Source organism: Erinaceus europaeus, chromosome 2 (assembly GCF_950295315.1).
Source record: "Erinaceus europaeus chromosome 2, mEriEur2.1, whole genome shotgun sequence".
NCBI classification, from domain to species: Eukaryota; Metazoa; Chordata; class Mammalia; order Eulipotyphla; family Erinaceidae; genus Erinaceus; species Erinaceus europaeus.
Genome location: NC_080163.1, coordinates 87,056,554 through 87,178,593, shown reverse-complemented (window position 1 = coordinate 87,178,593; position 122,040 = coordinate 87,056,554). Strand labels below are relative to the sequence as shown.

General features: G+C 39.3%; 3 protein-coding genes and 1 non-coding gene across 5 annotated transcripts in view; 3 read left to right on the top strand and 1 right to left on the bottom strand.

Annotated features, from left to right (window-relative positions):
- Positions 1-13,340: 13,340 nt before the first annotated feature.
- FAM149A (family with sequence similarity 149 member A) lies at positions 13,341-47,836 on the top strand. 2 transcript variants are annotated; one of them, XM_060183699.1, is made up of 14 exons: positions 13,341-14,482; positions 30,106-30,216; positions 31,489-31,618; positions 32,934-33,076; positions 34,501-34,626; positions 36,028-36,198; positions 37,402-37,592; positions 38,998-39,152; positions 40,057-40,160; positions 41,009-41,218; positions 42,529-42,649; positions 44,339-44,467; positions 44,841-44,922; positions 47,602-47,836. In XM_060183699.1, exons 1-14 carry the CDS (start codon positions 13,785-13,787, stop codon positions 47,673-47,675), a joined length of 2,445 nt encoding a protein of 814 aa, XP_060039682.1. In that variant the 5' UTR covers positions 13,341-13,784; the 3' UTR covers positions 47,676-47,836. The 2 variants fall into 2 exon arrangements, with proteins under 2 accessions (XP_060039682.1, XP_007517741.2); XM_007517679.3 differs by lacking the exon at positions 13,341-14,482 and adding an exon at positions 25,253-25,425.
- On the bottom strand, positions 46,674-46,801 carry LOC132537415 (small nucleolar RNA SNORA11). Its single transcript, XR_009548847.1, has one exon. It is a non-coding gene; the product is annotated as a small nucleolar RNA SNORA11 (small nucleolar RNA).
- A 14,300-nt stretch (positions 47,837-62,136) lies between the features above and the next one.
- Positions 62,137-88,283, top strand: LOC103108724 (cytochrome P450 4V2-like). Its single transcript, XM_007517693.3, has 11 exons — positions 62,137-62,522; positions 66,451-66,563; positions 70,180-70,265; positions 71,341-71,531; positions 71,946-72,015; positions 73,322-73,448; positions 75,746-75,925; positions 78,256-78,358; positions 83,297-83,431; positions 83,514-83,693; positions 87,040-88,283. The coding sequence occupies exons 1-11, from the start codon at positions 62,309-62,311 to the stop codon at positions 87,210-87,212; spliced, it is 1,572 nt and encodes a 523-aa protein (XP_007517755.1). The 5' UTR covers positions 62,137-62,308; the 3' UTR covers positions 87,213-88,283.
- A 28,708-nt stretch (positions 88,284-116,991) lies between these two features.
- Positions 116,992-122,040, top strand: part of LOC103108709 (cytochrome P450 4V2-like) — a 24,215-nt gene continuing 19,166 nt past the window's right edge. The window contains exon 1 of the mRNA XM_007517680.3: positions 116,992-117,315. Within this exon, the coding sequence (XP_007517742.1) occupies positions 117,102-117,315 (214 nt within the window). The 5' untranslated portion in view covers positions 116,992-117,101. The remainder of the gene's footprint in view (positions 117,316-122,040) is intronic.

The following is a 122,040-nucleotide window of genomic DNA, read 5'->3' as shown; positions in this document are numbered from 1 at the left end:
GTTCTCCACAGAGGTTGGACCAATTTGCATTCCCACCAGCAGTGTAGGAGGGTTCCTTTGACCCCACACCCTCTCCAGCATTTTCTGCTGTTACTTTTTTCTGATGTATGACATTCTCACAGGAGTGAAGTGGTATCTCATTGTTGTCTTGATTTGCATTTCTCTGACAATCAGAGACTTGGAGCATTTTTTCATGTGTTTCTCGGCCTTTTGGATCTCTTTTGTGGTGAATATTCTGTCCAAGTCCTCCCCCCATTTTTGCATGGGGTTATTTGGTGTCTTGTTGTTGAGTCTGGCAAGCTCTTTATATATGTTGGTTATTAAACTCTTGTCTGATGTATGGCATATAAAGATCTTCTTCCATTCTGTGAGGGGTCTCTTGGTTTGGGTAGTGGTTTCTTTTGCTGTGAAGAAGCTTTTTAATTTGATGTAGTCCCATAGGTTTATACTTGCCTTAGTCTTCTTTGTAATTGGATTCATTTCATTGAAAATGTCTTTAAAATTTACGCAGAAAAGAGTTCTGCCAATATTTTCCTCTAAGTATCTGATAGTTTGTGGTCTAACATCCAAGTCCTTGATCCACTTGGAATTTACTTTCGTATTTGGTGAAATATAGCGGTTCAGTTTCATTCTTCTGCATGTTTCAACCCATTGTTTCTAACACCATTTGTTGAAGAGACTGCTTTCCCCATGTAATAGTCTGAGCCCCTTTGTCAAAGATTAGATGTCCATCGGTGTGGGGGCTCACTTCTGGGCTCTCAATTCTATTCCACCAGTCAGTGTGTCTACTCATGTTCCAGTACCAAGAAGTTTTGATGACAATGGCCCTATAATACAGTTTGAGATCTGGGAGTGTGATGCCTCCGGTTCTGTTCTTTTTCCTCAAGATTGTTTTGGCAATTCTAGGTCGTTTCTGGTTCCAGATAAACATCTGTAGCATTTTTTCTATTCTCCTAAAAAATGTGCTTGGGATCTTGATGGGGATAGCATTAAATTTGTAGATGGCTCTGGGTAATATATTCACTGTGATGATGTTAATTCTTCCAACCCATGAACATGGAATATCTTTCCACTTCTTTGTGTCTTTTTCAATTTCTTTGAGTAGTGACTCATAATTTTCAGTATACAAGTCTTTCACTTCTTTGGTTAGGTTTACTCCTAGATATTTTATTGTTTTTGTTGCTATAGTAAAAGGAATTGATTTCTGGATTTCAATTTCTTCTAACTTAGTATTTGCATAGAGGAATGCCACTGACTTTTGAATGTTAATTTTGTAGCCTGACACCTTACTGTATTGCCTGATGATTTCCAAAAGCTTCTTGCTGGATTCCATACGTTTTTTCATGTATACTATCATGTCATCTGCAAATAAGGAGAGCTGACTTCTTCTCTTCCAATCTGTATCCCTTTAATTCCTTGCTCCTGCCTGATTGCTATGGCAAGAACTTCCAACACTATGTTGAATAGTAATGGTGATAGTGGGCAGCCCTGTCTAGTACCTGATCTGAGTGGAAATGCTTCCAGTTTTTCACCATTGAGTATGATGTTGGCTGTAGGTTTGCTATATATAGAATCCACTATCTTCAGGAATTTTCCATCTATTCCCATTTTTTGTAGTGTTTTGATCACAAAGGGATGTTGCATTTTGTCAAAGGCTTTCTCTGCATCTATTGATATGACCATGTGGTTTTTAGTCTTGCTTTTGTTGATGTGGTGGATCACATTGATTGATTTATGTATATTAAACCAACCTTGCATGCCTGGGATAAACCCCACTTGGTCATGATGAACAATCTTTTTGATATACTGCTGTATCCGGTTGGCTAGAATTTTGTTCAATATTTTTGCATCTATGTTCATCAGAGATATTGGTCTGTAGTTTTTTTTTTTGGTTGTGTCCCTGTCTGCTTTTGGTATCAGGGTGATGTTGGCTTCATAGAAGCTGGCAGGGTGTATTCCAGTGTCTTCAATCTTCTGGAAGACTTTTAAAAGTAGAGGTATTAGCTCTTATTTGAAGGTGTTGTAGAATTCATTTGTAAAACCATCTGGTTCAGGACTTTTATTTTTGGGGAGATTTTTGATAACTATTTCAATTTCATTAGCTGTGATGGGCATGTTCATGTTATCCAGTTCCTCTTTACTTAGTTTTGGAAGTTGGTAGGTATCTAGTAAATTGTCCATTTCTTCCAGGTTCTCTAGCTTGATGGCATATAGTTGTTCATAGAAGCCTCACATGATATGTTGAATTTCTGTGGTGTCTGTTGTGATATCTCCTCTTTCATTTACTATCCGATTTATTTGGGTCTTCTCCCATTTTTGTTTTGTGAATCTGGCTAAAGGTTTGTCGATTTTGTTTACTCTTTCGAAGAACCAACATTACTTTCGTTGATCTTTTGTATGGTTTTCCTATTCTCAATGTTATTTATTTCTGCCCTGACTTTAGTGATTTCTGTCCTTCTGGTTGCTTTAGGGTTCCTTTGTTGTTCTTCTTCTATGTCTTTAAGATGTGCAATCAGGCTGTTTATTTGTGCCTTTTCTTGTTTCCTAATGTGTGCTTGTATAGCTATGAACTTCCCTCTTAGGACTGCTTTAGCTGTGTCCCAAATATTTTGATAGCTTGTGTCTTCATTTTCATTGAACTCTCGAAACATTTTGACTTCTTCCTTGATTTTCTCTTTGACCCAAAAGTTGTTAAGAAGTGTACTGTTGAGCTTCCACATTTTGGCACTGTTACTAATCTTTTTTTGATTGTTAAGTTTTAGTTTAATTCCACTGTGGTCTGAGAAGGTGCTTGGGATGATTTCAATGCTCTTGAATTGGCTGATGCTGTTTTTGTGGCCTAACATATGGTCTATCCTTGAGAATGACCCATGTGGATTTGAGTAAAATGTGTATTCCAGTTTCTTGGGATGAATGACTCTGAAAATGTCCGATCGTTCTAGTTTATCTATCTCTTCATTTAGCTCCCTTATGTCTTTATTGATTTTCTGCCTGGATGATCTGTCAAGTTGAGAGAGTGGGGTGTTGAAGTCCCCTACTATGATTGTGTTACTATTAATATATTGTTGTAGCTCTTTCAGTAGAAGTTTGATGTATTTAGATGGCTTCTCATTGGGTACATAGATGTTAATAATTGTTAAGTCCTCTTGATTGACTGATCCTCTGAGCATTAAGTAGTGTCCATTCCTATCTTTTTTAATCTTATCTATTTTAAAGTCTATCATGTCAGATATGAGAATAGCTGTTCCTGCCCTTTTTTGTGGGCCATTGGCTTGTATGATAGTTTTCCATCTTTTCACTTTAAGTCTGTGTTTGTCTTGTTGAGTTAGGTGGGTTTCCTGTAGACAACATATTGTTGGGTTGTGTTTTCTGATCCATCTTCCTACTCTGTGTCTTTTAATAGGTGAATTCAGGTCATTGACATTTATTGATATCAAAGATTGAAGATATTTTAACGCCATTCTTGTAGAGTTTTAGAGTGTTTTGATATATGTCCTATTTGTGGTGGTCTGGTTGTTTATAGGAGACCTTTCAGAACTTCTTTCAGGGCAAGCTTGGTGATGGTTGCTTCCTTCAACTGTTGCTTGTCTGAGAAGGTTTTGATGCCTCCATCTAGTCTGAATGACAGTCTAGTAGGATATAGTATTCTTGGTTGAAAGCCTTTCTCATTGAGCACTTGATAGATATCTTGCCATTCTCTTCTGGCCTGTAGTGTTTGTTTGGAGAAGTCTGCTGCTAATCTTATGGGTTTTCCTTTGTAGGTGACTCTTTGTTTTTCTCTTACAGCCTTCAGGATCCTTTCTTTATCCTTATTCCTTTCCATTCTAAGTATGATATGTCTTGGTGTCTTTAGGTCTGGGTTAATTCTGTTAGGGACCCTCTGGGCTTCTTGAATTTTTATGTCTTTGATGTTGTCTAGACTAGAGAAGTTTTCAGCTACTATGGCCTCCTGGAGAATGCTTTCTTCCTCCCCTTATCTTTCTTCCTCTGGTATGCCAATAATGCGTATATTGTTTCTTTTGAAGTCATCCCATAGGACTCTGTTGTTGTTTTCAGCATCTCTTAATCTCTTTTTGAGATCTCTTACTTCTTTTTTAGTTGTCTCTAATTCATCCTCAATCTTGCTAATTCTGTCTTCAGCCTCATAGATTCTATTCTCTCTGCCCTCTACTGTTTTCTGGAGTTCATCTGTTTTGTTGCCCTGCTCTAATACTGTTTTAGCTTGTTCAGCTACTTGCATTCTTAGCTCAGCAATTTCAGCTCTCTAATAACCATGAGATAATTAGTATTTTCTTCCATATTCTCATTTGTTGTTCCTGCATTTCTGATTACAATTTTTTCAAATTCTTTACTCACTCCTGTTATTTTTTCCTTAGCTAATGTTTGGATGTTGAACTCGTTGTTTTGTGCTTCACCCTCTGGAGGACTTTTAGCTGGACTCTTGTCCTGGTTTGATTCTCCAATATTTTTTTTTGTTGTTTTAACCATTTTATATATTATGTTATGAGTTCCCTTTATCAGTACTTTTCAAATTATTGATCACTATTGCCTGGATTGTCTTGTGTCTAAGTAAGTTAATTAAAGGGTTCACAGTGGTGGAAGTTAACAGTTATTTCCATCCCTGAGTTGGAGCTCAGTGGTTTAAAAGCCTCTTTCTTTTTTTTTTTCTCCTTCCCTGTAGGCTATCGGAGCCTGAGGGCTTTTAAACTATCAATAGGCTTTGTAGCTTAATCACTGACTCCTGACCAAGAGCTAAAGCAGGGTGTGGCAGAGATAATCCAGTGGTTATGCAAAGAGACTTTCACAGCCCCTCAGCTATGCCACCGAGGTATAGGTCTTCTGAGTTTCCTGGTTAGATCTCTGTCCCCTGGTGTCCCATCCTGTCGCTGCTCCAGATTCTGAGGGTAGTAGCAATGGAGACTCAGAGTTGTACTTGGTGAGTCTCTGGGGAGTCCTCTCCTCCCTTAAGCTGTCCCCTTGTTGGTGGAGCAGACTGGAGGTGGTGTCTCAACTGATAAACTGCTGAACTGTTAGCAGTCACTTAATCTCTCCTTAGGCCCCTCTCTCCTCTCTGTCACCAGCCACACGTGTTTGTACTCACCGGTGATTTACTGGGTTCCTGTGGTCATTCTAGTCCTGTCTTGTTTCAGTCCCGGGTGGTCTCCTTTGGTATTCCTAGTTGATCCGGGAGAGGAGAGGAGAGGAGAGGAGAGGAGAGGAGAGGAGAGGAGAGGAGAGGAGAGGAGAGGAGAGGAGAGGAGAGGAGAGGAGAGAAAGCGATCTGCTGTTCATAGCTCCACCTGCAGAAGTCGAATCCTATTTCCTTTTTCTGTGGAAGTGAATTTAGGGCCTCATACATGCATATTACCACTCCCTGGTTGCTTTCTCATTCAACTAAACAGAGAAAGAGAAACAGGGAGAGAAGGAGATACACCCCCCAATATCAGAGCTACTGCCCCCCCACCCCCCAGTGTCCTGGCGCTCTCATGTGGTTCCCTGGTTCAAAGCTGGGCTGCTGTCAGAGTAAGGCACAGCCATACTTTTATTGTGGATGTACTTTACATGTTAAGTACCAGTACTTTCAACTTCTTTAAATATGTCATGCTTATTATTATGTGATACATCACTAATTTGTGAAAAGCATGGCAGAAAGAAATTTTCTCACTTTCTTGAATATATTTGCTTATGAAGTAGTTAATCAACTGAATATACTCTGAATTTAATTTTTTGTTACATAGTATTTAATTGGCTAAGAGGCATACAAATAACCTGTTCAGTAGACGATGACTACAACTAATCAAAGGTAGAAGCCCTGTCTTGAGTTTGACCTATAGGGAAAGCAATATCCTGAACTCCTGAAGTTGTCCTTTATAATTGTTCTCAGGAGAGATCCTTTCCCCTTGGGTTCAAGTAAAAGAGAGTACAGAAAAGGATGTTTTCCAGACCTAGTTAATATCTACATGTTTGAATATTCTCAAGATGTAGTCATATAATCTGTTTACTCCAACTCCTTCTTCCCAGTTTTTATTTTTTTAAATGTAGCTGAATCAATAATATTAAGTTTTTAATAAACCCAGATAGGTGAGGGAGGTGACTAAGTGGTAAATCATAATCTTTACAGATATGGGGCTGTAAGTTCAATTCTGACACTGCACAGACATAAAAATCACAAAATCAAATAGAGCTTTATAATGCCTTGGTGCCTCTCTCTATCATCATCATGGCTTCACCACACCAAGCTGACATTTTTTTTCAGGTAGAAAGAGAAAGAAGAAATGAGGGGGGAATCACCACAGCCCTGAAGTTTCCTTCAGTGCAGGAGGGATCAGGATCAAACCTGGGTCATTCATAATGACAAAGTAGGTACACTATCTAGGCGAGTTATCTCTATAAACCCCTATATAGAAGGGGCATTGCCTTAAGACTTTGCATAGAGGTATCTCAAGTCAGAGTCTTTTCTCCACTCTCCTATTTTACTAAACAACCCTTCGGTGCAATGGGGGTTAAAGAACTGTACTGCTCAGCTTGTTTTGGTGTAAAGCAATTGTGACTGGGATAAACATTGGGTCAAGTGAGATCTTCCTTCCTCAGAGAAAGCCTGTTACCTAAGCAGTGGTGAGAAACAGAGGGTCCCTCTAGACTTCCCTGATAACAGCTCCAACCTCACACCTAGCAGCTTAGTGAGTTGGCAGCCTCTTCTGATGTAACCTATCTCTGGTGGCCCATACAACATTCTCTGACCTTAAAGTACATGCACTCAATCCTAAAACCCAAAAGGACAGGGAGCAGGCAGAACTGCCCCCCTCCTGAGATTACCAAACAGACATGATAGGCCTAGACCTCAAATAAGTCCCTCTCCACAATGTTGCCAGTCATCTCTATCAGGAACAATACAATAGACCCCTTTGTGGATCCCCATAGGACCTTGCCCTCAACTTGGATCAACAACGGCAGAGAATGTTCCATCCTCCGAAGGGAGAATGGACAACATACTCTACACTATACCTGAGTAATCAGGGCAGCTTGGGATGTTCCTACTTATGACCACAGAATGTGAGCTCAGATCCACAGGGATTCAGAGGTCACATAGGCTCCTAAGCTGAATATGGGCCACAGATCACATCAAATTGATGGGGTTTACAGTATTTATACAACTTTCCCATATTTGGAAGCTACTTTCTTCCCGGATCCAGCTTTCTGGTCCTTTTTCCAGCCATGACATCATCTCCCCAGACAATAACTTGGATCCACCTGCAATTCAGATTTCGGGCTCGGGGGGGAAAAAAAAGAAAAAAAAATTGTATAGTCACAGGCCTTTTGAAATATAAATAAATAGGCCCACTAGCTATCTACAAAACGGAGACCCCCCCAACTCTTCATCTGAACTATTCCAGCCTTTAGGTTCATGATTAGTCAACAACTTGTTTGGCTTTATATGTTAACTCTCTTTTCAGTTACCAGGTACCACATGCTAGCATGATGCAGACAAGACTTCCCTGAACAGATAACCCCACCAATGTGTCCTGGAGCCCCGATTCCCCAGAGACCTTCCCCACTAGGGAATGAGAGAGGCAGGGTGGGGGTATGGATCAACCTGTCAGTGCCCATGTTCAGTGGGGAAGCAATTACAGAAGCCAGACCTTCCACCTTCTGCACCCCACAATGACTTTGGGTTCATACTCCCAGAAGGCTAAAGAATACAAAATCTATCAGGAGAGGGGATGGGATACAGAGTTCTGATAGTGGGAATTGTGTGGAATTATACCCCTCTTATCCTATGGTTTTGTTAATGTTTCCTTAACATTATAAATAAAAATAAATAAATAATACATAATATAAATAAATAATACATAAATAAAAAAGAACTGCTCCCACCAACCACCCACCACATCCACACTTGCTAAAGAACCTCTCCTGAGATCTCAATACAATAACAGAATCTATAAAAGAGGGAGGTTTTGTTTTTTTATCAGGTCCTATCTCAAGCAGGCTAACTGCCACCTTTCCTTTATGACTCAAGTCAGTAGCAAGTAATTATGAGAATTAAAATATGATAGTGTTGGGGTGCACCCTACATTAAAGCACAAAGTTTAACTAGCACTGAAGGGAGGAGAGGGGTACAAACGACTATGTCACTGACTCTCTCAGGAGCTCAAGCAGCTGAGGTGTTAGTGGAAGCAGACAGAGGTCAAAGATTCTACAAGATTCCCATAGTTACACTTTACATAGAGGAAGGGGCCACTTCTAAGCTAGAGTCATCAGAAGTTCTCACAGAAGAAGGCTCTTGGGATATGAGCAGAGGCCAGAGGTTGTGGCCCCATTGAATACCCAATTGTATGAATAAGTCAGAGGTATGTGTAATTAGGATCACCTGTGGATTTAGGCGGTGCCTCTCTCATCACCAGAAGTTCCTTCTTCTTGCTTACTTTGCAGATTTGTACCTTTGAGTGGCAAGTATGGTGTCTTGCTTCAGTGGGATACTGCTCTGAGACTCTGCCACCTTGTGCTGTCTCCAATGTGGAGTTAGTAAATATTTATTAAGAAAATGCCTTTCCTTGTTCAAAAATCTCACCTTTCTAAAGGATTTTTTTAACTTACTTATTCCCTTTTGTTGCCCTTGTTGTTTTTATTGTTGTAGTTATTGATGTCGTTGTTGTTGGGTAGAACAGAGAGAAATGGAGAGAGAAAAAGAAGACAGAGAGGGAGAAAGATAGACGCCTCCAGACCTGCTTCACCACTTGTTAAGCAACTCCCTTGCAGGTGGGGAGTCGGGGGCTCAAACTGGGATCCTTACATAGGTCCTTGTGCTTTGTACCACTTGCGCTTAACCTGCTGAGCTACTGCCCGACTCCTAAGTATCACTGTTTTTAAACCAAATTTGTATTTTTTTTATAGATGTTGATCTTGGTATCATGAAGTGAGATAATTTAAATTATTAAATGGATTAATTACTCAGATTATTTTCTCTTCTAGGTTTACAAAACAGAACTACTTAGAAATGTTGTCATAACTTCTAATACTTTCTCAATGTCATAGCCAAACTTTATTAAACACTTCAGAGAAACCACTCCAGCCAATTCATCAATATAGACAGAAGAATTCTATCTCGTGAAACACTGCTTTGACATTTCTAATAAAGTCAACCTAAAATCAACCATCAAGATCAGATATAATGATTCACTTTAAATTTACTCTATTTCTGATACATAATAGATCACTGGGGCTCATGTTAAGAGAATCCCTTCCTACTGGTAATTAACAGAGAAGTCTGATAGCATCTAACATCTGTTTGAAAGGCTGTTGATAGATGAACAATGGGTATAAAAGGCCTAGTATCTTGCAAAGAATTGTTTATCATGTTTGCAATTATCGGTCATTCCAAATTACCTTCAAACAGAAGGATCAATCAACAGCTCATTCATTGTGCCTTCTTCAGGAAACTTGATGTTCAGAATGTTACATCTACCATTTTAAACATCAGCTTTCCCTTTTTAACTTGTCCTTTTTCATGATTCCTGTCCTCTTTATAGGTTTAAGATAACTATGACTATCAATTTAATTTGTAGCCAGGTTCTTAGATCAAATATCACCCAAAGAAGATGTTTGTAAAGATAATATGGTGATGAAGTATTTTAATAATTATTCAAAATAATTAATATGCCCCCCCCAAAGTTATAGTTTCCTAGAGTTATTTTAACCAAGTGCCATAAACCTGATGATTTGAAACAACAGAAATCTATTCTTTCATAGTTCTAGAAACCAGAAGTCTATATCAAACACTAGCAATGAATGACCCCTCTGAAACCTATACAGAAGAATCTTCTGTGTCTCTTCCTAGTTTCTAGTTGATGGCTCTAAATTCTAAATAATAACTGACTTACAACTTTTTCACTTCAATCTCTGTCTCTGCCATCACATAGTGCTCTCCTTATATGTAGTGTTTAAACTTCTCTCTCCTTTTTACATATTTTTATTAGTAATTTAATAATGATTGACAAGAGTGTGGGATAATAGGGGTACAATTCCATACAATTCCCACCAGAATTCAGTATCACCTCCCCTCCACTGAAAGATTCCCTATTCTTTACCTCTCTGGAAGTATGAACTAAAATTCTTTATGGGGTGCTGAAGGTGGAAGGTCTAGCTTCTGTAATTGCTTCTCCACTGAATATGGATGTTGGCAGATAGATCCATACTCCCTAGCCTGTTTCTATCTTTCCCTAATGGGATAGGGCTCTGGAGATATGAAGTTCTGGGACACATTGGTGAGGTCATCTGCCCAAGGAAGTCAGGATGGCATCATGGTAGCATCTGCAAGTTGGTGGCCTTTGGTTTTCTTTTGTCCTTTCTTAAGATTAGCAGCAAAAGTGCAGTGGATAGAACCCCAGAACTGTATAATGAGGTGGTAAGTTAGATATTGCATGTGCTAGAAAAATTCTCTGATGTTCTCTCAGACCAATATTCTAGAAATGATCTCTGCTTGCATCAATGGTGGCTTCATACACTGAGTTTTAAATTGTCTTATGATTCAGAATCAAGGTCTTTATAAAAGAAACAAAAATTTTCCAGGGAGACAGAAGAGAGAGCTCCTCAGGTCAGGCATGTGCCATGTTTGAGCCTCAGAACTAGATAGGAGTGTCATAACACTGGGATAAGCTCCAGCACTATTGCATCTCTCCCTCTCTCATCTCTGTCTCTCTATCTGAATGGGAAAAAAAGTTAACACGGGAGCGGTGAAATTATACAAGCACAATGCCATGATGATGATCTTTAGAAAAATCAATTTGTAATTCTGAGCAAGGGTTATATGAAAATAGTCTAAGGTTTTCAAGGGCTTCACACACTTCTGGGACTACCTGATCAGTTGCTACAAAAGAAGCCCAATGAGAATATGAGAAATGTTGATGGTTCAACACTGGTCTACATCTAGGGTCCTTGCATGATGATAGATATGTTGGCACAACGTTCCTTATTTGACTTCAAGAATGAATCCTCTAGTTTTCTTTGTTGCTCTCACTATGTCTCATTTTTTTCCTCTGCCCTTCAGTTCATTTCTTCACAAAGACTGATATTTTACATGCTGACAACCTCATACCTTTCCCTCTCTTAACATGGAAGACCTTTTTTAATCTATGCCTTGTCACCTTTACTCGTACCTCTCTAAAGCACAAACATGTTCTTTCCCCCAAATTAATGCTAGTGTGACAGCTGCTTCCAGGTGCACATGTTCTCTGGAGCATTCACCTGACACTTGTGACATGAAACTGATAGTTCCATGTTGTGGGAGAACGGCATCTCTTTCTCTTTTTATATTTTTTAAATTTTATTTATGTATTAGATAGAGGCAGAAAGAAGATGAGAAGAGGGAGATAGAGATAGATAGAGACAGAGATGCCTGCAACCCCACTCCACCACTCATGAATTTTTCTTCCCTGCAGGTGGGAACCAGGGTCTTGAACCCAGGTCTTTGTGCACTGTAGTGTGTGCACTTAACCAGGTGTGTCACTGCCTAGCCCCACATCTCTATACTCCAGGGTTCCACAGAATAAGAGTGTCCAGTGTATGCTTGCTCAAGGTCATGATGCAGAAAATGGGTCAGGACAGGATGTGGATAGCATAAGTAGAAGACTGTCAGCTACTACCAAAAAATGGAAAACTGGACATTATCAAAATTTATTGTGGCTCAGAATCCAGTTTAATGATATATAGAACACTAAGCGCACAAGTCTTGCATGTATGTTTGAACCCAGGTCTTTATGCACTATAATGTTTGTGCTTAACAGAGTGCACCAGCACCTAGCCCCAAATTTCTAATATTGAAAGAAAAATATATCAGTGGTGGACAAGACTATTTATGTGGGAGAGTACCTGCTTTGCCATGACTGATCCAGGTTTGAACTCAGCTCCCAACATACTAGAAAAAGCTTAGGTGCTGTGATGTCTTTTCATCCCTCTCTGTCTCTCTTTTTCTACCTAAGAAATCTGACCTAGAATGGTGAAGCTCCAGTAATGAAACAAACAAAAAATAACAATAAAAAGCAAATTACATACTTATGAATGTCAGCTACTAATGTGTTCACAATCATAGTTATCTGTCTTCTTTCCTGCTCTAAATCAGAAAATTTATCTTCCTAGATCAAAGCAGGAACTTTCACCTGAACATTAATGAATAAACCTCTATCAACATCTTATTTCTTAATCTTTTTTAAATTTTCTTTATTTTCCCATTTGTTGCCCTTGTTTTTATTGTTGTTGTAATTATTATTGTTGTCGTCATTGTTGGATAGGACAGAGAGAAATGGAGAGAGAGGGGGAAGACAGAGAGGGGGAAAGAAAGACAGACACCTGCAGACCTGCTTCACCGCTTGTGAAGCGACTCCCTTGCAGGTGGGGAGCAGGGGGCTGGAACCGGGCATCTTATGCTGGTCCCTGCACTTTGTGCCACGTGTGCTTAACCCGCTGAGCTACCGCCCAACTCCCACAAAGATAGACACCTGCAGACCTGCTTCACCGCCTGTGAAGTGACTTCTCTACAGGTGAGGAGCCGGGGGCTTGAACCGGGATCCTTACGGGTCCTTGCGCTTTGCGACACATGCGCTTAACCCGCTGCACTACCGCCCAACTCCCCTTAATCTTGATTAAAACTGAGCTCATACACTTATAGTCATATTCATACACTCCTTTATTAGTATCTCTTTGGATTAAATAAGATGCAGTTTATTGTACTTTTTAAGACAGAATATCTTATCTTTTATCTCCCTTTGAGTCTCTGTCTAAACTGTCTTACCACAGTTTGAATTCTCAGATATTTTAGTGAAGTAATCTTTGGTTCTTTCCAATAGGCAAAAGCGGCATTTTTTCCTAGTTTTAATTATCAGAACCCAATCTCACTTCCAAGACCTTGGGCCAGATCTCTTGCTGTTGTTTCCCTGTGTTGATTTAAGGGACACATTCAGACCAAGTCCCCCAGATGGGAGGTGCGAGCAGCGCTGTTTCAAATCTACTCAAATGAACACAGGACTTTACCAAACTTCCTCCAACTCAGAAAAATGCCCAACTCTCTCTAACCCTGGAACATTTTATTTTATCAGGCTCCATAAATTTCAAAGGCTTTGGAACTTGGGTTATTTTTCTCTGGGCTTTGTTCCCATTCCTTGTCCTCAATCCTGAATTTAGCAAGCCCAGTGCAACTCTAAGGATGATGGAGAAATTCGAGACGGTTCCTTTAAGGCAGGGATCAAAGAGGGGGAGCCTGTGTATCTATTGTGGACACAGACCCAAGTTGCATTCTGGGGCTCAATTAGTTGTGAGCTAAGCCGGGTTTCTGTTTAGCTTAGCAACCGCCTGTGCTGTCCCCGGGGCCCCTCCTGGTATCTCTAGCAGCAAATCTCCACCTACTGCACTCAGAGCCTCTGGCAGCTGCAGCAGGTCTTCTAGGTGGGCTCTCAGACCCGGACCCGGGGACCTCTGAGGGTAGGGGAGACACTTAGCACTGGGACCCTTGAAGGGTCTGCTGCCCAACTGGGTGGCCAAAGACTCACTGCCAGGAACCTCTGCGATTTGTAAGAGGACCCAACGTCGAAGAAGGTCAGCGCCAAGAAGTGTGGGGAGAAAAGTCCTCCCGGTTCCCAGGCTCCAGGGATCTCCGGACTCGGTGACCTGCGGGGACCCCAGCACTTCCTCCAGGACCACCTGCGGGCGGCGGTGGATGGAGTCCTGCAACTCTGCTCCCCCTGGTCGTGAGCTTGGAGCAGCAGCGGGGATAGCATCTCACAGACTAGGACATGAAGGGCGCAGTGTTGGACCTTGGGTCTCTCTTTGCCAGAATCTTCAAGACTTCGACGGCGCCCCCCGCGGCCCCCTCACCCGTGGCCTCCTCCGGGCAGCAGGGAGGAGCTGCAACTGCGGGGCAGATGGGCACCTCTCTCAGCACCGCCCGGACTCTCACCCTTTTCCCCGCCTTGGCTCCAGATTCACCCTCCGCCTTGCGGGGGACGCCCACCTCGCTGCATCCTGAGCCAGCTCCCTTGCACCCTTTGCTTGCTGCCTCCTACCCCAGGGTGTCCGTGCTGAGCCACAAGGCAGAAACCCGGGGGACTGCCCTCTCGCTGCCCGGTAGCCCCAGAACAGCCAAATTCCAGCCTCTCCCCCTGCCCTCTGCCCCCTCCAGTGTTGGCTGCAGCGCGGCGAACTCTCCCGCGCACCTGGTGGCCTTGGGGCGGCCGCCGGCTCCGGGTGGAGTCTGGCCCACGCTGCCTTTGATCGGGGGCGCTTCTGGCTGCGGTAGCAGCAGCAACAACAACAGTTTATCCGGAAGCCCGCGGAACCCCCGCCAGCCTGGTCCCGGGGAACGAGAACCCAGCACTTGGGTGCCCCCTGGGTTGGGCCCCAAGACCCTGTTGTTCACCCTTCCTGACATAGGCGAGGAGTGGGCCTCAGACTCAGAGGATGGCGAAGAAGGCGACTCGGATGGCGAAGAAGTGTGAGTAGCAGCAGGGTCAGACACACCTCACTGGCCTTTGGAATCCCTTCTTCCACCCCTCAACCTATGACCCACCACAACCATTTATTTGTAGGAGCCCTTTAAAAATATTCGCTATTTGCAGTAACTTCTTCTAACTCCTCTGGGCACCTTCTGAGTTCTTTCTCAGAGTCCTTATTCTTTGGGTTTCTGTTGTTTTCAACCAGACCCTTTGATATGCTTTTACCCTAACTTCATGAAAACAATAGAATCTTCAACTGTCTATCCAAGGAGGGGATATGGAGGAAGGTTGGAAGGAAATAAAGACTGAAGTTCCTCTTCTAATTGAAACATTCACACCTTTAGATGCTTTAATAGCCCTGAGTCTTTGACATGAGTCTTCCAGTTCCTTTCTTTAATGCAGAATTTAGCAGATTTACAGAGTTGGGAACCAAATGTGAGAAACTGTAGCCCTCTACTTTTCAAAGATCAGACTCAATTCTTATCCCAAGTGGCAGGAATTCCTTAGTGTGACACCTAGTTAATTTACATATGTATAACATCACCTAACACAAAAGGAATATGTAATGCTCAGGACACATTTAATATACCCTAGAGTTACTGGGTACCCGCACTGCTCCAGAAACACTGACTCCCTGGGAGCTGGATCTCACTGGGAACTGAGGGATTTTTTCCAACTCTTCTTTCACCACACACATAGAATTTACCCAACACCAATAGCAGTGATGAAAACATTTCTCTTTGTGAAAATGGTTTAGACCTAAGGTGAATTCTATTATTTTTTTAATGAGTAGTGTGTATGGATGTTGCCAGATGGATACAAAACAGGTTTTCCTTCTAAATAAAACAGAACTATCAAACACAGATAGTAAGGGCCCACACTTCCCAAAAGAGATTTTTTGCACTGTATTCTTGTGAAAGAATAGTCAAAACAGCTAGCAACACCCCCCCAATTTATATCAGAACTATTACTTATTTTATTACTTACCCAGTGCTGGAAATCAAACCCAAGGCCTTAGATATGTCACATCTCAGGTTCAATATTTGCTTTCAAAGTTATATAGGTAGGTAAGTAGGTAGGTAAGTAAGTAAGATAGATAGATAGATAGATAGATAGATAGATAGATATAGATAGTTATCACTCCACTATAAATGGATTTTCACTTGTTTTGTCTTTGTGGCTCCCATGTAGTTCTAGGAATTGAACCCAGGTCCTCACACACGTAAGATCCACGCTTTAAGACTGATTCAATTACCCTGTTCCCTAGACAACTTTGCCATTAAGACTGATTCCAACCTATTCACAATTTAACATTTTCACAAAGCTACATTATAATCATTTTGGTGCTGAAATAATTGTTATGATATGCCAATAAAATATTATATCGATTATTTTTATATTATAAAATATGTTAATCAGTAGGTTGTTTTTCCCTTATGGAAAAGAAGTTGTATTTGGGTAAATAGCTAGACTACCTAAGCATAAAGAATTATACCTTTGTTATTGGCTACTGGCCCTTAATGCTTACGCAATTAATGTTTTATGAGCAACCAGATCTACACTCTAAAGTATAGTCTTAGTGTTTTGGTTTTTTTTTACAATTACTAAGCATTCAGCATGACCTGTGAAAGAATTGGTGTTGACTTTTATTCTTGAGCATTTTAGTCTATACTTGCATTACTCACAAATTCCTAATAGACATTTTTGAAGAGGACTATTCCTAATAGATATTTTTGTATTTATTATAGTGACTACTCTGCATTAGCAAAGACATTTTACTGAAAGTGCAGACATTTAATTTTATATAGTTGCTATGAAAAGCAATACAATTTCTAAATTGTATTCCAAACACTTAGAATGTTAAACAAGAATTTGTATTCATTCATCCATTCATTAACTGTTTGCCTTGATTATTTCAATCCAGGATCTCAGGCTTTCTTTTTATTTTTAAAAATATTTTATTAGGAATTTAATATTGATTAACAAGATTGTAAGACAGCAAGGGTATAATTCCATACAGTTCCCACCATAAGAGTTCCATCCCCTCACTTGGAAAGTTCCCTATTTGTCCCTTTATGGGGTGCAGAAGGTAGATCTGTCTGGCTTCTGCAATTGCTTCTCCACTAGACATGGATGCTGGCAGGTTAATCCATACCCCCAGTCTGTTTTTATCTTTCCTTAGTGGGTTAAGAGGTATGGTTCAGGGATATATTGTGGTGAGGTCTTCTGCCCAGGGAAGTCAGGATGGTATCATAGTAGCATCTGCAACTTGATGGCTGAAAGGCAGTGAGATATAAAGCAAGACAGATTGTTTAGTAAACAGGAACCCAAATGTAGGAATAGACAGATTAAATTAGGAGTCTTTGGGTAAGAAGATGCTAGGAAGTCTATTTTGGGTATGTTTCAAGGGCTTCATAACTTTAGTAATTTTTGCCTGAGCCTCAGGCAAAAGCCTACTCTCTGAGCTCAGTGTTGGCTAGGGCCTGGTTCTTGTCCTCAGCTCATTGCCTAGTACACTCACACGCAGAGACCCACATTTACTCAGACTGGGACAATGGAGATACCCCCAGTAACAGCATATCTTTGGAGTGAAGATGGAAACAGGAAAACTTGGAGACATGCCGAGCTAGCTTCACGGGCAGGAGAGAGATGACCAGGGACTCATGGCTGAGCTGGGAACACAGTTCAATCTTTATTGAGCGGGAATGCAGTTCGATCTAGCTATCTCTAATCACAATCTTGTCCTATATATCTCCTGAGGTGGAAGTGTCAGGTCAGAAGAGGATGTACTTAGGATAGGGGGGTGGGGTGAAGGAAAAAGCATGAGAACCAGTGGGGATTAAACCAGTGCTGGCAAAACAATGATTATGTAAATAGACCACAGTGGCAAGCAATGCAACAGAAGGGGTCTTAGAAGCAGAATTTAGAAGCAGACCAACAGAGACATCCTACATAAGCCTAAGGAGAATATATAGACACCAGTCAGATGCTGGCCAGGAACTAATTTTTTTCACCAACTTTGTAACATAAGAATGTTGAACTAAATGACACTATTCAAGAACCTGCTATAAGTGATGTTGGTGGACTTATACTTTGTATGGTCAAGAAGTATTTATATCTTGTGAAAGTTATGGCTGACAACAATAACTTTTTAAATTATTAAGTTACAGTGTTAAAGCCATGTGAGTGACAGAAACATTAAAGTTATTATTTGCAGGTATTATTAGCTTAATAACAATAAAAATGAAAACAGGGACTTAGTTCTCTATGCACCTTTTAGTAAATGGTCTAAAGTTGGAGTGAAACCTATAAACACAAGAATGAGACAAGTTAAAGTCCAATCTCAAACTATTTCCTAGTTGCATAATTCCAGGCAAGTTATTCAGCTTTCCAAGCAGAAGTTTCCAAATTAATTTTAAAAATGAGATATAATAATATTTTTCTCATAGGTAAGTTCTACCATTATTTAAAATAATATTTAAAGTGCTTGATACATGAAAGATGCCTTTAAAAGTGTCTGATCACTCTTTATTATGAAACAGAAATGAAAACTGAGAGTAAACTTTACTAAAAGCATGCATTATAGGCAAAGGAAAAAAGTGACAGAAAAAAATGCCTTTGTGTTTATTCTATAACAAATTACCTTTTTACTCAATCATTTAGGAAAACACATTTTATTATACTCTAATTTGTTACTATTGTTCCTGAAGAATTTATAGAAGATAAAAGCTACCTTAATTAGATTAGCTACTAATCACTCTGTGGTATCTAGAAGAAAATATATTTTGACACTCTGAGATTGAATTTATAATTTTAAACACACAACAATTTAATAATGCATGAAAAGATGTTTGATCTCATTAACAATTATGAAATCGTAAATGAATGATGATGGATTTATAATATTTAAGAAACTGTAGCATCACTAATCATATAAGGCAAGTATTTATTTGTATTATTTTTGCCTATCCATTCTCTCTAATCTTGTTATTTATATAGACACATCACATGCTTTTTAGATTTTAGAAATCTAATGACATATTAGACACACATAGGTGTGTCTATGACGTATTTTTACTGTGACATATTAAGACACAAATACATTTTCACCAAAGATCTTTGGTGAATATTTGTGAAATGAGTAAACAAAAATACTTCCTTCTTCATCCAGTTCAGTTTCTTATGTTCTTTTTTAAAAATATTTATTTATTTATTCCCTTTTGTTTCCTTTGTTGTTTTATTGTTATAGTTATTGTTGTTGTTGATGTCGATGTTGTTGTTGTTGGATAGGACAGAAAGAAATGGAGAAAGGAGGGGAAGACAGAGCGGGGAGAGAAAGATAAACACCTGCAGACCTACTTCACCGCTTGCTTGTGAAGTGACTCCCCTGTAGATGGGGAGCCGGGGGCTTGAATAGGGTTCCTTACACTACCACCAGACTCCCTGTTTCTTATGTTCTTAATCTCATTTTAAAAAGGAAATCTAGATGTAATTTGAAAGTCCTGGGGCTAAGTGGTGGTGCACCTGGTTGAGCACAGGCTATCATACACAAGGACCCAGGTTCAAGCCCCCTAGGAGGGAAGCTTGACAAGTGGTAAAGCTGGGTTCTAGTCAACTCCCCCTCTCCCTCTCACTCCCTCACCTCCCTCTCCTCTCTACCTTCTCAATTTCTGTCTCTATCCAACAACAACAACAAAAATTCATACTGAAGAGAAATTATTTTCTTAAACTTTTTTGTTTCATAGTCTTGGAGCATTCCCAGAGTTAGTAATGTTTTCTGCTGGGACTTCAAACTCCCATAGGGATGAATAGTGAGCTCAGTAGACAATTGTCTGTGACTGTTACTTTCTATTACAGTCATATGACTATAACATTCATTAAAAATAGTAAGGAACTTCACTTGCTCTACTGAATCTAGGTTTTACTTAAGTTTTAAAAAAAGAAAAAAAGCACAATTTTATTCTCCCTGGCCTTTCTTTTATTACTAGTTTTAATACTTTCTAAGTATGATTCATTGACTAATGTGAATGTTGCTCAAATATGCATTATCCTATAAAAACAAGACTTTTGATATTTGAAATAACAGTTTCTATATTCATCTCTACTTGGTGTCAAATACTGGGTACATGTTAGAGAGATATTATAAATACTCACAACATACAAGGTAAGCATTATCTTTGTTTCACAGATAAGAAATTGATGTTCAGAAAGAATACAAATTTATCAAATTACACATAGTTAATATCTAGAAAATATAAAATTCAAGCCCAATCAATCTATATAATCTACATATATATGTAACCATGTTATTTTTTTTCATCTAAAATCACCTTTCTCAGAGTTGTGTTCCTATTGATATGGCGAGAGGACTATATTTTAAGTTTAGTTTGTCCAGTTTGTATTATAGGAAACAAATGACATCATAAAGCTATGACTTTTTTTTTTTACAAATAAATCATTAGTTTGGCCAATTTTTCTTTTACATTTACATGTCTCTAGTAAAATATTCTGTGTGCATTTAATAATATGAAATATTTTATTTATACTAGTAAGGTAGATAATATTCAAGCATTGTCTTACTAGAAAAAAATGGAGAAGCAACTAGATATGGCCCTTGCTAGGTAAGGATATACTTGAGTATTAGCATTTTCTTAATTAGACATTTCACTTAAGACTTCAGGGAAGCCTTATAATTAAATATTAACAACTGTAATCTTTGCCAAGCACTTATATTCATGTTTGCCTAGTGAGTATGTTCTTTCATATAACATTTAACATTTTGAATCTTTCTTACCTGTTAATTTCTAACATGATAAAATGAAATACCTGACTTTGATGGTACAGAGAATTTATTAACATATTAGTGACTTTAAAGAATTAGTTCATGACAGATTTTAAGTTAATCATTAATTTTATTCCTTATAATTAAATTTCTCTTACTAGAGCATCCCATTGAAAAAAATAGATCATGGGATATCATATAAGATGTAACAGAAAGATTGATGGCAAGTACTACATTCCGCCCCTCCACTACCATCTTGCTATTGAAATATCTGACCCCATGTTGTTCCACCCCATCAGGGAGAACTATAACTAACAATTGATTTCACTTTTCTTTCATTGCTGATTCACTCTTACTATGTCTTTATAGTAAGTGAGGCCATGTATAATAATGAAGTATTTATACGCAATTTAACTAATTAATTAATTGGATAGAGACAGAAAGAAATTTGAGAAGGGAGTGAAAGAGAAAGAGAGACACCTGCAGCACTACTTTACCACTTGTGAAGCTTCTCCCCTGCTAGTGGGGACCTGGAGCTTAAACCAAGGTGATTGAGCACTGTAACAGGTGTGCTTAACAGAGTGCACTACCACCTGGCCCATACTAAAGTATTTATAAATTTATTTTTTTTCATAAAGGCACTAAAAAAAAAATTGGTAGGGAAACAGTAAAATTCACGCAGAACATAGTATGTTCTGCAAAGTAGCTAGCTGCTAACTGGCTTGCTCTTATTTAAACAGCCACTGTCATTGAGGTTCAGAAGGAAAGTGAAAGAAAATTTTCTTTCCAGATAAAATAAGCAAAAGACATAAGGACAGTTTCAACTGTGGAGCCTTGATTATATAAGTATAGTAACATTTTTTTAATTATTGCTTTTATGGATTATTATACAGAAGTAAAAGTCTGTATACATGTACATATCTGGTTAGTTTGGGTTAATTTCTGTTATGTTTTCTAAGAATGAAAAATACAATTTAAACACTTAATTTTTTACATATATATAAACATAAATGAGTCAGAATAGAATATTGTGTAGACAAAGGAAATACACCCAAATGTTAGTCATAGTTAAATCTAAGTACTACTTTTATTTTTTGGTACAAATCTTTCAATTCTTTTGTATATTTAAAAGATGTTTGAAAGAAAGTGGCAAATGTTAATAAGACTTGTCAAAAATCCACAAATAGTAAAAGTAAAACCATAGAATCAATAAATAGCATTTAGTACGAATATATTGCATGTAAGAGAACGGCTTGTAAACAAGGAGATTTCAAATTCAGTACTTATGTGACAGGCCCTTACAGGCTGACTTATAAAGTGAGGAAGTTCAACAGTGATTGGTTACTACATTAGAGATTTCCAGAGGGTGTGGATCATGATTACAGTGATTTTTCAGCATTTTCAGGAAGGTGGCCATTTTTAAGAAGTTATTACCATTATTATAATAGATACTTTTTAAGAAACAATTTAAGATTTATTTATATGTATAAGTAAGCTAGATTTGGTCTTGCTTATTTGAGTTAACTGGTTTTGTCCTACTCAGGACATTTTTAAGTTTGTTTTCCACTTTATACTATACTTTAAAACATTACACATTGATACAACCATATATAATATATGCATTATCCCCAAACTTAAGAGAAATTCCAATGGTTAAAGAAAGAAAAATAGAAGCTATGATAGAATGTAGGGAGTTATGCAACCTTCTTACATTATAAACGTTAGCAAATTACCCTTGCATGAAAGTACTAAGAAAAAATGGGGCAGGGGCTGGGCGGAAGCGCACCAGGTTAAGCACACATAGTATGAAGCTCAAGGACATGCGCAAGGATTAAGGTTCAAGGTCCCAGTTCTCCACCTTCGGGGGATAGATTGAGAAGCGGTGAAGTATGTCTGCAGGCGTCTTTCTCTCTCCCTCTTTCTCTCTGTTTAACCCTCCTCTCTCAGTTCCTCTCTATACTATCCAATAAAAAAATGGCCTCCAGGAGCAGTGGATTCATAGTACAAGAACTGAGCCCCAGTGAGAATCCTGGAGGCAAAAAAAAAAGAGAGAGAGAGAGAGAAAGAGGAGGAACAGAAGGAAAGAAAATGTATATATTTTAAAATATTTATTTATTTGATACAGAGACATGAGGGGTGAGATACAGGGAGAGAAAGAAAGACTCCTGCAGTACTACTTCACCACTTGTGAAGCTTCCACCTGCAAGTGGGGAGAGGAGCTTGGACCTGGGTCCTTGCACATGGTAACACTGTATGCAATACCTGGTGTGCCACCTCCCATCCCTAGTGTATTTTACTGAATATTTCCTTAAGAATAAATGTTGATTTATATAACACATTGTTCAATGTTTCATTTAATTTTTATTTATTTCGACTTATGATAATAGCAAATAAAATTGTTTTAGACCAAGCAACAGTTAAATGTAATTAGAAAAACAAGATATGCCAGGCTAGCTTCGCAGGTGGGAGACAGACAACCAGGGAATCATGGCTGAGTGGTATGCAGATCAGTCTTTATTCATGCAGCACAATCTAAACCATCCTATCTAAACTAACTCTAATCACAATCCTGTCTTTATATATATACTTGCCAAGTAGAGTGTAAACAGGATGTGATGTAGAGAGGGTGGAGAGAAAAGTGACTGGTGCAAATCAGGGTGTACTAGGAGAGGGGGCAGAGCAAAAGGACATCATGAACCAATGGGGATTAAACCAATGCCCTGCAGGCAGGGCAGTGCTTCCTTAACAGTGGTTATGTAAATAGAATACAGTGTTAAGCAGGGGGGATTAAACCAGTGAAACAGAAGGGGTTTTTAGAAGTAGAAATAGAAGCATACCAACAAAGACAGTAAAGAAAAAAAACTCCCCAGTGATTATAAGATGTGGAAAGACTAAAACACACAGTTAAATCTTCTTACCTTCTGATTGGATTAAGATGATTTGGAATTGCTAGAGAGCCCTCTGTCCACTCTAATATAAAAGACAAACTTAATTTCACCTGAATTTAAACTGCAGGCAATAGCACTATATTGTTTTTCAAAGCCAAGGAGATAGCATAATGGTTATGCAAAAAGACTTTCATGCCTAAGGCTCCAAAGTCTCAGGTTAAATCTCCCCTAACACCATAAACCAGAGCTAAATAGAACTTGGTTTTTTTTCTCTCTATGTGTCTCTCCTATGTCTCTCTCATTGAAAAATTAAACAACTAAAACATATTTTAAAAAATAAAATACAGATAAAGTACAAATATCTCCTCCAAGTGTTTATATAGGTAAACTTTAACAAAAAGAGGTTAATTTTTTTTCTTTTTAATTTTTTTAGGTAGAAACAGAGAAGCAGAGAAGGTGAAAAAAAGAACACAGCACTAAGCTTCCATCAGTGCAGTAAGGGCCAGGCTTGATCCTGGGTTATACACATGGCAAAGCAGCACACTACCAAGTGATCTGTTTCACAGTGTGTAGTTTTTATACTATCAGACCAAGTTGACCTTAAAACAAGCAGTAATGGAGTTAACAGGGATCTTTTTGTAATAGGGCCAATCTACTAAACAATATAAATGTGTTAATTATATAGATGTGCATCTGTTTTGACATCTACGTTCAGGCATAGATGGCCTTAAATCTCAGAGCATGGACAGAACAGTTCACTGTGAACATATTTCCTTTCACTTTTTGAAATTGTACTTTGGTAACTTTGCTATCTCACAGCACAGAGTCCAATGACACTGGCCTTGTTAAAACTGTGTGCTTCCAAAATCGAAACAAGCACAAATTAATAAACTATAATACAGGTATACTTTCTGGCTAGTATATAAGTTATTGGACTATATGCGATAAAGCATCTATTTGAAGACAAATGGCTCAAGAAAGTAAATCAATCATGGGTACATCATTAGACCTGGAGTGCCTGTTAATTATATTAGCGTCTGCCTTACTAGATCAGAGAAACTTTTTTTTTTTAATTACTCTATCTTATTTAGAGGTAGAAACAGGCAGAGAGGGAGAGGGAGAAGTTGAGACACCATAGCACCAAAGTTTCCTTCAATGTAGGAAATGCTGGACTTGAACGTGCTAAAGCAGCATGCTATGCAAGTGGACTTTTTCATCAGTCTGACCTTTTTCTTTTCCTTTTTTTTTTCCAAGTCCTTTCTTTCTTCTATTCCTACCCCCACCCCATTAAGCCAATTAGGAATCCTTTCACTGAAGGAGCCTGTGGGTGAACTGATTTTGTAGCTCTTGCTAGACCTTTGTCCTGTGAATTAAAATTCTACTTAGAAGAAAATGGGGCTGGGGTAGGGGGAGTGGGGCAGGCTGTGGCGCACCTGTTTAAGTGTACACATTAGAGTGTGCAAGGAACCAGATTCAAGGCCCTGGTCCCCACTTGCAGGGGGAAAGCTTCACAAATGGTGAAGTAGAGCTGCAGGTGTCTCTCTGTCTCTTTCCCTCTCTACCTCCCCCTCCTTTCTCAATTTCTTTCTGACTCTATGCAATAATTAATTAAATTAAAAAGAAAAGAAAGAGGAAGCTAATGCAGACACACCCACTAGTGGAGACTCAGGGAAAGGGTGGGAAAGTCTGATCTAATTTACAGATTAGGGCGGGAGTCAGAGGGGAAGTACTGGCATGTGACAAAGCTCAGGTTAGAAAAGGGGCTGCTTTTGTGAGGTTGGTGCCCCACAGAGAGGGGGACTGCAGGCGAGCTCAGGAAGCCGGCCAGGCTTTGCAGAAGCGGCAGACAGGGCCCTGCTGTGCTCAGCCCGACGCAGCTGCCCGGAGCTAGCAGCGCGCACAAAGGGGGAGGGAGGCGCCGCCCCGCCGTGCTGGAACCGGGCCCCGGAGCTGCAGGCCGGGGCTGCAGAGCACAGCTGGGCCGGGTGAGCCAGCAGTCGCACCCTTGGACAGCGCCTACCCGGCCAGGTTAAACCGCCCTAGACAATTGGTTTCCCAGTGTACATTGACTGCCTATGCGGGGCTAGAGGGAAACTGGGGGTGCCGGGCTGGGTGGGCGGGGAACCGAAGCCCCGGGGGCCCGGGGACTCAAAGTCGTCAGTAGTCATCAGAACACGGCGCGGTGTCTGCGCCTCCCTGCGGCTCTGGGGTCTCCTGGAGTAGGCCCTGGCCCCCAGGAAGCGAAGCCAAGCTTAGCGCTGATTGTCATTGGGTAAGTATTATCTGGGAAGGGAGGTGAACATTCTGTCGTGGTAGAATTATTATTATTATTATTTTGTGCTACGTGTGCGTAATTTTGTCCTACAGGCAAAGCCGAATCTATCTGCTCTGATCTTCCCTATCCATTCATGAAACCTGGGAGCTGTGACATCATCAGGCCTTCCTAAGAGGAGTTGCTTCATTGCACTGGCATTGGAGATAAATTCTCTTGTCACTCCAGGCGACTAAAGTTGCTCCTAAATGAATTTGCATTAAATCTGGGTAGCGTGAATGTTTAGTGGGAAAAACAGTTTCACGATGGCCAGTCCACCCACATAACCATCTAGCGTTTCAATTCATTGAGAATATAGTGCTCACTTCAGATCAGTTTTTCAAGCCTTACAGATGTTCACTATTATGTGTGGCATAATTGTATGGTGCCTGATAAGAAGACAGGCAATCTAAAAGTGAAAAGACAGCATTAAAAAAATGAAAAAGCTAATTTTGAGTTCCTTTTTTTGTTCACTTTGTCAGTGGTTTGTAGTTCTGGAGAGACATACAGTTCATATGGGGTGGATCCTAGAATCACCTCCATTCCTGTCTTGGTTAACATAATTATATTATTGTCAAAGGGCTTGTATTTCTCGCCCCAGTTCTGAATCCTGAGGTTAAATATTAATGTAATTGCTAAATTCTGAAGGTGAAGGAGTTTCACAGAAGTTGTTGGAACTTTGAAAATGTTGCGGTAGGGAAGAGAAAAAGAAGAGAAATTGGAGAAATGGCATAGAAGTAGTTGGTGGTTTTTTAAAAATTTCTTTTAATATTTATTTATTTTCCCTTTTGTTGTCCTTGTTGTTTTTCACTGTTGTAATTATTATTGTTGTTATTGATGTCATCATTGTTAGATAGGACAGAGGAAGGAAAGAGACAGAGAGACACTTGCAGACCTGCTTCACCACCTGTGAAGTGACTCCCCTGCAGGTGGGGAGCTGGGGGCTCAAACCTGGATCCTTAAGCCCCTCTTTGTGCCTAGAGCCACCAGCGCTTTATCCCGCTACCGCCCAACTCCCGAAGTAGTTGGTGTTTTAAGGTCTTCATTTATTGTAGCTCCACCCACTTCCTGAGTCATCTAGACCCTCAGTCCTCAGCTACACTTTGAAGTGAGCTGAAATACTGATACTAGAAATGATGTATGCAATGTGAAGAAACTAGTCTTCCAATTTGTCGATATGTTTCTTCTTAGTTTGAAGGCTCTTTTTCCCCTTAAAAAAAAAAAGAGTGATTTTTCAGGGGGAGAAATTACTGTTTATTGACAACAAACAAAACAAAAAAAACCTGACATAATTTCATTGAATGAATTTAGTCATCGTGTTGCACAAAAGCAGGAGGAATTGAAAGCAAGAAAGCGAGGGGATAAAGCATCCATGGGATTATATAAGCAGTTTTTGGAGATATCAGTTCCCTTAATAACTAATTTTTTAATTAGTGGTTTACAGTGGACAGTGAAATATAGTAGTTTGTACATGCATAACATTTCCACATAACAGTACAACCTCCACTAGGTCTTTCTCTGCCATCATGTTCCAGGATCTGAACCCTCTCCCCCACCCCAGTCTTTTACTTTGGTGTAGTACACCAACTCCAGTCCAAGTTCTGCTTAGTGTTTTCCCTTCTAATCTTGTTCCTCAATTTCTATGAGTGAAACAACTAATTTTTTTCTAATAAAGAACTAAAATTCTCCAATAATGTCTTCAATTTGAAGAATATTTTCATACTCATTGTTCAAATTGCTAATTTATATTTGCCTTTTTTCAGTAAGCAAAATGTCTCTATGTTGCAGACATTATTGTAAATACATGGCACAAGGACTGGAGCAGGAATCCCAGTTTGAGCCCCCGGCCCTTCCCACCTGCAGGGGGGTTGCTTCACAAGTTGTGAAGCAGGTTTGCAGGTGTCTTTCTCTCCCCTTCACTGTCTTCCCCTCCTCTCTCAATTTCTGTCTGTCCTATATCCACCAATAGCAACAATAATAACAACAACAACATGATGATGACGATAAACAAGGGCAACAAAGGGGGAAAAATAGCCTCCCCACCCAGCCCCAGCAATAAGCATGGAGGCAAAAAAAAAAAAAAAAAGCTAAAGTACTGAAGGAGATCCATGTAACAAGAAAATAAGCGTCAGTACAAAGAAGCAGAACATAGTATTTTATAGAATAGCCAATATGATAATCACAACTGTAAGCAGTCAACTGGGTTTATCTGTCCTTTACAAAAACTTTCCCTAATTGCAAACTCACCATAAATGTATAGAGAATTAGAAAATAATTGTCATCATTTCACACTTATGGATATGAATTCCAGGAAAGGAGAACTAACTTGCTTAAACTACAGAGTGTCAGAGCAAGATTCTAACACATCATTATTGCCATACTAATATTATGAAGAAGCAATATTTTATTTCATACATCATCCCAAAATTTCAAATTATTTCTCAATAACAAATATTAACTTTGAACTTAATGTTCAAAGAAGATTCATTTTATTATTATATTTGCCTGCTTTATGTTAACTGAAGAGTTATTGAGTCACATGTAAATCATTGGTGGTGTTCATAAAATTGAAGAGGACTACAGGTAACTGCTCTGTATCATAAAAAATTGTTTTAAATTCTTTATTTTGACACCTTTTCTTTAACACTTTTATCCTCAGAACTTTTTGGCATACTTACGAAATATGTACTATAAAAAAAGGAAAGTCAAATAATTGTGTTCTTTCATACCCTAGGAATACAACTAGAGGCAAAATTCATTTTCATGTTTAATGTATTTTAAAACTTATTTATATTCTGAAATGCAAATGTTGAAAGTTAGACTTCATTGAAGGTCAAAGCAGACTTTTAAAATGTGAGTGCTATAGTGGTGTCCCTATTAAAAAATCACAAGTTTTTGGAAGTCGGGCGGTAGCCCAGCAGGTTAAGCGCACATGGCACAAAGCTCAAGGAGCAGAGTAAGGATCCCAATTTGAGCCCACCCCCACCCCTGCTCCACTCCCCACCAGCAGGGAAGTCCCTTCACAGGCAGTGAAGCAGGTCTGCAGGTGTCTGTCTTTCTCTCCCCCTCTCTGTCTTCCCCTTCTCTCTCCATTTCTCTCTGTCCTAACAACAACATCAATAGTAACTACAACAACAATAAAAAACAAGGGTAACAAAAGGGAAAACAAATAAATAAATATTAAATAAATAAATAAAAAGTTTTTAACAAGAAATTTTCCAAGATGATTTGCTAGTATGCCGACTGTGGAAATCAGGTCAGGTTCACAACAGAATGTTTGGTGAATTCATATGAAAAACTGTATCTTAGAAAAGAAGAACTCCAGTTGCCAGAAACAAAAAGAAATCAACTGTCCAGGAGAGGAGAAGTCATAGAAACAATCTAACAGCAGTGAAGTTCCCAATACAGGACTACATGTCTTATCCAGAGATCAGGAAGGCAGCCTTGCCTGGGGAATTACTAAGCCTGGGCACAGAAGCTCGGAAAGCTTCTAGCTGCATGGAAACCGGAGACAGGAGATTTTAAGATACAAAATGGTGTTGGATAAATTGGGCAGCTACATACAGAAGAATAAAAATAGGCCTTCTACACAATCTAGCATTTCCTTTCTCACATATCCAAGAACATGAAAATACTTATCAAAAGAGATATATGCAAACTTACTTTCATCACAGCACTACATCTAAGAGCCAAAAAAAAAAAAGCGAGGAAATATACAGGGTGAAATATAAATCAACTTTGATCTATGTCAGCAGATCCAAGGACTCAGAAGGGGAAGGTGCATGGGTTCTAGAAAAAGAGTAGAGATCCAATGTCCTAAAGTAAAGGGAATGTCAGTTTGATGATGGGTGATGTATGCTAATGCCTATTTAGTGAAACCTTATCCCTGTGATAACAATTCTGTAAATAACATTTCTTCAATAAAGTGATTTGGTTGAAAAAATGTAAATATTGAAAGTTGATATTTTTTTCCTAATCACTACTACATTTTCTGTTAATATAAAATATAGCTATTTGTTATAAAGGAATATGATTTCTGTAAGATAATTAAAATTGTTTGCTATTAAACATTTTGAAGATAAGTTGACTGCAGACAAGTGAATTCCTTAAGAGTTCACTGAAAGGATATTGTAATGATTAACACTGACTATGCTACAACAGTCTTCTGTTTTAGTTTTCCATTAACTTGAATAGTTTGAAACTCAGCAAATGAGGCTATCTACCAAACAAGAATGTCAAACCTATTTGAATTATTTCTGCATTTCAGTCCTCTCTTTTCTTTAGTTAAGTACTTAGGTTTTTTTTTTAATACCTTGTCAAGGGACATATGAGGCCTGATATCCAATCTATGTCCACTTGCTAGATTTTTTATGCTTTATAGTGAGGGTGTGTCCACCTAAAATGTTTATCACTCTGGATATATCGCCAAAAGTTTTTTACTTTATTTATGTAGGTCAATGACCAACTTGATTCTGGAAAAATAATAATGGTGTTCTAGGCTGCAACTTCTTGAGAAGATGTGAAGTGTGTGTGTGTGTGTATGTGTGTATTAAGGGTCATAATCAAAGGAGATGATTAACTTTGTACAAAGGAAAATTGGAAAGTCTTAATGAATAAATAATATTACCACTTTTTTTTCAGAAAAGGACTATCAGAAGAATCTGGAAAACCAAATTTTACTGCAAAAGGCAAAGAACCTTTACCTACACATTTTACAAGAAATGTGCAGAAAGCTATTGATAAATATACCTGGTAAGAATTAACCTGTTAAAAAAAAAAAGAATTAACCTAATTAAGCTTCTGATTGCAGAATTAAAAATAATATCCCCATAATGAATATGAGAGGCAAAATCAGTGCTTTGGGTTTCTGAAAAAAAAAAAAAAAAAAGCAGTTTTCTTTCTAGTCAAGTAAAAAGTTAGATTATAGATGTATTTCAAAATTGGTGTATTATGGGTCAGTGAAATAGCTCCTTTGGACAGTGTGCTACTGTGCCCAGGTGTGTGATCCAGGTTCAAGCCAGGCCCCCACCACCTTGAAGGAAGCTTTGGTGCTATGGTCTCTTTTAGTCTCTCTCTACTTCTCTGCCTCTATGTTTTTTTTTCTTTCCTTTCCTTTCCTTTCCTTTTCTTTCCTTTTCTTTTCTCTCCTTTTCTCTTCATTTCTTTTCTTCTTTTACTTTTATTAATAGTTATTTATTGGATAAAGACAGCTAGAAGTAGAGGAGGAAGGGGACCATAGAGAAGGCGAAAGACAGAGACACACCTGCAGCCCTGCTTGGCTTGCAAGTCTTTCCCCAGGTGGAGACCAGAGGCTCAGACCCACGTCCTTACTCATTGCAATGTGCATTCAACCAGGTGTGCTACCGCCTGGCCCCTCTGCCTCTATGTTTCTATCTAAAATAACTAAACAAATAAAATATATAAAAAGTCACTGTGCTGTAAGACTAGTACATTACAAGAGAAAAAAAATGAAGAGGAGCCAGGCTGTGGTGCACCTGGTTAAAGCGCACACATTATAGTGCTCAAGAACCCAAGTTCAAGCCTCTGGTCCCCACCTGCAGAGAAAAGCTTTGTGAGTGGTAAAGCAGGGCTGCAGGTGTCTCTCTTCTCTTTCCTTCTCTATCTCCTCCTCTCTCAATTTCTCTCTGTCTCTATCCAATAATAAATATGTTTTCAAAAAGAAAAAAATGAAGAAAGAAGTTAGGTTCAGGGGCTGGGCAGTGGCACACCTAGTTGAACACACATGTTGAAATGCACAAGGACCCAGGTTCAAGCCAACAGTCCCCACCTGCATGGGGAAAGCTTTGCAAGTGGTAAGGCAGGGCTGCAGGTGTCTTTCTGTCTCTTGCCTTCTCTATCGCTTCCTTCCCTCTCGAGTTCTGGCTTTCTCTATCCAATAAATAAATAAATAAATACTAAAAATAAAAAGTAAGGTTCAGAAAGGTAAAGTCATTTATCAATACAGACACATAGACACTCTCTTACTAAGTACGACTGATGTTATTTTAATGTTTGATCCTGCAGTGAATCTGTGTCATCGCTTTCAAGTGGAAGCTCCACACCCACAGAGGCCCATAACTCTTGGTCTGGGATGCAGAGTTCTACCACCGGTTTATCAACTGAGAGGAGCTCCATTTACTCTTGGCGAGATGATGTATGTCTCAGAGAATTATGGATAGTTGCAGTACTACAACTTATGGAGAAGGATTGCTTTCTTAAAATAAACATTTTAACCATGTTAAGAACATCATATATGTATATGGAAATGTACTGATATGTTTTACCTAATTTTTTTTAAATTATGACAAATGTCAGAAAAAAATTTTTCAGAAGGTCTGTCTATGCACTATGCTACTCAGAGGTATGGGATGATTTTCAGAGTTGTTCAAGTTCTAGAAGTAAAAATAGTCAGGGCCTTTTCTTGGAGTCTTCCTGGGAAGTACTGTTTTTCACAAATGCAGAAATATTTACTTTCTCTTCATTGCCTGTGAGATCCAAGGGACTCTCCCAACCACCCACAGCATACAGAAAGACTGGAAGGTTTTCTCTCTAACAATTCACTGCAGCCTCTCAGTTCAAGAGCTTGCTAAGGCCCGGCATAAAAATTTATGCTTTCAATTCACACTAAGAGTCACACCTTCTAGGGTAACTATTCACTATGACTTTTTTTTTCTTTACTGATAAAAAAAAGGGCAAATTACCCTTTCTATACAAGAAATTGCCTTTTCAGTATACCACAACACAAAATATAGCTTACATGTTACAAATATCTGTAGGTGTGTAAGGGCCAACTTTGTGAGAGCTGTTTCTCTATGTATATATGTGTGTTCATGTGCTTTTGCATAGGTATAGCAATCTGGGTACCTACATAAGTGTCTTTGTCTATATGTCTAATTATACCAGCATGTATACTTCTGTAAAAATTCAAATGTGGGAGTAGCACACGGGCAGTAGCGCAGCGGGTTAAGCGCATGTGGTACGAAGCACAATGACCAACATAAGGATCCCAGTTCCAGCCCCTGGCTCCCCACCTGCAAGGGAGTCGCTTCACAGGCGGTGAAGCAGGTCTGCAGGTGTCTATCTTTCTCTCCCCCTCTCTGTCTTCCTCTTCTCTCTCCATTTCTCTCTGTCCTATTCAACAACAACAACATCAATAACAACAATAATAACTACAACAATAAAAAAAAACCAAAGGCAACAAAAGGGAATAAATAAATAAAAATTCTCAAATGTATCTCATAACCCATGTGGTAGGCATTATCGTTACTAGTTAAAGAACCATGGGCGGACATTTGGCTATAATTCATTAGCAGATTAAAATTTGAAGTCCTTTCTGATCGCTACAACTACATTATTTTTCATCATATAACACTTCTTTTTTGTATAATGTTTTACTCTAAATGTATATGGTAATGAAACGTGTTTCTACAACATCTAGTCTTACAACAGAATGTTTACTTCTGTTTTAGGAGTTTGATAAAGTCAATGCACAGAAAGTACAGCAGTTATTCTGGGAGGTGGAGGAAATGCTATTTGAAGAGAAAGTAAGCCCTCAGACCCAGAATCTACTAACTGAATGCAACGAGTGGGCAAGAAGATCCCTCCATTTGAGGTAGGGAAGTTGTTCACAGTTATTATCTGGAATGACTGTTGTAATTTACCCTCCAGTTGTATTTAATGCCATTAGCACATTTAAATAGAAAGCACCTGCCCCATCAAAAACTACCTGCATCCTTAGCACATACCCTTTATTGAGAAATCACACCTTTTAAATAGTGTCTGTGGAAATGTTGAGACATTCCAATACTCAAGTAATTTTGGTGCATGAAAGGTGAATCTATTTTTAGTTATTTATTAATAACAAGGGAGGAAATAAAACCAGAGCATCACTCTTGTACATGCAGCACCAGACATCAAACTCAGGACTTCATGTTTGAGAGTCAGCTATCTCCACTGCACCACCTTCTGGGATGCATAAGAGGTGTATCTAGTTTATCCTCTGAAAGGCTTTTACAGAAGTAGCTAATCCAAAATGGTGGATATTATCCTGTTTCTTCACATTCACTAGTATGTGAGCACCTAGGGTCTATTCTCAGCTCTGAAAGTAATGTGCAGCCTGGGTGGTACGGTGAGCCAAGGAGTTATTTGTTGAATGATTAACAGATGGGTCTACCAACTCGCCAAGATTCTTTATGTAGGAACGATTATTTATTGTTTATATCAAAAATAGAGAAGATAAATTGGACAGTTAGGGAAGCTTTTCTTCCTTCAATTACTCAGAAAAGCCTACTTAAGGGAAAAATCCAGCTCAATTATCCAAAGTTCTTGAATGCTATTTCTGCAAGGAATAAGTTGGAACACTCATAAAAATGTAGATGGATTTTCTGATTATTTCAAGTAGGTAACTTAATAGAAAAATCTGCAAAAATAAGCTATGGAGGTTTTATGTTGATAGTTTTTGTTTCTTCATAAGCCCGTACCTTATAAAATAAAACATAATATAAAAGGTTATAAAATACACATGAAAGCCTAATTGTGAATTCTTTTGTCCCAAGAGTGTTGTGCTTACTGAAAAGTCATGAATTCAAGCCAGCTTCTGCCACCATTGTCTTAGATAGTTCAGACAAAGATGAAGAAGGGAAAGGTGGAAACAATTCAAAGAAACACAAGTGAATATGTGTATTGATATAATTTACTCAACATATAGATATCTGACAGATGTAGAGAGTTTTTGTAGGGCCAACATTACCAAATTTTATATGTATTATCACTGTCATCACTTCAGTGGTGCAATTATTATTATTCACCTTATAATATACAATACAAAAATGAAATCAGTAGCTTAAAGAGTCTGAGAACTTTGCCCCCAGTGTGTTAGTGGCTGGAAGACTATATCCTGTGCTTTCCTCTGTTTGCACAGTAATGCTACTCATGCACCAATGTGCACCTATCCCTTTATATACACTCCCTCAAAATGTTATTCTCCCCTGCTTTTAAAATTGCACAACACAACTTATTTTCTTTTTTATCTCGCAGAGTTTTAGGAAGACAACTCATCCTGCCAACTGATGAAGGGTTCCAGCATTTCCAGGGCACTGAACCTAGTTCTGTAGCTCACGGACCCTTCATTGATACCTGTGAAAGCAAGAGTAACATCAGAGAGTACGTTCCCTTAAATTGATTTGGAAAAGTGTCTATTGCATTTTAGTTATCTCTGTTCGTATCTGGTCTCAGTAATCACAAGTCTTAACTCTAGTGATGGGCATATACAGAGAATTCTTTTTTTTTTCTACCCCTACCTATTTTTATTTTTTAAATAAGGGGACAACACACAGAGACAGATACAGACCATAGTACTGCTAAGCACCGAGCATTCTTTTATGATGCTTCTGATATTCAATTGATGATGATGGTGGTGACAGTGATATTTACATGTGATTGGACAGCAACAGTTAACTTTTAAACATGAAAAAGTTGTTTTAAAGACTATGAAAAATGCAAAGAATCACAAGCAGCCTATGGCAATGGATTCTATAGCCCTGAGATAATAAAGGAAGAATAGACTCTCCTATTTTCTTTTAGTCATTAGTAATTTTATTTCTAGTTTATAATATTTTAATTAGCAATTTAATGATGGTTTGCAGAATTAGAAGATTACTGCCTCTAAGACTGTGAGAACTATGGTGCTTATCATGGGGTTGGGGGTAGGGAAGGTCACAGAACATTAGTAATAGGTGCAATGTGGAAGTCTACCCCTGTAATTTAACTAGGAGATTTGATTTGTCTGTGCCATTTATTCACATGTATCCAGGGTGGCTCATTATCATCCTTTCAATAAAGCAAAGAAGGGGCCAGGTGGTGGTGCACCTGGTTGAGCGCACAGGTTACAATGCACACGGATCCAGGTTCAAGCCCCTACTCTCCACCTGCAGTGGGAAAGCTTTGTGAGGGGAGAAGCGCAGGTGTCTCTCTGACTCCCTACCACCCACTTCCCTCTTGATTTCTGACTGTATCCAATAAATAAATGAAGGTAATAAAAATATTTAAAAAACAAGTAAAGTAAGGAAGATATTAGCTTAAAAACCATTTAGGGTTTAAAGAAATCCTGAAAAATTGAATGATACCTGTGTTAGAATGCTTTTAAGAATATGCACTTCAGGTCAGAGAAACAGTTTATGAGTTTGAGAATGTGCCTTGTCATGTATGTTCATGACCTGGGTTTGAGCCCTGGTGCTACATAGTGACAACACTGGGGGGAGCTCTATTTCTACACACACACACACACACACACACACACACACACACACACACACACACACACACACACACACCTTGAATGAAAAAGTCAACTAGGAGCGATGAAGTCACCCATATGTGAGGTCTCAGCTATTAAAGAAACAAACAGAAAGAATATAAGTTTAAGTTTTTTCAAGTGACATGTGTAGTGGTTTTTAATTCAGGATTCTGTGCTTTATGGATGATTTGCAGACCCCTCACAGTTATGTAAACCTTGTCTTGTTGAGGCTGCACACATGCCCATGGAGCTCTGCTTCCCCCTCACAGGTTGTGCATCTCTGGCTCTCACGTGGTCCCCTTAGCCATTCCAGCCTCTGCTCATCTAGACCCTGGCTGTTCAGGGGACACTGACCTACCCGAATGTCCTTCTCTAGAAGAAGAGGTTTATGATGCTGACGGCAAGATTGAAGAATATTTTGCTTTTGACAGAAAAGAAGAGTAAGTAGAGATTTTACTTGGCATTCACTCAGTAATATGCACTTAACAGCATTTATCTGATCTTTTTTTTATTTTGATTGTATGCTTATTCCATGTCTTGTGTGTTTTTTGCAATTACTCAAAGGATGATCCTTTCAAATGTTTTCAGATTTCAAGAAGGAACTGTGTATGCCAGAACAGTGCTTTTTTTGTTTGTTTGTTTTTGTTTTTCTTTTAGATGATAAAACACAGAAAACAGGAATTTTGTTCAGGTGCTGATGAAAATGAAACAATGAAAAAATGCTAGTGGTCTTCATTCTGGAAGCCATAATGTGTGTGGCCACTCAGATGAGCAAAGGGAGGTTACAGTGTCTACACTAAGTACATGTTTGGTTCTTTTATGACTCAAGAAATAAAATACTTGTCTTGTGATTGTAAACTGGTACATTAAAGTGAAAAGTTAATTATAGTGAGTGCAGCTGCGGAGGTGGGGAAGTGGTGAAGTGCAGGACTGGAATTTGATCCCCAGTACAACGTACATGTGCCAAAATGATGCCCTTCCTAGTCCATTATTTCTCTCTCATAATATGATGACAAGAGAGATAGCGTATCTGGTATGATATCTTTCCTACCAGGTGCCCTGCCCAGCTTCAAGCCCCAGACCACCACGTGGGAGTAACATGGTACCGTAGTCCCAGGGAAGCTTTGGCGCTGTAGTGTCACTCCTTCTCTCTCTGTCTTTTGCTGTCTGCAAAAGTCAACCCCAAATAGTGAAATTGTTCATGTGCAAGACTCCAGTGGTGCAAAAAGCACAGCAAAAAACAATGCTTTGTGGGGGGTTGAATTATTTTATTTTATTGTTTAATCATTGTTAGGGGAGGGGTAATGGTTTACAGTGCAGTCATTGACACATGGGCACAATTTCTCATCAACCTGAAGGTTCCCTTCAGGACACTCTCACCCACAACCTAGGTTATTTTATATCATTATGCACCAAGACTCCAAGGTTCTCTTCAGTCCCTCCCCACCCTCCTTCCCCGGAGTCCTTTGCTTTGGTGCAATACACCATGCCCAGTCCACATTTCACTTTGTGCTCTCCCTCTCTGTCCCTAAAGTATGTTAAGTTTATTCATTTATGTCACAGACATAAATGCATGCATGATCGATAGCATTTTCACTTTAGCCATGCATACTTTTAATAATAAGAACTATTTTTGTCCTTAGGGAGGATGACTGCTTTGAACAAAAATCAGTTCGACATCGTAAGATGTGGAATAAACATGGAGTCCCTCCTGTTACCCCTCATGAATGTATCAAAGACGCTGTAGCAGCAGAAGCATTTGATCACGCCTGGACAAATGTGGTGGAAATATTGCAAGAGCTGATTAGAAAAAGCCGGGAAATTACCCTCACGGGTAATTGTTAAGAGACTTTGGCCTATTAAAGAATAAATACCCTGTAGCCTAGCCTTGTGCCTTATGCCCTAGCTTGGCCTTAGTCAGGATAAGATGGGAGCGAGCAGAAAAATGAGTTTTTGCCTTTATTCACAAGTGACTTTTACTCATTTCAAAAGGGCATTGTTATTTTCTTAATTATAAAAATGGTATTTATGGGCTAGGGAAATAGCATGGTGACTACTTCTTATAATCTTTTTTTATTTGTGATTATAGTGGGTTACAAGATTGTAAGATTACAAGGTATAGTTCTGCACCACACCCACCACCAATGTTCTGTGTCCCCTACTCTTTCACTTCCCAAAGATAAGCACCATAGTTCTCAAAAGTCTTAGAAACAAGTTTATTTGCCTCTGGCTTTTAATTTCTGGTATTTTTTTTCTGTTTTTTTTTTATGTTTGTTTGCAAGTTCATATGTATAGGTTATCTAGATTTCACACATGAGTGAAACCATTTGGTAGCTGGTTCAAGCCCTGCAGGGAGAAAGCTTCACAAGTGGTGAAACAGGGTTGCAGGTGTCTTTTTGTCTCTTTCCCTCTCTATCTCCCCCTTCTCATCTCAACTCCACTCTGTCTATATCCAGTAATAAATTCATTGAATAAAAAGATTTAAAAAAACAAATTTTAAAAAATGAGTAGAGGGACTGGGTGATGGTGCACCTGGTTGAGTGTAAATGTCACAATCCACAAGGATCTGGGTTCAAGTCCCCAGTCCCCACCTGCCAGGGGAAAGCTTCACGAGTAGTGAAGCAGTGTTGTAGGTGTCTCTTTGTCTCTCTCCCTCTCTTTCCCCCTTCTGGCTGTCTCAAATAAATAAATAAAGGTAATCAAAAATATATATAAATATTTTTTAAAACTGAGTAGAAATAAATCATAGAAATATCAATAGTAGATATTGCTATTTCTGTGTAGCCATCATAGACAATGGAGCAATAGTGATGTTCATGGAAGTACTATTCTTTCCCAGCCAAGGGGATTCTTTTTGGTTTTTATATAATACTAGAAATCTTTCTTGTCCCAGTATGTAGCTCCTGGTTTTCCACCTACCACTGAAATCACAAGCATGTCATTCAGTGTGTGTGGGAAAGCATCAGGTCAGCACATTTCTCTGTAGAGTTCTCTACAGCAAAGTCCAGTGATATAACTGACTTGTGATCATTCAAGAACAAATGTTTGCTTTGGATGGCAAATATAAAGTTCGTAATTTAAAAAACAAATAAAAAAAAAAACTGAGTAGAGGGACTGGGTGGTGGTGCAACTGGTTGAGTGCAAATGTCACAATCCGCAAGGATCTGGGTTCAAGTCCCTAGTCCCCACCTGCAGGGGGAAAGCTATGATCTTTAAAAATAATATCATTTTTTTTGAAGGGAAGAAACAGAAAGAAAAATTGAAAGCAACTGAGACTAAGTCTTCACATGTGCTCACTTCTCGTGTTAATACCTCTGATGCATCAAGTGTTCCCCCATCCAGAAGTTCAGAAACTCGAAGTATATCCCTAGCTACTCATCTCAATCCGCCTCAGGTACATGCTGCTCCGCAAGTCTCCCTTTCCTTTAGTATTTACAACTCTGACCTCAGTTTCTCAAAAGTGCATGGCTATTAAAATTCCATTAACAAGGTAATTGGGTCTATTTGTCAATGAGACTATTTCATAGAGTTTAATAGACTAGCCTTATTCTTTGAGAAGGTCCATTCATATTTAAGACTTTCCATTTACTTCAAACTTAGCACTTTATTTTTTTTAATATTTATTTATTTATTCCCTTTTGTTGCCCTTGTTGAGCACTTTATTTTTGAAGAGGATAGATTACTGACTTGAAAACAGTGAAGCCTGGGAGTCGGGCTGTAGCGCAGCGGGTTAAGCGCAGGTGGCGCAAAGCATAGGATCCCGGTTCGAACCCCGGCTCCCCACCTGCAGGGGAGTCGCTTCACAGGCGGTGAAGCAGGTCTGCAGGTGTCTATCTTTCTCTCCTCCTCTCTGTCTTCCCCTCCTCTCTCCATTTCTCTCTGTCCTATCCAACAATGACAACAACAATAATAACTACAACAATTAAACAACAAGGGCAACAAAAGGGAATAAATAAATAAAATAAATATTTAAAAAAAAAAAGAAAACAGTGAAGCCTGACTTTGTTTCCCTTCACCTCTGTGTCAGATGACATAGGGTTGGTGGCAGTAATCTCCCTCACTTCTTTCATCTTTGGACCTATATGTAATAATGTGTTCCCACAGTTTAAAACCTTGAGGGAATCAAATTATTCCTTGTTTGATTTCTCTCCCAACATCTTTATTATGATAGAGTGAGTACCTTTATTACCTTTTCCACATGTTACTATATTATTTTCTTGCTGTTTATTCCTGACAGGCATCAGTAATGGAATTGTCAATCCTAAAGGGCTTTCAATTTTTATTCTTAATTTCCCCAGATTCACCGTTTCTCCAACAATTTCTGTAATGATTTGAATGGTGTGATGACAATTCAAGCAAAACCACTTCAGCAGAGGCCTACCTATTTTTCAGAAAGAACACAGTATGTATAAGAAATAATTACAGGCCCCCACCTGCAGGGGGGAGCTTCACAAGCGGTGAAGCAGGTCTGCAGGTGTTTCTCTTTCTCTCTCCCTCTCTATCTCCCCTACCTTCTCCATTTCTGGCTGTCTCTATCCAATAAATAAAGTTAATAATACATTTTTTAAAAAAAAAAAAGAAATAATTACAGATATCAACTAGGGAGATGCTTCACCACAGAGCCCCCAGATGGAATCTCAGTATCTCATGGGAGAGGCTATGGCACCAGAAGAAGCTCTAGTGCTGTGATGTCTCTCCCTGGTTCTGTTTTCTTCTGTGTATCCCTGATTGAAAGATTTGTCCAGAGCAAAGAAAAAAAAAAACCTGTATCCTCAAGGTGCCAACAACACAAATATAAATTAAGGATGATTTATCTGCTTCTTCCTTCTGCTGGACACACTTGAGCACTCAAGTCTATTGAGGACATGAAGTAATGAGAATGCCATTTAATTCGCTGCTCCAGGTGTCTGAGCATAGTGGGGGAGGCAATTACCAATGTACAGATAAATACGTGCTGTTCTTATATCAACCACAAAATAATTGCTACTGGCTTGGAGCACACGAGAAAAGAAAAAAAAAAAATCAATGTAGAGTCTTCATTTTGTAGGCTTTACTGTTTGATTAAAAATAATGACAACCTTAGAACTGTTTCTTTTCACTGAAATTGAATTGGAAATGATAGTTTGCTCATTCATTCAACACATACTGGGAAGTATGTGCAAAGCATATAGCCTAGTAACAGGAAGGTATATAGGTCCCTGTTCCCTCAGTGCTTACCTCTGAGTAACTCACTTACTTTCTCTCACCCAGGAATGAGCAAGAAGACAAATCCTTGAGTGTGGGGACCAGTGCTCTTTCCTCAGCGCGACATCACCTGGGACGAATCTCTGATAGCCGAGGTCTACAGACTTCTTCAAGGAAAACACCAGGACATAGGAGGCTGCCTTCTCTGACTTCAGACTCACAGAGACTAAAAACCCCTAATGTGTACAGTGATGAAGTGCTGAGGGGGACAAAACTGTAAGTCTTATTTCTTGCATGGTAAATCAAAGATTACAGAGATGCTTGTCAACAGAGATGATGGATTATTTCAAACTATCCTCTGTTGAATTTTTATGGGGACACTTTTCTAAGTATCTCATTAATTTGAATATTTAGCATGTCTACTTAACTTACACTAAAATACAAAGGCAGGGTGTGTACTTATAAGGCAGTTATGAGAAGAAATGAAATTTTCATAGTGAGTTGATCTTGCATGAGTTTTCATGGCCTCATTTGAAAAACTTCATGTCTCAGGGGCCGGGTTGTGATGCACCTGGGTGAGCACACATGTTGCAGTGTATAAGGACCCGGGTTTGAGCCCCCAGTCCCCACCTGCAAAGGGAAAGCTTCACAAGTGGTGATGCAGTGCTGCAGGTGTCTCTCTGTCCCCTCCTTCCTCTCAATTTCTGGATGTTTCTATCAATCAATAAATAAAGATAATAAAAAAATTATAAAAAAACTTCATGTCTTCATTATACAAATTCTGCATGTCCTGACAACACCTTATCATAGACCCATGCTTTTCTACATTCTTCCCCCTTCCCTCTCAATTCCTCTGTCTCTATTCAAAATAAATAAATACTGTTGTCAAAAAGAAAGCATATTATAGGAATTGCAATGAATCTACATATTGCTTTCAGCAAAATCGTCGTTTTAAAAATACTTCTCGTATTGCTCGTATTGGCCATACCACCCTGAACACGGCTGATGTTGTCTAAAAATACTTGCCCATGAGCATGAGATGACTTCCTATTTTGTTTCTTCCATTTCAATCATGTCTTATAGCTTCTAAAGTAAATATTTTTCACTTCCTTGGTTACATTTATCCCTAGGTGCTTTATTCTTTGTGATAAATCAGTATCCAAATGATACTGTTTTCTTAATTTGTTTTTATTCTAGTATGCTATTTGAGTATAGATAGAAATGGAACATATTTTTGATGTATAAAATCGACCTTGTAACATTAGAATTTCACTATTAAATTTTTAATAGATTTTGGGCATTAATTAAAGGGAAGAATATGGTTCTTCAATCCATTCTATGTTCTGTAAAGTTGGGACCATAGCTGGGTATCAGTAACTACAGATTGACAGCAAAGAAGAATGTGACTAGGTCCTGTGGGCAGTCCTCTCTCCACCTCTATCTTCCTAAAACAGATTATTCTGTTTTAGCATTTCTTTTAGAAGCACGTTGTGATTGTTTACTCAAATTGGGGGTGGGGGGCTGCTGAGGGAAGATCACTCTTCTCTTTACACCTGGTGTTCAGTTGAATGTTGTTGTGTTTACAGACAGACTGGCATAGACCTCATATCTTCCCCATCAGTTCAAGCCTCACGGAGCAGGCTACCTCCAATAGGCTCAGAGACTGGTGAGCAGAGTACAGCGGTTCCTGGATCTCGTCCTGTTTCTGTAAGACAGATTTCACTTATACTTATGTGTGCAATTTAGATAGTCTTCTGAGAAACAAATAAAATACAATCTCGGTACTTCTAAGTACAACCAGTATGTCTCTGCAATCTGCTTTACTAAATTAAATAAATGACACTGCTTACTTAAGGAGTCATAGAACTAATACACTATTGTATTAAAAAATTACTTTAAGTCAGAAAGCCTAATGTAAAGGAACTATCTGATCACCAGGAATGTTTAATGAAGAAATATTACAGGGTGGGGGAGATAGCATAATGGTTATGCAGACTCTCATGCCTGAGGCTTCTAAATCCCAGGTTCAATCCCCCACACCACCATAAGCCAGAGCTGAGCAGTGCTCTGGTATTTCTCTCCGTGTGTCTCTCTTTGCATCTCTCTCAAAAATAAAACAAATAAAATTTTCAAAAAATAAATATTACAAAGGTTAAGTCAAGAGATAGCAGCCCCAAGTTTTAATTATGCCACATATATGCTCTATATTATTTGGTACAGATTAATCTCCCTGGTCCTTAGTTTACACATATTAAAATAGTACTAGAAACTGCACAGATGTTTGCTATAAATATTAAATTAATTTATGGATGTTAAATAATGCCTATAAAAATTAAGAGCTCAGTAAGACACACCTATCCTTTTTATCATTTCTCTTTACCATGTTTTTTCATATAATTTATTTTACTTTCTTCTTTAATTTTTATTAATTATCGACAAGATTATAGTATAAGAGTTATAATTCCATACAATTCCCACCACCAGAGTTCCATATTTCCTACATAGACAATACCTTCTGTAGCCAAATTCAACTCAGCCACACAGTAGTTAAAGATCTGGAGAAGTTATACTACTGGTAATATACAAAACCAAATTCCCCATAGAGTTGCAATGGTCATTCATTTATCCTGTGGCAAGTAATTTGCATCTTTTTTTATATATATAATATACACATAGGCTAAGATGTTCTTTTCTCTTAATTCCCTCTGCATCCTTGAGCACTTCTATAAAGACATGGTTTGCAAATCATTGATATTTAACTGTACAATATTGTGAGGCAAATAAAATATTAAGGTAAACATCATATAAAAAGTCTGTCTTGGGACCAGGACAGTGGTGCATCTAGTGAAGAGCACACATTAGCATGTGTGAGAACCCAAGTTTGAGCCCCTGTTCCCCACCTGCAGGGAGGAAGTTTCATGAGTGCTGAAGCAGGTATTTCCCATTTTCTTTCCCTCTCTGTTTCTGCCCCTCCCAATTTCTATCTGTCCTATTGAATCAAGAAAGAAAAAAAAAAATGAAAAATGAAAATGGCTCCCAGGAGCAGTGTAGTCCGTGCAGGCACCAAGCCACAGCGGTAATCCTGGTAGCAATAAAAATATAAAATAAAAAAGTCTGATGTTTTACAAATACAGAACTACATTTCTCTGACTTTAAGTATTCTAAGTTGTTCATGTTGTCATATCATAAGACTGTAGTTGATCAATACAATCTCATCATTAAAACACATTGTGATATTTAAGTTTAGTATATATTTTATTTAGCTACATCTGCATGAAAGTTCTCAAATAAACATGTGAGTGAATGAATGAGTGAGTAAACGATGAGAGCATAGCTTTCATATCTTTTTTAAGGTTTGCATTTATTTTAAAGAAGAATGTCTTCTGCTTCATTTAGTACAGAGGAAGGTATTCACAAAGCCGTGTGTTAAGTGCAATTCCTGACAGTATAGAACGGTCACCATTTCGAGAAAGAACTTTTGCCATGGAACAGTTTTCAAGGCCAAGCACAACCCATACATTTCGAGTAAGTTATCAGTTAGCAATAACTCCATTTTTAAAAATTATTTGAAACAGAGGGGACCAGGCACCTGGTTAAGCGCTCATAGTACGAAGCGCAAGGACCCGTGCGAGAATTGCAATTCAAACCCCCTGGCTCCCTGTAGGGGGGTCATTTCACAAGCAGTGAAGCATGTCTGCAGGTATTTACCTTTCTCTCTCCTCTATATTTTCCCCTCCTCTTTCAATTTCTCTCTGTCTTATCCAATTAAAAAAAAAATGGCCTTCAGGAGCAGTGGATTTGTAGTGCAAGTACCAAGCCCCAGCAATAAACCTGGAGGAAAAGTTATTTGAAACAGTAAATTTCACCCATAATTGTACTTATTTTTTTTTTCTAACAGTCAGATGATACACCCCGAAAAGGTTCCTTGGCATTAATGGATTTTGCTCAGCACACATGGACAGGTCAAGGTTTTTTAACAGGTCAGTACTCTCCAATTATAATGTGTGACATTTACAGTTTTGGAAAGAGAAGTAGAAGATAATCTACCTTGGTGGGACTTTTTTAGGCATGTAGAAGTAGATACCAAATATCTATCACCTATAATCACACCTCAGAAACTTTTAGGAGTTAAACTGTAAGGGCAAACACTTTATCTACTACTGGTAGGAATGGGGGAATTGCCCAAGCAGTACTACTTTACATGGACTCTCACTCCTGTTAAAAGGAGAAGAAGGAGAAGGAGAAGGAAGAAGGAGAAGAAGAAAGGGGAGAGGGGGAGAGGAAGGGGTGGAGAGGAGGATTGGGAGGAGGAGGATATAAGAAAAGAAAATGGCAGAGCAAAGTAAGTCATTTGGGTAATGATGATGTGCCATGTGTAGAACACAGGTTCAATTCTGGACCTCACCACCCTGAAGGAAGCTTCAATGCTATGGTCTCTTTCACTCTTTCTCTGTTTCTGTCTCAACCTAGAAAAAAAAACAAAAAAACTTCTTTGAGTCATATGAGATAATGACTGTCTCTCTGTCTGCTATAGTTTTCACCTTTCTGAATGAAACCCTTAGATTCTCGTTGAAGACCTCAATATGTTTCATAAATTCTAGTCTCATTATTTTGTAATGAAGAGTTTTCCAGATGTTTAGTAGTTACTTGAAATGCATAGCTGATAGTCTGAATTCAGGTTTCAGTGATAGTTTTCATTTTCTAAACTATCAACCAATATTTTTTGTTTAGAAGACAGCATAGCATCACCAGGTTTTCATCCTGGCTCTACTAAATACCTACTTGTGGAACAACCATAGGACTGCCTCAACCTTCCTGGGCCTCGGTTTCTTATTTGGTGATAGCCTAGTAGATAAAATTATAATTGGGAATACATTTGGGAAGAACCCAACTATATACCAAACACACACTGCTTCCTCAAAAAGTATTACAGATAATCTGAAATTTTAAGGATAGCTGTAAAAGGAAATCTTTAATATACTATATAATATCTAAATATATGCAATAAAAGGTAAACATTGAGAAAAATACAGATTTAGCACTGTTAAAACTACTCCCTTACATTTCTGTACTATGATCACAAAGATTTCTTAGTCTGGTAATATTTTTCTTCTAATAGCTCTAGATTGTTGTAGTTGTTTTTCTCACATGTTACCTGGTAGTGTTAGTTATCACCAGTGATAATAGTGTTTTCTCAAAACAGCAGCCATTCTACATTATTTAGTATTACTAGTAACACAGTTGTATGTAGTTAGGGTAAAAGTAAGGGACAAAGTCCATTATTAACAAATAGCAAAGTACTCACTATGTGCTAAATTCTGTGCTAAACACTGAATTCAAGTTCCAAAGATATTTGGTCTGTGCCTCAAGCTTAGTTTCATGGAGGAGATGGAAAGGACTATGGGAGTGGTAAGCAAAAGCCTCTGTTCCTCATGCAGGTAGGAAGGGTGGCAGAAATGCTTCTTGCAGGAGGCATGAACCACTGAAATCAGGATGATCCTCTTATGATTTGTGAGTGAAAGGCTTGATGATTGATGAGTATGATTCTGTCGATGGCAAACAGGGCTGTTGAGAGGGAATTTTTTTTTTAACAAATTTAATTTTGGGGAGTTTACTTTATCCTGTCAAGTGCAGATGTCTAATAATTCTTTGGAAAACCAGTGTTAAGGTGAGGAAAATAAGCAATGGTCAACATATTGCTATATTGGGTCTTTGCATGTTTACTTTTTTTGTCGGTAGGGTATATATTCATGGAAAGGTCTCAAGTTTTGTGACCCTTGTCAATGAACCTAGATTCGTACTGGGTGAGAAATAAACAGAGTAGGGTTTCTCGAGGCAACTGAAATTGCTTCTTCCCCTCAGAAGTGTGCCAGAGCTCTCTGTTCAATTTTCTAGACCCTAGGAATCTATCTTTGAGTAAAAAGTTCTTATGAACCCACCAGCTCTGGCCAGCATTTGACTAGGTGATCAGGGCACCTTCTTCTTACTTCTTGGGATACAAATGGTAGTTTTTGCATATGACTGTTTCCTGGTTTGTGTAAAAGTGACATTAATTTTGTTTGTTTTTAAGCATTGTCACCTGTTTAAATATATGAAATATATGAAACACTCCTTTGGAAGGGGCTGGGCAGTGATGCAGTTGGTAGAGTGTGAATGTTATGATGTAAGATGATCAGGGTTTAAGCTTGGAGTCTCCACTTTCAGGGGGGAAGCTTCATGAACAGTGAAGCAGTGTTGAAGATGCCTTTCTCTCCACCACCCACCCTCATTTCTCCCTGTCTCTATTAGAATAAAGAAAAGAGAAAAAAAAAAAAAAAAAAGATGGTGAGAAATGGTGGAATCATTATGCAGGCACCAAGCCCCAGCATAACCCTGGAGCTAAAATGAAAAACAAAAAGTATAAAAGAGTTATGTATATCATGTGAAACAGAGTTAAAAGATTATTTATGCATTTCATATGAAATAGAAAAAGTTTAACATGAGAGAGAGATTGAGGCAAATAAAATCCAGAGCACCACTCCAGTAGAGGCAGTGCTAGGGACCTAACTAGGAACCTCAGACATGCAAGCTCTATGCTCTGTTAAGCTAGTTCCCTGACTCTGAGATCTAGATTTTCTTTTTCTTTTTTAATGATAACTACTGTTTTCTTGGTATTTCAGGTTCACAATATCAGCCCAAGTCTTTTCAGAGGACAACTTTGACTTCCAGAAAGAGATTCCAAGTGGCATCATGATAATTCTTCTCCAGAACTGCAGCACTTGGAACACTCAGAGCCTCAATACACCATTTACCACTTTATAAAAGTATTATTTTGTGCATGTGTTTGTCTGAATTCTGAAATGTGAGGATATCTGAGAGAAAGGCAGACAAATAAACTTACTTTTGAACATTCTACATTGTAAGGTGACTACAAGTGAAACTCACCAACTTCCTTTGTTGCAAACATTCTCCAGGTTCTTTACGATTGGTTCAGAAGACCCTAATGTGTGCTTATAGTACATCACTTTATCAATTATACATACAGTTAACATACATTTTCACACACTAATGTATCAGATTAACCTATTCTGGGCCTCTTATCCTATTCCATCAAAATTCTCATCATTAATAGATGTTACTTCCTTCTTGAGAATATAGCAAAGTCATCTTTGATATATTATACAATTGACATTTCATTTTTCAAAACTTTATTTATTGGATAGGCACAGAGAAACTGAGAGGGGAGAAAGAGAGACAGAGAGACACTTGCAGCACTACTTCACCACTTGTGAAGCTTTCCCATTGCAGGTGGGGACTAGGAATTTGAACCTGAGCCCTTGATCATGGTAAAATGTGCATTCAGCCAGGAGCACCACCACTTGTTTCCTGCAACTTAAGTTTTATCAGGTCCATAACTGTGTTTCTGTAAAACTAGTCCATCACTGTCAACCTCTGAATAATCCACTGGGCTTGGGACAAGACACACATTGGGTCCCACCCCAGTGGTATTAGATCTGGAACCCCGGGGGGCAGAGGATGGGATGAAACACTTGAAAGAAACTCCCCAGGTGGAAGCAAGATGTGCCCAGCTTCTCAGACCTAAGACTTCTCCCCTTCCTTCTCCTCCTCCTCTTCTTCCTTCTCCTCCTCCATTAGTACTGCATTACAACCGGGGCAGGACCCTGTACCAGCCTTTCCCAGGAAGATTCACGTGTTGTAAGAGGTTTGGGAGAGAGATTGGAGTTGAGAGTGCTCCCCAGTCACAGCAACCCCCCCGGCCTATGTGGGGAGGTGTCCCTAGTCTTACTCTCACCAGAGCGGCCATGCACACAGGCACAGTTGTCAGGCATGATCATGCTGAGGCCAGTTCAAAGCTGCGATGTGATGGTATAGATGGGGCTGAACTAACAGATGCCCTTGTCATATCCCTGGGCTGGAGGTCCAGCTGTGCTGTGTAGGCACCCAGCTTGGAGGCCAGCCCTGAATCACCAACCAGGAAGGTCATCACACTGTAGAAAGTTAGGGTGAGATGTAGCAGGAGGTGTGTTCTGACTGTGCTCCTGTCAATAGTGAAACAATTTTAGTTCAGTTCTCTAGGAAGTTACCTGTCAAAGGGTAAAGAATCTACAAGGCAGGCTGTAATGGTGATATGAGTACTGCCCAGGTGCTTTACCCTTGTTGTGTAACAGCTCACCAGAAATAACACTCATTACCTTGGTACAGGAGAGGAGGGGTCTTGACTTGGCATATGCCTTCCTCTGCTTGTGGTCCAATAAGGTAAGAAAGAAAGTGTCTGCCAGCGGGATCTAAGACCTGAGATTCTCTTCCAAGGCCCACTTTTGATGGCACGGCTGTCCCTGTGCTGTTGAGATGAAACACCCACTGTGGTGCCAGTTTTTGTAGCAAAGGCCAACATGTACTTTTGCCAGGTAAACCTCTTCCATAGGTCATCTCAGACTCGAAATAATTTTACTTATTCTTTCCATCTATAATCTGATTACCACAACATATAAAGTTCCAAGTGAGACTTATATCACATTTTCATAGGACATTGTTGGTTTGTGATATACTATGGGATCTGGGAGATGGCATGTTATATGTGTGTGTTTTACAGAGATGGCATGTTTTAAGGAGTCAGTCTTGTGCAAATGAATCTAATGCAGATCTAAATCTGTGAAAACAGTAGGCCATGGTGAATATTTAGTAATGTGCGACTAGAAAGCTGAGATTCTGGATTTAGATTCCAAAAATGATGAATTGGAAGGAATATACACCAAATTAAGATTTGGGGACAAGAATGACTTTATAAAATATTAAAGGAAATCTATCTATGCTACAGATAAATACAAGGTACCAAGTTTGCAGTAAAGTTGCATTAGTCAAAACTATGAGGATGTCAGGAAGGGAACCCTAAACTCTAAGCATGTTTTTTTAAATTTATTTTATTAGTGATTTAATAATGATAGACAAGATTGTAGCATAAGAGGGGTACAATTCCATACAATCCCCACCACCAGAGTTCAGTATCCCATCCTCCCCATTTGAAGGTTCCTATTCTTTATCCCTCTGGGAATATAGACCCAGGATCATTATGGGTTGCAGAAGGTGGGAGGTCTGGCTTCTGTAATTGCTTCTCCGCTGAACATGGGCATTGGTTGATAGGTTGATCCATATCCCCCAGCCTGTTTCTATCTTTCCATATTGGGGTATGGCTCTGCAGAGGTGGGGGTTCCAGGATACATTGGTGAGGTCATCAGCCCAGTGAAGGCAAGTTGGTATCATGGAAGCCTCTGTAACTGTTCAGCCCAGGCAAAAATTAGTGAAGTCACAGGCTCATCAGACTATAGATAAAGTAGACTTCCTACCTTCTTCCAACATGAAGACCACAAATTAATTTTCTATACTCTTATCTTTAGGTTCCTGATTACTAAACAATTTGTTCTGCTTTATATCTAAGCCTATTTTGTTTCTAAAAGATTTAGAGATGTCACCACTAACTTCTAGCTGATTTTTTGACAATAACCTCATCTTATCTAATACTTATAATTAAGTATCACAAATACTTATAATTATAGAATATTTTTTAAACTTGTTTTTACTTTTTTTTTTTTGGCCTCCAGGGTTATCACTGGGGCTTGGTGTCTGCACTATTAATCCACTGCTTCTGTGACTTTTTTTGGATAGGACAGAAAGAAATTGAGAGGGGAGGCAAAGATAGAGAAGGAGAGAGAAAGATAGAAACCTGAAAATCTGCTTCACTGCTTGTGAAGTGACTCCCCCCCCCCCCCCCCCCCCCCCCCCCCGCGCACATGAGGAGCCAGAGGCTCGAACTAGGATCCATACGTGGCAGGTCCTTGTGCTTGGTACTATGTGCGCTTAAGCCAGTGTGCCACTGCCAGGTCCCGTTTTACTTCTTTACTTTCATTCCCAGTTCAATTAAATTTTACTTCTTTAATTTCATTCCCAAATTTTAATTTTTTCAGAAAGAAAGGTAGGTTAATGTTTATTTCATGGGGGCCAGGCAGTGGCGCACCCAGTTAAGTGCACAGATCATCATGTGCAAGGACCCAGGTTTGAGCCCGTGCATCCCACCTGCAGGGGTGACACTTTACGAGTGGTAAAGCAGGTCTTTAGGTGTCTTTCTCTTTCCTCTCCATCTCCCATGCCTCTCTCAATTTCTCTCTGTCCTATCCAACAAAATGGAGGTGGGGGTGGGATGTCTTCCAGGAGCAGTGAATTTATAGTGTCTCCATGGAGCACCCATTGATAACCCTGGTGGCAATTAGATAGGTATACAGAATAGATTTTTTTCTGAGAAGATTGAAACAATACATAACCAAATAAATCTATATTAAGAAAAGAAGTAAATATGAAAAGTGAGTATAAATAGTACTAGAATCCACATTAAGATGCTAAAACCAGAAATACTTAGAAAAACTCCTAAAACTAGTATCAAATGAAACTTTATGTTGAAAGTTATCTGAAAGATGACAACAATCATATAACACACACACACACACACACACACACATATATATGTATATATATATATTGAGTTCCAGCATTGGTTATATATTGATAGTATAGGATTCATTATCTATTTAGTGGATGTTTTTGTAATAGGATCTAATATTCCTGACTTACTGTTTTCATATTTGGTCTATCTGAAGACAAGACAGGCTGAGAAACTTAAGGAAAAAAAAAGGATTATTTTGTAAAAGTCATCTGTATTTCAGCTGAGAGTTTGCACTCAGTAACATGTACATGTCATCTGCCAACAAATGGCAGCTAGGGTCTAGAATGAATCTTACTGTTATAAAAAATAGATTTAACTGACAGAAGGGGGCACTATTTACATATGAAATAATCCTTTTAAATATGCAGTCCAAACAAAATTTAATAAAAAATAGAAATTCAGTCCAAAAATAATTTAAAAATTCAGTGCAAGTATATGTGATTCAGTTCCAGGTAAAATGAAGGAAAAATGAGCATAATGACTTCCATCGTGTCTCTCTCTCTCTCTCTCTCTCTCTTTCTCTTTTTAAAATGGAGCACTACTCATCTTTGGCTTTTGGTAGTACTAGGAATTAAACCTGAAGCTTTGGAGCTTCAGGCATGAAAGTCTTTCTGCATAATCATTATGCTACCCACTCAATCTGAATATAGTGATTTGTAATATGTTCAAAATATATCAGAATGAAATATTGAATCATAACACATGGCAAAACTTGTTTCTTTTTAAACATTTAATAGTGCTGTGCACAACATGTACATAGAAATTGTGTACATATATTTACATACAATATGTACTTTAATTTGTTTTAATAAGAAAGGAAAAAAAACATTTCGAGTAATTAAATCTTATGCTTTCAAATTTCCAGGTGTGGGCACGGGTGGTGACACACCTGGTTGAGTGCACATGTTACCAAGCACACAGATCCAGGTTTAAGCCCCTGACTCCCACCTGTAGGCAGGAAGCTGCACAAGTCTCCCTGTCTTTCTTTCTAACTCACCCTTCCTATCTCTCCCTCCTCAACAATGTCTCTGTCTCTAACTAATAAATAAATAATATATATATATATATTTTAATTTCCAGGTGTTACTTTATTTTTGAAAGCATTTTGAAATAGAGTAGCAGGGGCTGGGTGGTAGTGCAGTGAGTTAAGCTCACATGGAGCAAAGCACAAGGACCAGCATAAAGATCCTGGTTCGAGCCAAGCTCCCCACCTGCAAGGGGTCACTTCACAAGAGGTGTTGCAGGTCTGCAGGTGTCTAAGTTTCTCTCCTCCTTTCTGTCTTCCCCTCCTTTCTCAATTCCTCTCTGTCCTATCCAACAACAGCTATAAAAAGAATAACAAGGACAACAGCAAGGGTAACAAAGTGGTAATAATGGCCTCCAGGAGCTGTGGATTTGTAGTGCAGGCACCAAGCCCCAGCAATAACCCTGGAGGGAAAAAAAAAAAAAAAGTAAATAAAAATATTTTTTAAAAATTGCCTGTGATCAACATATTTAGAATGGAGCACATTGTAAAAATCAAGGAAAGATGTTATTACTAATTGTCCTCATTCCAGATAACTAACGCAGCCTCATCAGTTTCAGGTAATAAAACTCCTTCTTCAAATGTTGGCTGAGTAAGACTAAACGAACTTAGTCATCTTAACCCTACTGTTTATGCAATTAGTAGAAGTTTAAACTAATAGATGCTAAATAAATAAGTCCTACACTGTTGTTAAAATTTCGGAGGCTCTTGCCAGGCTGGCTTGCTTCACGGCCGGTAACAGAGACGCGGAGACAATGGCTGGGCAGGGAAGCTGTATTTCTTTATTCAGGAACAACGATTCATAAACTAAGACAAACTAATCACCAAACAGAACTCTGCTGTCTCTTTGCGGCAGCACAAGCACTCTTTCTTTTTCTCTCGAACTCAGGAACCCTCTCCCTTACTCTCGAACTCAGGAACTCTCGAACTCTCGAACTCTCGTACTGGGGAACCCTCTGAAAGAAACCAAAAGGTTTCTGCCCCATGATAGTCTTTTATAGACTTTGTACATCTTATGCAATTACTAGATAGAAAGATAGAAAAGATGTAGAGATATTGTGAAGAGATGGTTGAGCAGGCTGCGCTTAAACCTATGAGATGAGTCTCTCCAGGTAAGTCTCTCTCTCTAAAGAGGGGTTGAGCACAGGGTTGAGCACATAAATCTCACAAGGTTGGCAGCCATTTAAGCCTTCCCTCCTCCACAGAAAGTCCTACATCTTCCCACCTGAGCATGGCATTCCTCTAAAACATTTAAGCCTGCTCCATTCCATTTTTCTTTACTGTGTCCATTTAAATATAAAGGGATAGGAGGAGATGTTGCTGAGGAGTTATTCTGATGCAGTCTCTGCCCCCAGGTTTTTCTATGCCCCGCTAAATCCTAGAGTGCCCCCTTTCAACCAATCCTGGCCCTACACGTCACCCCTGGTTGTCGCCCAATAAAAAGCCCCCTCACCCCTCCCCTCTCTCTCTCTCTGGGCTCTCGGCTCTCCCTCTCTGAGGTCTCGCTCCCTGCTCTCCCCCGTGGTCGGCCATTGCCGGCTGGCTCCACGTGGTCTGAACCAAACCTCCCCCCCATCCTATAATAAAGATTTGTGTACCCCTTTGCTCTGGACGTCCGCTCTCTTCTCCGTGGTGCAGCCCGACACCAGACTGCCGCAACAACACTACACTAATTCATATCATATCAATATCAATAGTGTGACTAAGTTAATGAAAGCATTTTACTGAAGAATAAGAAATTGCATTTATTTCTTGACTGTCATGACCCAGTATATACCTTTGAACATTTTTTTGTTACATCTCTGAACTTCAATTTTATCATTTATAAGATAAAAGCTATTGGATCAAATGGTCCTAAATCCACTTTCATTATTTTATTTAATTTATTTATTTATTTTTTGGTCATCACCAAGGCTTCAGTGCTTGTGATGGCTTTTTCAGATAGAGACACAGACATAGACAGAGGGAGAGAGGGAGAGAAGAAGGGAGGGAAGGAGGAAGTGAAAGAGGAAGAGGGAGAGGGAGAGGAAGGGGGTGGGAGAAGGAAAGGGAGGGAGGGAAAGAGAGAGAGACAAAGACCAAGAACTGAAGCTCCTTTCAACAGGGTGGGGACCAGGCTTGAACTGTGTGCTGTACATGGCAAAGCAGTGCACTATCCAAGTGAGCTGTTTTGCAAGCCTTCCACTTTCCCTTTTTAAAAATTCATTTTTCGGGAGTTGGGCGTAGTGCAGCTGGTTAAGTGCAAGAGGCGCAAAGCGCAAGGACCAGTGTCAGGACCAGGGTTCGAGCCCCTGGATCCCCACCTGCAGGGGAGTCCCTTTACAGGCAGTGAGGCAGGTCTGCGGGTGTCTGTCTTTCTCTCCTGCTGTGTGTCCTCCCCTCCTCTCTCCATTTCTTTCTGTCCTATCCAGCAACGACAACAATAATAACTACAAGGGCAACAGAAGGGAATAAATAAATAAATTTTTAAAAATTCATATTTCTCATGTGTTCTCATCAACAATAATGTCCACAGGCCACAATATGAAAGAATTTTTCATACCAAGTTAGGAAAACTCATGATAACTAGACATCCTTGACAAGTATGTAACAGATGAATCAGTCAGAGTGAACACTTGAAACAAAGCACAATGGGAACAGGAGATCCCTTGACAACACTGTCGATGACCATTTACAAAGAAAAATGACAAAGATGCTTTTATTTTCAAGTTGATGCTACTATATTATCAAGTTATTCTGTTCCTCATTAACTCCTAGAGATCTGGGACTATGGATGTGTCTTGTAAAGCTGAGTCATCACCGGGGAGTGGTTGTGGGCAAATACCACTTTCTCCTTTCCTGTAACCTGCCTCCCCAGGTCACAGTTATCACTGGGGCTTGCCTGGTGTACCTGTATAACAACTCCACCTCTCCCAGTGCCAATTTTATTGTATTTTGTTATTTATTTATTTATTCCCTTTTGTTGCCCTCGTTTTTTATTGTTGTAGTTATTATTGTTGTTATTGATGTCATTTTTGGTGGATAGGACAGAGAGAAATGGAGAGAGGAGGGGAAGACAGAGGAGGGAGAGAAAGATAGACTATTTTTAAAAAAACACAACTTTTTCTGTTACTGTACAAAAGGAACCAGATTTGAGCCCCTGCTCCCCCACCAGTAAAGGGTGGGGGAGCTTCACAAGCAGTGACCCAGGTCTTTAGGTGTCTATCTTTCTTTCTCCCTGTTTTCCTTTTCCTTTTCAATTTATCTCTGTCTTATCAAGTAAAGAAAGAAAGCAACAAAGAAGAAGAAGGAGAAGAAGGAGGAAAAGTAGGAGAAGAAGGAGGAGAAGGAGAAGGAGAAGAAGGTTACCAGAAGCTGCAGATTCATCATGCAGCAAATATAAAAATCCCAGAGGTAGCTTTGGTGGCAATTAAAGACAAAATAAAACAAACAACAACAAAAACTCTTTTTCTTTTTGTGACAGCGATAGAAAGAAATAAAGCAGGAGAGCAAAGGGGAAAGAGAAACACCTGCAGTTCTACCCCACAGCTCATGAAGCTTTCCTCCTGCTAGTACGCCTGATACTAGAAACAGGGTCCTTGTGCATGATAACACATGTGCTCTACTTGGTGCACCACCACCTGGCTCCACGATAACTAAAACTTTTTGTAGACTGTGATGTTAGCCAACCTGTTCTGAAACCTTAGAAATAATGGAAGGAAACTTCTATGTAGAGAACAAAAATGTAAACAGGGAAATTAACTATAATTATTCTTTTCTCCACAAAGGTCCCCCATGGACCTTCTCTCTCCTTACCTATGGACTAATTACTGCACTGTTGAAAAGGGATATATATCCTCCCATGAGCAGAAGGGTTATACTACTCTCATACTTAATATGAAGAAAAAATTTCTATTTCCCCAAGCAACAAGATGGCAAACCTGAATTATATATATATATTTTTCACAATAAAGAGATGCACTTACAGGATCATATAGATAAATTTTACTTATTACATTCATTTTATAATGTAATGTCAGCTTTATTTTTTTTTAGAAATATAAACTAATTAAAATTTAACACATCATAAAAAAGAAATGTTTTCTTTAAAATAAATGTATAATTCTGTCTGCAGTTAAACAAAAATTTCTTACCATAATCTTCTTAAATGTGAGGATTGACCACATAATTTTATCTATGTGCTCTAAATGCTTTAAAAACAATAATGGTGTGGCTGGTTGGTGGTGCACCAGGTTAAGCACACGTTATCATGCTCAAAGACCTAGGTTCAAGGCTCCAGTGGTCCCCCACCTGCAAGAGGGAACCTTCATAAATAGTGAAGAAGTGCTGCAAGTATCTCTTTATCTATCTATCTATCTATCTATCTATCTATCTATCTATCTATCTATGTTTCCTGTACCCTCTCAATTTCTCTGTTTTATCAAATAAAAGGAAGCAGAAAAGGGGACCGGTTGGTGGTGCACCTAGTTAAGTATACACATTTTCATGTTCAAGGACCTGGATTTGAGCCTTGGCTCCCCACCTGAAGGAGGGATGCTTCACAAGTGGAAAAGTAGGTCTGCAGGTGTTATCTCTCTTTCTCCTTTCCTCTCTGTCTCTCCTGCCTCTCTAGATTTCTCTCTGTCCTTTCCAATTAAAAAATGGGGGGGGGGGAGAGTAAGGGAAGAGGAAGAGGAAGAAGGAGAAGAAGGAGGTGGGAAAAAAGTGTGTGTGGGAAGGGGTGGGAGCGGTGGTTGCTGGGAGTGGTAGATTCATAGTGCAGTGACCCTGGTGGAAAAAAGAAAAGAAAGGAAAAGAAATCAAAAGGTATAATATAAACTCACAATGTCAAAACAAACAAAAAACACATGAATAGTACAAAAGGATAGAAAAGATTATAACACATTGTTGCTGTTGCTATTGTGGTTGGATAGGATAGAGAGAGATTGAGAGAGGAGGGGAAGATAGAGGAGAGACAGATAGACATCTGCAGATCTGCTTCACCTCTTGTGAAGCAACCACCCCCCCACTCCCACTCACACCCCCCACCCCCGCAGCTGGGGAGCCAGGAGCTGGAACTGGGATCCTTCCACAGACCCTTGCGCTTTGCACTATATGCGCTGAATCTGGTGTGCTACCACCCGGCCCCCTGTTTTGTTTCTAGATCATTGTTTCAATGAACTGTCATCTGTAATTTGGTTAAGCAACAAAGGCATTGGAAAACCAAAAAAAAAAAAGGAATTGGTAGGAGGTGGTCTGGATGACTGTTTCAGCCAGGAGCAGAACTGGGGTAATTGGGAACAAAGTAAGCATGTAGTCAACAATGCTGTCTTATGAATGCTTGTAATAAAGAGCATGTGTTGATTAAGAAAATTATAAAATGAGTAAAAACTATTGTATTTACTGTCAAATGTAAAACATCAATTCCCCAATAAAGATATTACAAAAAAAGAAAGAAAGAAAATTATAAAAGGCATCCAAATTCAACTGAACTGATTCTGTGAATAGGCTACACTTCAGATACCCTGGCTTTGTGGAGGAACAGGGTCACCAGGACCTGAAACATGATCTTTATCAGCTTCAAAGGACACAGGAAGAACAGAAAATGAAAGATATCCAAGCCTTAGTTCCCAGAAGGAAAGGGATAATAGGGTAAGTAAATAATAATAATATCCTATTTTGTTATCTCAGTGCACAGATAACATTAGCTTAGGTATAATACTGCCTGTCATTTAAAAAATATTTAATTTATTTATTAAAGAGAAAAATAGAAGGAGAGAGATAAAGAACCAGACATCACTCTGGTACATGTGCTGCCAGGGATTGAACTAAGGACCTCACACTTGAGAGTCCAATGCTTTATCCACTGCACCACCTCCTGGACCACTTCTGCCTGTCATTATGTTGTAGGATTACTCAAATAATTGGAGGAAAGAGAGACTGAGAGAGAGATAGATAGGTAGATAGATACATACATAGATAGATAGATAGATAGATAGATAGATAGATAGATAGATAGATGATAGATGGATGGATAGATAGATAGATAGATAGATAGATAGATAGATAGATAGATAGATAGACAGACAGAGTGTATGATGTGAAAATCCCCTTTCAGAGAACCTCTGCAACTTCCCCAGTTGGTTCCTCTTGACTTTGGTAAGACACTTCCTATTCTAGAACATATCTTGCTACCCAGTACTGACTTTTCTGTACAGTAAATACAAACCAGGTTTTGATAGCACTCATATCCTCTCCTGCTTTGGAGCGCTTTTGTTTTGAATGTTTGCTGCTGCTTATAGTACTTATTCACTTTCCCCACTTCTTCAAGGCAGTGTGTGTGTGTGTGTGTGTGTGTGTGTGTGTGTGTGTGTGTGTGTGTGTGTGTGTATGTGTGTGTGTGGTTTTTTTTTGGGGGGGGTCTACAGTGATTAGCAAAGTTGAATATAGACAAATTTTGGATTTTTCTAGCTGTAGTCAAACTTATAGCCCATATATCAAACTTTAGAGAACTGGAACCTAAAGCTTATGAGTTGTACTAAACTATATTGAATAGCTACCTTGAAAATATTGAAGGGGTTAAATAACAGAAGAGAGTAAAATGTAAAGTTTCTTCAGTCCCACTCTGTAGACTTGATAGATTGTTTTCTTTCTAGAGTCCAGCTACAAAGAGTCACTTCCCTCCCCCCAAATGGCATTTTAAGGCAAGCCTTGTTCTGCAACCTGTTGGATTTTTTTCATTTAATATTTCACAAATCTTTTCTATATAGATGACTTCTAAAAATTCAACTGGAGAAAAGCTTAGATGTGTTTTTCACTACATGAAAGAAGTCCTGCAGGTGGCTCTGGGCAACCTACATAGCAGCTGCAAATGAACTGAATCTAAATGAGAAAAACAGGAATCTAGGTCATTTCTCAGTGGTTCATCTTCTTGACACTTTCCTCATAGTTTGGAGACATGTTACTAGAAGATGGACACTCCTAGTTCAGCTAGTCCTAAGAAGGGTCAACTAAGTGTACATAAGGAAACCCACACACCCATCCAAAAAGATCTGTATACACATATGTTCTTAGCAGCACAACTTGTAATAACCAAAACCTGGAAGCAACCCAGGTGTCCAACAACAGATGAGTGGCTGAGCAACTTGTGGTCTATATACACATTTGAATACTACTCAGCTATAAAAAAGGGTGACTTCACCATTTTCAGCTGATCTTGGATGGACTTTGAAAAATTCATATTGAGTGAAATAAGTCAGAAACAGAAGGATGAATATGGGATGATCTCACTCTCAGGCAGAATTTGAAAAACAAGATCAAGAGAAAAGTAGAACCTGAACTGGAATTGGCGTATTGCACCAAAGGAAAAGACTTTGGGGTGGGAGGGGGTGGGAGAGAATACAGGTCCAAGAAGGATGACAGAGGACCTAGTGAGGGTTGTATCATTATATGGAAAAGTGAGCAATATTATGCATGTACAAACTATTGTATTTACTGTTGAATGTAAAACAATTCCCCAATACAGAAGTTTTTTTAAAAAAGGAAAATATTTCAATGACAAAAACGTACCTCAGCCTTTGCACGTCTCAATCACTCAGATGATGCAAACTGTTAACATCTTTACTTCTTAGACAAAATGAAATTTTCTTAGAAGAAAATGACAATACAGTCATAAATAAATAGGTCAAAGTACTCTTGGATGATCCTGCTGCAGGAGCCAGAAGTAATCCACCTCTTGACTGCCATCCCATCCAAGCAGAGCACAGGGACAGTGCAAGTTGTGCAAAGAAGTTAGATACTCAGTTGGGACAAATAGTTTCAAAGGCTGAATTTCACACTAGATGTCTCTTTGTTTTTAAGTACAGTGAGTACTTTCTCTAACCAGAATACTCCCTCACCCAGCAAAGGGGTCCTATTACCCCATGCACAGAACTCCAGGGCACCTCTACATCTCCCACCGACCTTTAATTTTACTTTTCTTTACTTCCTCCCTGTAGTGTCTTTGCCTCCTCCCTGTAGTGTCTAGTGAGTTCTAAAGTTGTAGAGAACTTTCCCTTGTGGGGGTCTTTGTGAATTCAATAATTACATCAACATAAAGAAAATTAATAGATAAAAACAGTGTCAATAGAGAGATCTAGAACATCACTGCAGCATATCTTATGCTGAGGATTGAATTTAGGATCCCATTTTTGAGAGTTTACTGATCCCCAGTTCAGCTTCTCAGACCATGTATATGTTGTCTTTTTGGTGATGCACATAAGAAACTGATTTATTCAGGTGTCATCAGGATGCCGGCCAGACTTCCCTGGATTGAAGACCCCACCAATGTGTCCTGGAGCTCAGCTTCCCCAGAGACCCACCCTACTAGGGAAAGAGAGAGGCAGACTGGGAGTATGGACCGACCAGTCAACGCCCATGTTCAGCGGGGAAGCAATTACAGAAGCCAGATCTTCTACCTTCTGCAACCCACAATGACCCTGGGTCCATGCTCCCAGAGGGATAGAGAATGGGAAAGCTACTGGGGAGGGGGTTGGATATGGAGATTGGGCGGTGGGAATTGTGTGGAGTTGTACCCCTCCTACCCTATGGCTTTGTTAATTAATCCTTTCTTTAAAAAAATTAATAAAATAAAATAAAGAAACTGATTTATTGTTGTTATGATGTAATTATCCCTCAAAATAATTAGTAAACACATTTTTTAAAAGTTTCAGTGTTTTCTGTACCCAAATCCGATATTGAGCCTCTAAGAGGTGGCCAAAGTCGGCAGCCTTTATGTATTTTTGACAAGGAAATGAGAAAATGTGAATAGAAAAGTTAAAGAAGTTTGGACTAGGGGAGGTGTGAGAAAGTGAGTTTACCCAGAGGCTTTTCTCAGAGCTCTGTCATTTTAAAAGTTCTCCATTTTTTTTTTTCTGGTGGCCAGACAGAGGCCACCTGACTACTCAGATATTGGGAAACTTCCTCTTGCTGAGCACCCAAGGCCAACTGGCTCTTCAGATCTTAAGAGACTTCCTCCTGCTGAATGCCCCAAAGACAACTGTTTACAAAGAGTGAGATTACAGAACTCACAAAAAACCGCCCCTTTGCCCCTCTGTCCCTCAGGATAAAAGTGACCATTTGGCACTCTGGCTTGGGAGGAGGGGGAAACCCCTCAGCTCTCCTGAGATCTTTGTGTGTTGGTTCCTGTGTCTTTACAAGAGTAAGTTGTTATAATGGCTATTCTATGTGCTTGTGTAAATAAATACTTCATCTTCCTCTGTGTCCTGTGTTGGCTTCAGTTTGTCTTAGTTTGTAATGGGTACAGTCAGAAACAAAACTTAGCAGGAGGTAGTGAATAACTGAACCAGCGAGATTTCTTTATATCGTTTTCTGTGCCCTAAGTTTCTTACCTAAAGTGAGTATGATTGCCTCTTACTGTCCTGTTATAGGCATGTTACCTTTAACTAAATGCAAATAATGATTTACTGGGGTTTGAGGGTGGGATTAGAGTGTCTTTCTTAGAGTGTCTTTCTTAGTGGTTGTTTTTTAAATAACTTAAATTGAAAACAAGCACTACAGCAAAGCTGCACAACCTGGTGTGATATATTAAACTCCACTTCTGCCCAAAGAGGTAGGACCGCTAAGGCAGCAGGAAGCCCCTTGGCAGGGTCCCGCCTTCCCCTGCAGGGCTTCCTGGCCAGTGCGTTTTCTGGGTGGGAGAAGGACAAGAGCTGCGGACCTGAAGCCACTCTGTTGACTTGTAGTCAAGCCCGCCTCTCCAAGTGCAGAAACTCCTCCCAGGACGACCCAGCTCTAACTGGGACCAGACTCTTTCCCCAGCCAGTGAGTCCCGCCACTGCCTGCTCCCAGTTTCCACCCCAAAGCCGAGATGTCTGGGCTCTGGCTGGTGCCCCTCGGTCAGAAACTGCTGCTCTGGAGCGCACTGAGCGCCGTCTCCCTGTCTGGCACCATCCTCATCGTGAACCTCCTGCAGATGCTGGCGAGATATGCTCGGAAATGGCTGCAAATGAGGGCCATTCCGACGGTGGCTGGTGCCTACCCTTTCGTGGGACATGCTTTGATGATGAAGCCTGACCCGAGAGGTAAGGGGATTAGCGCCATCCCGGGGCCTCCAAGTACACCCCCTAGTCTGGTGTCTAGTGGGCTCCCCCAGTGCACCCTGCCTACTAGGGACCAGTTGGAATAGGAGCTTCACCCATACCTGAGCCCTGGTCCCTCCCTCAGTCCAGACCATCTAAAGGGTTTGTTACTTGTGCTGGCTGCTGTCAGAGACTGTATCACGCGCTCTAGAGAATGGATTCCCAGTTGTCATCACTTTGCCTTGCTCTGATGCATAAGAGATTTTTTTTCTTCATGCTTAGCATACAGTGTGCTATTTCCGAACTCCTGTTGTTTATCCTTCACTTTTTTAACGCTTAGTTGTTCTATTTCAAAACTCTGATGTTCTTTCTGTAGACTATTAAAACCCTGAAGAGCAGAAATTTCCCAGCAAAAGGCAAATCCCTTAAAAATGTTGTCACTGTCTATCTTGAGTACCATAACAACAACCCTGTAAATCAGTATTCCCTTAATAAGATGACACCGGAGTTGAAAAAAATCTGAAAATAAACTTATGGACTGTCTCTCTCTACATACATATACACAACTAAGGGGTACGAATCCCTTTAATCCTCCTCTTTTACACATAGACAAAGGTTTCAAGATTTAGTCACAACTTGCATTCACTTTCACTTTCACATATCAACAGTTGCTTTATATCCAAAACTATAATGGTGTCATTTCGTATTCTCAGGAATATGATGAGGCTTCATGAGAAATTGTTATCAAAACATTGAAAATGTCTTCTGGCAGAAGAAATCCAATAACATTTAGTTTTGATAAGCTTTTAATCAACCACATGTCAGTCTGACTAGTGTTACAAATGATCCAGCAACACATCTGTTCAATAGATATCTTGAAGCTTGGCTGTGACTTTTTGAATCTTCATAATATTTGGCTCAAAGCCAACTACCCCACCCCCAGGTCTTCATGGTAATCTAAATGTATTCTCTGCTCCCAGTCATTTATTTCTTGTACAAAAGTCTCTGCCTTTTAATCACTGTTCAAATTCTGACCTCAGTAATTTCATTTGGATTATTGTAGCTAAGTTCTCATGGACCTTTCCCTCTCCAGTCTCATCATTTTCTGATTCATTTTGTCAGTACCTGCCTTCTCCAACTGGTCCCAGCTATTAGACCTGATACATACACATTATATGTCTCCTTGGTCAGACCAGACTAATTGAGGCAGTGTACAGCATGAAGCAGAGTCTAAACTGGTTGTTTTGATAGAAATTCTGTCAATTATTTTGATCAGACAACATTGTGAAGCAGTATGCTGGAACAGCTTAGGGGGCCTATTTTTGAGTTTGACTACTTTGACTGCAAAGCCTGTTTGTACCAATAAGTGGGCAAGTTACCTGAGTATACAGAATTTCCTCAGATGTGTAATGACAGCAGTAATAGTACCTTTCATGGATGATGATGAGGCGTAAGTAAATCAATGCATCAAAACCCTTAAGTGGACTTCCACAAGGCATGGCCATGGAATAACTGGGATCGAATTGCCTCTCCTCCCAAAACAACAAATAAATACAACAAGAGACCCAGCTGAAGTCATTATCTACAGCCAAAAGATCTACAGCCTCAAGTGAGTGCTGGTATGTGGTTGGGGCAAAAAGGTACACAGGTTGAAGAGCAGCAAAATCAAATCAGAGCTCTAGGTGGCACGGCACTAAGCTGTGCCATCTTGGTGATTTCACTTTAAGCGCAGCAAGCAGTGAAGGTTCTTCCAAGTGCCAGAAGAAAAGAGAAAGGGACTTAAAACCTCTCGATCTTTGACTTAAGGGTTTTTAGCCTTCTGAATTTAATTAAGGACACAACATAAGATAGAGCATTTGTGACCACAAGACAGACCAAAGCAACCACCCCTCCACTCCATCCCATCCACTTTAGTAGGGAATTTCAACACCCCTTGGATGTTAGACCAGAAACTATCAAATACTTAGAGGAAAATATTGGCAGAACTCTTTTCCATATAAATTTTAAAGGCACCTTCAATGAAATGAGTCCAATTACAATAATAATAATAAAGAAAGAAAGAAAAAAGTTGAACAATAAGCACAAAGCAGAACTTGGACAACTGGGTCTGGTGTATTGCACCAAACTAAAGGACTCTCGGGTCCAGGTCCTAAAACATGATGGCAGAGGAGGACCTAGAGGGGCACTGAATTGTTATGTGGAAAACTGAGAAATGTGAACAGGGGTAGATAGCATAATGGTTACGCAAACGGACTCTTATTGCTGAGGTTCCAAAGTCTCAGGTTCATGATGAATTTACCTTCTTCACCCCATCTTGGATGAATCTCAAAAAATATCATGTTAAGTGAGATAAGTCAGAAACAAAAGGATGAAAATGGGATGATCTCACCGATAAGCAGAAGTTGAAAAACAAGATCAGAAGAGAAAACTCTAAGCAGAACTTGGACTGGAGTTGGTGTATTGCACCAAAGTAAAACACCATGGGGTCAAAGGGCAGGGTTCAGGTCCTGAAGCATGATGGCAGAGGAGGACCTAGTGGGAGTTGTATTGTTATGTGGAAATGTTATGTATCTACAAACTAATGTATTTTACTGTTGATGGTAAACCATTAATCCTCCATTAAAGAAAAAGAAAAAACTACCTTAAGTGGACTCAAGAGTGAAGGATAAAACACTAAGGGGAGACTGGAGTCCTAAGTCCCTATGGTGGAGCAAGAGGTTTCATTGAGGGTTAAGTGTAAAGATACCTATCTTCAGGAAATGTATCCTAGTGACAACAAAAATCCTGTTAATCAACATTTTCTAAATAAAGTATGATTGAAATTGGGAAAAGAAGAAAATAAACAAAGACACTAGATTTGGCATATATAATAATCCGATATAGCAAATAACTGAATTAATCAGTGTTAGCTATTTTAGGATAACTGTTAGGTTTAAATATGCAAAAGTGTTCAACAACATTCTTAAAATCATGGATGTTCATTTAGCAGTATGTGAAAATAAAAATCCCTCAGCTTTGCCTCAGACTTTAACTTTGAATAGTCTGCCCTAAAGCCAGAGGTGGGTGAAGCTTAGGCAGAGATGGACAGAGTAAACACATTAACATTAGCACTGAAAATGAGTTTAAAAGTGTAATGTTTTCTGTTTTCATTTTATTTTGCCACCAGGGTTATTTTTGAGGCTCTGTGCCTATATGAATCCACCATTCCCATCAATGATTATTTCTTATATTTCTTTCTTTTCTGATAGAGACAGAGAGAAGTAGAAGGGGAGAAAAGAGGGAACAACTGCAGCACTATTCCTCTGCTTGTCAAGCTTCTCCCTGCAAGTAGGGACCAAGGACTTGAACCATGGTCTTCACACATGGTGATATGTATACTCTACTGGGTGTGCCACTGCCTGGTCTCTATGTTTTTTTGTTTTTATTTTAATGTCAAATCAGTTTTCCCTTGGTAGCTAAATCTTCTATTCCCATTTAGGCATTCCCTTTGCTTAGAGAAGCCCTATGGAATGGATGGAATCACATATTCATGAAATTCAGATGATGCCAAAAAATCATCAAATAAGTAAAGGGAATAAAACAAGCCTCCTGGGGTAAATGCTTATGGCTAGAATTAACACTTAAATATCCTCATACAATGTTTTGAAGTTTAGCATTTCACATTTAGCCAAGTTGTTTCATATGTGTTAGCTTGCTCACTATCACATAGCCTTCATTATTCAAGCACTAAATCAATTTATAGGACCACTTTATGTATTACATTTGTTATTGAGTGACCTCTGGCAGATTAAGTGACTTGTCTAAAATTTGTAAAAAGCAACATATAATGAAATCGAAACACAGATGAAGGAAGCTATTGTAAAATTTCTCCTCTTGATTGATTAAAGATTAAATGTTTATTGATCATATTATTTTATTTTACATTTTCCAGATTTTTTTCAGCAGTTGATTTATCACTCAGAAGAATACCGACACATGCCACTGATGAAACTCTGGATTGGCCCATTGCCAATGGTGGCCCTTTATAATGCAGACAATGTGGAGGTGAGTATAAGACAAATATGATCAATAGTGTTTGAATAATGAAAACAAACAGGCTCTTCTATGTAATGAATAGAATACCTTGAGCATTCCGTGAAGCATCTTAGGATGTATAGGAACATTTAATGTTTCCTGGTTGTACTCTGAATCCTGGGAGGATTCTAGATTTCTGTGCATATTTGTTACCAGGCTCTAAAAGAGTTGTTCTCCTTTTGGGGGAAATCTCAGAAGCATATAATTTTATAAGATCATAAGTAAATTATTCCACAAAGTTAACAGATATCATCTGCTAGGTACTGTTTTAAGATTCTGAAAATAGGACAATAAACAATGATCTTTCCTTTAAGATGCTCAGTCTCATACAATATGCATTGTAAATTTATTCTTCTAAATTATTTTTCCTAAAAAGATTACTAGTCACATATTGATAGGGTTGATATTGTCAATCCATTCTGTTCATATTACTCCTAAAAATATTGTCTGCCTTTTATCATGTGGTCTGATAAGAAATGATCTGGATCTGGTGCAAGGCAGCTTGCTCTGGGTTCTCCACCTCACCAGCCATTGGGCAACAGAGGGTCAGAGTGGCCCCCACAGGTCCCGGAGCAGCTCAGCATGTCAAGGGCAACATGTGGAGGGAGATGAGCAGTCATGGGAAAAGCCCCAGGGGGCAATTCATATACCCATTACAAGTACATATACCCATTGCCCAGGTAGAAGGTCAAGGTAATCATTAACCCAAGCACAGAACAACACAATGCAAAGCCACATGTTGACCTATAAACTATTTGATCACAAGTGAAGAATTACCATACAAGGTTTGATCACAGCCATCACTCACAGTATAAGTAATAATAAAGGCATAATAGACACCTAGCAGTTAGAAGAGTTCATCTCCAGTAGACTGGCCTTTCAAAATACACTAAAACCCTATAGAGTTGCAGTAGGATTCCAAAATAGTTAAATTTGAGGAGAGAAAATAAAAATGGGCATTTTCCAAAGTAAAAGACTCTGGGATGGGTAGGTGGGTGGAGAGAATACAGATCCAAGAAGGATGACAGAGGACCTAGTGGGGGATGTATTGTTATATGGAAAACTGGGAAATGTTATGCATGTACAAACTATTGTATTTACTGTGGAATGTAAAACATTAATTCCCCAATAAAGAAATTTTTTTTTTAAATGGGCATTTTCAGAATGAACACAAGATTAGAACCTTATATGTAAGCCTTATGGTAACCTAAAAACAAAGGTACTTATGAGAAATAGTGAAAATAAGAATAGAATTCAAGAATAAGAATTCAAATATTATACAAAAGGTAATTATTGAAGTACAAGAAAATAAGAACAGAGAAAGAATGCAAGGACAAATAACCAAATGACAATAAATACTTATGAAATACAATGCATAGTAATTAAATCAGCATAGTATTGTATTAAAAGTAAACACAGAGGGAGTCGGGCTGTAGCGCGGCGGGTTAAGCGCAGGTGGCGCAAAGCACAAGGACCGGCATAAGGATTCCGGTTCGAACCCCGGCTCCCCACCTGCAGGGGAGCCGCTTCACAGGCGGTGAAGCAGGTCTGCAGGTGTTTCTCTTTTTCTCCTCCTCTCTGTCTTCCCCTCCTCTCTCCATTTCTCTCTGTCCTATCCAACAACGACAACAACAATAATAACTACAACAATAAAACAACAAGGGCAACAAAAAGGGAATAAATAAATAAAATAAATATAAAAAATTAAAAAAAATAATAAACACAGAAATAAATAAAATGGAATTGAAAATATAGAACCTACACATATATAAAAAGTTGAATTACCACAATGGAGGCAAAAAAGCTTGAGATGAAATAAGATAAGTCCCTTCAATAAAAGGTATTAGGAAAACTAGACAAGTACTTGCAAAAGAATAAAACAGAACCCTCTCTTATTCTATTCACAAAATTTAACTCAAGTTGAAGTAAAGTTTGAATGTTATACCTGAAACTATAAAACACATTTAATAAAATGTAGGTAATAAGGCCTTTGAGACTGACCTTAGTGATGTTTTTGTAGATTCATTTCCAACATTAAGGGAAGCAAAAGCAAAACTAAGCAAATGAGATTTCACCAAACTGAAAAATGACTATACATTAGTCATAAATTAGGCACCCTAATAAATGGGATAAGTTATTTGTGAATAATATTTAATTCAGTATTAATATCCAAAATACACAATGAACTAATACAATTGAACAACAGCAGAAACTATCCTAATCAAAAATAGGCAGATCAGAATAGATACTTCTCCAGAAGTCACAGACATGGCTAACAGGCATTTGAAAAGTGTCCATTCTCAATTATCGGGGAAATGCAAATTAAAGCCACAATGAGGTTCCACCTCCCACCTGTAAGAATGGGTTTTATCAAGAAGACTTTAAGCAGAGAGTATTGGTTAGGGCCGGGCAGTGGCACACCTGGTTGAGTGCACATATTACAATGTGCAAGGACTCAGGTTCAAGCCCCCAGTCCCCACCTGCAGGGGGGAAGCTTTGCAAATGGTGAAGCAATGTTGTAGATGTCTCTCTGTCTCTTTCCTTCTCTATCTCCTCTCCCTTCTTGATTTCTGGCCGTCTCTATTCAATGAATAAATAAAAATAATTAAAAAATTAAAAAATAACATATTGGTAAGAGAGTGGAAAGAAAAAAGTTTTATACTGTGTTGGTGGGAAAAGAAAATGGTTTAGCCTCTATGGAAAGCAGTATGGCAATTTCTCCAAATATCAAAAATAGATCTGCTATTCATTCATGGCTTTTACCTGATGAGTATATGTATATATAAAAAACTGATTCAAAAAGATGTGAGCCCCCGTGTTTATAGTAGCTCTACCTATAACATCTAAGATTTGGAAACAACCTAAGTTCCCAAGGATAGATAACCGGACGAAAAGCTGTGGTATATACACTAAGGGATTCTACTCAGTTATTAGGCCAAAAGCTGATATACTATCATATGTGACAATATGAATGGAACTGGAGTGGGTTGTATTATGTGAAAAGTCAACAGGTGAAATACAAATACCCAGTGATTTTATTCATATGAAATATAAGGAAATAATGCAAATAAATAAATCAAATTAAATCAGAATATGCGCTTAAATTCTGACTGTAAAACCAAGATTACCTTGGTAGAAAAGGGATCATTGTCAGGGGCTACCGGCACTTTGATTGTGATAGCGTGCTATTATACATTTTAAAAAGTTTGAGTCTGGGGTTTGGGTGATGGTGCTTCCTGCTGCACTCACATTTTACAGTGTTCAAGACCAGGATTCAAGCTCCTGTTCCCTACCTGCAGGGTGGGAAGTTTCAAAAGTGGTGAAGCACTCACTATCTGTCCCTCTTTCTCTCTGCATCCCCCCTCAATTTTTTCTCTGTCTCTATCTAGAAGTAAAATATTTAAAAAAAAATAAATTTGAATCTGTAGCTCCTAAAACATATGCCATATTGGAAACCAGTAGTACTGCAATAAAAAATAAAAATTGAATAAATACAATTGGAGGTGGTTGTGTTTTAACTAGGTAGTATTTACCGAGACTGTTTTGGTTAATGTATAACTTTCAACTATTTTTTTTTTTTTCTAAGACCATTTTAACTAGTTCAAGACAAATTGACAAGTCTTATATATACAAGTTTTTGGAACCATGGCTTGGTCTAGGACTTCTTACAAGGTATGTCACTATAAATTTGTAAAGATGTCTTGTATAAACAGTGCTGTTGTAGGTAACTTTTTTTTCCTGCCACCAGGGTTATTGCTGGAGCTCAGTGCAGGCACTATGAGTCCAACACTCTCAGTAGCCATTTTTCCTTTTATTTTTTTCTCTTTCTAATTTTTATTAGATAGGACAGAGATAAATTAAGATCAGAGGGAAAGCTAGAGAGACAAAGACACTTAACAGACCTGCTTCACTGCTTCACAAATGCAGGTGAGGAGCAGGAGTTCAAACGTCAGTCCTTGAATATGGTAATATCTGTGCCAAACTGTGTGTACCATTGCCCGGCCTGTGGTAACTGTTATATTAGAAGTGACGCAAGATCAGTTTCCTGTATCAAAAGCATTTCAATAGGAGTAGGGGAAAAACTGGAAGAAAAACGTTCCCTAACAAGTAATCTTAAACAGGTGTTCAGTGTGTATGGTAATCTCTGACCAAATCATTGGATAACAACTATGACCACAAGTGTCCCAAGCAGAATTAGGAAGCCTTGGCATATGAATACAGAAACAAGAGTTTGGAGCAGGAAAATCTTGAAAATATAATGAAAATAGTAGACAGCTTCAGAGCAATATATCCAAAACAGTAACCTTACCCCTTGAGGTGTGAGGCTGACATTCAAAAATAGGTCTCATCCTCTCAGAGACAAAAGCAAGTCTTTTTGGAACTTTTGGAAAATCCATGGGGTGGAGAAGTAAAATAATTTTTAAAAAAATCCATGGGTATTAGAGATCAGAAGACAACAGAGTTTGTAGATCTTCTGAGTACTAAGGTATCACTAGAGAGGAAAAAAATAATTCTTTCTTTTGAAAATTCATAATTTAGAAAAAATATTTCATGTTCATGGATATAATATAGAATAGTATAAAAATATATACATTTTTAGCTATATATGAATTTTCCTTTGTTTTTCTGATCATAGCATTTGAAATCAGTAAGTTAAAATATTTCAGAATTGTATTAATATTACTGTGCTTATACTTGTTTGGGGTATTGCTTCTTTTTTATTTGTAATTCTGTATTGAATTTCTAGCACTGGAAATAAATGGCGCTCTAGGAGAAAAATGCTCACACCTACTTTCCATTTTACAATTCTGGAAGACTTCTTAGATGTCATGAATGAGCAAGCAAATATATTGGTTAGCAAGCTTGAAAAACATGTTAACCAGGAAGCATTTAACTGCTTTTTTTACATCACTCTTTGTGCCTTAGATATCATCTGTGGTAAGTCTTGATTTGTTTCTGAAGTTATGGTGAAAAGATAAAATGCTCCCAAAATAATAATAAATAAAATTACGTAAATGGAAAATATCATTGCATGGGATGGTACATGAGGAGGTTAAAAAGCACACTGTTTCTTCAGGATGGTCCTCCTGCTAAATATGCTGCCTGAAAGCAGCCACTGCACACAGGACCCTGAGAACAGTCTGAAGTCAACATGGCGGAAGTTGAAGGAGAGGAAATAGAGGAACAGGGAGTAGGAGAAGCAGAGTGTACAAAAGAAGAGGATAACTAGGGGGAAAGAATGACTGTAAAATATATAAGAATGGGACTGAGTTATGTTTCTTTTCAAGAGTCTGCCAGTGGGAAGTAAATGCAAGAAATATTGAATGGTCATTTCTCACCCACATTTTCTAGAAACTGCGATGGGGAAGAATATTGGTGCTCAGAGTAATGATGATTCCGAGTATGTCCGTGCAGTTTATAGGTAAATGGAATCCTTTTTGATAGTTTAAAAACAGCTAGTGATTAGGACTTGATTATTAGTGCTAGGAAGGCTGGCAAAATAGCTCACCTGGGAGGGTGTCTGCTTTGTTGTGCTTCGGACCCAGTTTTGAGGCAAACGCTCATTGTGCCAGAGGAAGCTTCATATAATAACATGAGCTTAACCATCTGGCCTCCTGCAGTGGTTTTAAACAGTGATTTTATAACATATTCAAAGGTTACATTTTGACATAATGTAAGGTGTAAATTTTACTATAGTATGATATATAGGTATAAGAAATTACTCTGAGAGAAATTTAGAAGATAATATGTGGTTATTATTTTATTTATGAGCTTCTCTTGTTTTGCTTTGTTCTTATTCTCTTCCCATGTATGTTTTGCTCTAAGTATATATTTTTTAATTAAAAAATCATTTTGCTTCAAAATTTCTTGAGACTATAAAGCTGTTACAAGGTAGATCTAGGATTTGATTTGCTGTATCCTACACTTAAGTTCACTTTATCTGAATTTTATTTATTAAGCATCTATAGTCTTCTATTCATGACACAAACATTGACTAGTTTAATTGTGACAGACAAAGCAGACATGATTGGGAGACAGACATTGAAATAAATTTAAACTTGCAAATGACAACAAGTGCTTGGAGAAGCAAGTGACCAAGTTTAACTGAGGAGAACAATGCTATGGTCTGTGGATAAAGAGATCAAGAAAGACCCCTCTGAAGAACTAGCATTATTAAGGTCATGAAGAAGGAAACGAGAAAGAGAGAGAGAGAATTTATGACACACACAGAGAGAGAGAGAGAGAGAGACAGAGAGAGACCTGTCTGTATCATCATAGAAATGATGAGGAAGTGTAAGATATAAGTGTAAGGTATTTTAAGATCTCCTTTAGGTAGAAAAGGATAGCCAGTTGTTTTCTGCTACCCTCACGGAAGTGAGCAAAATAATAAATGAACATTAAAAAGAAGCAGATTTCATCAATAGGTAACACAAGAGCTCCTTGGGAGGTTTGAACTCTGTCTGGACAAACAGAATCAGAAATCAGATGACCATCTATTAAGGAAGTTTAACATGGACTCCTCATTTCTCAAAATAATAGGATAAAATATAAAACTCCGTTGTCTATGTAAGAGCGCTTGCCTTTGTCGTTGAGCATAAATCACTGAGCCCTTAGTAGACTCTAAAACAAATAATCATCATTACTGCATGTTACCCCCCTTAAGACTAGCACCAAAAAGCTGCTCAAGAAATACATATTACAATGATGCATTTGTATTCTGTTCATAGGATGAGTGATTTAACAGTTCAAAGAGTGAAGATGCCTTGGCTCTGGCTTGACTTTATGTTTTATATGTTTAAAGATGGATGGGAACACAAACGGAGCCTAAAGATTCTACATAATTTTACCAACAGTGTAAGCCTGTTTTTTAATTGTGTTCAAATATTAGTAACATAACACCATTATGACCTGTTTAAATGTACAGTTTGGTGATTGAGTTCATCCCTGGTAGGACCATGAAGCCTATGTCTGATTACATAGAAATCAAAATGTGTCATAATGGAAAAAACATAAGCAGTGGGATTATATATATTTAAGCTATTTATTCAAGAAATATTAATTAAGTACTTTCTATGTACCAAACATTGTAGCTAGTGTGCAGTGTTTATTCATATGTTCTCTATCCTAAAGAAAGTCTAATAGGAAAGACTGTAGGTAAAAACTATAAGAAGTGGGAGTCAGGCAGTAGCGCAACGGGTTAAGCGCAGGTGGTGCAAAGCACAAGGACTGGCGTAAGGATCCTGGTTCGAGCCCCCAGCTCCCCACCTTCAGGGGAGTCACTTCACAGGCGGTGAAGCAGGTCTGCAGGTGTCTATCTTTCTCTCCCCCTCTCTGTCTTCCCCTCCTCTCTCCATTTCTCTCTGTCCTAACAGTGATGACAACAATAACAACAGCAATAATAACTACAACAATAAAAACAACAAAGGCAACAAAAAGGGAATAAATAAATATTAAAAAATTTTAAAAACTATAAGAAGTGAATGAGCTATGAAATTTTATTAACAAATAGCTTGTGCTAAGAGAATAAAGGGACAAAGATCTTTATAAAAGACTTCAGGGGACTGTATGGACTTGACAATAATTTTCAAAGCCAAAGGACATTTATATGAGTTTCTTAACTTGGAAAAGATTAAAATTAAATGGAGATGCTATTTTATTTCTATTTTAGAAATAAATAACCAGGACATAGCAATGTGAATATAGGATGCTAGTCTTTGTACTAAATATATGTCCATGAGAAAAATCAAATTTAACTGAAAATATATATTCAATTATAATTCAAATATAATAATAAACTTGTGTCTATTTAGATAAAAAATATAATCTCTCTTTGTTGAAATTTTGGTTTAAAGTATATTGGAAGTGATTCCTTACAATAAGATACATCATATTACTTCACATGATTGCCAAATCAACAGATGTTGGATGAGTGGCATAGAATAAGCTATTCACTATCAGATAAATAACTTCTTGGTGTAATAAGATGGTCACTGATTCCTTTTTTTATGAGTTTAATTACATCTTACCTCAAATTCCATGCATTAATATCATCACTAGTTAAATGTCCAGGCCCTAGAATATGATGGCGGAGGAAGACCTAGATGGGGGTTAGAGTGTTAGTTGGAAAACTGAGAAATGTTACACATGTACCAACTACTGTCTTTTACTGTCGACTGTAAACCATTAATCCTCCCAGTAAAGAGAAAAAAAGTGAATGTTTGGAACTTTAGCCTTATACGACTAAGGAATGTTTTTCTGATGGTGCTCCAAAGAGTGCAGACATAAAAGAAGGGGGTCAAGAGGGGAGCAGTCATGCTGGCATTTGAGGACACAGCATTCTAGGCAGAAAGTATAGCAGGCACACAAGGCGAATTGACTAACCAATTTCCTTTTCTTTTTTCAATCTAATATGTAGTTACAGAGACCTATAATTAGTTTGCCACATGATTGTATCCTGTCCATTGCTTATTTTTTTTCTTATTAGCACCTTCAAATCTCTTGAGTCATGTCTATATGAATATTCTACCCCAGTAGATGGCAAAGTTAGCATGGAAAATTGTGAATCTCTGATATTAAATGCATTTTTAGAAGTTATTGAACAATGCCTTTAATACGTGAACAGTAATCTTTATTATATTTTCACAAGAACTTAAGTTATTGTTCAGATAAAAAGAACACTAATAATCCTCCCAATAAAGAAAAAACATGAGCAGGAATATTAAATAGCTTAGTACATTTTCTTTTTTTTTTTTTAAGACTCAATAATAGTGATTACTCACAAATTTTACTTCTGTTTTTTATATTTATTTTTATTTATTTATTCCCTTTTGTTGCCCTTGTTTTATTGTTGTAGTTATTATTATTGTCATTGTTGTTGGATAGGACAGAGAGAAATGGAGAGGGGAGGGGGAAGACAGAGAGAGGGAGAGAAAGATAGACACCTGCAGACCTGTTTCACCGCTTGTGAAGCGACACCCCTGCAGGGGGGGAGCCAGGGCTTGAACCAGGATCCTTATGCTTAGCGCCACCTGCACTTAACCCGCTGCGCTACAGCCCGACTCCCAGCTTAGTACGTTTTCATAGGGGAAATAGACTATGAGGTATAGCAAATTCCATGACAATCATGTTTAAATCATGTTTAAATCATGCAGGTCATTGCTGAACGGGCCAATGAAATGAAGAGAAACGAAGAATGTAGAAATGACAACAGGGGCCCTTCCAAAAATAAATGCAGGGCTTTCCTTGACTTGCTTTTAAATGTAACAGATGATGAAGGAAACAAGCTAAGTCATGAAGCTATTCGAGAAGAAGTTGACACCTTCATGTTTGAGGTACTTTATATTGCCCTGTCCTTTTCAGATATCATTCAACAAAATATAGGGTTTTCAGGGTTTTTTTTTTTGTATTATGAAAACTTAATCAAAATTTAAAAATAGCTTAATGTAACGTAGAAAAAGCCATGATATCATAATTAGGAATTACAAAATTTGAAAGCCCAACTAACACCAAACCTACTCCCTTTATCATAAAAAATAAACAAAAAATTAAAAAGGCATTGATTACTGGTGGTTGATGGTTAGAACAATGAACACTTTTTGTTTCCTCTAGAAAATTAAAGACCTGTCAGACTTTTCTAATCCAAAGATCAGACAGACATCCTCTCAGCTCCTTATGTGTAGTTTCATACTTCCTGTTAATCTCCCAAACACAAACCTGTTCTCACTAATTCCATTTTGAAGTCCTAACAAATGAACACTTAGCTACTGCTATGCGTTGCTCTAGCTAAAAAGATAATAAGAGCTACATGATAATTTCACCAGCTTTTGTACCTGAAGAGACTTACAGTTTTCAGTAATTTTTTGGTAAAAGATAATGCCAACATTATTAGATATTAGGTTTAATTTCTCTAAATGTGAACTGAGAAACAAAAAGCATCATGCACTTACATACATTCTCATAACACAGACCTATATGGACATTTGTACACACACACACACACACACACACACACACACACACTTCTCTCCCATAAATAAGCCTACTTTCATGCAAACTAATGATCTCTTTTGCAGCTGTATCATACTTGGAAGTTTTAATATTTCTCTCTCCTTTTTCTTTTTTTTTTTTTTGGATGGGATGTATAACAATAACATTTTGATCAGGTTCAGTCTATTTTTTGCCATCCCTTTCAGAAATGCACCAGTCAACAGTGATTACATATGAACTTTTATACCCCTGCCCTGTCTATTTCCCTAAATTCTGGACTTCCTATTCAGCTTCATCCTGTATTCTGTGGGTAGCCGACAGAATAAAATTGGAAGTGTAACAGAAGTCTCTTACACATTTGTATCAGTCTTTGATTCATAGGTTTCAGAAACATCATTGAAGGGTCAGCAGAAATAGTTCACCTGGAAGGTTCCTGCTTTCCAATGCCATGTGTGTGATCAAGATTCATGCTTGAGTCTTACTACTCTGGTGGAAGCTTAGGTGCTGTGATAGCTTTCACTTTCTCCCTGCCTCTCTCTTCCTAACTGAAAAGGATGACCCAGAGTGATAAAGTCCTGTAATGATGAAAAAGAAGGGAGAGGGGGAGGGAAGAAGAAAAAATTATTAAAAAATATTTAGAAAAATCACTTATTTTGGCAACTTTGGTAGGTGAAAGAATAAAAGGAATCAGATGTTATCTGGAATCCAAAGCAGTTTTTGCAAAAGGAATTGCAAATGTGAGAAAATACAATTATACCCAATATCAGACACTTGTAAAAATATACTTAAAGATAATTGCAGAACAAGTCTCAAGCAATTCAATGTACCAACTGGCTTATAAAACAAGTACTTTAGAAATTTATGCCCAAAAAATAAAATATTACAACAATCACTTATGTAGATAGAAAAGTAAGATAATCCATAGAAGATGTCAGTGGTTTTCTTTCTCCTGTCCTCCAAAGTCTTATTCATACAGCTGATTATTTACTACTCATTCTCCAAATAGTTTCTTATTTTGAAGAATCCATCATTTTGCATATGGAAATGTCCTGACAAAGTGAAAACAGGAAATAAGAGGCTAAGATGGAAACACTGGATGAGCAGACAGTAAAGTTTATATGTTCTTACCCATATCACTGTACAATCACAAAGGGTAGAGGGTGAGTTCTGCTTTGTCATCCAACACAATGAGTGTTTTATTCCTGCCTCTGCCACCTACACTGAGAAATGTATCTTTTTTTTTTTTTGTCTCAGTATTTAACCTCTGAGAGTAGCATTATCAAGTGTTTCATGGTTTCTTGAAGTTAACTGTTACAGTCTGCAAAGTACTTAATATTTTACCTAAAACTCAGAAACTATCAAATGATGGTATTTATTCTCAGGGAGACACTTATTCGAGCCACATGCATACTCCCTGGGTACCTGGTTTCCTTGGACAGTGCCTTTCCTACAACTTCTGGCAAGGGGACCAATTCTGTGTCTCTATAATGTATTTCTACAGCATGGGCTTGAAAAGGGTTTTCTGTTCTTTATTGAGGGGACATACTGTACAGAATTTACTTGTTTTTCATTCACAAGGCAGCTGTCAAATGTAGAAACAATTCAAAATGGAAATATCCTTCCAAAGCTCCTCAATATGACTGTTTTAAAGCTAGTTTTTCTTTTTTACTTGTAGGGTCATGATACAACTGCAGCTGCAATAAACTGGTCCCTGTATCTGTTGGGTTCTTATCCAGAAATCCAGAAAAACGTGGACAAGGAGCTGGAGGAAGTGTTTGGTATGTTTTTTGTTCCCCCACCTCCCCTTCAATGGTGATCCTATAAGTTCCAAGTTCTCCAAAACTAGCTCACTAGGAAGTGCATTAGGATTTGTTCTAAGGACACAGTAGGGGTCAGGAGATGGCTCACCTGTAGAACACACTATATTAAGTCAGAGGATATGGTTTTTAATCCCTGAACACCACATAAGCGTACCTACCTGAATAGGGGAAGCTTCACAAGCAGTGAAACAGTACTGTTCTCTCTCCATCTTCATCTTCCTTTCAATCTCTCATCCTCTATTTGTAAAATGAAAAGAAGCATAATCCCCCAGGAGTGATGTAATCCTGTAGTCATGGAGCACCAGTGATAAATAATCTGGACGGCAAATGATGATGATGATGATTACAATGCAAAGACAGGAGGCTCCCATGGGTGATCCCTCTCAGGATCTGCCTCCTCTGCTACTTCTCTGTTCACTTACAGTTTTTTTGTGAGTTGCCTGGGTTATGAATTTTCTGGACAAGGTGCCCAGGATGAATAGATGTGTACTATTACTTTCAAGGACTTCCCTGCATAATGGACAAAACATACACTTGTACATAAAGTATACAATGATGGGTTGTACTTTTGAGAGGTATGAAGATATTGCTATTTGTGAGAAGAGAGGAATGGTGGGACTAAACAGAGAAATTAAGAAGAGCTATTTATTTTTACCTGGTCACAAATGGGGAAAAAAAAAAAAGGGAGAGTTAAGCTGATAGGGTATGAATTTCTACTATACTACCTTTAGTCTGTAGGTAAGGAGTTCTAGGTTAATGCCCATAGGATTTCCAAACTTTTTCTTTTTTGTCTCTAACACCTTTATGATAACTTTTTTTTTTTAACCAGAGTACTGATCAACTCTGGTTTATGGTGGTGCAGGGGATTGAAGTTGGGCCTTTGGAACCTTAGGCATGAGAGTCTCTTTGCATAATCATTATGCTATTTCCTTCCACACTAACAACTTTATCATATCAGCCTTTATCTTCTTGATTGTTGCTGTAGGTTTCATGTTTATCTTGAAATCAGGATGAAAGAGGAGGTGGGGGATAAAGAATATAGTAATTTCCTGTGGCTGCTGTCACAATACTGCTAACAAGGTGACTAGACAACAGAAACAGATTTCTCTGAAGTTCTGAATACTAGAATCAAAGATTGGCATCACTAAGATACATCAACTGTTGCCAGTACTGTACTGTCAGATGCACTAGAAGAGAATTCATTCTTTGCCCTTCATTGCTTGGTTTATGACCATGTCACTTAAGTGTCTGTCTTAACATTATCCTCTCTCTTCGCTCTTCCTTTTTCCTTCTTTTCCTCTCACCCCCCATTCTGTATGTGTAGTCTCTGTATAAGTAATCTCCCTCTGCTTCTCTCTAATGGGATGGGGGTGGTGGTGGTGGTGGGTGGTGGCACACCAGGTTCAGTGCATATATAGTATGAAGTGCAACGACCCATGCAAGGATCCGGGTTAGAGCTCTGGGCTCCCCACCCGTAGGGGAGTTGCCTGACAAATGGTGAAGCAGATCTGCAGGTCTCTCTCTCTCTTTATCTTCCCTTCCCCCCTCTCAGTTTCTCTGAGTACTATAAAAAAAAAAATCGAGAAAAATGACCACAGAAGCAGTGAATTCATAATGCAGGCACCGAGCCCAGCGATAACCCTAAAGACAAAAAAAAAAAAAAAAGACATATGATATACTATGAGTGTACACTCTCAATACACCCAGTTTCATCTAACCTTGGAAGCTAAGCACTCCCAGGGTTTATTAGCACTTTGATGGGAGAAGGAGGTTGGAAAATCACTTTTGTGTTCACATGGCATGAAGACTGGAGTTTCCTATCCAGTAGGAAGACAGCTTTGTAGACTAAGTCAGTCCAAACTCTTTGGCTCTTTTTTTAACAGTAATTTGTTTTTATATATTGATTTTAACTTCTCTCTTTTTAAATTTTATTTATTTATTTATTAGTGAGAAAACTAGGAGGGGAGTTGATTGGTGGCACACCTGGTTGAGCGCACATGTTACAATTTGCATGGACCCTGGTTTGAGTCCCCAGTCCCCACCTGCAGGGGGAAAGCTTTGCGAGTGGTGAAGCAGTGTTGCAGGTATCTCTCTGTCTCTCTCCCTCTCTATCACCCCCTTCCCTCTCAATTTCTGGCTATCTGTTTCCAATAAATAAATAAAGATAATACAAAAAAAAAAGTAAAGAAAGATAGGAGAAGAGAGAAAGAACCAGTCATTACTGTGGTACATGTGCTTCTGGGGATTGAACTCTGGACCTCATGCTTGAGAGTCTAGTGCTTTTTCTACTGCGCCACCTCCCAGACCATAAGCCAAAGGTAAGCAGTGCTCTGGTAAAAACAAACATTTTCATTGTTCTCTTTTACTTTCAATACCTGTGTGTTTACCCCAAATTTATTTAAGGGATGCTTTAATATTTTTTTGTTTGTTTTCTAGATACTGAACCTCTATAGCATTCTATACTTGCTTCTTTGTTGCTTAATCTTCTCTAATTTCTCTCTCTCTCTCTCTCTCTCTGCCTCCAGCATTATCACTGGGACTCAGTGCATGCACTACAAATCCACTGCTCCTGGTGGCCATTTTTCCATTTTCGTTGTTAGATAGGACAGAGAAATTGAGAAAAGAGGTGGAGAGAAAGATAGGCACCCGAAGACTTGCTCCACCACTTGTGAAGTGACCCTCTTGCAGGTGGGGAGCTGAGGGCTTGAACCAGGATCCTTGTACTGGTCTCTGCGTTTAGTACTATGTGCACTTAACCTGGTGCACCACCATCCAGCCTCATCTTCTCTCATTTATCTGAAGACATTTCTCTATTAGAATTTTTTAACTTTAACCTGAAGATATTTATATTTTAAAATATATAGATGTTTCTATGCGGATGAAGCTAACCTAAGAAACTGTCAGTACAATTTTTCTAGATTTTCTTTTTTATTTTCCTTTTCATCAATTTTAAATAAGCTCAGCCACTAGAACTAAAGCCATCCTCTCTGAAATGTAATGCTCCCTATGTCTGTATATTCTGTATGCTTAGCTTTTTGCCCTAAACTCTTTCTTAAATCAGATATAATTAACTATTTACTTAAATTTCTTAAGTAGCTACTATTTTCAACTTCTATTCAGGGTTTACTGCATTCTTTGTTCCCTGGTCTATCAATCCTGCTTACATGATTTTAGTCCAATTTGTTAAAGATATCCAGACCTACATTGTCTGCTCTGACATTTGCTCTCTGAGCTTCTGATTCCCCTGAGTCCATCATTCACATATGTACTACTTAGATATACCACAGTACCCCAAACTCAGGAAATACAAAAACAAAGTCAATGCAGAACATTCTACCCTGTAGAATGTTTGAAAAATATGTTTGAAGACTCAACATGAAGTGTAACATGGAAAGTAAATAAACAAACAAACCAGTGGGGCTACATCAAACTGAAAAGCTTTTGACAGCAAAAGGAACAAACACCAAAACAAAAAGCCATTGTACTGAATGGGGGAAATTTTGATATGCCACACATCAAAGGGATAATAGCCAAAATATATAGAGGACTCATAAAACTCAGCAGAAGCGTTGCTCACCTCTGGCGTATGGTGATTCCAGAGATGGGACCAAACCTGGGACTTTGGAGCCTCAGGCATGAGAATCTGTTTGCATAACCATTATACTATCTACCCCCACCAGGGGGGGGGCGGGCTTGAACCCAGGTCCTTATACATGATAATAAGTGGGCCCAGGAAGATTTAAAATAATAATGATGATTATGATGACTATGATGGCCAGGTTGTGGCATACCTGGTTTAGTACACACATTATAGTGTGTAAGGATCTTGGTTCAAGCTCCCACTCCCCACCTGCAGGGCGGAACTTCACAGTAGTGAGGTAGATATGCAGATGTCTTCTGTCTCTCTCTTTCCTTATCTCTCTCTCCCCTCTAAATTTTTATGACCTATGAAAAACAATAAATAAAGTTTAAAAAATGGTCTATTTGACAGCTAGGTGGTTGAGTGGACATGTTACAATGCAGAAGGACTTGGTTCAAGCCCCCAGTCTCCTCCTGCAGGAGTAAGCTACACAAGTCATCAAGCAGTGCTGTGGCTATCTCTCCTTTTTGCTTTCTTTCTCCCTCTCTATCTTTCCCTTCTCTCTCAATTTATCTCTGCCTCTATCCAATAAGTAAACAAACAAATAAACAAATAGATATATAAATAAATTAATTAAATAAATGGTCTATTGAAGTACATCCAATGGCTAAAGGAGAGGAGGAGGTGAGGAGCTAGAGTGCCATGGGAACCCAGTGTCTTCTGGTGAAGGAAGAGGACAAATTGTTGGAGGATGTGGTGTACTGAGAAAGTGTACATCTGTACAGAGTACAATCATATAAGTCAACATTTTCCCCAATAAAGTTATCTGTAAAAGGTAGGGCCTTTTTTTTTTTTCCATGAGAAGATGCAACTTTGGAAGAAGATCTGAGAATTAGAAGTTAACCACTTAAAGCTACAGTATTTAGTGCATTCAGAATGTTGCATTACTGTTACTTCTGTTTTATTCCAAAACATCTCAACACCCCAAAAGGAAGCTCAGTACTATTAATCAGGCACTTCTATATCCTTCTTCCCCACAACTCTGGAAACCCTCCCCCATAACTCATAATAAAATATACTTTTATTCCTTAAAATTGTGAGTATTCCTATAAATAATTATACAGATGTGAATATTTGTGTGTGGCTTCTCTTACTTAGCAAGTTGCCCCATTTTATTTTGAGTATGTTAAATAGTGGAATTTCCACTTGGTCTGTAGATATTTAACATTCGATGTTCTATTACTGTGTCCTATTTGGACGTCCCACCAAACCCAGGCAGTTTGTTCATTTTCATCTCCTGTGTTTGCTTGAACCAGGGAATTCTGATCGTCCTGTTACCTTAGAGGACTTGAAGAAACTGAAATATCTGGACTGTGTTATTAAGGAGACCCTTCGCCTTTTTCCTTCTGTTCCTTTATTTGCCCGTCATCTTACTGAAGATTGTGAAATTGGTAAGTGTCTAGAGCTAGAACAATAAGAAGTGTGAGGAGTTTGTCTTGCTCCATTCTTATGGCACTTTGTTTTTCATGGCAGCGGGTTATAAAATTATGAAAGACTCTGAAGCTGTTGTCTTCACCTATGCTCTGCATCGAGATCCAAAGTACTTCCCAGACCCTGAAGAATTCAAGCCAGAAAGATTCTTTCCTGAGAATTCACAAGGACGCCATCCGTATGCCTATGTGCCTTTCTCTGCTGGACCCAGAAACTGTATAGGTTGGTATCCACCAGAATTACTCTGTCCTGTCAGACCAATGTCATAGAGGATTTCTCACAATACTTTCTTGTAAATATATTGTCCCATTTGCAACAATATTTTTAAAATGCCTTCTATCATTCCCATTTTTCTTAGTTTTTAAATATTACTGTTATATGCTGTATTAATTCCCTAGGGAAGCCATAACTAAATGATAGACACTGGGTGGATCAAACAACAAAAAATCGTCTTCTTATAATTGGGAGATAAAGTTCACTGAGGCTTCTTATGAGGACTTTCCTTGGTTTTCATGTGGTGGAATTCTCCTTGTGGTCTTTGCTGTGTGCATTAGTATCCAAATCTATTTTTTAATTATTTTTTTAAAAAAATATTATATATGTATTCCCTTTTGTTGCCCTTGTTTTTTATTATTGTAGTTATTATTGTAGTTGTTATGGATGTTGTTGTTGGATAGCACAGAGAGAAATGGAGAGAGGAAGGGAAGACAGACAGAGGGAGAGAAAGATAGACACCTGCAGACCTGCTTCACCACTTGTGAAGTGACTCCCCTGGAGGTGGGGAGCTGGGGCTTGAACCAGATCCTTATGTCTGTCCTTGCACTTTGCGCCATGTGCACTTAACTCGCTGTGCTATGGCCTGACTTCCCATCTTTTTTTTCCTTAAGCTCCTCAACCAGATTGGTACAGAGACCACACATGTGAATTCATTTTAACTTAATTACCTAAAGGTTTTTTTTGTTTGTTTTGTTTTGTTTTTTGTTTTTTTTTACCAGAGCACTGCTTAGCTCTGGCTTATGGTGGTGCGAGGGATTGAACCTGGAACTTGACAGGGCCTCAGGCTTGAGAGTCTGTTTGCATAACCATTATGCTATCTACCCCCACCCACTTAATTACCTCTTAAAGGCCACATTTCCTGGTACAATCATGCCCTAATGTACTAGGAGTTAAGACTCAAGATATTTATTGAAGGGACACAATTCAGCACCAGGCATAAAGCAGAAGTAATTTCATAGTAGAGATGAACTACATACATTTGAAAAAAAAGGAATATGGTATTGAACTTTTTCATAATAATTAATTATACTTAACCTAATTTCATTTTTTTTAAGATTTCACTGTGAAAAATAAAACAAAGAATACTTATTATATGTTACCAGAAATACTTAAAAAACATAAACCATGTTTTATAATTTTTTTTTATTTATTTAAGAAAGGATTAATTAACAAAACCATAGGGTAGGAGGGGTACAACTCCACACAATTCCCACCACCCAATCTTCATATCCCATCCCCTCCCCTGATAGCTTTCCCATTCTCTATCCCTCTGGGAACATGGACTCAGGGTCCTTGTGGGTTGCAGAAGGTAGAAGGTCTGGCTTCTGTAATTGCTTCCCCGCTGAACATGGGCGTTGACTGGTCGGTCCATACTCCCAGTCTGCCTCTCTCTTTCCCTAGTAGGGTGGGTCTCTGGGGAAGCGGAGCTCCAGGACACATTGGTGGGGTCTTCAATCCAGGGAAGCCTAGCCAGCATCCTGATGACTTCTGGAACCTGGTGACTGAAAAGAGAGTTAAATTCATTTCTTTGGTCATCACCGGGGTATTACTGCTACAGGCCTTTTTTAATTTTATTTTTAAAAAGGAAACATTAACTAAACTATAGGATAAGAGGGGTACAACTCCACACAATTCCCACCACCAGAACTCCATATTCCATGCCCTCCCTTGATAACTTTCCTGTTCTTTGATCCTCTGGGAGTATGGACACAAGGCCATTGTGGGATGCAGAAGGTGGAAGGTCTGGCTTCTGTAATCGCTTCCCCGCTGAGCATGGGTGTTCACTCCCAGCCTGTCTCTCTCTTTCCCTACTGGGGAAGTGCTCTGAGGAATCAGAGCTCCAGGACACATTGGTGGGGTTGTCTGTCCAGAGAAGTCTGGTCAGCATCATGCTAGCATCTGGAACCTGGTGGCTGAAAAGAGAGTTAACATATAAATCCAAACAAATTGTTGACTAATCATGAACCTAAAGGCTGAAATAGTGCAGAAGAAGAATTGGGGGGGGGGGGTCTCTATTTTGTAGATAGCTAGAAGGCATATTTTAGTTCTATTCCAAAAGGCTTATGGCTATACTAGTTTTTTCTTCTTCTCATTCTTTTTCTTTTTCTTCTTCTTTTTCTTCTTCTTTTTCTTCTTCTTCTTCTCCTTCTCCTTCTCCTCCTCCTCCACCTCCTCCTTCTTCTCTTTCTCATCCTCCTCCTCCTCCTCCTCCTCCTCCTCCTCCTCTTCCTCCTCCTTCTTCTTCTTTTTTCCCTGAGTCTGAAATCTGATATGCAAGTGGTTGATGGCATGGCTGGAAAAAGGACCAGAAAGCTGGATCAGGGAAGAGAGGAGCTCCCTAATGTGGGAAAAGTGTATAAATGTTGTTGACTGTAAACCCCATTGATTTGATGTGATCTGGGGCCCATATTCAGCTTAGAGGCCTATGTGACCTCTACATCCTTGTAGATCTGAGCTCACATTCTGTGGTCATGAGTAGGAACATTCCAAACTGCCCCAACATCAGGACCCATCTTCCTCAAGTGTAGCATAGAGTATATTGTCCAGCCTCCCTTTGGAGGATGGAACATTCTCTACTATTGTTCCTCCAAGTTGAGGGCAAGGTCCTATGGGAGCCCACAAAGGGGTCTATTGTGCTGTTCCTGATATATTACCTGTAACAATGGAGAGAGGGATTTGTTCAAGGTCTAGGCCCATCATGTCTGTTTGGGAATCTCAGGACTACCCGATTAGGACCCCAGCCGATGGGATGGCCTGACAGTGACTAAAGAGTCTTCATTAAAGTATGCGAGTCTCTTGCCAGACCAACTTTTCAGAGAGAAAGAAAGACACCACTGCACTGAAGACTCCCTCAGTGGTGTGGGGGCCTAGCTTGGGCCCAGATCCTGTACATGACAAAGCAAGAACAATATCCCAAGTGAACTATCTTGGCCCAAAATGTGTTTTATAAATACTTTTGACTTTAGTAAAGTTAATATTTTTCCATATGTTTGGGTATATTACTAAAGAAATAAATCAGTCCAGAATAGTTATTCTCATTCATCAAAGAATCCAGTATTTATCAGTGTTTCTGCTAACAGATTACTCAATTCACTCCAACTGCTCAGATGCATTAAGTGGGTGTAGAAAAGCACACTGAAGAATCTTCACCTTTACCTAGAAGCCCCTATGATTCTAACTTTTCCTGGGAGGACCTCTTGTGAACATGTACTTTAGCTCACTTCCTCCAGTAGGACATGTTCACTTTGAGTTACACTGGTAATTAATTGATGACATTTGCATTAATTTGAAGGTCAAAAGTTTGCCATAATGGAAGAAAAGACCATCCTTTCCTGTATCCTGCGGAAGTTTTGGGTAGAATCCAACCAGAAAAGAGAAGAACTTGGTCTGGCAGGGGAACTGATTCTTCGTCCAAGTAATGGCATCTGGATCAAGTTGAAGAGGAGAAACACAAAGGAGTTCTAACTATGTTACTGACTATGCTTTTAGCATGGAAAGGGTAACTCCCCAAAGAGACTTTGCCATCACAGTGTATAAATATATGTCAGAAGTTCAGTACTCTTAGTCCCCAGAACTAACTTTTCTTATCCCTATATGTCAAAGGGTAAAGTCAATCCAAGGGATTTTTTTTTTATACTTCATCACGGTCACAGGCATACTCCTCCTTTTAGTCCCCAAAGTCAATGAAACTGATATTGTTGTCTAAGTAAACCCATAACAGTTTCTCATGAAAGTCAATTACAATCAAATCCAATTTCAAATAGCACACACAAAGGATATCTAGAAAAGTTTAAAGGTATTCTTTTTAACTGTGGTATGTGTATATGCATATATATATTTACACATTTACTTTGAGAGGTATGTAGTTAAATTAATCTCAAGGTTCTAAACATTATGATAATGATGATGACAGAGAGAAGTAGGGGAGAGGGGAAAGAGAGAGACACCTGCAACATTGCTCCATTGCTTGTGAAGCTTCCCCACTGCAAGTGGGACTGAACATGAAGTTGGGCCCTCATATATGGTAACTTGTGCACTTTACTGGTTATGCCAACATTTGGCCCCTGGATAAGTTTTTAAAATTAGTGCAGTGACATCTCATGTGGGAAAAATAATAAGTCAATTCTCAGGTACTTTTCCTATCTTCTTGTTTTGTACTATGTACTTAAATTGTTGTTTAATTTTTGTAGGATGACAGATGCCTTACTATTGTTATATTATTGTTATATTTTTCCTAGTCTCTAATTTTGATGCAGTGCCTTATTGAGTTGACTAATGGATTTTGGAGCTATGAGGACCTTAAAATTATTAGTGATATTCTTTTTTTTATTATTAAAAATGAAAGAATGAGAGCAATGAGAAGGTAAATTTCTGTCTAGGACTATCGCTCTGGTGAGTAACAAGGAAATAAAAGAAAATATTCAGATTGGGAAAGGTGGAAATGTACCTTTGTGACAACAACAAGCTTGTATATCAACATTCCCTCAATAAACTGACACTGAAGTTGAAAAAATAAAGTTCTGGCCTTAAAGTCTCTCCACTCCCAAACTGATACACTTTTTGAATCTCACATTTATTACTAGAAATGCCATTTGAACACAGATATTCTACCTCTGACTGTGGCCTACTTCTAGAACTCTCCTACTTTAAAGAGAAGTCATTCACTTACATTTAAAAACCAGGTAATATTTCAGTTAGATTAGGATTAAATATCCAGTAAATGGCATTCTCCTGAATTTACTTACCACACATTCTCAGACACACTTTCCTACTTTTAATTCAGTTTATTTAAACATATTTTAAAGTTTTTAAATAAGATTATTTTTTCAGTGTTCCCTTGACAGTAACAGTTAGAGGAACACCTTAAAAGAATGAATTGTACATCATCAAGGGAGACAAAGGAAGAGGCTAGGCCAAAATCAATAGCAAGGACTATGGCTGGAGGCATAGCGCTGGGGCTGGGTGCCAGCACTACAAATCCACTGCTCCTGGAAAAACCTCTTCCTTTTTATTATTGGATAGGACAGAGAGAAACTGAGAGGGGAGGGGGGGGAGAGAAAGATAAGACACCTTCATGACTTGTAAAATGGCCACCCTGCAGAAGGGGAGCTGGGGGTTCAAACCCAAATCCTTTTGCTTGCACTTCATACCATGTGCGCTTAAACCCAATATGCCACCACCTGTCCCCCACCTTTAATCCTTATCATTTTTTTAAAAAAAATTAGTGATCTTACTATAGGTGTGAAATTAAATTTTTTCATTAATTTTTTTCAAATATCTTTATTTACTGCATAGAGACAGCCAGAAATTGAGAGGGAAGGGGGAGATATAGAAGGAGAGAGACAGAAATACACCTGCAGCACTGCTTCACCACTCGTAAAGCTTTACCCCTGCAGGTAAGGACAGGGGCTCGAACCTGGGTCCTTGCACATTGTAACATGCACAGTCAACCAGGTGCGCTACCACCCAGCCCTGATACCAAATTTCAGTGTAAAACATTACTTCACACATTTTAGCTTAGGATCTTCACTCTCATATTTTAATGGCACTGTCTCAGATGTTGTGGCACCTCCCCTGATGCCAGGGGTCAAACTCTGCACTGGAATAAAAATTCAATAAACACTAAAACTTGCAAAACAACATTAACAGTAACAACAAACATGCATGGGATTAAAATCCAGCCAGACTGTTTATAAAGTTGGGATAGCATGGGAAGGTGTGACATCTAGTGGTTTTCTGGCACCATTGCATGCATATTTTTCACTTCATTGCTCCATGGGTCAAGGCTGTTATTTTACTTACCCTGTTTTAGTGTTACAAACTCCTTCAGAGGCTGCTTCTGTCACGTATTTCTCATCTTACAGAGAAATTCCTATTACCCGCCCAAGCTGGTTTCCGCCCAGGAAGATCTACCTGCGAACAAGCTCTGGCCCTCTCAACTTACATTGAAAATGGATTCCAGAAGAATTTAAAGACGGGTGCTGTCTTTGTTGATCTCACAGCAGCCTATGACACGGTCTGGCACCGTGGTCTCCTAGTCAAGATCTCAAGATGCCTGCCTCCATGGGTGGCCAACACTATATCGTTTCTTCTCCAAAACAGAAGATTCCGGGTGCATCTGGGTGACAAGTCTAGCAGATGGAGACTTGTCTCAAGTGGCCTCCCCCAGGGCTCTGTTCTGGCTCCTACGCTATTTAATATTTACATCAATGACCTCCCAGAAACTTCTTCAAGGAAGTTCATCTACGCCGATGACATCTGCTGTGCAACTCAGGCATCCAAGTTCGACATCCTCAAGGAAACACGAAAGACATGTCTCTGATATCTGATTACTGTAAAAAAATGGCGACTAATCCCTAGCACTGCAAAAACGGTATCATCTGTTTTCCATCTACACCATGCCTCGGCCTCGAGTGAGCTTAATGTGCAGCTTGGCTATACGAGAATCCGGCATGAAGCCCAGCCAGTCTATCTTGGCGTTACTCTCGATCGCACTCTGTCATTTCATGAACATCTCATAAAAACTGCAGCAAAGGTGGGCGCGAGGAATAACATCATTGCAAGACTGGCCAGCTCCTCATGGGGCGCGAGCGCTTCCACACTGCGATCATCATCTCTGGCATTATGCTATTCCACTGCAGAATACTGTGCCCCAGTATGGTTCCGTAGCCCCCATATCCACTTGGTCGATTCCAAATTATATTCCTCCATGAGGATAATTTCTGGAACCATCCGTTCCACCCCGGTTCCATGGCTGCCAGTTCTTAGCAACATCGCCCCGCCAGATATTCGTCGGGATGCGGCATCATCTAAGTTCATTTCCCACGTCTACGCTCTACCAGACCTGCCAATATACGCGGATACCTTCACCCACCCTGTCCAACGCTTGACGTCTCGTCACCCAATCTGGTCCCCTATGCCTACACTGAACTTCTCTGTTCCAGTCTCTTGGAAACAGAGTTGGCAGTCAGCTGAGGTAAAGAACAAACACCTCATCACAGACCCCTGCAAGCGTCAACCCGGCTTTGACCTAGCACGTTATGATTGGGCCCTCCTCAATCGCTATCTAACAGGCCATGGCCGGTGCGCTGCTATGTTCCATCGCTGGGGAGCCAGAGACGACCCGAACTGCCCCTGCGGCTACAGACAGACTATGACCCACATAGTCAACGACTGCCACCTCTCCAGATTCAAAGGAGGTCTCGAAACTTTACATCAGGCTCAACCTGACGCTGTTGACTGGCTACAGAAGAAGGGCAAACGCTAGAAGAAGAAGTGTTAACCAGTGTTTATTGAAAACGTGGGCCGATTGGGTTATACACACTACTTTAAATCCATGCAATCGAACTGCAAGAGGATTTGCATGCTGTGAGGAGTGAAGCTTCTTGTCTAGATGACAAAGGAAAGCAGGCAGAAAACAAAGAAAGAAAAGGAGTTAGAACACTCAGGTACAAGAGTGGTGGTTCCTTCACAGCCTCAGTGGTTCACAAAGATTCAGGAATACCAAAAAAGATGAAGTGGTAGGGGGTGGACACCAGGCTGACTTCCCAGAAAAAAAAAAACCTAGGTTAACAAGCACTTACATATCCCAAAAGAAGGGTTAGATGAAATAACCTTCACTAGGTTATTCAGTAGGTAAAAGTAAAATATCCAATGTGGGATATTGGGGGGGGGGGAATGCCCTACTCCTCATGATGCTTTATAATATTAACTTTTTCTTGTTTTTTCTCTCATTCAAGTCATAATTGTCAAATATAATCTTGAATTCTCAGTCCAGTCCTAGATATCATATAAAATTATGTATAATGTACTGGGAGGGGGGGAGAGGAAGCAGAGAGGTAGAAAAAAAAAAAACTATAAACAACCCACAACGACCCTGGGTCCATGCTCCCAGAAGGATAGAGAATGGGAAAGCTATCAGGGGAGGGGGTGGGATATGGAGACTGGGTGGTGGGAATTGTGTGAAGTTGTACCCCTCCTACCCTATGAATTTGTTAATTTATCCTTTCTTAAATAAAAAATAAATAAAAAAAACTATAAACAACTAATTCCTTGTTTCACGATGATGAATTGTTTTTAATTTTTCTCCATGTGTTGTAAATTTAAAAATTGAGGCATATACACACATATACTTTGCTTTTAAAATAAACAATTTATTTTAAATAAGAAAGAAATCCTTACGGATGAATACATAGATGGGAGCTAAGAAACAATGGAAAGGAGAACACAGGTGAATACTCAGTGGACCATAGACTATTGCAACAGATTGGGGGGACTCAGACGGGGGAATCCAGGAGCACTTAGAGCAGACTGGGGGTGGTGGTCAAAGTTGCTATGTTGGAGTAGGATGTCAGTTCAGTGAAGAGTGAGATGTACTGATGCCTATCTTAGGGAAATGTGGAATGTATTGCCATGCGGCAATAATAATACAGTAAACCAAACTTACCTCAATAAAATGGTAAGTTGTTATATATTTTTCCCATATTTGGGAGTTCCTCTCTACCCTGATCCAGATTTTCAGTCCTTTTTCTAACTATGATACCATCTCTCCAGATGATACCAAGGTACTAAGGGTCTACCTGCATGCTAACTGTCAGGCTCAGGCAAAAACTAGTAAAGTCATGGGCTCCTTGGAATATACTTAAAATAGACCTACTAGTTTCTTCCAAAATGGAGACTTTAAATCTTATCTGCAATATTCTTGCTTTTAGGTTCACCATTAGTCAACAATTTGTTCTGCTTTATATCTTAATTCCTTTTAGCCACCAGGTTCCAGATGCTACCATGATGTCAACCTGACTTCTCTGGACAAATGACCCCATCAATGTGTCCTGGAGCCCCACCTCCCCAGATCCCTACCCCACTAGGGAAAAAGAGAGATAGGCTGGAGTATGGATCCACCTGTCAATGCCCATAGTCAGTAGGGGAGCAATTACAGAAGCCAGACCTTCCACCTTCTGCTTCCCATAATGGTCCTGGATCCATACTCCCAGAGGGATAACGAATAGAAAAGCTCTCAAGGGAGGGGATGGGATATGTAGCTCTGATTTGGGAAATTATGTGGAATTGTACCCCTCTTATCCTATGGTCTTGTCAATATTTCCATTTTGTAAATAAAAGAAAAACAGATTCAATTAAGTGCTAGCAAACCTGAGAAGTGAAAGACTAAAATAATAATAATAATAATAAAATTTTGAATTACTTTCAGTGCATTGTCTGATATGAGGCATGTTAATATGTGGTCAATGTATTTGTTCTTACTAGTGGTCTTTAATCTTTCTTTTAGTTGTTGTGTATTCCAGGATTGATATGCATATATGTATATATGTTGGACCACAACTGCAACTCGGGGATGAATATCACTTGGTCTTGGTGTATCAGGCTCTTAATGTGTTAATGAATTCAATTTGCCAAGATTTTTGTTGAAGATTTTTGTATAAATGTTCTCCAGGATTATTGGTCTCTGGTTTTCTCCCCCCCCTTTTTTTTTTTTTGCTTGTGTGTTTATCTTTATGTTGTTAGAGTTTTTTCATAGAATATATTTGGGAATATCATTCCTGGTGATGACTGACCCATACCACTTCATTTTTGGAAGACTGAGCAGAACTGTTGTACATTCTTTGAAGTTTTGCATAATTCATGAATGAAATCATCCAATCTTGGGCTTTTGTTCTTGGTGAGACTCTTTTTATTTATTTTTTTTATTTTATAAGACAGAAATTGAGAGGTGAGGGGGTGAGAAAAAGGAAGAGAGAGACAGGCAACTGCAGCACTGCTTCACCACTTGTGAGGGGCTCCCCACCCTGACCCTGCAGGTGGGGACTAAGGGTGTGAAACATAGTCCTTGCACATGGTAACCCTGCACTCAACCAGGTGCACCAACGTCTGGTCCTTGTGGAAACTTAGAACTAAAGATTGAATTACTGTGCATGTGATTGGCTGTTTCAGGTGAACTATTTCTTCCTGGTTCATATTTGGGAGGTTGCATAATGCTCAGAATATGTCCACTTCTTCTTGGTTTCCCAATCTGTTTGCACATAGTTGCTCATAATGGTTTTATGGCAAATGTGCATTTCTGAAATATCAGTTTTAACTTCATTTATTTTATTTCTGATCCTTTTCATTGTGGTCTCTCTCTCTCTTTCCTCTCTCTCTCTCTCTCTCTCTCTCTGTGTGTGTGTGTGTGTGTGTGTGTATTCTGAATAAAGTAGTACAGAAACATAGGGACTTTGAAGGAGTTATGGCTGAAAAGAACAGAAGAGAACAAGTTGGAGAAATGGTGTGGGAGGAGCTGAGAGATAATATAATGGTTATGCAAAAGACTTTCATGCCTGAGGCTCTGAGGTCCCAAATTCAATCCCCAGTACTATCATAAACTAGAGTTGAGCAGTGCTCTGATCTATCTATCTGTCTATCTATCTTTAAAAAAAATATTTATTTATTTATTTATTCCCTTTTGATGCCCTTGTTTTTTTTTTTTATTGTTGTAGCGATTATTGTTTCTGTTGTTGATGTCATCATCATTGCTGGATAGGACAGAGAGAAATGGAGGGGGGTTGAAGACAGAGGAGGGCAGAGAAAGACAGACACCTGCAGACGTGCTTCACTGCCTGTGAAGAGACTCTCCTGCAGGTGGGGAACCGAGGGGTTGAACCGGGATGCTTACCCCAGTCCTTGCGCTTTGCGCCACCTGTGCTTAGCCTGCTGCACTACCACCGGACTCCCATCTATCTATCTATCTATCTATCTATCTATCTATCTATCTATCTATCTATCTATCCACCTATCTATATATCTCTATCTCCCTCCCTCCTCTCTCAAATAAAGTGAATAAAACATCTAAAAATAAATAAAAACTTAAAAAAAAAAACCAGCAATGGTGTGGAAGTAGATAGTGTTGTAAGGACTTCACCTTGCCCAAGTTCCTGCATCCTCCAGATCCCTTGTCCTCAGCTAGGCTTTGAAGTGAGCTGGAATGCTGAGACTGGACAGGATGTTTACTGTGAAGAGAGGAGTTCATTTTTCTTTTGTAAATGATTTTCTTCTTAGCTCGAAAATACTCTCCCCAACTTCTGAAAAAGGATGCATATACAGGAGGGGAAAAATTGTTCCTTGAAAATAAAGCAAACAAATTGATGGCTTAATTAGGTCTAATTTAACTTCCAAGTAGCAAAGACTAGAGGAGAAGCCCAAGGCAAGAAAAAATGGAAAGGAGACCAGAGGGTTCTAGTATGTTGTAAAAGTCCTTTTGTGCTGATAACAGTTCCCATTCATGCTGTGAATTCCCTTCCTTTATAAATGATAAATTTCTTGAATTTGGAAAATGTTTTCTTCTTTATTTGAACATATTTATTTTAATGAGATATACAGAGAGAATGGTAGAGAGAGCAGAGCACTGCTCAGCTCTGGCTTATGGTGGTGCTGGGGGTTGAACCTGGGACCTCAGAGCCTTAAGCATGAAAGTTTTTGCATAAACATTATGCTGTTTCTTCAGTCCTGAATTTAGAAAACATTTTCATATGCAAGCCAGGTGCTCAACAACAGATGAGTGGTTGAGAAAGCTGTGGTATATATACATAATGGGATATTATGCAGCTATGAAGAACAGTGACCCCACCTTCTCTGACCCATCTTGGACAGAGCTAGAAGGAATTATGTTAAGTGAGCTAAGTCAGAAAGATAAAGATGAATATGGGATGATCCCACTCATAAACAACAGAAGTTGAGAAATAAGAACAGAAAGTGAAACTAAAAGCAGCATTTGACTGAATTTGGAGTAGAGCACCAAAGTAAAAACCCTGGGGTGAGGGTGAGGGTGGATATCCAGTTAGGCTACCCAGGGCAGGGGCAGGGGTGGTGGATGGGATGGTACGCAGTCTTTTGGTGGTGGGAATGCTGTTTATGTACACTCCTACTAATTTGTAGTCATATAAATCATATTATTGAATTTATTACATTAAATTAATTAAATCATATTTAATTAATATAAGAGGAGAAAATTGATTGTACGTCTCAAACTTTTTAAAGCATATACCGAGTCTTATTAATACATGACTGAATCTTTGATATGTTGACTCTCTCAAAAGCCTAGACCAGAGAGAACAGAAGCAACCAGTGGCACAGCTATATACAAGTAATGTCAAAGGGCATAAATTACTGTGATGTTGTATATGATACAGCAAATCCTAAAAAGGGATTTTTCAAAGTTAACCCAATTGCCAGATTATGTGATTATAACAATAACTATCTATTGTTTTCTTAACCCTAAGACAGCAGGAACCTAAACATTCCACTTCCTCAGTGGAGCCTCTATTTCCCCCAGTCCTGGAACCTCTAGGGTAGGGCTCACTTTCCTGCATGCTTCTCTCAACTCATATCAAATGATATTGCATCTGCTGATCTCAACCTAATCAATTCAACAAGTATCACCTCAGCATGCTTCACTTCAGACTATGTCCAGAGACATCAGGCGTGAAATGTCAACCCTTCAGCTTCATTACTCTGCCAACCAGGTTCCAGATGCTAGCAGGATGCCAACCAGACTTTCCTGGACAGACAACCCCACAAATGTGTCCTGGAGCTCCGCTTCCCCAGAGCCCCACCCTACTAGGGAAAGAGAGAGACAGGCTGGGAGTATGGATCGGCCTGTCAACACCCATGTTCAGAGGGGAAGCAATTACAGAAGTCAGACCTTCCACCTTCTGCATCCCACAAGGACCTTGGGTCCATAGTCCCAGAGGGTTAAAGAATAGGAAAGCTGTCAGGGGAGGGGATGGGATATGGAGTTCTGGTGGTGGGAATTGTGTGGAGTTCTACCCCTCTTATCCTATGGTTTTGTCAATGTTTCCTTTTTATAAATAAATAAATAAATAAATAAAGTTTTTGCATAAACATTATGTTGTTTATGCAAAAACTTTATGTTTATGAATTTAGAAAATATTTTCATATGCAAGCCTGAATTTAGAAAATATTTTCATATGTGCTTAGAATGTAAATTTTTATATTGGGCATAAATGCTCAGAGTAATTATAGAGCAAAAACATGTTTTTTGAGCCATTTATTTACTGCTTGCCTATTGAAAAAAGAGTATCTATGTTGTATTATTTTTGATGCTTCAGATACGAACAAAACTGTCAAGACCATTATAATAAAAGTTGAAGGGCAGGGAAGATATCATAATGGTTATGCAAAAAGCCTTTCATGCCTGAGGCACCAAAGGTCCCCAGGTTCAATCCCTAGCATCATCATAAGCCAGAGCTAAGCAGTGCTCTGGTAAAAGGAAAAAAAAAAGGTTGAAGGACCGAATGAACCTATACACTAGGAAATGCTGGCAGAGCTACAAAGAAGCAAAACAGTGTCTCACAAAGTAACATGTGAAAATGATCTCAGCCTGGAGGAAGACCAGACTTGTCTTGCCAGATATATAGATATTTTGCATACTTATTCAAAATGAAGTCTCACAACTATACAAAGAAGTATACAATGCTATCACTGTTCCATATTTGTGAGTTAGAGAGGACAGTTAACGTACTCAAGTAGTTTATTAGTGGTAGAGCAAGATTCTAATCTATTATTATTTATGTAGATAGTATGAAAGAACAATATATATATGTTTTTCTTTTTGCCTGCAGGGTTATCGCTGGGGCTGGGTGCCTGAAATCCACTGCTCCTGGAGGGAGGCAATTTTCCCCATTTTGTTGCCCTTATTGTTATTATAGCTGTTGTTGTTGGGTAGGACTGAGAGAAATCAAGAGAGGAGGAGACAGTAGAGACGGGGAGAAAAATATAGACACCTGCAGACCTGCTTCACCACAGTTGAGGAGCCGGGGCAGGGATCAAACCAGGATCCCTGATCCTGGATCAAGCCAGTCCTTGCACTTTGCACCATGTGCACTTAACCCACTGTACTATGCCCTGCCCCTGAAGTAACAATATTTTATTCAGTCCATCACCCTCAGATTTAACATTAATTGTCAGCAATAAGCACATCTAATTAGTATATTTACCAATATACATGAAGCTCACAGCAAATTTATTTAAGGCATATTTTTGGTTCTATTTTTCCCCACTGTTTAAAATGCTTATTTTCTGTGATATTTTTATGCTTACCAACTGTTGTTGACCCACACGTGAAGCTTTTTAAACATCTGCAAATAGCTATGCAGTTTATTAGCATATAAGTGAAGTTTAGGAGGCTAGGCAATTTCTTTGTCTCAATCTAATAAAATAAAAGCATATAAGATTAGAGGAAAAAAAGTGAAACTTATCGTATGTCCTTTTCTAAAGTATCTTTGGACAATTTACCTTTGAGTTTCTTGATTTACTAAGACATAAGAATGATAAGGAAAGGAGTCAGCGGTAGCACAGCAGGTTAAGTGCATGTGATGCAAAAACGCAAGGACCAGTGTAAGAAAGATCGCAGGGAAATCTGCTTTTATCTGGGTGAATTTGTGTCAACAATCAAGGCCTTTGCTGGGAAGTCAGGCTTGTGTTTACTTTCCTGTCCCTTCACCCATCAAGTGTCCTTAAACCCTAGACACAGTCTTTTGTGGCATTCACATGACTGAGGGAACCCTCAAGCCAAGATGTGAGTGTTCTAACCTTTCCTTGTTTGCTTCTGTTTTTCCTTTAGCATCTTAACAAGCAGTTCCACTCCTCATTGGATACAAGTCCTCCTCTGGACTGCTTGCATGGATATTAAAGTAGTGGAAGGAGAGGAGGACCAGAGGAAGGAGGTTGAGGGAGTCAGTTCAGAATTGAGCTCTGAGTCACAGGAACTTTTCCAAAAAAAAAGACAAGACTTTCTCTAGCCTTGTGACTGTTCTCCAGACTGCTCTCCACAGAGGTTGGACCAATTTACATTCCCACCAGCAGTGCAGAAGGGTTCCTTTGTCCCTACAACCTCTCCAGCATTTGCTGCTGCTGTACTTTTTGATGTATGCCATTCTCACAGGAGTGAGGTGGTGTCTCATTGTTGTCTTTTTTTTTTTGGGGGGGGTATATTAATTATTTTTTTCTTTTCTTTTCTTTTTTTTTTAATTTAAGAAAGGATTAATTAACAAAACCATAGGGTAGGAGGGGTACAACTCCACACAATTCCCACCACCCAATCTCCATTTCCCACCCCCTCCCCTGATAGCTTTCCCATTCTCTATCCCTCTGGGAGCATGGACCCAGGGTCATTGTGGGTTGCAGAAGGTAGAAGGTCTGGCTTCTGTAATTCTTCCCTGCTGAACATGGGCATTGACTGGTTGGTCCATACTCCCATTCTGCCTCTCTCTTTCCCTAGTAGGGTGGGTCTCTGGGGAAGCAGAGCTCCAGGACACATCGGTGGGGTCTTCAATCCAGGGAAGCCTGGCCAGCATCCTGTTGGCATCTGGAACCTGGTGACTGAAAAGAGAGTTAACATACATACGAAGCCAAACAAATTGTTGAGCAATCATGGACCCAAAGCTTGGAATAGTGGAGAGGAAGTATTAGGGAGGTACTCACTGTAAACTCTAGTGTACTTCTGCTTTCAGGTATATATTTTGCAGTAGTTTATGGATACATGTGAACATATGCTCTCTCTCACAGAAACTGGTGTATATCTAGGTTTTGGGACTTTGTTAGAAAGTGAACCACCTGAGATGAAATTAGAGTATACTATGAAAGGAAAGGTCTCACCCGAGTAATGAAGCTGGAGGGTTGTCATTCCACACGTGAAGTCTCTGGACACAGTCTGAAGTGAAGCATGTTGAGGTGGCAATTGTTGTGTTGATTAGGTTGTGATCGGCAGATGCAATATTATTTGATATGGATTGGGAGAGGCATACGGGAAAGTGGGCCCTATCTAATGGTTCCAGGACTGGGGGAAGTAGAGGCTCTATAGTGGAGATGTGAGGTTCCTGCTGTCTTAGGGTTCCAAAAGACAATCGATAGTTAATGTTATCATCACATTATTTTGTAATTGGGTTGACTTTGAAAAGTCCTTTTGTTAGGGTTTGCTGTACAGTACCCAGTATCTTGTATATAACTGTGCTATTGGTTGCTTCTGATCTACTTGGTCTAGGCTATTGAGAGAGTCCACATATCAAATACACAGCCTATATATTAAAAAGACTCAGTCTGTGTTTTAAAAAACTTCGAGACATACAATTAATTTTCCCCCTCTCATATTAATTAACTAGTGATTTATATGACTACATTTTACTAGGAGTGTACATAAACACCATTATCACCACCAAAAGACTGTGACCCATCCCTCCCACCCACTCCCACCCCCCACTGGCCCAGGAAGCTGCATGTCTACCCCTCACCACAGGGTTTTTACTTTGGTGCCCTACTCCAGATTTAGTCACATCCTGCTTTTAGTTTCCCTTTCAGATCTTCTTCCTCAACTTCTGCTGATGAGTGGGATCATCCCATACTCATCTTTATCTTTCTGACTTAGCTCACTTAACATAATTCCTTCTAGCTCTGTCCAAGATGGGTCAGAGAAGGTGGGTTCATTGTTCTTGATAGCTGTATAGTATTCCATTGTGAACAACTTTCTCAGCCACTCATCTGTTGTTGGGCACCTGGGTTGCTTCCAGGTTTTAGCTATTATGAATTGTGCTGCTATGAACATAGGAGTACACACCTCTTTTTGGTTAGGTGTTATGGAGTCCTTGGGGTATAAGCCCAGGAGAGGAATTACTAGATCATATGGAAGGTCCATGTCTAGCCTTGTGAGAGTGTTCCAGACTGCTCTCCACAGAGGCTGTACCAATTTACATTCCCACCAGCAATGCAAAAGGGTTCCTCTGTCCCCACAGCCTCTCCAGCATTTGTTGCCTCATTGTTGTCTTTACTGGCATTTCTCTGACATCAGTGACCTGGAGCAAATTTTCATGTTTGTTGGCCTTTTGGATCTCTTCTATGGTGAATATTCTGTTCATATCCTCTGCCCATTTTTTGCATAGGGTCATTAGTTTTCTTGTTGCTGAGTTGGGTGATCTCTATGTATTTTGGTTATTGGCTTTTTGTCTGATGTATGGCCTGTAAAGATCTTCTTCTATTCTGTTGAGGGGTCTCTTCATTTGGGTGATGGTTTCTTTTGCTGTACAAAAGTGACTCAGGATAAACAGCCTTGCCATCATGCTGCCTCTCTGCCACTCCAATCACATTCCTCCCTCCTGCATTTGTGGATAGGAAGATGGCTGAGGGACATTGCTACAATCTGGAGTTCATTCAGTACATGCTTTCATATGGATTAGCTAAGAGATTCTCATTAGGGTCATTTCAGCATTCCAGAACCTACCATGGCTTTTATTTATTATTTTTAAATATTTTGTCATTTACTTAAATTTATTGGTTTAGTTTTTATTGAGACAGAAAAACTGAGAAGGGAGAAAGAGAGAAAGAAGGAGAGAGAACGAGAGAAATTTAAAGCGCTACTCCAAGACTCATGAAGCTTCTTCCCTGCAGGTGGGGACCTGGGACTTGAACCTGAGTCCTTGCACACTGTAACATGTGCAGTTAACCAGGTTCACCTCCATCTGGCCTCTCCATGCTTTTATATTTGAAACTTACTTGCGGAGACATACTTATTTATGAGGTGTATAAAATGTCAAAGAGAAAAAACAAAAGTAAGTTCTTTAATTTCCTACTGTCTCCTCTAGGAAACCAAAATTATTTGTTTTTCCCCTCTTTTATAACTTTATTTATATTTTATTAGATAGAGACAGAAATCAAGAAGGAAAGTGGAGATAAGAAGAGAGACACTTGCCCCACTACTTGAAGTATCCCCCTGTAGCTGGAGTCCAGGGACTTGAACCCAGGTCCTTCGCAGATGTGCTTAAATAGATGTGCCACCACCCAGACCCCTTTCTCATTAGTTTTTAAAAGAAATAATTCAACTCCTTTGCAATCTGGGAAACTAGTTTTATCTATCTATCTATCTATCTATCATCATTTTGAGTAAAGAACTAACACAACATACAACATACTATGTAGCAGATGAAAACCATCCTGAGCTGACCATTTTTTCAGATAAGGAATGTCAGACTGAATATCCACCCACTTTGTTGCTCTGAGGTGTGGATCATATTTCAGGCTCACACATTCCCAGAAAGAAAAACAGCCTGGCCTCTTGTCCTGGAAATACTGATTCTCCTAGTTGTAGACATGTTTATGTTCTCACTGACTGTACACTCCATGGCACTGTTCCCTCCCAGCCACCCACAACTTTGAAATCTTTCTCTTGGACAGTTCACTGCAGCCTCAGTTCAAGAGCTTCCTAAGGTAAGACATGTAAATTTATGCTACCACTTCACATAAAGAATCACACCTCCAAGGAAAACTAAGATTTTTTTTTTTTTTATTGCTCAGAAGAAGGCAAAAGACACCTTCTGTACAAGAAATTTCATTTTCAATATCTTATCAAAAGAAAAAACATGCCTGTATGTTAGAGGCATTTGTTAGGGAGGTTGCCTTCAAGACCCCTGACCCTCCTGCTGCTCATCTACTGTGGTGGTCCGCGGCACTTTGTAGCATTGCAAATATGCCTCATAACTCCTGTGAGAGATATTTTCCTGGAAAGTTGATGAACTTGTTCAACAGGCCGATTTTATGCTAATGTTAAAATAATTTTTAAATATTTTATTTATTTTTAAATATTGTATTTATTTATAAATTAGCATGTTACTACTGTTATTTGTTGAATAGAGACAGAAATTTAGAGGGAAAGGGGAGACAGGGAGATGGGGTGGGGAGGGGTGGGAGGTAGCGCAGCTGGTTACGCGCACATGGTGCAAATTACAAGGACCAGCGTAAGGATCTTGGCTTGAGCCCCAGGCTCCCCACCCACAGAGCGGTTGCCTCGTAAGTGGTGAAGCAGGTCTGCAGGTGTCTATCTTTCTCTCTACCCTTCTGTCTTCCCTTCTCGATTACTCCATGTACTATCCAATAACAACAAAGGCAACAAAATGGGGAAAAAATGGCCAGGAGCAAGGAGACAGAAAAAGCAACACCTGAAGTTTTGCCTGCCCCCTGCAGGTGGGGACCAGTGGCTTGAACCCAGGTCCTCACACATGGTAACATGTGTACTCCACCAGGTGTGTCACTGTCTGGCTCCTACAAATGATCTTTTATCCAATTAAGAGGATTATTTGGCCTGCACAAGAACACAGGTTCAAGACCCCACTCCCCACCTGCAGGGGGGATACATCACAAGCAGTAAAGCAAGTCTGCAGGTGTCTTTTTTTCTCTCTCACCCATCTCCCCACTCTGCTCCCTATTTCTCTCTGTCCTATCCAATAAAATGGAAAAAATGGCCACCAAGAGCAGTGGATTCATAATGCCAGCACCAAGCCCCAGTGATAACTCTGGAGGCAATGAATATATACATACATATACATACATACATACATACATACATACATACATACATACATACATACGTACATACAATACATACATATTTGGGATTTTGTGAAGCACTTAAAACTATTATTATCTAAATGTATAGTTCCTGATCCTTATGCCCCATTGAAATACTCAGCATTTCTTTATGTATGAGTGCAAAAACATCACATCAGTGGGCTGCTCCATGGATTTTTGCCTCTATAGCAAGACTCAGATTTATAGTAATTTTAAAATAAATATTTCCTTTACACAGTGAATTTAGGGACATGTACTAGATAATCTAATGTTTCTTAATGCTGATTTTTCTGTTGATACAGCAGGAAAAAACGGGGGGGGGGAGGTAAAGCTCCAGGTATATACTTTTTTCCCTGTTAACACAAGTATCAAGTTTTCCCCATTCAGATATTCTAAAACTAGAGAATATTCCTGACTACTCAGTTAAAACTAACTCAGGTTCTTGATTTCTAGTGACTTATTTTAATTCAATCTTCCTGTCTCTGGACCCAGGGTTTTGGTTTGTTCTTTTGCTTGTCTGCCATTTTATTAAATTCTGTTATCTGGGTATTAAGATCTGTTTGTTAATAAAACTAAACTCTTAAAATAATTATTTCATGGAATTTAGTAGACTCACTACATTATTTTTTTCACTTTTAACAGTGATTCACATGATTATAACAGGGGTACAGTTCCACACCCACCCACTAAAGTTTTTTGCCACCATTATGGACCCAACAAGAATCACTCAAATTCTCCCAAGGTCTTAGAGACAGTTTGTTTACTTTCTGTGTTTATTTGTTTTGTAAGTTCTTGTGTTTCAGTTCTCTAGATTCTGTATATGAGTGAAACCATGTTGTAGTTATCTTTTACTTCCTCATGTCACTAAGCATAATCATCTCTAATTCCACCCATCTTGTCCCAAAAAATACAATACTGCGTTGTTAAATTACAGAAAGTACTCCATTGAGTGTATAACCCATAACATCCTAATACTATTATTTGTATATGGGCAGTTAAGTTGTTTTCATACTTTGGCTGCTGTGACTGAAACAGCTGTGAACATGGGGGTACACAAGTCCATTCAAATTAGTATGTTCATGTATTCTGTATCAATGCCTAAGAGTGGTATTGGTGGAGCAGAAGGTATTTCCATTTTCATTTGTTTGAGGCTTCTCCACATTGTTATCCACAGGGACCACCTCAGTTTGCATTCCCACCAGCAGTGTACCAGAGTTCCTCTTTCTCTACATCCCAGACTTAACAAATTTCTTAGTAGCTCAAGGACACTGAATAAAGTAATGCTCTCTCTCAGTATTTCTAGCATCAATAAATTCAAGAACATCGAAATCATCCCAAGTATTTTCTCAAACCACAATGGAGTAAAACTAACATTTACCAACAAACAGACAATTATTAAAAGTCACAGAATTTGGAAACTAAACAACATACTCCTTAAGAACCACTGGGTCAGAGAGTCACTCAAGCAGGAAATTCAAATGTTCCTGGAAACAAATGAAAATGAAGACACAACCTATCAAAATATTTGTGACACAGCTAAAGCAGTACTGAGAGGGAAACTTATAGCCATACAATCACATATTAAACACCAAGAAGAAGCTCAAATGAACGACCTTACTGCACACCTCAAGGACTTAGAGGAAGAGGAACAAAGGAACCCTAAAGCATCCAGAAGGACAGAAATCACTAAAGTTAGAGCAGAAATAAACAACATCGAAAATAAAAGAACCATATAAAAGATCAATGAAGCCAAATGTTGGATTTTTGAAAGATTAAACAAAATTGACAAACCCCTAGCCATACTAAAAAGAGAAAAGGCTCAAATTAATAAAATTATAAACAATGGAGGAGATATCACAACTGACACCACAGAAATCCAGAGAATCCTGCGAAACTTCTATAAAGAACTATACGCCACCAAGCTAGAGAATCTGGAAGAAATGGAACAATTCCTAGAAGCATATGCCCTTCTAAAACGGAACCAAGAAGAACTACAAAATCTAAATTCACCAGTCACAGATATAGAAATTGAAACCGTTATTAAGAACCTCCCCAACAACAAAAGTCCTGGACCAGATGGCTTCACAAATGAATTCTACAAAACTTTCAGGAAACAGTTAGTACCCATACTTCTGAAGCTTTTCCATAAGACTGAAGAAACAGGAATACTCCCTTCCACTCTCTATGAAGCCAACATCACCCTGATACCAAAAGCTGATAGGGACACAACAAAAAAGGAAAACTACAGACCAATATCTCTCATGAACATAGATGCCAAAATATTAAACAAGATCTTGGCCAACCGGATACAGCAACATATCAAAAAGATTGTTCATCACGACCAAGTGGGATTCATCCCAGGAATGCAAGGCTGGTTCAACATCCGTAAGTCAATCAATGTCATTCACCACATCAATAAAAGCAAAGCCAAAAACCACATGATTATCTCAATAGATGCAGAGAAAGCCTTTGACAAAATCCAACACCCATTCATGCTCAAAACTCTACAAAAAATGGGAATAGATGGGAAATTCCTCAAGATAGTGGAGTCTATATATAGCAAACCTACAGCCAACATCATACTCAATGGACAGAAGCTGAAAGCATCCCCCCTCAGATCGGGGACTAGACAGGGCTATCCACTGTCACCGTTACACTTCAACATAATATTGGAAGTTCTTGCCATAGCAATCAGGCAAGAGAAAGAAATCAAAGGAATACAGATTGGAAGGGAAGAAGTCAAGCTCTCACTATTTGCAGATGATATGATAGTATACATAGAAAAACCTAAAGAATCCAGCAGAAAACTACTGGAAGTTATTAGGCAATATAGCAAGGTATCAGGCTACAAAATCAATGTAAAAAAATCAGTGGCATTTCTTTATGCAAACACTAAATCTGAAGAAGACATCCAGAAATCACTCCCATTTACTGTTTCAGCAAAATCAATAAAATATCTAGGAATAAAGTTGACCAAAAAAGTGAAAGACTTATATGTTGGTATGCATGAGACCCCTTCTGTTTCATTTGGTTTAAATCCCCCCTGCTTAACACTATTCTATTTACATAACCACTTCATTCTATTTATATAACCGCTGTTAACAAGCACCTCCCTCCAGGGCATTGGTTCAATCCCCACTGTTTCATGATATGTTTTTGCTCCACCCCCCCTCCTTGTCACACCCTGATCCTCTCCTTGTCACACTCTGATTGTCACCAGTCACTTTTCTCTCCACCCTCTCTATGTCACACCCTGTTTCCACCCTACTTGGCAAGTATATATAAAGACAGCATTGTGAGTTTTAGAGTACTTTACCTTGGGTTTAGCTTAGCTCGTCTTAGATTGTGCTGCGTCCTGCATGAATAAAGAGATACTGCCTACAGCTCAACTATGAGTCCCTGGTCGTCTGTTACCTGCCCGTGAAGCCAGCCCGGCGAAAACAACCTAACCCGTCGAAAACAACACTTATATACTGAAAAGTATGAGTCACTACTCAAGGAAATAGAAACTGATACCAAGAACTGGAAAGATATTTCATGCTCATGGATTGGAAGAATAAATATCATCAAAATGAATATTCTCCCCAGAGCCATATACAAATTTAATGCAATACCCATCAAAGTTCCACCAGGCTTCTTTAAGAGAATAAAACAAAACTACAATCATTTATCTGGAACCTGAAAACACCTAGAATTGTCAAGACCATCTTAAGGAAAAGAAACAGAAATGGAGGCATCACAATCCCAGACCTTAAACTGTATTATAAAGCCATCATCATCAAAACAGCATGGTACTGGAACAAAAATAGGCACACAGACCAGTGGAATAGAATTGAAAGCCAAGAAATAAATCTTTGATAAGGGGGCCCAAAGGGTTACATGGAAAAAGGAGGCTCTCTTCAATAAATGGTGCTGGGAAAACTGGGTTGCAACATGCAGAAGAATGAAATTGAACCACTTTATCTCACCAGAAACAAAAATCAACTCCAAATGGATCAAAGACCTAGAGGTCAGACCAGAAACAATCAAATACTTAGAGGAAAACATTGGTAAAACACTTTTCCACCTACACCTCAAGGACATCTTTGATGAATCAAACCCAATTGCAAGGAAGACTAAAGCAAAAACAAACCAATGGGACTACATCAAATTGAAAAGCTTCTGCACATCCAAAGAAACTATTAAACAAAGAGACCCCTCACAGAATTGGAGAAGATCTTCACATGCCATACATCAGACAAGAAGCTAATCACCAAAATATATAAAGAGCTCAGGAAACTTAGCACCAAAAAAGCAAATGACCCCATCCAAAAATGGGCAGAGGATATGAACAAAACATTCACTACAGAGGAGATCCAAAAGGTTAACAAACATATGAAAAACTGCTCTAGGTCACTGATTGTCAGAGAAATGCAAATTAAGACAACACTAAGATACCACCTCACTCCTGTAAGAATGGCATACATCAAAAAGGACAGCAGCAACAAATGCTGGAGAGGTTGTGGGGACAGAGGAACCCTTTTACATTGCTGGTGGGAATGTAAATTGGTACAGCCTCTGTGGAGAGCAGTCTGGAAAACTCTCACAAAGCCTTCACATGGACCTTCCATATGATCCATCCAGTAATTCCTCTCCTGGGGTTATACCCCAAGGACTCCATAACACCCAACCAAAAAGAGGTGTGTACTCCTATGTTCATAGCAGCACAATTCATAATAGCTAAAACCTGAATCAACCCAGGTGCCCAACAACAGATGAGTGGCTGAGAAAGCTGTGGTATATATACACAATGGAATACTATACAGCTATCAAGAACAATGAACCTACCTTCTCTGACCCATCTTGGACGGAGCTAGAAGGTATTATGTTAAGTGAGCTAAGTCAGAAAGATAAAGATGAGTATGGGATGATCCCACTCATCAACAGAAGTTGAGGAAGAAGATCTGAAAGGGAAACTAAAAGCAGGACCTGACCAAATTGTAAGTAGGGCACCAAAGTAATAACCTTGAGGTGAGGGGTAGACATGCAGCTTCCTGGGCCAGTGGGGGGTGGGAGTGGGTGGGAGGGATGGGTCGCAGTCTTTTGGTGGTGGGAATGGTGTTTATGTACACTCCTAATAAAATGTACTCATATACATCACTAGTTAATTAATACGAGAGGGGGAAAATTAATTGTATGTCTCGAAGTTTTTCAAAACACAAACTGAATCTTTTCTCAATATATGCAGTGTAATTGATATGCAGACTCTCACAAAAGCCTAGAACAAGTAGATCAGAAGCAACCAATAGCACAGCTATATACAAGATACTGGGTAATGTACAGCAAACCCTAACAAAAGAACTTTTCAAAGTCAACCCAATTACCAAATAATGTGATGATAACATTAACTATTGATTGTCTTTTGGAACCCTAAGACAGCAGGAACCTCACATCTCCACTATAGAGCCTCTACTTCCGCCAGTCCTGGAACACTTGGATAGAGCCCACTTTCCCGTATGCCTCTCCCAATCCATATCAAATAATATTGCGTCTGCCGATCGCAACCTAACCAACACAACGATTGCCACCTCAACATGCTTCACTTCAGACTGTGTCCAGAGACTTCACGTGTGGAATGACAACCCTCCAGCTTCATTACTCGGGTGAGATCTTTCCTTTCTTAGTATACTCTAATTCCATCTCAGGTGATTCACTTTCTAACAAAGTCCCAAAACCTAGATATACACCAGTTTCTGTGAGAGAGAGCATATCCATAAACTATCCATAAACTACTGTAAAATATATACCTGAAAGCAGAAGTACACTAGAGTTTGTAGTGAGTACCCCCCTAACACTTCCTCTCCACTATTCCAAGCTTTGGGTCCATGATTGCTCAACAATTTGTTTGGCTTCGTATGTATGTTAACTCTCTTTTCAGTCACCAGGTTCCAGATGTCATCAGGATGCTGGCCAGGCTTCCCTAGACTGAAGACCCCACCAATGTGTCCTGGAGCTCCACTTCCCCAGAGACCCACCCTACTAGGGGAATAGAGAGGCAGACTGGGAGTATGGACCGACCAGTCAATGCCCATGTTCAACGGGGAAGCAATTACAGAAGCCAGACCTTCTACCTTCTGCAACCCACAATGACCCTGGGTCCATGCTCCCAGAGGGATAGAGAATGGGAAAGCTATCAGGGGAGGGGGTGGGAAATGGAGATTGGGTGGTGGGAATTGTGTGGAGTTGTACCCCTCCTACCCTATGGTTTTGTTAATTAATCCTTTCTTAAATGTTGTTGTGGCGGTCTGGTGTCGGGCTGCACCATGGAGAAGAGAGTGGACGTCCAGAGCAAAGGGGTACACAAATCTTTATTATAGGATGGGGGGGGGTTTGGTTCAGACCACATGGAGCCAGCCGGCAATGGCCGTCCCCACTACCTGACCACGGGGGGAGAGCAGGGGGCGAGATCTGAGAGAGGGGGAGCTGAGAGCTCAGGGGGGTGGGGTGAAGGGGCTTTTTATTGGGTGACAGCCAGGGTGACCTGTGGGGCCAGGATTGGTTGAAGGGGGCACTGCTAGGATTTCGTGGGGTGTAGTAAAACCTGGGGGCAGAGACTGCATCAGAATAACTCCTCAGCAACACTTAAATAAAAAAAAATCAGCAGAAGAGTTGAAATTATACAAATAAGAACAAACATCAACAAAATTGAAAGTAATGAGCCTAGAGGGAAAAACAATGCCAAAGCTTTTTTTTTTTAAGACTTATAAGATTGATGAAAAATTTACTAAGTAAAGAAAGAAACAACACACAACTAATATCAATAGTGAAAATTAGTATGTTACTACTGAGTTTTACAGATGTTAAAACGCAGTTAGCATACAATTGATAGAAGTAATTTGACTTGGTAACTTAGAAAGTTTTTCTTTAAAAAAAACTTTTACTTCATTGAAAAACATCACTTTACTTTAAGAAATATTTATATTTATTTATCTTATTTCTTTATTTTAGAGTCAGAGAGAAGTTGAGAGGGGAAGGGGAGCTAGAGAGGGAGAGAGAAAGAGAAATACCAGCAACAAACACTGTTTCAACCCTCACTCCAGAAGCTTCCCCCCAGGAATGAGTGCACTAATCCAAGTGCACTGCCACCTGGTCCAAAAAAAATACCACTTTTAACTATGTGAAAATATAGAAAAATCTGAAAAGGCTTTATACCTATTTTAAGATACAAATCTATCATTAAAATTCTTTCCCAAAGAATTCCAAATACTGAGAAATTAAATGATCAATCCTTAAAAATATTTACAAACGCAAACAAACAAACCAGCACCAATCATTAATGTAACACTTTTTTTTCTACCAGAGCACTGCTCAGGTTTGGCTTATGGTTCCAGAGATTGAAACTGGAATCTTGAAGCTTCAGACATGAAAGTATTTTAAGAACTACTATGCTATCTCTCCAACCTGATATTAACATTTTTAATACTATACTTGATCATTATAGCATCAAGCTATTAGTTGTTATTTTATTTATTCTTTTATTTATTTAAAGAAAGGAGACATTAACAAAACGATAGGATAAGAGGGGTTACAACTCCACACAATTCCCACCACTAGATCTCCTTATCCCATCCCCTCCCCTGATAGCTTTCCTATTCTTTATCCCTCTAGAAGTATAGACAAAAGGTCATTGTGGGATGAAGATAAAGGAACATCATTTTTTTTTTTCTGCCACCACCAGAGTTATCACTAGGGCTCCATACCTGCATAATTCCTCCAGTCCTGGTGGACTCTCATTCTTTCTTTTTAAAAAATATTTATTTTACCTTTTGTTGCCCTTGTTGTTTTAGTTATTATTGTTGTTGTTATTGATGTTGTCATTGTTGGATAGGACAGAGAGAAATGGAGAGAGGAGGGGAACACAGAGAGGAGAAGAGAAAGACACCTGCAGACCTGCTTCATCGCCTGTGAAGCGACTCCCCTTCTGGTGGGGAGCCGGGGGCTCTAACAGGGATCCTTACTCCAGACCTTGTGCTTCACGCCACATGAGCTTAACCTGCTGCACTACGGCCTGACTCCCTCTTTCTTTTTTTAGATAGAAAGAGAGAGAGAGAGAGAAGAGGATAAAGACTACAGCACTATTCCTCCACTCATGAAGCTTCCTCCATGCAGTTGCTCCTATATGGTGGTGACTGGACCGGAGGCTGTAATTCTGGTCCTGACAAATGCTAAAGTGATCACGCTACTAGGTGAGCTATTTCCAGAAAATCAGTACTAAAGATAACATAGCCTAAAAGAGACCTTACAACAGTATTACCAAAAAAAAGTATTATGTTGCTGAATTCTTTTCTGGTCATACACTCCTGAGCAATATTGTAGCACAGAAAATCACTTATATATGAAACTGAAAGTATATGTCATTCAAATTAAATTACTGCAGAAGGGAAAGTCTGCCTTACCATGTGAAAACAAACAAATCAAAGATATATTTTTATAATTATCCATTTCTGACAGAAACTCTTAGTAAATGAGAAAAAGAAGTGGATGATTACCATCTGATAATGAGCATTTAGTGGAAATAACCTGAAACAAAACTAAAACAGTGCATCTCTTCATCAAAATAAAGATAAACTTCTAAGCCTGGCAGCCAAGTTCTATTTAAATTGGCTTCCTGCCACCCATCAATATTATCTCAGTATGATGAGGAATAAGCCTCCTTAAGCTGCAGGCAGTGGCCCCTGTTGCTTCCTGAAATGATCATGCCTTTCCTTTCTTCTTTTTTTAAATTTTATTTTTTATGTAATTTTTATTTATAAAAAGGAAACACTGACAAGAACCATAGGATAAGAGGAGTACAACTCCACACGATTCCCACCACCAGAACTCCATATCCCATCTCCTCTCCTGATATAGCTTTCCTATTATACCTTTCCTTTCTTTGGAGCATTTTTGTTGCTAATGGCTGCAGCTGCTTGCAGGTCCTTTTCTCTCCTTCTCTAGAGTAATGGCTGCTTGTTGTTTGATCAGCAAAGCTGGATATAAACAAACCCTTGACTTTTCTTGCTGTAATTGAACATACAATTAACCTTAATCCTTTAGAGGAGAAAACAAAGGTCTGGGAGATAAATTTACAGATAGTAAATGAACACACTAAAATTCTACCTCCTACTTCATTTCCCTCAATCACTTTATCTATTCAATTAACTACACAAAAGACTGTAAGTAGGAGATATCCCCTAATCTCTCCTGACAGCAATAGCACTAATGTTATCCCCTTGATAATCTTTAGAAGAAATACTGTATACAATTGGCTAAGAGATATACTGGCAAAATTACATATATCAACTAAAGGACAGTTACAGTCCTTATGACAACCTCTATTATAATCATCAAACAAGTAAAATGCAGTAAAACTTAAGGTTAACTTAGATCCCACTTAAATTGTGGCTCTATTCCCTCCCCAACTTGAGGCCAGACCTCGTAAACCCAATACCAGTTTAGATACAACAAATGACACTTGATTTAACAACTGAGAGAAAGTTTAACCTCATCAGATAAAGAAAGGACTGAAAAAGCTGGAAAAGGGCAAAAGACCCTTTAACGATGGTCAGTACCAGGCCACCCCATCATCTGGAGCTCTAGTCAGGGAATCTTTGGATTCCTACAGAGATGTGATAGGCCTGGTCCTCTAATAGATCCCTCTCTCCACCATCACTGGTCACTTCCATTGGGAATGTCATCATAAACCCTCCTGTGGGCCTCTCCAGGACCTTGCCTTCACTATAGAGCAGCAATAGTAGGGACTGCCCGATTTTCTGAAGAGAGCATGGGTCAGCCTGCCCTACCACTAGAGGAAGACTGGTCCTGAAATGATTGCAGCCTCGAATATTCCTAGCTGTGTCCATGGGCTGCAAATTCAGATTGACAGGGACTCAGAGGCTGCACAGGTTTCTGTGCTAAATATGATAGCTATGGACTCTAGGTCAGATCCATGGGATAAAGAGCTAATGGTATCTATATACCTTCCTCATGTTTAGGAGCAACTCTTACCTTAATCAAGCTTTGTAGTCCTATTCTAAACATTGACATGATCTTCCCAAACACTATTTTTAGTCCACCTGCATGTTAGTTATATGTCTCAGGCAAAAATTACTAAAGTCATGGACCCCTTGAAACATATCTAAATTAGACTTTCTAGCTTCTTCCTACAAGAAGACCCCTAATTTCATCTGCTCTATTCCTACCTTTGGGTTCCTGTTCATTAAACAATTTGTCCTGCTTTATATGTTACTGCCTTTCAGCTACTAAGTTGAAGATGCTACTATGATGCCATCCTGACTTCCTTGGGTAGATGACCTCACCAACATGTCCTAAAGTCTCACCTCTCCAGAGCCCTACTACACTAGGGAAAGACATAAACATGCTGCAGGTATGGATCAACCTACCAACATCTATGTGCATCAGAGAAGCAATTACAGAAGCCAGATCTCTTGCCTTCTGCATCCCAAATGGACCCCATTTTGGTCCATACTACCAGAAGGAAAAGAATAGGGAAACTTCTAATGGAGGAGATGGGACACAGAACTCTGGTGGTGGGAACTGTATAGAATTATATTCCCGCTATCTTGCTAACCATTTTAAATCACTAATAAAAAACTAAAGAATATATAGAAGTGGGAAAAATGTAAGGTCTAAGATTGTCTCCAATCTTTTTCCATAGATTTGTAGGCAGAGTGCAGCTGTGAAGAAACACTTTCTCTCCAACATATTACAGAATACACATTGTTCTGTTATTTACTTAACTTTTTATTTACTATTTCATGAATCTATTTTGAAGACAAAAAATTCAGCTAAAAGGGGCTGGGTGTTGGCACACCTGGTTGAGTGCACATGTTACAATGTGCAAGGACCCAAGTTTAAGCCCCCAGTCCCCACCTGCAGGGGAAAGCTTTGCGAGTGGTGAATCAGTGTTGCAGGTGTCTCTCTGTCTCTCTCCCTATCACCCCCTTCCCTCTCAATTTCTGGCTGTCTCTATCCAATAAATAAATAAAGATAATTTTTAAAAAATCATCTGGAGGAAAACTTTGGGCAAGTTCTTTTCTAAATCACAGACGGTCTGCGGGTGGCTCTGGATAATGTATACAGCAAGGAAAATGAATATAATCAAGTATAGTAGGGATGTAGATAATTTATCAATATCAAACCATCTTGGCACTTGCCCTGTAGCTTGGAGATCTGCTGCTAGAAGAGGGACATTCCTAGCCCAGCCCTTACTAGGAAGAATCAAGTGTAGATATGGGCACCTTTATCTGGTGATTGAGAAAAAAACTGGTAGTGAGCAGCCATAATCTTTGGGCAGAAGTGGGGCCCTTCCTTACTGTCCTTTATCTAATAGTAATACCAGTGGCTTGTTTGCCTGTCCTTTTTCTGTGTTCTCCATAACTACTGTCTCTTTACCAAACCACCTGTCCCAGTATCTCTTACACCCACTTTTTAAAAAAAATTTCTTTATTGGGGAATTAATGTTTTACATTCAACAGTAAATACAATAGTTTGTACATGCATAACATTCCCCAGTTTTCCACACAACAATACAACCCCTACTAGGTCCTCTGTCATCCTTCTTGGATCTGTATTCTCCCCACACACACACCCACCCCAGAGTCTTTTACTTTGGTGCAATACGCCAATTCCAGTTCTGGTTCTACTTGTGTTTTCTTTTCTGATCTTGTTTTTCAACTTCTGCCTGAGAGTGAGATCATCCCATACTCATCCTTCTGTTTCTGACTTATTTCACTTAACATGATTTTTTTCAAGCTCCATCCAAGATATGCTGAAAACAGTGAAGTCACCATTTTTTATAGCTGAGTAGTATTCCAGTGTATATATACAAGTTGCTCAGGCACTCATCTGTTGTTTGACACCTGGGTTGGTTCCAGGTTTTGGTTATTACAAATTGTGCTGCTAAGACATATCTGTTTGGATGGGTGTGTTGGTTTCCTTAGGCTATATCCCCAGGAGAGGAATTGCAGGATCATAGGTTAGGTCCATTTCTAGCCTTCTGAGAGTTCTCCAGACTGTTCTCCACAGAGGTTGGACCAATTTACATTCCCACCAACAGTACAGGAGGGTTCCTTTGACCCGACAACCTCTCCAACATCTGTTGCTGTTACCTTTTCTGATGTATGACATTCTCACAGGAGTGAAGTGGTATCTCATTGTTGTCTTTATTTACATTTCTCTGACAATCAGAGACTTGGAGCATTTTTTAATGTGTTTCTTGGCCTTTTGGATCTCTTCTGTGGTGAATATTCTGTCCATATCCTCTTGCCATTTTTGGATGGGGTTATTTGTTGTCTTGTTGTTGAGATTACACCCACTTCTTTAAGAGACTTTGACATTGCTCTTTTCCTACCCACCTCTATCATGCTTTCCTGAGTGCTATCTTTTTCTGGTTCAAAGAATATATTGGAAAAATACTTGAAACAAAACGACTTGATTCTACCATGTTTCATTCATTCAACTGCTGCATATAATTGGTGCCCCCTCCAGAGCTCTGGTCCACTAGGGAAAGATAGAAATAAGCTGAGGGTATGGATTGACCTGTCAATGCCCATACTCAGTGGAGAAGCAGCTACAGAAGCCAGAGCTCTTACCTTCTGCACCCCAAAAACAATCTTGATCCATGCTCCCAGTGACAGAGAAGTGATAGGATGAAGATAAGAGGACTCTGCACTCCAGCTCCTTCAGCACCCAGAGAGAGAGAAGGAAAAGGAGAGGGACATATGGAGGTTATGTTGTCATGAGTGGCTTGAAGGGGAAGAGAGGATCAAATCAGGAGAAAAGGGGGGCAATTATGTATAAATGTGGACAGACAGTTGTAGCAATGATGATTAGCTCATGTTTCCAACCTTAGGGGAACTATGGTGGATTGCAGAGGGGAGACAAAATTCAGAACTCTGGTGGTGGGAATAGTGTGGATTTAAACCCCTGTTGACATGTAATTTTGTAAAATTAAAAAAAAAAAAAGCAACAACAACAACAAAATAACTGGTGCCCTTGTTCCTGCTGGAGAACATGGCAGGAAGCTGCTCTAAATGACTCCTGGCACAAAAGGGCAGGATACCAGCCCTCCAGCCCCAGCAGAAGACAGAATGCAGCTGTTTGCTAAGACCATGTGGTTCCATAGCCAGATGGGTAAAAATAACTTCTAAAGGCTGAACCATAGCATAATTGTTATGCAAAGAGACTCATGCCTGAGGCTCCAAGGTCCCAGGTGCAATCTACCACACCACCATATATGAGAGCTGAGCAGTGCTTGAGTAAACAAATAAATAATCAAACAAACAAGAAAAACCCTTATTTTCTAACCATAAGTCCAACTACTGATTGCAAAGGTACCTTGGCAGAGAGCCAGAAGACGCTTCCAAATTTCCTCTTTCTGAGTCAAATTAAATTAAAACAAAATGCTTTAGTTCTAATTTTGAACATAAATGGTACTCTCTCTAGCCAGAATATCCTCTTGCCCAGCAGTGGGTTCCCACGACCCAAAGTTCATGGCATCTACATTTATCACACGGTAGAGTTTTGGATTTGTTTCCTAGGCCTTCGTTTTTCTTCTTGGAGCAACCAAAGTTTAGCCTCCTGTATGTTAAATAGGAGTGCCATCTAGCAGCCTGGAAGATTTCAAATCGGTCCCCAATGGCCAAGAGCATCCCCATATGCTAAAGTACCTGTACCCAGGTCTCTGCTACAGGAACATCAGTGCTGCACCTGGAAGGAAGGCCATAGACAAAAGAAATTTGCAGACCAGCCATCACCGCTCCTTGTAGCTCCCAGTTAGCGCCTCCCTAAGACCGGGAAACTCCTCCCAGCACCACTGGCGTCCCTGCTGGGGTTGAAACCTGCCCGCCACTGGGGAGCCCCGCCTTTCCCTGCTCCCAGTTTCCACCCAGAGCGCAGGGAACAGCAGCCGCGATGTCTGGACTGGGGCTGATGACCCTCGTCCAGAAGCTGCTGCTCTGGAGCGCTCTGAGCGCCATCTCCCTGGCCGGCGCCACCCTCATCGTGAACCTCCTGAAGATGCTGGCGAGATACGCTCGGAACTGGATGAAAATGAGAGCCATTCCGACAATCGCTGGTGCCTACCCCTTTGTGGGTCACGCGTGGATGATGAAGCCGAACCCGAGAGGTAAGGTGCTCCTCGGCGCCTCCCAGAGCGTCCCCGCCAGAGAGCAGGTGGGCTCTTTCTGCGCCACCTAGCGGGGAACCAGAGGAAGCAGGGGCTCCACCCAGATCTGATCTAGGGGTTCCCTTGAGGCACCCACCCCCTCAAGGCACCTTGCAACCTTAGCACTTAAGGGGTTGGCTGCTACCAGGGAGTCTATCATCCCCCAGAGAATGGATTCCCTGCTCTCTCCAGTTTCCCTGGCTGGGGCGATCTGATCCGTGTGAAGTTCTTCATGTCTAGCACACATTTCTAGACCCCCACCTTGCTATTTTTCTTCTTCCTTTTTTTCAACTGTAAACTGTGCTATCACGGATTCTGGCTTTCCTTTGGTCTTGACTAAGAAACCCTTAAGGGGAGAAACTTTCCAGAAACACCACATAATCCTTTAAGATTTAATCTCTATTTATTTAAGGACCCCATTCCTTCACAATGCACTTTCCTTCATCCAAGACTTGAACACAGCACTCATTCCTTCTTAGTCTTCGTAGTTAGCCCCTTTGAGGAGTTTCACAACAGTAAGTTATTATGGCAAAAATACAAAGTCTTTCTGGCAAAAATACAAATATCAAAGGACTTGTTAAAAAGTGAACTATTATTTTTTTATTAAAAAATTTTTTTTATTATCTTTATTTACTGGATAGAAACAGCCAGAAATCAAGAGGAAAGGGGTTGATAGGGATAGAGACAGAGAGACACCTGCAGCCCTGCTTCACCCCTCATGAAGCTTTCCCTCTGCAGGTGGGGACTAGGGGCTCAAACCCGGGTCCTTGCGCATTGTAATACATGCACTCAACCAGGTGTGCCACCAACCGGCCCCGAAAGTGAACTATTTTTATCACCCTTTTGAAGATACAGAATTAGATATTGTTAATGGGGGATAAGTCACTGTAAATCAGAAAACACTCAACAATCTGGTAAGTGCAAGCATGCATCAAGGAAGGTGAATTAGAGTTTAGTACTTAACTTTTCATAAGGGTATAAGTTGAGATACTCAGAACTACAAGGATTCCCTTGGGCCTTCCTACTTATTATTTATTTAGTGAGAAAGAGAGAGAGAGAGAGATTTGCAGACCTGCATCATCACTTATGAAGTATTCCCCATGTAGGTGGGGATTGGGGGCTCAAACCTGGGGTGTGCCACCACCAGGACTTCATTTGGTATTTTTCTTTCTTTCTTTCCACTGTAACTTCATTTTTTTTAAATTTCTTTATTGGGGAATTAATGGTTTACAGTCAACAGTAAAATTAAATACAATCGTTTATACATGTGTAACATTTCTCAGTTTTCCACAAAACAGTTCAAACCCCTCTAGGTTTATTTATTTTCCTTTTTTGCTGCCCTTGTTTTTATCATTACTGTGGTTATTATTATTGTTGTTATTGATGCTGTTGTTGCTAGATAGGACAGAGAGAAATGGAGAAAGGAGGGGAAGACAGAGATAGGGAGAGAAAGATAAACACCTGCAGACCTGCTCCACTGCTTGTGAAGCAAACTCCCTGCAGATGGGGAGCCAGGGCTTGAACTGGGATCCTTAGCCCGGTCCTCGAATTTTGCACCATGTGTGCTTAACCAGCTATGCTACAACCCAACACCCTGCTTTTGTCTTTCTTGTCATGTGGTACCTGAGGTCTAAGTTAGGGCCTCATACATCCAAGGCATGCACTTTACTGAGCTACCTCCTGGCCCCTTGCAATTACTATCTGAGTAAAGAGAATGATTCATACTTCTTACACAAAGGAAAAATTTGGTCGACAAGTAGTGGCTTTTGGGCATCAGGGAAACTTTTGTTTAGTTTCTTGCTTTTAACACACATCTTTAACACACTAGATGTTATTTACAACTCTCTAAGTTAAAGTCTTTTAAAATATTCTTAAAGTCTTGTTTGTTTGTTTATTTATTTATTTATTTTTATTATTGGATAGAGACAAAGAGAAACTGAGAGAGGAGGAGGAGGTAGAGAGGGAAAGAGACAGAGAGACACCTGCAACCCTGTTTCAACACTTGTGAAGTTTTCCCACTGCAGGTGGGGACCAAGGGCTTGAACCTGGGCCCTTGAACACTGTACTGTATGCACTTAGCCAGGTATGCCACTGCTCATCCTCTAAGTTAAGGTCTTTCACTCTTTGTTCAAAACAAAACTATGTTACCAAGTTATGTTACAGGTTAAATTGAATGCATACAGTTTGTATATCACTGTCTAGAAGCTGGTAAGAATAAAGTCCTTAATTAAATAATTAATAAAGCATTTATTGAAATCCTGCCGTGGCTCTAATATGTGATCATTTCTTAGTTTTTCATATCTGCCATTACCCTTATACTTGGCTGTAAACAAGCCAAATATTTGTAAGTATTTCTTAATTTGGCTTTGTGTTGTTTTATCATAAAAGGTTGAGCTTATACATTTTTGGCAAGAGCATCATGGAAGCCTTCCCTCTATTATCTAGAATAAGACAAGATTACTCATTCTTGCCATTTTCACTCAACATCAGCTGGAAGTCCTAACCAATAAATTTAGGCAAGATGAAGAAATAAAGGCACTAAAGCTATAAAGAAGTGAAATGGTTATTAGTGGGCCTGGGAAGATATAAGCAATGATAGCATAACAGGCACTTACGCCAGAGTCACTGGAGGGCCCAGGTTCAACCTTTGGTACCAAAAAACCCACAGCTGAACAGGACTCCAAGAAAAAAAAAGTCACTACTTCTATATTAGATGATAATTTGTAGAGAAACACACACACACACACACACACACACACCTGTTAGAGCCAACAAATAAATTCATTAAAAATGCAGGATGAAAAATGAATACCAAAATCAGATGCTTTACTGTATAATAATGAACTTCCAGAAAGTGAGATTATGAAGACAGTCATTTACAGTTGCTTTAAAAAATAATTATAATAAATAAATCAAAAAGGCAAAAGACCAGTTCAGTGAAATAGAGGAAGAAACAAGTAAATAGAAACATGGCCTGTGCCATTTAAAAATACTAGGGACTAAGAGATAGTTTATCCATTAAAGTGCATAGTTCAACATAGGTAAAGACCTAGATTTGCCTCCCTTACACTACATGGGAAAACTTGCACAGGGGAAACTTCAAAAGTAGAGTGGTTCTGTATGTCTCTTCTTTTTACTGTTTTTCTGTCCTTCTTCATCTCTCCCTCCCTCTCTCTCTACTTCTATCTGAGGTTGAAGGGAGAAAAAAGCCCTCTGGGACTGGTGGCATCATGCAGGTGTGAAGCTCTGGAAGATGGCTTTACTAACGAACTTTCTATTCTATTCTCCTGAGTTCTAGTTTTTGTGCTATACCAATATCATATTGTTTAGATGACTTTAGCTTTACAATATAATTCATAGTCCAGCTTTCTTATCCTTTCTCAAGATTGCTTTGGCTATTTGCTCCTCATCCTGCTCCTCCTTCTCCTCCTCCTTCTCCTCCTCCTCCTTTTGCCATCAAGGTTATCCCTGAGGCTCAGTGTCTGCATGATTCTTCTGCTCTCCTTGGTCATTTTTTAGAGAGTGAAAAGCAGAGAGAGAGAGAGAAGTAGACACATACACAGCACTTCTTTGCCATGTGTCTGACCCACATTTAAGCTACTACATTGAAGGCAGCTTTAGTGCTCTGTTGCTTTTCTCCGTTTCTCTCTCTCCACTCCCTCCCATCCCACTTCCTTCTCTCCCTCTTTTTATCTCTATATTTGAAAAAGGTATTCTCAGAGTGGTGAAACCCTATTGATGACAAGGAAAGAGAGGGAAAGAAAGAGGGAGAGGGAGAGAGAGAGGGAGAGGGAGAGCCTCACTAGTAAAACCTAACCCTATTCAGTTCATTGATTTTAATTAATTTACTGTGAAAGCCAAGAGCACACAATAGGGAAAGGGCAGTTTTCAATAAATGGTGTGAAAACTGAACAGCCATAAGCAGGAGAATGAAACTAGATCATTTTCTTAAACCAGCATTCACTCAACATGGTCTAAAGACTTGAATCTAAATCCTGAGAATCTGAGAAGCACTTGGAATAAGCTCCTTGATTTGTTTAGTTGTTATTTGGAGCAAGACTATAGCTCCCCAGGAAGGAAAGAGATTCTGTTAAGGTCTTAAGGCTCTGAGAAGTTGAAGAATTAGTAGAACAAGAGAGTTTATACAGAATGGAAAAAAAATTCCAGGGTTAGAAAAACAAAAGAGAACTTCCTTTTTATGATAGGGTACCTTGAAGAAAGATATAGAGATATTTAACAACCCAGGGCTATTGGTTTCTCTTGTGATCCATCATGAGTTCAGTTTCCATATAGGATTCATATTCAAATAATTCAAATAAATGGTCACTAAAGGACTCATGTCTAGAACTTTAGGGCCCAATGTGGTTTATATGCTTATTGTCCTTTAGGAAGACAGAAAATCATGTAGCAGGCACTATGGGATCCTTTTGTCCTTTATTAGTTAGTTACAAAGTTCATCAAAAGAACTCCTATACAGCTTAAATTAGCGAGAAGTACTATGGTTTGTTTAAGAACAATTAGTGTTTAATAGGAACAGAATAGGGTCTACACAGGGCAGAACCACAGTCTCTTCTAACTAGCATTCTTTTAAGTTCTCACTCAACTGAAGAGAATTTCAGCAGGTTTATGGCTGTGATGTCAATAGGTCAAATATCCCTTCACTCATAGTAGGTATCAAATTGGCTG

Excerpts from the sequence above, each read along its gene's own strand:
- FAM149A (XM_060183699.1), top strand. The coding sequence starts at position 13,785 with ATGAAGGGCGCAGTGTTGGACCTTGGGTCTCTCTTTGCCAGAATCTTC. Across the intron at positions 34,627-36,027 it reads AGCAAGAGTAACATCAGAGA|GTTGTGCATCTCTGGCTCTC; the intron begins GTACGTTCCCTT and ends TCCCCCTCACAG. Across the intron at positions 44,468-44,840 it reads GCACAACCCATACATTTCGA|TCAGATGATACACCCCGAAA; the intron begins GTAAGTTATCAG and ends TTTTTCTAACAG.
- LOC103108724 (XM_007517693.3), top strand. The coding sequence starts at position 62,309 with ATGTCTGGGCTCTGGCTGGTGCCCCTCGGTCAGAAACTGCTGCTCTGG. Across the intron at positions 62,523-66,450 it reads GATGAAGCCTGACCCGAGAG|ATTTTTTTCAGCAGTTGATT; the intron begins GTAAGGGGATTA and ends TACATTTTCCAG. Across the intron at positions 75,926-78,255 it reads TTGACACCTTCATGTTTGAG|GGTCATGATACAACTGCAGC; the intron begins GTACTTTATATT and ends TTTTACTTGTAG.